The following is a 124487-nucleotide window of genomic DNA, read 5'->3' as shown; positions in this document are numbered from 1 at the left end:
TGCAGATGGAGAAGATAATCAAGAAGGCATACGGCATGCTTGCCTTCATCGGCCGGGGCATTGAGTTTAAAAATTGGCAAGTCATGTTGCAGCTTTATTGAACCTTTGTTGGACCGCACTTGGAATCAATTCTGATCACCACACTACCAGAAGAATGTGGAGGCTTTGGAGAGGGTACGGAAAATATTTATCAGGATGTTGCCTGGTGTGGAGGGCATTAGCTATGAGGAGAGGTTGGAGAAACTTGGTTTGTTCTCACTGGAACGATGGAGGTTGAGGGGGGCGACCTGATAGAAGTCTACAAGATTATGAGGGGCATGGACAGAGTGGATAATCAGAAGCTTTTTCCCAGGGTGGAAGAGTCAATTACTCGGGACATTAGTTTAAGGTGCAAGGGGCAAGGTTTAAAGGAGATGTACGAGGCAGGTCTTTTTACACAGAGGGTGGTGGGTGCCAGGAACCCGTTGCTGGGGAAGGTAGTGGAAGCAGATAAGATAGTGACTTTTCAGATGTGTCTTGACAAATATGTGAATAGCATAGGAATAGAGGGATATGGTCCCCGGAAGGGTAGGGGGTTTTAGTTCAAACGGGCAGCATGGTTGCGACAGGCTTGGAGAGCCAAAGGGCTTGTTTCTGTGCTGGAATTTTCTTTGTTCTTCGTTCTGTTTGGAACATCCCAAATGCCCATCCAATTTCCTTTTTAATTGTTTATTGTCTCCACTTCCTCCTCCTCGTAGGCAGCGAGTTCCGGGTCATTACCATTCGCTGCATCAGAATATTCTTCCTAACATCTCAACCCCCCCACTGCCCCCCTTGCACCTCTGACCCAAAACAAGAAATCTGTGTCTCCCCTTGCCCTTGTCCCTTCAGCTAATGGGAACAGCTTTTCTTTGTCCACCTTTTCTAAACCTGTCAGAATCTTGTCCACCTTTATCAAATCTCCCCTCAACCTCTTTTGCTCCAAGGGGAACAAACCCAGCCTGACATCGACAATAAAGACAAACTAACAGAATATGTTACTGTCTGAAATCAAATGGGAATGTTTAATTTCTGTTTTAAAGATATTGTGAAGATATTGTCCTGGACAAAAAAGGAATTGGAATAACTCACCTTGGGAGTGGTTGAATGGAATATATCAATCTGATATCCACGTACAGTCTCGTGAAAGTCTGGAATATGCAGCTGGAATTCCCTTCCTAACAGCACTGTGGGTGGACGTATACCTCAGGCATTGCAGCAGTTCAAGAAGGGGTTAGGGTTGACCATGGCCAAGGCAGCTACATACAGCCACATATTCTGTTATAATTGAGGGGGCGGCACGGTAGCACAGTGGTGGGGTGGCACGGTAGCTCAGTGGTTAGCACTGCTGCTTCACAGCTCCAGGGACCTGGGTTCGATTCCCGGCTTGGGTCACTGTCTGTGTGGAGTTTGCACATTTTCCTCGTGTCTCCTCGTGTCTGGGTGCTCCGGTTTCCTCCCACAGTCCAAAAATGTGTGGGTTAGGCTGATTGGCTATGCTAAAATTGCCCCTTAGTGTCCTGGGATGCATAGATTAGAGGGATTAGCAGGTAAAATATGTAGGGATATGGGGGTCGGGCCTGGGTGAGATTGTGGTCGGTGCAGACTCGATGGGCCGAATGGCCTCTTTCTGTACTGTAGGGTTTCTATGACTGCAGATTGAATGTGAGGCATTGTGGGACTGGACTATCTTGACCATATTCCTGTGACTGCCCGGAAACTCACGTCTATTTTAGTTTATAATTGAGGTTTTCTGGGAATGAGTTAAATGCGGAAATATTAAGCATAGCCTGGAGGGATTTGGAATAACTGAGAATTTTATCCCCAGATAAAGAACAAAGATTTTGCTGGTGTTTGGGTGTAACGTGTTTGGGATTTTAAATCAACAAAGATGTTGCCTCTAAAATCAGTCCTTGTAAGTTGGCTTAAAAAAGGTTAAGTTATAATGAAGGAGCTTGTATCTTATTTTAATCAAGGAGTTGTGAGTTTGTAGTGCTCTATCGCTTGAAGAAGCTTTAGCTGCAAGAGAGAATGCTGAGGATTCATTGTTTGAAATTTACGAGCTGTGAGAATCTGTGTGTTTTGTTTGTTTTATGTGGATGTAAATGTGTTTTATCATTGTTTTGGGCTACATTTGTTGATCACAAGAACGCTTAAGGAATTAATTTTGGTTACTGTTGTTGTAAAGCACATGCTAAGTTTCTCTATTTGTGTATGGATGATATTCGTGGGATTTGTGCGAGGTTTTTTGTCTGTGATTTAAATCAAACAGATTTTTTAAAAAAGGAAGTGGAATTAATAAAACTTTTTTTGTTCAGAAGTTATGAACCTGGAACCATATTTACTGGCCAGAGACAGGATTCCAGGATATTTTACTAAACATGTGGGAATTTTAATCCAGATAAAACTCACTCATGAGAGAATGAGAGTTTTAATTTGTAATGGTTATTTAAAATTTGATACATATGAAACGATTCCGACCAATCCTGTGTTGGATTGATCTTGGGTTAAACTTCCTGTCAGGTCCAAAGATTTATTCCTGACGCAAGTAACACAATGACAAGGAAAATTTTGGAATTGGATACTGAAGAAAAGAGTTTAAAAAGAGAGTATTAAATAGAAATGATTCCCAGACCATGTGGTCGTCAGATTAAAACAAAGGAAGGGTGCTGACATCCATTTGAGAACTTTTAATCCACCCCATTTCAAACTAAGGGAGTCTATATACAAAACCCAAGGATGGTAGATAAGGGGGTCTGGAAAGCATCATGATGGGGGCACCTGTCTATGAGATGATCAAAAAGCCCCATAATGCTCAGATACTAATTTTATTGAACCTATAATGTATGTAATCTATCACCATTCTGATTGGATTGTGTCCAGCTGGGATGGGCTGAGTAACTGGATAAGAATTGATGATATTCTTTGTTGGGTGGAGTTGAACATGGTCAGCCCCTGTGGCTTCTCCCCACTGGCGTAACTCAATAAACTGTTTGTCGATTGAATCAGGCTCGAGTGTTGAATGATTCTTCTGAGTTCATTCCCCCCAACACACTGGGTACATTACCACTTCATCCTTGGGGGTGGTCTGATAGGCTGTGGTCCAGACATGTGGACTTTGGGGGACCTTTGATGAATCACGTGTTTGGTCGTTGTAGATGCGCATTCAAAATGGTTGGAAGCACAGATTATGAGTAATATTCCAGCTCCTGTGACAATAGAGAAGCTCTGTCAAATTTTCACAAGCCCTGGGTTACCAGATTCGCTTGTTTCAGATAACGACACTCTGTTTATAAGTGAGTTGTTTCAGGAATTCCTGTAAAGGAATGGTCTACGCCAGTCTAAGACAGTGGAACAGCAATGGCAGGAGTTTCTGGGAGTAATTGAGGACACAGTGCAGAGGTTCATCCCAAACAAAAGAAAGGTTATCAGAGGGGGGATTAGGCAGCCATGGCTGACAAAGGAAGTCAGGGAATGCATCAAGGCAAAAGAGAGAGCCTATAACGTGGCAAAGAGTAGTGGGAAGTCAGAAGATTGGGAAGGCTATAAAAACAAACAGAGGATAACAAAGAGAGAAATAAGGAAGGAGAGGATCAAATATGAAGGTAGGCTAGCCAGTAACATTAGGAATGATAGTAAAAGTTTCTTTAAATACATTAAAAACAAACGGGAGGCAAAAGTAGACATTGGGCCGCTCCAAAATGACGCTGGTAATCTAGTGATGGGAGACAAGGAAATAGCTGAGGAACTTAATAAGTACTTTGCGTCAGTCTTCACAGTAGAAGACATGAGTAATATCCCAACAATTCAGGAAAGTCAGGGGGCAGAGTTGAATATGGTTGCCATCACAAAGGAGAAAGTGCTAGAGAAACTAAAAGGTCTGAAAATTGATAAATCTCCGGGCCCAGATGGGCTACATCCTAGAGTTCTAAAGGAGATAGCTGAAGAAATAGTGGAGGCGTTAGTTATGATCTTTCAAAAGTCACTGGAGTCAGGGAAAGTCCCAGAGGATTGGAAAATCGCTGTTGTAACCCCACTGTTCAAGAAGGGAACAAGAAAAAAGATGGAAAATTATAGGCCAATTAGCCTAACCTCAGTTGTTGGCAAAATTCTAGAATCCATCGTTAAGGATGAGATTTCTAAATTCTTGGAAGTGCAGGGTCGGATTAAGACAAGTCAGCATGGATTTAGTAAGGGGAGGTCGTGCCTGACAAACCTGTTAGAGTTCTTTGAAGAGATAACAAATAGGTTAGACCAAGGAGAGCCAATGGATGTTATCTATCTTGACTTCCAAAAGGCCTTTGACAAGGTGCCTCACGGGAGACTGCTGAGTAAAATAAGGGCCCATGGTATTCGAGGCAAGGTACTAACATGGATTGACGATTGGCTGTCAGACAGAAGGCAGAGAGTTGGGATAAAAGGTTCTTTCTCAGAATGGCAACCGATGACAAGTGGTGTCCCGCAGGGTTCAGTGTTGGGGCCACAGCTGTTCTCTTTATATATTAACGATCTAGATGACGGGACTGGGAGCATTCTGGCCAAGTTTGCCGATGATACAAAGATAGGTGGAGGGGCAGGTAGTATTGAGGAGGTGGGGAGGCTGCAGAAAGATTTGGACAGTTTAGGAGAGTGGTCCAAGAAGTGGCTGATGAAATTCAACGTGGGCAAGTGCGAGGTCGTACACTTTGGAAAAAAGAATAGAGGCATGGACTATTTTCTAAACGGTGACAAAATTCATAATGCTAAAGTGCAAAGGGACTTGGGAGTCCTAGTCCAGGATTCTCTAAAGGTAAACTTGCAGGTTGAGTCCGTAATTAAGAAAGCAAATGTAATGTTGTCATTTATCTCAAGAGGCTTGGAATACAAAAGCAGGGATGTACTTCTGAGGCTTTATAAAGCACTGGTTAGGCCCCATTTGGAGTACTGTGAGCAATTTTGGGCCCCACACCTCAGGAAGGACATACTGGCACTGGAGCGGGTCCAGCGGAGATTCACACGGATGATCCCAGGAATGGTAGGCCTGACATACGATGAACGTCTGAGGATCGTGGGATTATATTCATTGGAGTTTAGGAGGTTGAGGGGAGATCTGATAGAAACTTACAAGATAATGAACGGCTTAGATAGGATGGACGTAGGGAAGTTGTTTCCATTAACAGGGGAGACTAGGACGCGGGGGCACAGCCTTAGAATAAAAGGGAGTCACTTTAGAACAGAGATGAGGAGAAATTTCTTCAGCCAGAGAGTGGTGGGTCTGTGGAATTCATTGCCACAGAGGGCTGTGGAGGCCGAGACGTTGAGCGTCTTCAAGACAGAAATTGATAAATTCTTGATTTCTCGAGGAATTAAGGGCTATGGGGAGAGAGCGGGTAAATGGAGTTGAAATCAACCATGATTGAATGGTGGAGTGGACTCGATGGGCCGAATGGCCTTACTTCCGCTCCTATGTCTTATGGTCTTATGGTCTTATGTGCGTACTGCACCGTTTCATCGGGCTACAAATGGTCGAGCAGAAAGAGCTGTTCAAACTCTGAAGGAGGGATTGAAGAGAATGGCAGGTGATACTTTAAGAACAAGCTCTCAAGATTTTTGTTCCAGTTTCGCATCACACCACAATCCGCAACCAGACTCTCTCCTGCGGAATTTTTAGGTAGAAGGTTGAAGTCTCATCCGGATCTGCTTCATCCAGGTCTCAGAGCAAAAGTGAGCAGGAGACAAGAGAAGCAGAAGGAAGGACACGACTACCGCGCCAAAGAGAGGCAGTTCAAACCGGGTGATCAGGTTTACATCAGAAACTTTGGGAGTAACTAAAGGTGGTTACCGGGAATAATTTTAAACCAAAGTGGTCCAGTATCTTGGGTGGTGAGACTGTAAAATGGAAGAGTTGTTCACAGACACCAAGACCATATTCGCTTGCGGTGTGACCCCGAGTCAGGAACAGTTTCAGAGTTAGCAAACATTACTGAGAACATGGCAGAGGGTCATGCTGCTGTGGATGTTCACCAGGAAATGGTTCCAGCTTTGCCAGTTGACTCTGCTGTGGGAGTGGAAGAGGAATGTTCATGTACAGATTCTCAAACTACCTCTTCACCTCCCATTCCAGAAACACCATTACAAGATTTACCAGTGGTATTGTACAGGTCGCAATGCAACCACAAAGCTGCTGACAGACTTCCGTATTGTTAAAGACATTACTTTGTTGTATTTCTGTCCTGATGGGGGATTGAAATTTAAGGGGAGGAGAAGTGTTACAGAGTGTTCTTCTCAACCTCTCTCCCTTCTGAGCACGTGTGGGCTTTGGGCAGGGTTTCAGTCTGCAAGTCCAGGCTGGTTCCAATGCTCCTGTTTCATTTTGTGTGCCAATGATTTTTAAACGTTATTATTCATTTATATAAAGAACATCCTGCTTTTAACAATGCATTTGACTACCTTATTTGTGGACTGAAGTTTCCACAATTTAAAGCAGGAGATTAGTTAAATGGACAGCCTGAATTGAGAGACAATTAAAGAATAAATGATTCATTAATACAGTTGTTAGGCTGGAAATGTAAATTTGAACACAAAAGTTTATAACGTTTAGAATATAAAGATCCAAGGAATGTTTAAAATGCTGTGGGGATTATAAAATGTTCCCTTCTGAGGCCGACAGAATAAAAAAAAAACAGATAGCAAGACTTGTTAGCGTGGCGCGGTGCCAGAGTGATTAGCACTGCTGCCTCACAATGTCAGGGACCTGGCTTCGATTCCCGGCTTGGGTGACTGTGCGGAGTGTGCACGTTCTCCCCGTGTCTGCATGGGTTTCCTCCGGGTGCTCCAGTTTCCTCCCACAGTCCGAAAGACGTGCTGGTTAGGTGCATTAGCCATGTTAAATTCTCAATCAGTGTATCCAATCAGACGCCAGAATGTGGCAACTAAGGGATTTTCACAGGAACTTCATTGCAGTGTTAACATAAGCCTACTGGTGACACTAATAAATAAACTAATACTTTGTTAACCTTGACTAGAGGGAATGAATCGGCTCCTGTTCAAGATGTCTCAACATTGAATGACTGATGTTAACCAATTATTGGTCAACACTCAGGCTTCCCCAAGCTAAGAGATATCGTTTGAGAGAAAGAATTGTCTTAAAATTCAGACAATGTGTGCAACTAGCTAAAAACCAAATCAGTTTCATTATTGACAAGTTAAAGACCAATTGGCTAATTCCCAACAATTGGCTGAGCTGGGCTTTCTACATTTTGAAAGTATAAAAAAGGGGATTCAAGAAACCAATTTGGTCGAAGTTTTTCGAAGTTCAAGGTTTTTTTAAGTTTATTTATTAGAGTCACGCATTCACACTGCAATGAAGTTACTCTGAAAATCCCCCAGTCACCACACTCTGGCGCCTGTTCGGGTAAACTGAGGGAGAATTTAGCATGCTCAATGTACCTAACCAGCATGTCCTTCGGTCTGTGGGAGAAAATCCACACAGACAGGGGGAGAATATGCAGACTCTGCACAGACAGTGACCCAAGCCGGGTCCCTGGCGCTGTGAGGCCGCCGTGCTAACCACTGTGCCCTACAAAGAGGTGTTGAAAGCTGTTGATTTTACAAGTTATCCATGTTTTCGGAGCGGTCACTTTTTGTCCTGGTCTGAGAAGGATGGAGAGAAGTCTGTTCAATTGTTCAAGTTAAGCTTTCTCCTTTTACTGTTAATAGATTCTTTTCTTTTTTTATCCTTCTCTCGTTACATTTTTAATCGTTAATAAACTTTCCAAATTCACCATTTAAAGCATTCTTTCTTGCCATTTGGTTAAGTCACTGGAACCTGGTGTGATTTACGATTAGTGAGGTTATTGTAAACAAGTGAACCCTATAAATCTTCGTTTAAATAAATCAACAGTTATACAACAAATGTTTTATTCCCACAAGAAAGACACGTTTAAATGGTATTCCTTCTAAGCAAATATTTTAAATGAATGCACTGTTCATTATGTGATTAAACAGTATTGGAAACTAGTAAATTGACTTGATGCTATTTCATTTGTATAGCTTCCAAAAAAATGTTCTTCCAACGATTAAAGCCTCTTTGTGATACTGACAGCCCCAATCCCTCAGCCCCATGAGATCAGTGTAATGGCACAAATATGAAAATAATTAAAAGCAAAAGAAAATCATATATCTGCCTTTAACAGCGGGGATTCCTGGAATATTCTCAGTGTTCTGCATCTCATTAAAAAGGCATCGTCTATTATACCTGATTAGCACCATGTTCTGTTGTACAGCATAATCTGATTTCGATTATTTAACAGTCCCTCTCATAACTGCTAATGAATGAAGAAATGACCAGTTCATAACCTGGTTCAGTGGAAGATAAAATATTTATTCTTGCGATGTTGTGTACTATGCTGCAAAGTCCTGACGTCCTGTGTTCTCAATACCAATGAATGTCAGACAGCCGGTGGCCAATAAAATGAGCTATCATGATTTGGATGCTGAAGGAGTACTTTCCTGGTCGTCGTGTCCGTTCTGATTTATTCGCTTCATTGTCAAAAGTCAATGTCAATTTTATGTGTTTCTGTTAACTCAATGCTTATTTGTAAGTCAAGAAGGTTTATTTCACCGTTAATTTTCACAGGATTAAGGAGCTGTTGGGGAAATATAAGATGTAACATGGTATCATACGAGGAGTATCTATTGTTAATTCATTAATGGGCGACACAGTGGCATAATGGTTACCACGGCTGCCTCACAGCATCCTGAGAACATTAGTTGAGTTTGTCGATGAATTGTCCAGCGATAATAACACTAGGCCAGTGTTTCCCATCTTCTTATATCCAGTTCCAAGGTACAATGATAGCTATCCACACCTGAAATACAATCATCCCTGCATTAAGTTACATAAATCGATAATAATTCCTCTAATTAATTATACTTTGCTACAATGTCTTAGAGACACAGAATTATTGTAAATCAGACTGACGTCTTTACCCTGATAATGTAATGTCATCTTCTTCATGTCCATTCCCTTGTGAAGGGGTGCAGAAATAAAGACACTTTATTAACAATGAAATTGTTTCTTTTCTATTACAGATGCTCAAATGCAATTTCACCTCTTGGACTAGCAAAGACATGACAATGGATCTCACTGTTACTGCTTCAGTGTTAGTCTGTCTCTGGAATGTTCCAGTGTCAGCAATCAATTCACCAGGAATAATCCTTGGCGTTTTCGATATATTTGATTTGATTTGATTTCATTTCATTTGATTTATTATTGATTTATCACACATATTAATACACAGTGAAAATTATTGTTTCTTGCGCACTATACCGTCAGAGCATAACGTACATAGGGAAGGAAGGGGGAGAGTGAAGAATGTAATTTTGCAGCCATAGCTGGGGGGTAGAGAAAGATCAACTTCGTGCGAGGTCGGTCAATTCAAATATCTGATTTCAGCAGGAAAGAAGTTGTTTTTGAGTCGGTTTGTACGTGTCCTCAGACTTTTGTATCTTGTTCCCGATGAAAAAAAACGATGAGAGACTATGTCCGGGGTGCGTGGCGTTTTGTTTTCATAGGATTTTAGATATTTTTACAAGTGTAGAATCGGAGGTTGTGTTGACTCAGCCAGAGGCAGAAACTGGGCATCCCTGAGGCTGACTGAGACTGACATGTAAAGCCAACGCGTTCAATATTGGCAGCAACTGGATGATCTGGGTACGACAGGTCCCTGAACAGTGTTTATCGTGTCTTCTTCAGTACGATAGTCTTGGGACAACCTACAATTCCTCCGCCCCATGGATTCAGAATCCATTTACTCCGCCCAAAGACACTTCAAACAACGTAAAGAGAAAATGCTGGAAAATCTCAGCAAGTCAGCAGCATCTGTAAGGAGAGAGAAGAGCTGACTTTTCTAGTCCAGATGACGCTTTGTCAAAAGATCATCTGGACTCGAAACCTCAGCTCTTTTCTCTCCTCACCGATATTGCCAGGCCTTCTGAGATTTTCCAGCATTTTCTATTTTGGGTTCAATTCCAGAATCCACAGTAATTTGTTTTTATACTTCAAACAACACCTTCTGTTCAGAAATAACTGAAACCGGAAGATTCCTAAGTTTACCCTGTCTGTCCTACATAGACTCCAGTTTCACTATGATGAAAATGACTCTTAGCCACGACTGAAATTGCCGAGCAGGCCAGTCAGTTGTATCAAAGCTGCTATGGAAAATCAAATAATAAACACATCCAGAGGGCAGGTTTCATCAAGGTGGTTCACAACCGCCTTCTCAGCAGGGACAATTAATGTTGGCTTTGTCAGTGATGCTCACATCCAGAGGATCAATAACAACAGTGTAAAGTGCTGCAAATTCTGGAAATCTAAAATTAAAGCAACACAAATGCTACTCAGCAGGTCAGTGTGCATCAGCAGAGAGAGAGAAGCAGATTTACATTTAAGATCGATGCCAGGATACAAAATCTGATTGATCTAATTCTGAAGAGCAAGGCTGTTCTCTCCAATATCGTACCCTAATACTCATTCTTCAACTAAAATCACAAACTTACTGGCCATTAATCACACCTCGGTTTGTGGGAGCTTGCTGTACGCAAATTTCCTGCTGTATTTCCAACATTACAGCAGCGACTAAATTCAGCAAAGGTAGATCAGTGAGTTTTAAGAACTTTGGGATGACATGACGTCGGGTAAAGCGATCTATGCCTGCAAGCTCTACAAAAATGAAAGTTTTAATACCTTGGAAGCGTTGAGATTAATGTGAATATAGCCACTCATCTACCTGATCATAGCACCATGGAATCATAGAATCCCTACAGTGCAGAAGGAAGCCATTCTGTCCATCATCTCTGCAACGGCCCTGCCTTCATCCTATCCCGACAACCGCATATATTCACAGGCTAATCCCCTAGTTGGACAATATGGCGCAATTTAGCAGAGCCAATCCACCTTGGCCTTGGGAATTATACTCTCCTGGCGAACTGCTGCAGACTTGATGCACCGAATGGTCTCCTTCTGCATTGTAGGGATCCTATGATTCTACTTTGCACATCGTTGGACGCTAAGGGGCAATTTATCGTAGCCAATCCACCTACCTTGCACATCCTTGGACTGTGGAAGGAATCCGGAACACCCGGAGGAAACTCACATGGACATGGATAGAATGTGAAAACCACACACAGACAGTCACACAAGGTTGGAATCGAACCCTCTTCCCTGTCGTTGTAAGGGAGCAATGCTAATTGGATCTCTTAGTGATAACCACACTGGAATTTTTATTCTTCCCTCGTGTGAGTGGCATCACAATTTGTGACAGGAATATTTCACTCATCAGATCTGTTTGTTTTAACTGGTCTCGTTGAAGCAAATTAAACGATCAATCAAATTAACATTCAGTGGAATACCAGCCTGTTCACAGGTAATTTATTGATTGTGACATCAGAACTTTCGGAACAAATTCTTAAATAGAATGGATTATATTGTTTTAATTAAATAGCATCTGGTGAAATGTATGTTAAAACGTTTTCATTCCATTTTGAACCAACTGTTAATATTCTTAAAATAACCGCTATTTTGTGATGAAACTAATGAATAAATGACGGTTTATCTGATTTTGCTGCCATGAACATTTCATTGTAAACAGTGAGGTGTTTATGTAAATAAACACAGAAATAGCAATCCCAGATTAGATTGTTGGCTGACAAAAACACAGCAAATATTTCCCCACCAACACAGCACAGAAATAGAGACAAACATGCAAATCGATCAACGGATTCCAGTAATGATTGTTTTTTGACATTATTTCTTCATCAATTATTTGAGGAAATGAGATAGGATGATATCTATGTTCAGAATTAGGAAAGAATCCCTCTGATTCCGAAATATAATGACACGGCAAATGTGTTTGTGGAGATTTTCTGTGTTTCATCTCTCTCTCGGTATTTCTCCTGTCTGGTTCTGTGTCTTGTCTCTCCACGATGGCTCATCGTCTTCACTCCACAACATGAGGTCAATGTCTGCCCAATGTATTCTCTCAGCCAGAATTATAGGCTTTTCAAAGAATGTAATTCAATGAATTGAAATCGGTGAGGGAGCTTTACTCTAAAAGATCTCTTGAGCATTCTATGATCTGGAATGTTTGCTACATTTTCCGCTGTATGTAACCTCGGCTATACCTAGTACAGACTTCGATGTGGCAGTACCAAAGAAACTTTCCCTGTATTTAACCCGTGTTTTCCCTGCTCTTGGAGTGTTGGATTGGATAGTCGAGAGGAATATTTACTCTGCATCTAAACTCACTGTACTTGCTCTTTGAATATTTAAATTGACTTTGTAAAGGGAGATTTAATCCGTATCTAATCTCTGCTGTACCTGACCTGGGTGGGTTTTATCGGACTGTGGACAGGGCTCTTCCCCCTGTACCTAACACAAGTTCAATCTTGCCTCCCGAATCTCTGAATGAAGAGTGCAAAAGTGGTTTTACCTAGAAGAGAGTCCCTGGTCTATATGCCTTCATTATGTTTGAGCAGACTTTGTAGAGGGAGTTTCACTCTGTTTCTACAGAGTCTACCTGTTCAAGGGATGTTTGATTTGGATATCTAACTCATGCGTTTCCTGTCTTGGGAGTGTTTAATTTGTCAATGTGGAGGGAACTTTAAATTCTGCAGCTAACCCCATGTTTCTCCTGTCCTGTGAGTTTTTCATGGGACAGGAGCCCGTCTCTCCAAATTTCATTCGGATTGAACCAGTCTCTTTATAATTAATCCTGTGTCAGTTTCTGTTATATAAGGCCATGTTTCTGTTTATGTGGCATTAGACCCTATCTCTACGCATATTAAACTAGATCCTTTCTCTGATTATACCAAATTAGACGCCATCTCTATTTATATGATAGGTCACATGTTTCTGTTTATATCAAACTAGACGCTGTCTCTGTTTATATTAATTTAGACCTGTCTCTGTTTGTACTAAACGAGTTAGAACATAGAACAGCACAGAACAGGCCCTTCGGCCCACGATGTTGTGCCGAGCTTTATCTGAAACCAACATCAAGCTATCCCACTCCCTATTATCCTGGTGTGCTCCATGTGCCTATCCAATAACCGCTTAAATGTTCCTAAAGTGTCTGACTCCACTATCACTGCAGGCAGTCCATTCCACACCCCAACCACTCTCTGCGTAAAGAACCTACCTCTGATATCCTTCCTGTATCTCCCACCACGAACCCTATAGTTATGCCCCCTCGTAATAGCTCCATCCACCCGAGGAAATAGTCTTTGAACGTTCACTCTATCTATTCCCTTCATCATTTTATAAACCTCTATTAAGTCTCTCCTCAGCCTCCTCCGCTCCAGAGAGAACAGCCCTAGCTCCCTCAACCTTTCCTCATAAGACCTACCCTCCAAACCAGGCAGCATCCTGGTAAATCTCCTCTGCACTCTTTCCAGCGCTTCCACATCCTTCTTATAGCGAGGTGACCAGAACTGCACACAATATTCCAAATGTGGTCTCACCAAGGTCCTGTACAATTGCAGCATAACCCCACGGCTCTTAAACTCCAGCCCCCTGTTAATAAAAGCAGTCTTATTTCTGCACTTGACCCTGTCCACGTTTATATTGCATTGGACATGGTGTCAGTTTTTATTGCACTGGTCAATGCCACAAATTAGGAAAGTGTTTGGGAGAAAATAGTTTTCTTTCTGCATCCTTCTAAACATGTAAATTCTATGAAGTCTTGGGCAGCGGAAAATAAGAAGCGTTATCTGAAATCTACTTCTGCTGACTGCATTGAAAATGGATACCAAGCCCTATGTTGCATGCACTGTCAACAAAGAACAAAGAACAAGAAAATTACAGCCCAGGAACAGGTCCTTCGACCCTCCAAGCCTGCACCGACCAAACACTGTCGATTCAATACTGCCCGTTTCAGGATCCTGTCAGATAGCAATGTCTTTCCACGAACACATTGTCACTTCTTCTTGCAGAACCGTGGAGTCATACAGACATAATTCAAGCAGAGGTATAGTTCAGTGCAGGAAAAACACTGACCCAGTCTAGTGAAACGTGTACAGGATCACGATCAAATATCATATAACCAGAGAGTATATCTAATGCTATATAAACTGAGTTCTGGTCCAGCAGACTGTTAACAGAGACAGACTGTATGTGAATATAAACAGGAGCCTGATCCAACAAAATAGAAATGAGTTAGTGCCGAGTGTCATGTGGGGATGGTCGAAGGTCAAATGCTGGTCTTTCCAGTGACACACACATCCCTTGAAAGAACCATTTAAAATAATGTCGATGACATTGTCTAGGAAAATAAAACTGAGATAATGTCTAGTGCAGTTTTTCTGGATACAGAAGCTTGTCCGATATTAACTGAGGCAGAGCCTCGTACATTATTAGTAATTAATGATAGGGGACCTAGACTGATATAAGCTGAGACGTAGCCAAGTGTATTAGTAATAATTGCTGACACAGGACCGAGACAGATATAAACTGAGACAGAGTCCAGTGTATTAGTAATAATTACTGATACAGGACCCAGACTGGTACACACTGAGATTTAGACAATGCAGCAATTAGGACATATTGCAAAATGCAATAATAACAGAGACGTGACATAGTCTTAAATGAACAAATACATGGACTGATGCAGCATTAACGTAAACAGGATTTAGTTTATTAAAATCTAATGAACTATTACATAATAACTGTGACAGAACCATGTGTTATGCATGAAGGCAGTTCTTCCAGTTTAGTATACAGTGGTAAATGTTCTGAGGCAGTAAAAATTGAGACACGGCCTCTTTTCAGATTAGCAGAGACATGGCTCAGTGCAGCCAAAACTTAGAAATTATAATATAAATAGGGTCTAAGTCTCGTATATGAGCGCCCGATATTGCGCCGGGTGCAGGGAAAAACTTACATAGGAACTCCTGGAATGTGACCCAGTCACAGATTAGTGTAACACAGATCGTGACAGAGGCCAGTTGAATATAGGCAGAGATATGGCCTGTTTAAAATTATTTCATGTGATTTGCGCGTCAATGGTAAAGTCAGCATTTGTTGGCAAACCCTGATTTCCTTTGAGAATGTGGTGGCAAGCTTTGGAAAGCTGTTGGAAAGTAGCTTCCAGGCAGCTACTCTTTGCAGAATGGCATTGAGCTTTTTGAGTGGCACACGTCAGGCAAGTAGAAAACATTCAATCAACTGTGTCGGCACATACTTGGTGGGCAGAAGGGCCTGTTCCAGTGCTGTACTAACCTTTATTCTTTGTTCATAGTCATGACTTTTGCCTGGTAGATGATGGATAGGGTTTGGGAATTCAGGAGGAGCGTTGTTCACCGCAGAGCTCCTAGCATCTGACCTGCTCTTGTAGCTACATGATTGAAATATCTGTTCCGGTTCAGATTTTCACGTATTATAATTCCTAGGATGTTGATAGTGGGCGAATTCAGCGATGTGTAAGGCCGATTAATGTCAGAGTGATGGTTGGAATCTCCCTCATTGGAGACTGTCATTGCCTGCCACTTGTGTGGCATTAATGTTACTTGCCAGTCGTTAGCCCAAGACTGAATGTTTTCTAAGTCTTTCTGCATACGGACACAGACTGTGTCAGTATTTGAGGAGTCACAACTGGTGCTGAACTTTGCGCAGTCATCAGTGAACATCCCACTTCTAAACGTTGATGAAGGATGAAGCTTGAGGCTAGGTCACTAACCCGAAGACTTTCTGTAGCAATGCCCTGTGACTGAGATGACTGGTCATCAACAACCACAACCATTTTTCTTTGTGCTCAGTATGACTCCAGCCAGTGGATTGTTTTCCCCCTGATTCCCATTGACTGTAGTTTCGCTCGGGCTCCTTAATGCTACAAACGGTCACTTGCTGCTACGATGTCAAGGGAAGGCATTCTCTCTTCACCTCTTTAATTTAATTTTTTTATCTATATTTGCACTCATTTTAAAGCATTTCTGGAATCGAGTGCTCCTGGCGGGACCCTAATTGAGCATATATTTGTGTGTGTGTGTGTGTTATGTGAAATATATCATGTTTTATGCAAGTTAATTTCACAATGACCACTTGCATCCTTCCATTTACAGTACATGTGAAATATATCATGTTTTATACAAAATAATTTCACAATGACCACTTGCATCCTTCTATTTACAGTACATGATGGACACATAATAAACACACCCATTTCGGATTGGCGTCCTTTACATATGTCACGTTTTTTGATGATTGAGGAGACCAATGTTTGAAAGCTTAATTCTGTCACAAGTGCTGCCCATTAATCTGCCATTTGTCATTGTGTGTCATCGCTTTTTGTATCATGAATGGTTGTTAAAAGCTTTGTGTGGAGACAATTATCCCCAAAAATCCTGCAGTCCCTACTCTGCTGATGTTGTTGAATGTCTTAGCAAGGTTGACCAAAGTAAGTTCAAGTTATGGACACATATGGCACATGGAGCAGTTGTTGGCTGGAGGAAATCTTCCAACACAATCACTACACTGCACATCAGGTCCACCCGGTCTGATGTATTTCAAGTGTGAACCTGGCAAAGATCTTTCCCGTGATGCTATGATTGAGATATGTCTGTAGTTGTTGAAGACACAAATAGTTTGCCAAATATTAACGATAGAGGGTTGGCAGCAGGAGAAATACTTAATACAATTAATGTTACCAGAGAGGCAGTGCTGGGTAGACTAATGGGACTGAAGGTGGACAAGTCCCCGGGTCCGGATGGAATGCATCCCAGGGTATTGAAAGAAATGTCAGAGGTAATAGTGGATGCGTTAGTGATTATTTATCAAAACTCGTTGCATTCTGGGGTAGTGCCGGTTGATTGGAAAACGGCTAATGTTACGCCGCTGTTTAAAAAAGGAAGGAGACAAAAGGCAGGTAACTATAAGCCGGTCAGCTTAACGTCTGTAGTAGGGAAAATGCTGGAATCCATTATTAAAGAGGAGATAGCAGGGCATCTGGATAGAAATGGTTCGATCAATCAGATGCAGCATGGATTCATGAGGGGAAAGTCGTGCTTGATGAACATGTTGGATTTTTATGAAGATGTGACTAGGGCGGTTGATGGAGGAGAACCGGTGGATGCGGTGTTTTTGGATTTCCAAAAGGCGTTTGATAAGGTGCCCCATAAAAGGCTGCTGAAGAAGATTAGGGCACACGGAGTTGGGGGTAGTGTGTTAAAGTGGATTGGGGACTGGCTATCCGACAGGAAGCAAAGAGTCGGAATAAATGGGTGTTTTTCCGGTTGGAGGAAGGTAACTAGTGGCGTGCCGCAGGGATCGGTACTCGGGCCGCAACTGTTTACCATTTATATAGATGATCTGGAGGAAGGGACGGAGTGTAGGGTAACGAAGTTTGCAGACGACACAAAGATGAGTGGAAAAGTGAATCGTGTGGAGGACGGAGAAGATCTGCAGAGAGATTTGGACAGGCTGAGTGAGTGGGCGAGGATATGGCAAATGGAGTATAACGTTGAGAAATGCGAGGTTATACACTTTGGAGGAAATAATAACAAATGGGATTACTATCTCAATGTAAACAAATTAAAACATGCTACCGTGCAAAGGGACCTGGGGGTCCTTGTGCATGAGACGCAAAAGCCCAGTCTGCAGGTACAACAGGTGATCAAGAAGGCAAATGGGATGTTGGCCTATATTGCGAGGGGGATAGAATATAAAAGCAGGGATGTCTTGATGCACCTGTACAGGTCATTGGTGAGGCCGCAGCTGGAATACTGTGTGCAGTATTGGTCCCCTTATATGAGGAAGGATATATTGGCATTGGAGGGAGTGCAGAGAAGGTTCACCAGGTTGATACCGGAGATGAGGGGTTTGGATTATGAGGAGAGGCTGAGGAGATTGGGTTTGTACTCGTTGGAGTTTAGAAGGATGAGGGGGGATCTTATGGAGACTTATAAGATAATGCGGGGGCTGGATAGGGTGGAGGCGGAGAGATTCTTTCCACTTAGTAAGGAAGTTAAAACTAGAGGACACAGCCTCAAAATAAAGGGGGGTCGGTTTAAGACAGAGTTGAGGAGGAACTTCTTCTCCCAGAGGGTGGTGAATCTCTGGAATTCTCTGCCCACTGAGGTGGTGGAGGCTACCTCGCTGAATATGTTTAAAGCGCGGATGGATGGATTCCTGATCGGTAAGGGAATTAAGGGTTATGGGGATCAGGCGGGTAAGTGGTACTGATCCACGTCAGATCAGCCATGATCTTATTGAATGGCGGGGCAGGCTCGAGGGGCTAGATGGTCTACTCCTGCTCCTATTTCTTATGTTCTTATGTTCTTATGTTCTTCTATCGGTTTTGTTTTCAAATAGTATTATGAATTTGAATCATGCATCTCTTGTGGAATGGTGGGCGGCACGATGGCACAGTGGCGAGATCTGTTGCCTCACAACGCCATGGTGGTTTGGTTCCCGGCTTGTGTCACTGTCTGTGTGGAGTCTGCACATTCTCCCCGTGTCTCCGTGTACTTCCTCTCGGTGCTCCAGTTTCCTTCCACAGTACGAAAAGACATGCTGGTTAGGTGCACTTGCCAGGCTAAATTCTCCCTCAGTGTACCCGAACAGGCGCCAGAGTGTGGCGACTAGGGGTTTTCACAGTAATTCATTGCAGTGTTAATGTAAGCCTACTTGTGACATTAATAAATAAATTAAAACTTTAAATCTTCCAGCAGTTAAGGAGAATGTAATAATTGTGCAGAAAGATAGTAATTATTTTCACTAAGTACCATCCATTCGCAATTTAATAATTTCATTCACCAGTTCTCATACATTAGGATTAGTATATTTAAAATGACTTTATGGAAGGTGGGCGAAACTGTCTAGGCCACCATTTATTCCCAATTGCTAATTGGCTAATTGCTTTCGGTAAGTTGTTGGTGAGCCGCCTTCTTGAACCGCTACACAACCTGCAGTGTAGGTACATCCACAGTGATGTTAGGGCGGGTGATCCTGGATTGCCGTTCAACTGACAGCAAAGGAATGGTAATATATGTCCAAGTCAGGTTTATGTGTGTCTTGTAGTGGAATTTCCAGGCGGGGTTGTTCCAATTCACCAATTACCATCAATTCAGAAAGATAAACAATTATTTTACAAATTATGTTCAGCATTTTGATAAAAGCTAAATGCTGCGGATTCTGGAAACTGAAACTGAAAGAAATTCTGGAAAATCTCAACAGGTCTTATAGCATCTGTGGAGAGAGAATAGAGCCAACGTTTCGAGTCTGGATGATCCTTCTTAATTTGGAGGAAATTGAAGATGGTGATGAAATTGGTAAATGATAAGGGTAGATAGGGATTAGAAAGTTTTTTTAAGGATATAGTTGGTGATTGAGACGTTGATTATGTTAGTTAGCATGGAGAAGTTGATTATGACATTTGGGATCGGTATGTGAATTGACACAACTTGTGTGTGGATCGAAATAGTGTATATCATTAAAAACTAACCGTTTGATCTATTCCCATTTTAGAGGAAAGATATGCAGATTCCCTGACATCTTGTTAGAAACAATGATGATCTCTCCAACTCATCAGGAATACTCTGCCGAAGCGTCATCCAGACTCGAAACGTTGGCTCTATTCTGTCTCCGCAGATGCTGAGATTTTCCAGCTTTTGCTGTTTGTTTTCAGTATTTCATTCTATACAACTTTGCTTCGTATCATTTATTGATATCAACATTTATTGACAGTATATTGGCCTTTCTGTCACCACGGAACAAAATCTGCTTCAGAATTCAGTGGGAAATGGAATTGATTCCGACCGATGATAGTGAGCAGCTACCCAGTCGCCTCGGATCTTTGTTGACAAGTAAACACCTCATCATCACACAAAACCTCCTGAAACTCCTAGATAACAAGGACACCTATGTCAGACTCCTATTTAATGACTACAGCTCAGCCTTCAACACTATTATTACCACAAAACTTATCTCCAAACTCCGTGGCCTGGGCCTGGGCCCCTCCCTCTGCGGCTGGATCCTGAACTTCCTAACTCACAGACGACAATCAGTAAGGATAGGCAACAACACGTCCTCCACGATCATCTTCAACACCGTTGCCCCACTCGGCTGTGTTCTCAGCCCCTCGACTTATATACCTATGGCTGTGTGGTCAAATTCCCCTCCAATTCGATTTTCAAGTTTGCTGACGACACCACTGTAGTGGGTCGGATCTCCAGCAATGACGAGACAGTACAGGAATGAGATAGAGAGTCTGATGAACTAGTGGGGCAACAATAATCTCTCCGTTAATGCAAACAAAACGAAGGAGATTGTCATCGACTTCAGGAAGTGTAAAGGACAACATGCCCCTGTCTACATCAATGGGGACGAAGTAGAAAGAGTCGAGAGCTTCAAGTTTTTAGGTGTCCAGATCACCAACAACATGTCCTCGTCCCCCCATGTCGACACTACAGTTAAGAAAGCTCATCAACGCCTCTATTTTCCCAGAAGACTAAGGAAATTTGGCATGTGAGCAACGACTCTCACCAACGTTTACAGATGCACCATATAAAGCATTATTTCTGGTTGTATTACAACTCGTGCTCTGCTCAAGACCGCAAGGAACTACAAAAGGTCTTGAATGTAGCCCAATCCATCACGCAAACCTGCGTCCCATCCATTGACTCTGTCTACAATTCCCGCTGCCTCGGCAAAGCTGCCAGCATAATTAAGGACCCCACGCACCCCGGACATTCTCTCTTCCACCTTCTTCCTTCGGGAAAAAGATGCAAAAGTCTGAGGTCACGTACCAACCGACTCAGGAACAGCTTCTTCCCTGCTGCTGTCAGACTTTTGAATGGACTTACCTTGCATTAAGTTAATCTTTCTCTGCACCCTAGCTATGACTGTAACACTGCATTCTGCACTCTCTCGTTTCCTTCTTTATGAACGGTATGTTTTGTCTGGGAAGCGCACAAGGAACAATACTTTTCACTGTCTGTTAATACATGTGACAATAATAAATCAAATCAAATCAAACATAACTGGAGTGTGTAATGATTTTCAAAGTCATGATATAAATGAAACTACCTGTAGCTCATGTGAAGTTACTGAATCTTTAAATCCCGATTCATTATTACACTGTTTTGGGAAGTAATGTAACACTTGTAGTTGTCCAGTGAGCTTCACAATATTTCTGTTGCTACCTTATTTACTTTTCACCCTGTTACCTTCATTAATTTGGGTGAGGGCATGTTGAGTGATTTGTTGCACGTGAAAGAACCACATGTTTCAAGTATTATAATCGTCCCTCCTCAAACTAATCATGTTCACTCTTTTTATCTTGGATATGAAGATTCAGCATCAGCAGAGAAATGAACCATCTGAGCCGCAGGAACATCTCGTCTATTTCTTCGTGAGGATCAGCTTGCTAACTCCCGATAAACTCGGGATGGAGTTCACCCAGACACTCTGGAAGAATTGGAGATATTAGACTGACACAAATGGAATAAAGGAGCTGATTCAATTTATGAAATAGTCAAGCACAAATATGGGAACGTAGAACAGCATTTTTCAGTAACATCTATCAATGATCCATCAGTCCATTCACTGACTCCTCAATCAAAATATTCAGGCGTCCAACTGTCATTCATTCAACTGTCATTCATTCAACTGTCATTCATTCAACTGTCATTCATTCCTGCATCAACACAGTCATGCATTTATTGTTTGAATAGATGGTGACGTAATATTAATTGAAGTGGCCCAGTGATCCAGAGGCCCAGGACAATGATGTGAGGACAGGGATTTAAATCGGACCATTACAGCTGGTGGAGTTTGAATTCAATTAAAAAATCTGGAATAGATACTAATGGCGACCAAAGGAACCTCTCTGATTCCCCAATGAAGGAAATCTGCCATCGCTCCCTGGTCTCACACGGATGTGACTCCACACGGACAGTAAAATGGCTGGATTTTTAATATCTTCAGAAGTGGCCTAGAAAACCAATTAGTTCAAGGGAATTTGGGACAGGCAAAAAGTGCTGGTCTTTCCTCCATCTGAAACATGCCATGGAAGGATAAAGGGAAAGAAAACACAAACATAAATGTTCATGTATTACAACATGTAACCTCTCTCTGACTCATCTCTCACAGTCTGCCTGTAATTCTTTCTATTCATCCATCACACTCTCCTGATGTACTGGAAAAATCATATTTGGTGCAAACAGGGTGCCAGAGAAGCTGCATAACTCCTTTCTTGAGAAATGGGAGCAATTCATTTGGATTTACAACTTTAAATAATTAAAGTGCCTCCTGTACTATTGCTGGGTATATTTCTTTATAAATAGGCCTCATTGACAATTGAAGAGTTTGAATTTGTCTTTCAGCCAAGCGGTCAGTACTGAGGAAACAGATATTTGACTTACTGCACAAACACCCCCAGATGCTTCCTGTCAATAACTTTGAGCGTTTGGCAGCAGCTTGGATTGCTGCCAAATACTGTGTGGGACAGATCAGCGTGAACCTGAATGGACAAAATGGGATTCAGCCTTTTAAACAATAAATATTTCATTTCCACAAGAAAGACGCATTTTAAATCGTAATCGTTCGTGTCAAATGTTTCCATTCATGCCCTGTTCATTATGTGATTAAATGGTATCGGAAAACAATAAATTGACAAGATGCTGTTTTATTTGTGTAACTTCCAAGCAAATGCCATTCCAATCATTAAAGTCTGTTTATTAACTGCTTCATGAAATGCGAGAGAGAGATGTTGATGGTCTCAATTCCCCCTTCAATTGAGATCAGTGCAAAGACAAAAAAAATGCAAATAAATAATATTAAAATAACGTCATGAAACTGCATGGAACAGCGGAGATACCTGGAATATTCACAAAGTACTGCACCTCGTTTTATCAGCAGCGTCTCTTATTCCTGATTCGCACAGTGTTCTGTTGTACACTATAATCTGACTTCCATTATTCAATAGTTCATCTCATATCTGCCAACGAGTAGATAAATTATCAGTTTATAACCTGATTCAGTGGAAAGTAAAATATATATTCTTGTGATAATGTGTAATGTGCCGCAAATCCTGATATCCTGTGTTCCTGATACCAGCGAATATTAGACAACCGGTGGCTAACAAAATGAGCTGCGATAATTTGGATGCTGAAGGACAACTTTACTGATCGCCGTGTCTGTTCCGATTAATTAAATTCTCTGTCAAAAGGCAAATTCAATTTTATGCTTCTCTGTTTCTCTGCCAACGCACTCTTTAATTTTCACGCAGGCGGGTTTGTTTTACCCCTAATTTACACAGAGCTGTCTTCCATTCAGGGACATTTTGAAAAATGTCAGGAGACACGATATAATGCGAGGAAATTCCTGTTATCTCCAAACCCAAATTGTACCGTGATAGCCATCCAGACTGTAAATAGAATCACTTGTTTTCGTCCCCGCATTTAATTAAAGAAATCGATAGCAATTCTTCTGATAAATTATGCTTTATTATTGTAATGTGATAGAGACCCGGAATTGTTGCAAGCTAGACTCAATGTTACTTTATTTTCTGAAAATATAATTTTATTACTTTTAGTTTTGTCTTTTTGTTAGGGGCGTGTTAATAAAAGCACCATGTTTACAGTTGAATTAGTTTTTTTTAATACAGAGATGATGAACTGCCATATCACCTTTAGAAATAATGGAGACATTGCAATGAATCGATTCAGGCAAACGAAAATCCTGATAGTGATAAAATGCCCACTTTATTATTAACCTATTGTTAATCCCGGAGTCCATTCTTTTGGGGGTGTGGAAGGTGGGACCTGGATCCAGTCGCCGCCTCCACCAGGGAATCAAAAGGCGGCGCCTTCTGCCGGGTATTTAAATGACGCTCACTGGGACCGGAATCCAACAGTCCGGGAGTTGGTTTGTTCACTGAGTTCCTGACACAACCATTTCCCCCAAATGACCAGAAGAATGAACTCGGCGATTTCTCTCAGTTTGTTGCTGACTTTTGTCGTGGTTCCCCAGGACGACAATTCGTTCACATCGGTTTAAAACAGAGAGTCTGAGCAGCGATCTTTCAAGCAAAAGACTTTATTTCTCAGCACAAGAGACAAAGCCGGGAACGTCCGGAACACTCCAAAGAGCCCTTGGGCTTACACTCTTTTATGTACATTTCAGCCTCCTATCTCAAGATCCTTATCTCCCTTTTACTGCCTGTCCTTGGTTGTAATCTTACCCTACAGCCCGCTCTTTCTTTGGCCACCATTATTTTTAGTTGACCCTTTATCTGTTTTCTTTGCAATCGGTCGTTCACTGTTATATCTCTTCGTTTCTTAAACCATGGTGGTTATAACTCTTGCTCTTATCTGAACTTTTCTGTTTGTACAATAATCGTGGGTTTGTAAGCTAAGGCCGAAAGTGTTTAGAAGAAAAGACATCCCCCTGCTGATTTATGGTCCACTAATGTGTTTAGCAGAAAAGACATTCTCTCTGCTGGTTTATGGTCCACTATTAAGTTGAACCACCGAGCAGTCTTCCTTGTTTTCTTAAGTGACTATTGTCTGCTTTCCTTAATTAGTGATTGCTATATTACTTCTCTAGTTTCTCCACTTTGATCATATCGACTACACTTGATTATATTAGGTCACACGAAGTTATTTTAGGTTACATATCCATTTTCACTACTTATCTAAATCTGCTTTATTATTTCACTAAAACCTATGAATCTGAATTCCATACTAAACTCATACAATATCCAGTACAATTTCCCTTACAAGTCCCCCCTTTGAGGCTATTCCCTAGCCTCATCCCAATTACCAAGCTCAAATAATCCCCTCGCTCAATCCCATTTGTATTTTATTTTAATCACTTTTCCCAGGCGATGTGGAGGAGCCGACTATTTTGGTCAGGGATCAGTGTCCCTATTCTAACTTTATCATAATTTGTCTATCCCGGTTCTGATTTTTGGGTTGCTCCTCCAGATTGCCTGCCCCTGACAGTCATCAGCCAAAAAACCTTCCCACTCTTGTCTAGGGAAGGGAAAAAGACTGATTCCTGTGTACAGACTAAGTTCTCCTGGTTTCGCGCGGACTTCAGCAAGGTGCTGTTGTTTCCACAAGGTGATCTTTCACTATTGTAGTTATTTTACAGAGTGACGAGTTTCAACTTCGACCAAGGTCATTGTGAATCCACTCAGCGGGGGCGGCTCAAGATTTTCCCATTCCTCTGTTTTTTCTCTTGAGCGTGAGCTGCTTAGCACCCGCGTCACCATCTGCCGCGCTGCCACTCTGGTAAGGAAGGATCTCAGGGCGGGTAAAAAACAACAAAATATCAATCCCAGAATGATTATTGTTGCGATTGCTACAGCTCCAGCTTTGGCAAACCACGCCCCCCATCTTCCTAATATTCTGTCCAGCCAACTCCATACCTCATGCCCAAACCCAGCATTTTCTTTCACTTCTTTCTTAAGATTTCTTAACTTATTCATGGCTTGTGTAAATGACCCTTCTGGATTAGTGTTATTAGGGATAAATGTGCAGCACTGATCCCCAAACATAACACACACCCCTCCTTTCTCTGCCAGGAGCCAATCTAACGCCTGTCGATTTTGCCACGCCATTTTGCTAGTCGCATCCAACTGCTCTCCTAAGGCCTCCAGGGCATCATTCGTATAATTAATAAACCTCTGCTGATTATAATAGATGTAATTGATCCACTCAGTATTCTTGCTGGGTGTGATCCAAACAAAGAGGGATTCAAACCCTGCAGCTATTTCGTTCCTAGCTTTGAACTCATTCGGGATGCCGCGGGGCTGTCCGATTGCGTCCAATTTTATCGTAGGGTCAGGGGTATATGCCCTCTTAATTCTTTGTGATTTAATTTTTTCTTTCCACCGGTAGTATCACAATGCTCTGGGCAAGCATAACTCGGGCACATAGTCCCTTCCAATTCTGTGGTAATTTTGCCAATAGCCCTTTCTCCGGGCCACAAAGCCACCAGAGATCGGCCAGTTGTTCTACTTGAAAGTCTAATACATAAGGAGGGGGTGGCGTTCCCCCTTTGATTGGCATGATCAGCCTACGGATGTCGGTTGTATTCCAAATCCTTACACACTCCCCTGCGTATTCTCCCATACTAATTCCTGTTCTGCTTCTCCTCCAATAGCAATCTTGGATTCGTAAGTCGGGCTCTACCCTCCATTCCTTTGGGACAGCGTCCATTGCTGTTTTTGGCCACTTTGGACATTTGTGGGTTACATTGTAGATGGCTTCTTGGATGTCTCTTTTTACCCCAGCAAACAGGATGCAGTGGTATTGACACAACGGCGGCTTACCTTTACAAAGGTTAGCACATGCGGATCCGGAACAGTTTATCTTCTCATACGAGTAGTTCCAATTCCCTATTGTATGATACCGTATATATGTGGTATATGGACGGCAATTTTCCTTTCTCCAGCTTTGTTTCCTGGTTCGACAGTCTCCTGATCCCCATGGTATATCAGTTACTTGGGTGTTAGGTTTCTCTGATGCACATACTACACACTCTTTCCCATCACTGTTTCTCTGACCTGTATACTCAGCCCATTTCCACCATTTGTTTTTCTGCGCTTTTTCCCAAATAGTATTTGTGCTCACTAATCGTTCACGTTTTGTTCGTCTTAATACTCTATCTTCCTGATTTTGCACCCTTATGTCTTCTGTATCCCATTCTCCTTTTCTATGGGTCACGGAAGTCCCTAAGGGAAATAGTTTCCAAGTCCCAGGTGGGGAATGGGGCCCCTTCACTGTCCTCACCTCCCTCGGCACCTTGACTAATAGGCTCAGGCTGGGCATTTGTATCATCAGCCAGCTCATGTACAGAACTACTTTCATCATCCTCTATTCTTTTTGTTCTTCCTTGGCTCTGTTCCTCCTCCCCACGATTCTCCCCGTGTATTTCTATTTCTTCCTCGCTATCACCTCTATCCACTCTGTGTACTTCTTCAATTTCCCTTCTCTCCCTCACCCCTGGTACCGTTCTGGTACAATGGTTTAAGTGATACCACAGTGTACTGCCTTCTACTTGCAACGCCGTGGGAGACACTTTGGTGACTTCAAACGGTCCTTCTCGTCTCGGTTCGTTCCAACGTCTCCGGAACTTTCTGATGTATACTCGATCTCCAGGCTTGATCTGATGTTCTGTTACCGGATTCTCCTCCTCCTTGGCTTTTTCCTGTTCAAATATAGTTCTATGTATAACAGTTAATTGTTGTATATATTCTTTTGTGCTTTGATCTAAACATTCTAGCGTAGGACCTCCTGATCCCCTGATCTTAGGTACCGGCATTACTCTTCCTGTCATCATTTCATGAGGGCTCAAATGTGTGATTCTGTTTTCCTGACTCCTGTATTGCATTAGAGCCAATGGCAGAGCATCTATCCAGTTTTTCCCTGTTTCACTGCAAATTTTGCTTATTTTAGCCTTAAGGGTCCCGTTTGCTCTCTCCACCATTCCTTGGGATTGAGGATGATATACACATCCAAACTTCTGCTTTATTCGGAGTGCCGAGAGTGTCTCTCTCAGTGCCCTTCCTATAAAAGCAGATCCATTGTCTGAACTTAATTGCGTGGGTATGCCAAATCTTGGGATAATTTCTTTTGACAGGAAGTTAATCACCGTTCCAGATCCTTGATCTTTGGATGGCGTTGCTTCTATCCATCTGCTGAATCTATCAATAATCACTAACATGTATCTTTTCCCCCTCACCACCTTTCCCATATCCACATAGTCCATGCATAGATGTTTAAATGGTCCTTCAGGAATGGGTATATGCCCTATTGGGGCAGTAATGCCCTTCCTGATGTTATTCTGAGCACACACCTCACACTGACTCAGTATGTAGTCAATCGAGTTTTGCAGGTATGGTGACCAGAATCCTTCCTTCTTGATCTTTCTAGCCACTTCTCCTCTTGCACAGTGGTCCACTCCATGCGCTTCGCTAATTAGTACGGTTAGTAATGATGTGGGTGCTATGACTAATCCCTCCCCATTTCTCCATATCCTGTCCTGTTGTCCCTGTAGTGCTCCTCTATCTTTCCACATTGCCTTTTCAGCTACAGAGGTTTCCTCCTGTAACTGTGCTACATCTTCTAATGTGATATGAGGTTCGATATCCCCCGTACCTGGCCCTGGGTGCGGCCTTGCTATTTCTACTGGGGCTATCGTAGCCTCAATGCATCCTGACGCTTCTTTAGCTGCCTTGTCGGCTTTGGTGTTTCCCTGTGTGATGCTGTCTGCTCCCTTTTTATGCGCCTGACACTTAATTATGGCTAATTCCCTTGGACCCATCATGGCCCTTATTAAAGCCCTGATTTGACCTTCGTGTTGTATTGGTCCTCCTCCGCTTTTCATAAATCCCCTTTGCTTCCATATTGCCCCGAACAGATGGCAGACCCCGTGGGCATAGGCCGAATCAGTATAAATTTCCACCGCTTCCCCGTTTGCTAGCTCACATGCTCTGGTCAATGCTTTAAGCTCTGCTAGTTGGGCTGAACAGGGCTGTTCACATTTCTCTGCTTCTATGACTTCAAGTGTTTCCCCTTTCTGTTCAACTATGGCATAGCCTGCGTGGTTTCCTAAGTGATCCCTGTAACATGAGCCATCTACATACAGTATCCTTTTCCCTTCTGTCACTAGTCCCTCTGCTCTTAAATCTTTTCTCAGTTTCATAAATGTTTTTGCTTCTCTTAAGCATTCATGTTCTTCTCCTTCATGAGGTAATGGCATGTAATCAGCTGGATTTACTCTGTTGCACTTTATAATCGTGATATCTGGAAATGTGGTTAGCATTCGATAATGATGGATCCTAGCAGGTGTCAGCACAAATTTTCCTTGCTCAATCAATTCAGCTACCTTATGGTATACATGTATGTTTATCGGATATCCCATTGTGACCGTAGCTGCCTTTTCGTATGCCCACCAAGCTGCTGCCAGACCTTGATAGCACGGAGGGTATCCCATTGCTACGTCGTCTAGCTTGGTACTGTAATATGCTACAGCCTGCCTTCGTCTACCCTTGCAATTTTCCTGCATTAACATTGCTGTAGCAAATCCAGCTTCTCTGTTACTCACAAATAAGTCAAAGGGCTTGTCATAGGTCGGTAAGGCCAATGCTGGTGCCTGTGCCATTTCTCTTTTCACGTTTTCAAATGCGTCTGAAGCATCTTTATCCCATTTTAGTTTGGCTTTTAATTCGTCACACCCTGCCTCCTTCATTATCTTTCGTAGTGCCTGCGTTTTTTCGGCATAGCTTTCCACCCATTCTGAACTGAATCCTGTCATTCCCAAAAATGTCATCATTTGTCCCACCGTCCGTGGTTTCGGAACTTTTAGTACTGCTTCTATTTGCTGTGAAGCTATCTCCTTCTGTCCTGCTGATATTTCTCTTCCCAAGTATTCTACCTTTTTCTGGCACAGCTGCAGCTTTTTCCTGGAAACTTTATGGCCCCCTTCTGCTAGTCTTTCCAATAGTTTTAAACTATCCTTCCTGCACTGTTCTTGTGTTCCTGTGCATAATAATAAATCATCCACATATTGTATCAGTGTTCCTTCCAACTGTATTCCTTCTAAATCTGCTCTCAACACCTGATTGAATACATGTGGGGAATGTTTAAATCCTTGGGGCATCCTATTGTATGTGTATTGTTTCCCCTCGTACGTAAATACAAAGAGATACTGACTTTCTTGAGCTAGTGGCACACTAAAAAATGCCGAACATAGGTCTATTACAGTAAACCATCTACTTTCAGGTGGTATATTTGTCATCAAGGTATAAGGGTTTGGAAACTCTGCTGGCATATCTTCCACTACCTCATTAATTGCCCTTAGATCATGCACCAATCTCCATTTTTCTCCGTCCGCCTTTTTCACTGGTAGTAGCGGTGTATTACACCTGCTCCAGGTTTCTTTTAATACCCCTGCTTCTATCAATCCCTTAATTGTCCCTCTAATTCCTTCAATTGCTTCTGTCTTGATTGGGTATTGCGGCCTATACGGCCCCTGACGTCCTATCTTTAATCTGACTTCAACTGGATTAGCGTTTTTGACCCTCCCTACATCCGTGTCCTGTCTGGACCACAACTCCTGCGGGAGAGAGTTCAAATCCTGCTCTAACCTCTCTCTCCACTCCAGTTCCTGTTTCTCGATTTGCACTCCTATTGTTATCTGCTTCGGTTTCCCAAGCATTTTAACATCCAAAATTATTTTCGTCATTTGTCCATTGCTGGACGTCCAAATATCCACATTGTCTGTCTGGACAAATTCTAAATCTTGTGCTCTCAACACCATTGGTCCTAGGTCTTTTGATCTGTATCCCGGATTCACTTTCAATGTGACATGTGGCTCCGCCCCAGATACAGAGAACCATTTGTTAACCCATTCATTCCTAACAATTGTGAGGGCCACTCCCTCTAGTCCGATTAAAATACTTCCTGACTTTATTTCCTGTTCTCGTCCCGCCTCCCTTTCCCATTTCTCCTGTATCTCAGGTTCCTGCCCTTCATCAAATATCATTGTACTGTGTAATTCTGTTCTTGGCCATTTGGCTTGTGGAACCCAAGTGTTTATAAGCTTTCCCCAAACTTCCCATATCTGTTTTTTAACTTGTTCCTCTATATCTCCCAACCAATATACATTAACCCCTTCCTTTCCTGGTATTTCAAGTGGATACATTCCCATCAAATCAATTCCTTGTTCAGTGCATTCTAATTTCAGTCCTAAACCTAGGATTGCATCCCTTCCCAATAGATTTAAAGGAGTTTTATCACATACTAAAATAGGTACATGGGTTGTCTTATTTCCAATGGTAACAGGCACCGGCGTCGTCATTCGAGCTAATGTTACTTTCCCCGAGAACCCCACAGTTTTTACAAACTGGTTTGACAATGGTAAGTGATCCGCATATTTCGTTTGCATGCACGTACATGTGGCGCCGGTGTCTATCATCATGGGGACCTCGATCCCTCCTACTCTAACGTTAACTATAGGTTCCTGCTCTGCAGTTTCTGTTATCTGTACGTGCTGTCCTACCATTTCGGGGTTCTCTGGGCCTCCCTATGGGGAATTCTGATGGTTTACCGGCCCTTGAAACATCGGGATGCTGTTTGGCGATCCTTGGATCAGTTGTTGGCCTGTCTGCTGCTGGTTTTCTCCCTGTCTGGGGAAATTCCGCGGGCAATTCCTTTTTATGTGCCCTGCCTCCCCGCACCCCCAACACACACCTGAAGGGCCAGGCAGTGGTCCCTGTCTCGGAGTCTGATGATTAACCTGTCCCTGTCCTCTCTGATTCTGATAGGGTGGCCTACCACCTCCCTGTCCTTTCCCATTTCTATTCCAGTCAGTCTGACTTTGCAGGGCGTATGGGTTTTGATAATTTAGGCCATAGGCTCCTGGGTTCATGGACAGTGGGAAGGCAGAAATGTTATAGGTTATGACGGGCTGGCCTCCATCTCCGCTCCCCCCTTTGATTAGTGCAGGTATTTCCTCTGGCTTTTGCTCCACCATCATTGGTGCTATTTTTCTGGGTGCGAGATCCTCTTTTGCCTTCAGTTTATCCTTGCTTTTGATCTCCTCCAACTGTGCCTGAAGGAGTTTACGTTGTACCTCCTTCAGCTGTTTGTCTGCATTCTTTTCATCTTTGCGATGTCTCTCTACTGCATGGGCAACATAATCCACAAACTCTCGGTAATTTTTTGAGTCCAAGCCCACCACTTCCTCCAGCCTTGTCTTAGCTGGGGCTGGCAAGCCCTCTAGGATTGCAGCCCGGAACATGGAGTTGGTCAGTGGGTCTATTAGAATGTCCCTCTCCGTGTCCCTTCTCCACCTTTTTAATTGATTCTCCACATACACCGCTGCATTCTCCTCCTCACCCAGTGGCTCTCCCTTTAGGGTTTTTACATCCATTCGATTGGGGTACATATCCCACAGTGCCTGCCAGATGTCTTGGCGGTACTGGTCCATTAGTGTCCCATCCACCGCTGGGTCATAAGCTGCGGTCGGGATGCCAGCACGTCTCATTACTTCCGCCATTTGGTCCATTCCTAGCACCTTCGTCACCTCCCACCATTCCCGCCTCCAACTGTCCAATCCACCTTCCAGCCCCATCCAAAATATTGGGTAATTCATTAATTAAATTAGGCAAATCCTGACCTGACCAAGGGATATACTGCGGTCTGCCACCCTTCAGAATCACCGGGAATACCCTTTTCCCTCTCCTATCCACATCTGGAAACTTTACAGGTGGGTGCCTTTCCCGCCTTGATTTTCTTTGCACCCCTAACATTGATTGCCTCCCTTCGTCTTCACTACTCTCTTCTGTTTCTCCTTCCGTCTCTCTCGCCATTCTACCTTCCTCTGGGTGCTTCCACCTCCATCCTTGTGATGTCTCACTTGCATACTCGCAAAAATCATTTCCTGTTTTCCCCTCATATTTATTTCTAACATTTTCTCCTCCCTCTTCTCGTTCTTTTTCCTTTTCCATTACCTTCTTTGCCCATTCCAAAAGTTCTACCACCTTTACTTCATCCTCTAACTCCTTCCTCCTGAGATTCAGCTCCTCCAAAACCTCTTCTGTTTTCCTAGCTGCTTCCTCTATACCTTGTTTCTTTTCTCCCTCCTTTCATGCCCATTCCTCCTTCGTCATCTGTTCTATGTCATATTCTCCCTCAAAATTCATTGTGCCTGATATAACTGGGTACAGTCCCGTGGAGCTCTGTTTCTCTAAGTATGGGGGTGGGGCTACGTTTGGATCTTCCAATTTTGCTTTTTCCTCAAGTTGTACTGGCATCTGCATCCTACCTCCCCTCCATACCCCTCTTCTCTCTTTCCCTTCTTGTTGGAATAGGGCTAATATCTCTAACTCCTTTTCTCGCTTTTCCCCTCTTTTGCTCGATTTATCCTTAATCTTATAGTTCTTTATCATTCCCTTCTGGTCCTCACACCTCTCTATGGACCATGTGCCTTCCTCCGGCCACTGTGTATCGGTCTTATTTGTTCTTTTGGCCCATTTTTTAGAGACGTGTTCTATATCTCCCCTAAGGGCTGGGAACTTATCCCCTAATATCTCCACTGGTGTCTTAACTTGGTGCGCCATTACTCGTCTTTTTGGATCACTGTCGCAATTTTTGTCACTTAGTCCGTCAGAGTTAGGTATTACAGTGATTATTACTTGCTGTATTGTTTTTCCGTGCTCAGTCCCCTGTTTACCTTTCCTTTGGATTTCTTTTGCCAATATCTGTAATTCTAACCGGGGTCCTGATATCCACTTCCCCGTAGTCCCCTGTCCCGGCACTATTTTCCTCTCCCGGGCCAGAGGGTAGTAGGTTTTCACTTGCTCGTCTATGTGTATAAGAATCCTGTATCGGTCAGATCCCTTTATTAATTTCTCTAGGGTTTCCAATTTTATTTCGTCTATCCAATTCCTATCGACTACTCTTTCCCATTTTACATACGGCCACTCATTCTTTATCTCCTCTAAGTTAATTATGTGTGTAATCTTTTTCCAATCCAGTGTTGCTTCCGTTTTTTTTTATTATTCAAAGATTAGTTATTTTCAATCTTGTCACCAGGCAGTTTTGTCAGGGTAATTTTTCAAGTTGTTAGTTATTACCCTACCTATATTCCGACTCTCTCTCTTATTTCTGTCCTTCACGCTGTTTTCTCAGACCAGTTTGTTCAAATTGGTCTTTTACTTTCTCTATTCTAGCTGCTACTCCCCTTTCCTGTGGTTAAAATCCACTCCTGTGCTTTTGGCTACTGTATTAGGTCAGAGAGTGATCTCTCACTGATCTCTCTCCCTCTCGGTTGACGTCCCTTACCCGAGGTCCTGGGTAGGTTTGGACTGGCAGATTTTCCCACACTTACTCTCTTCTGGGCAAGTCGTGACCTGAAAAACCCGCTCCAAACCGCTTGACTTAACCTAATTGCATTACTTTAGCTTTCGGCCTTTTTCCCGTCTCACTTTTTACCCATTCACAGACAATACAGTATTCGCAGCGCGCTTTTGCATGCAAAAATTCTGCTCTTCAGATCAGACTCAGTCTCTCAAAAAAATTTTACACAATTTGGTTTTACCTGTGCAGGATATCTTTTTGGGTTGGGGAGATCCAGGACCAGCAGAGAGCCGGGTGCGCCGGGCCTCGAGAAAACCCCTTTCTGACACCAAGGATTTACATGCATGCAAGTCTGCTTACCTTGTTGACAGAAGGCCGGCTGGGGACCTCTCGGTTCCGGTTGGACCACCGTCTCCGCCACTCCTTCCAGATGCTTTTCTGGGCGATCTCTCACCAACCCTGCTAAGCAGCGCCAATTTTGTCGTGGTTCCCCAGGACGACAATTCGTTCACATCGGTTTAAAACAGAGAGTCTGAGCAGCGATCTTTCAAGCAAAAGACTTTATTTCTCAGCACAAGAGACAAAGCCGGGAACGTCCGGAACACTCCAAAGAGCCCTTGGGCTTACACTCTTTTATGTACATTTCAGCCTCCTATCTCAAGATCCTTATCTCCCTTTTACTGCCTGTCCTTGGTTGTAATCTTACCCTACAGCCCGCTCTTTCTTTGGCCACCATTATTTTTAGTTGACCCTTTATCTGTTTTCTTTGCAATCGGTCGTTCACTGTTATATCTCTTCGTTTCTTAAACCATGGTGGTTATAACTCTTGCTCTTATCTGAACTTTTCTGTTTGTACAATAATCGTGGGTTTGTAAGCTAAGGCCGAAAGTGTTTAGAAGAAAAGACATCCCCCTGCTGATTTATGGTCCACTAATGTGTTTAGCAGAAAAGACATTCTCTCTGCTGGTTTATGGTCCACTATTAAGTTGAACCACCGAGCAGTCTTCCTTGTTTTCTTAAGTGACTATTGTCTGCTTTCCTTAATTAGTGATTGCTATATTACTTCTCTAGTTTCTCCACTTTGATCATATCGACTACACTTGATTATATTAGGTCACACGAAGTTATTTTAGGTTACATATCCATTTTCACTACTTATCTAAATCTGCTTTATTATTTCACTAAAACCTATGAATCTGAATTCCATACTAAACTCATACAATATCCAGTACAATTTCCCTTACACTTTCTTATCCGGTGATTAGTTTTTCTTGTCCACGTCTCTCACTGTTACTGTATCAGAATTAGCCTACCTTTGGAATGACCCAGAGTCAGCAATCATTTCACCAAGATTAATCCTCGGTAATTTGACATGTTTTTACAGGTGTCCAGTCGGAGATTGTGTTGACTCAGCTGGAGGCAGAAACAGGGCGTCCCGGCGGCTTCCTGAGACTGACCTGTAAAACCAGTGGCTTCGATCTTGGCAGCAACTGGATGAACTGGATTAGACAGGTTCCCGGACAGGGGCTGGAGTGGTTGGTTGGATACAGAAGTTCATTTTACACCACCTACTATGACCCACAGATTCAGGGCCGATTTACTCCGTCCAAAGACCTTTCGAACAATATCTTCGCTTTGGACATGATGAGCCTGAAGACTGAAGACACCGCCATCTATTACTGTGCAAGAGACCACAGCAAGAGGAACCAGGGCTGGACCTCAACAAGAACAGCTCGAGAGGGAGTGCAGCAACTTCCATCATAACCTGATTGTCAATAACTGTTTTAAGTGTAATGTTAATGACAGTGATCAGAACTAAAACACAAACCGCTTCTGACAAACCTAACTTAGAGAAAATTAAACATTAAACCGAGCAAACCCACAGACATAATGGTGCTTTTCACTCTATTTATATTTACCGTTAACAGTTTCTGCAATTGCAGACCTGGGATATAATGCTCGTTTTAATATTTCTGATACTTGGAGGAGATGTTTCTGGATTGTGTTTTATAAACTGCTGCATAAATTGTAAATTGCTCAGAAATATTGGTCTATTTGTAGTGAATATTGAGCGGCAGTACTGAACAGAGAGTGAGTGCAGTTTTTGTGCGGGCGTGTCTCACTGTGATACAGCAACTGGGTGGCACAACAGTTACTGTCAATACAAAAAACCCCTCAGCACTAATTGACCGAGGCTGTGTCAGTGCTCTGGTTCACAATCCAACATTATTTACAGTGCTGTATTATTGATGTCTAACACTGCAATAATAGCGAGAATTAATATTCAATGATCAGTTGGTGTTTTCAATAATATGATCATGTGATACTCTGTGAAATATAAAGTATTCGGGTCATTTATGTAGAGCGAACAGTGTCCACAAATACAATAATAATTTGATGAAAATGCAGTGATTTACTTACCCTCTGGCTTGTGAATTTTTAAAATAATGGTGGATTTCTGTCTATTTTGCGCAGGGATGGTTATTGTATGAGCCAGCCCAGGGAATGTGACACTGTGACGCCATGGATTACTGTGGACAAGGGACCATGGTGACGGTGACTGCAGGTAAGGACCGTAAATTTATTTAGTAAGTGTTTTACTTGAGTTTTTGTTTTATATTTTTTCTCGATTTTATTAATTCACTTGTTCACTGAAATGTGGTTTGGTGGATTATGTGCTGAAAATCTTTACAATGTTTCATGTGATTCTGCTTAAAATGGGGGTTATAGAATTCTACTGATAATTGACAAAAGGTGAGTGATTCAGTCTCTGTTGTGATTTGGTGTTTATCTGCTGAGGACATTGTGTGGTTGGGTTACTTTAAGTACCTACCTTCTGTTAAACAGTTCGGCGTTTCTGCAATGTTTTATCTCGGTGACATATAGTGGCTGCGAGTTGTACCATCAACTGCACAAGTGTTTGACGTCTAACCCAATATTAACAAAACGTGTTAAAGTTTCTGCATTAATATTATGAACATGTTCCACTTAATCACAATGCTGCTTTTGTTATGTCGTTGTTGTGCTCATTTTAATTATTAGTTACTTTGGTGACGGGCGGATTGGCTGGATTTTATATTGAGATTTTCTTGCAATGTTGCATTTGCAGAGGAGATTTGCCAGGATGCTGCCTGGTTTGGAGGGTCGGTCTTATGAGGAAAGGTTGAGGGAGCTGGGGCTGTTCTCTCTGGAGCGGAGGAGGCTGAGGGGGGGGGGGATATAATAGAGGTTTATAAAATGATAAAGGGGATAGATAGAGTGAACGTTCAAAGACTATTTCCTCGGGTGGATGGAGCTTTTACAAGGGGGCATAACTATAGGGTTCATGGTGGGAGATATAGGAAGGATATCAGAGGTAGGTTCTTTACGCAGAGAGTGGTTGGGGTGTGGAATGGTCTGTCTGCAGTGATAGTGGAGTCAGACATTTTAGGAACATTTAAGCGGTTATTGGATAGGCACATGGAGCCACCAGGATGATAGGGAGTGGGATAGCTTGATGTTGGTTTCAGATAAAGCTCGGCACAACATCGTGGGCCGAAGGGCCTCTCCTGTGCTGTACTGTTCTATGTTCTATGATTCTGTTGAAAGTGTTTGTAGAATTGAGCTGCTCCTGCATGAAACGGAGTTCAGTCGCTCAGTGATGTGCATTTCTGGTGAGGAGATTTTGTATCTGGGTGACTTTGAATAAGTAAAACGTGTGAGATGGTTTTTCGATTCAGCATTGTTTCTGCATTGTTTAAAGTCGGTTACACTGATCTGTTATACGCTTTGTGCTTGAATACAAACAGTCTATAGGTGTTAAATTGCTTGACAGAAATCGGGCATGCTTTATTGCATTTGTATTTTTTTATCGTAAGTGATAATTGCAGATCACGCCGCTCGTTCAGAACATAGTTTGCCACTGCAATCACTGTTTGGGGTATCTGCAATGTTTAACCTCGGTGATATCTGATGGCTGAAGTTTTTCCCAGATGTTTAAATATGTTTGAAATTTGACCCAATATAAATAAAATGTGTTAAAGTTTCAATACTAATTTGTCGGACATATTCCACCTCCGCGCAACGTTATTGCTATTATTCCATATTTCTGTTTAGGTTAATGATTCATGCATTTGGTGACGAGCTGTTTTGCTGAATTCAACATTGAGATGTTCTTGCAATGTTCCATTTGATTCTGTTGAATGAATAATTGAGCTGCTATTCCGTGAAACGGGGTTCCATCCCTCAGTGATCTGTTTTGGAGTGTTTCTTTTGAGGAGATTTTGTGGTTCGGCCACTGTGAATATTTAAAATGTGTGAAATGGTTTGGCATTTCAGCATTGTTCTGCATTGTTTAATCTCGGTGGTACTGAGCTGTTACACGTTTTCTGGTTGAAAGCAAACAATCTATGAGTTTGAAAATCCATGTAGAGAGAAAACAGGCAGGTTTTGGGAAAAAGATAGAGACATTACAGCGTTTTTATAAATTTTAACTAACGCTTCCAAATTAAAATAAATCATGACTTACAAAGTTCATTCGGACAGTAAGTCGTTGCTGCAGTCACAAACTTCTCATTAACAAGTTTGATAGTAAAATTAATATGAATCAAACAATTATTAATCAGTAATATTCACCATTCACCACATTCACCAAAGATTATTTTGTATTAATATCATTTAGCATTAATGACTTCTACTAGTTCTGCTGTGCTTTGCACACAATTAACATGACCAGAAAAAATTCTGTGCTGGAAATATTTTGTGATAATTCCAGAAACTATTTCAATGATAACATGCTGCTTCCACAGCAGCGCTCAGTTTAACAAGATACTTTGCATTAATCGTTATCTCCTTGATTAAGTTCGCATTCACTTAAATATGAGTTTCGGAAAATAAGACATTGCTATTTGGCAATTTATGTATCCGATTGTTACATTCTTTCTGTGCAGGCGCAACCACATTATTCCTTCCAAGTAATCTATAGTTGGATACACGATAATTAATCCCTAATCTAATCTTAAAATTTGTTGAACTGTTTGTGGTTGCTCAATTGTTTCTGTATTGTTTAGCTCAGTGATAATGAGCAGTGACACGTTTTCTGGCTAAATGAAAATAAATCTGCGTTTGAAAATTCTTGTAGGGATAAAACAAACAGATTTCGGAAAAATAAAATAAATACATGTTATAGTATCTTATTAGTGTTAACTGATGCTTAAGAATTAAAATAAATCATGAATTACAATTCTCACTATGCCACTATATCTCTGTTAGGGACATTACTCATTTTCAGAAAAAGTACATTTTTGCCCAGTTTTCGAGATTTGAGACAGACAGGGAGAGATATTTAAAGATTGAAGGGAGTTTTGAAATGAATATCAGTTTAATTTAAAATAGTTTATTGATTTTTTTGTTGTTGCAATTTTATCATTGATAAATTAGAATCAAACTGTTTGAATAAATTTGGCAGATTGAACAGAGATTTCTGACGGGTGGAATTCGCTTACACTCAAGTAATTGTTCATTAGATTAGATTATGTTTGAATTGTAGTAAATTAAATTGTAGTAAAGTGTCAATAGAAACTGGCTAAAGATGGAGAAGTTAATGCTTGAAATGCAAAAAGATTAATTTATATAAAATATTATAATAATATTATATATATTATAAAAGTAATCTTAGCTCTTCACTTAATAATAACATTCTGTCTCCCACTACTGCTGAACACAGGATAGAATTATGGGAAGAATAAATAACGGAACAGAAGAATTGATTCTATCTGAACCTTATGTTCTTATTAAATATTATAATGAAAAAAAAGTCTGGACTTGTATTCTGCATCATGTTTTAGTGTTACAGAGGATTTGAATCAATTGTCCTCTTTGTGTTTGCACTGTTTAATTCAGATCTTCTTTAATTAAACGATATGTTCAGTAATTAAGTTATTTGGATGCTCTAAATTATTAAATCTAGGAAGCAGTATGATTGATTTCAAACTGTCAGGCCGTTACCGCCTATAGAAATTCAGAACTATGCATTTTAACACGTTTGTAGGTTATAATAAGACATTTGTAGTAAAGGTTAAAAAGTTAAAATATTACAATGTGATTAGATTTAAGTAAATGAATGACAGATGTCTGAATGTTTCCATTCAGTAATTTGAAATTATTGTTCAACATTGTCTAAGATTTAATTGTAACCTAATTATTTAACAATGTTGGAGGCAGAAGCACGTTTTGAATGATTGATAACTCATTTTATTACAGAGTACAAATCAGCTAACAGGAGAACGAACTGACAAATAACAATAACTTACAATATAATATTAATTCAAAACAAAAGACCTTGAATATTGCACTGGCCTGCAAAATATCACCCGTTTTAGAGAATATTTAATTGTATCAGAACTGAATTCAGAAACAAAACATTTCTTTACTCAGCTGTGCTCAGCTCGATAAAGTGCTTTGCCTTGATTATTTTGTTGATTACATTTAATTAAGAAATTAGATCGAATCAGGTAATGATTTTCAACGTCCATGTTTCTTGGTTTGTTTAATTGTTTAATTGTGACTGTGTCACTGCATCTATGTTAGGGACACTGAATTGTTACTGTGTCACTGCATCTCTGTTAGGGACACTGAATTGTTACAGTGTCACTGCATCTCTGTTAGGGACACTGAATTGTTACTGTATCACTGCATCTCTGTTAGGGACACTGAATTGTTACTGTGTCACTGCATCTCTGTTAGGGACATTGAATTGCTACAGTGTCACTGTATCTCTGTTAGGGACATTGAATTGTTACAGTGTCACTGCATCTCTGTTAGGGACACTGAATTGTTACTGTGTCACTGTATCTCTGTCAGGGACATTGAATTGCTACAGTGTCACTGTATCTCTGTTAGGGACATTGAATTGTTACAGTGTCACTGCATCTCTGTTAGGGACACTGAATTGTTACTGTGTCACTGCATCTCTGTTAGGGACACTGAATTGTTACTGTGTCACTGCATCTCTGTTAGGGACACTGAATTGTTACTGTGTCACTGCATCTCTGTTAGGGACATTGAATTGTTACAGTGTCACTGCATCTCTGTTAGGGACACTGAATTGTTACTGTGTCACTGCATCTCTGTTAGGGACACTGAATTGTTACTGTGTCACTGCATCTCTGTTAGGGACATTGAATTGCTACAGTGTCACTGTATCTCTGTTAGGGACATTGAATTGTTACAGTGTTACTGCATCTCTGTTAGGGACACTGAATTGTTACTGTGTCACTGTATCTCTGTTAGGGACATTGAATTGCTACAGTGTCACTGTATCTCTGTTAGGGACATTGAATTGCTACAGTGTCACTGTATCTCTGTTAGGGACATTGAATTGTTACTGTGTCACTGTATCTCTGTTAGGGACATTGAATTGTTACTGTGTCACTGCATCTCTGTTAGGGACATTGAATTGTTACTGTGTCACTGTATCTCTGTTAGGGACATTGAATTGTTACTGTGTCACTGTATCTCTGTTAGGGACACTGAATTGTTACAGTGTCACTGTATCTCTGTTAGGGACATTGAATTGTTACAGTGTCACTGCATCTCTGTTAGGGACCCTGAATTGTTACTGTGTCACTGTATCTCTGTTAGGGACATTGAATTGTTACAGTGTCACTGTATCTCTGTTAGGGACATGGAATTGTCCTGAATCTGTTATTTTCGATTGCTCATTTTCAGCGAAATTACATTTTTACTTAGTTTTCGAGAAGTGAGACAGAGAAATAATTAAAAATTGACAGGAGTTTTGGAATGAATATCAGTTTTATTTAAAAGAGGTTATTGATTTTCTGTTGTTGTAAGTTGTTCATTAATCAATTAGAATCGAACAGTTTGAATGAAATTGACAGATTGAACAGACATATCTGCTGGGAAATCGATTGTTGCACCGTAATGTGTCTGTTGTCCGCGTGGTCACCGTGTTGGTGCCAGGAATCTGCCTGACTGGTTGTAAATCTTCTGGTTCCTTCGCCTGTATTTCAGGGAGTGAAATTTGATTTATTTCTTCAATACACTTGTACCTGTGAGAAATGTGACAGTTTGACTTGATGTTTGATTTGGCGTCTCTGAAATTAGATCCCTAAAGCATAATGTTACCATGAGAGAGAGAGCAGAAACGTCAGACTGGAGCGGGAGAATTGGGTGATTTTTAAGCAGTGATGTACCTGCCTTGGGAATGCTCGATGAGCAAATGGAAAGTGAGATTTACTATATTGTACTCCATACTAGAGCAGTCCCTAACCTGTTTAGTAGGACAGTTGGAGGGTCAAATTCATTTGCATCTTATTTTTAATCTTCTAAAGGTATTTTAGAGTCATTTGCTCGGCCAGAATTTTTAATCTTCCCGAATTGTTCCTTGAGAAAGTGTTGATATGAAGCATCTTTGAATAACTGCAGTCCATATGCTGCAGGCATCCGCCGTGCTGTTGGGCAGGCAGTTCCAGGATTTTCACCCAGCGACAGTGAAGGAACTGAGATATTGTTTCAAGTCAGGACGGAGGGGAGCTTGCAGGTGGTAGTGTTCATATGTGGCTGCCGCCCTTGCCCTGCTAGGATGTAAAGGCAGCGGGTTTGGACAATGTTTTCTATGGAGCCTTGGTGAGTTGCTGCAGTGCATTTTGTATATAATACACACTGCTGATACTGCTTGTTAATGATGGAGAAAATGAATAGGATGAATGAGGGGGCGGGTAACCTTATGGGCTACCTTACCTGAGCGTTACCTTATGGGTGACTTAGCCCTGGATTGTGTCAAATTTCTTGAGTTTTAACAAGTTTCGCTCATTGAGGAAAGAGGAAATTATTCATTGTGACTGACTTGTGAAAGATTTAACTGTTTTTCTAACCTTTGACCCGCAGTCCGTATTGTGCTCACATATCACTCCCACTGACTGTGTGAGTGGGTGAGTTTGTGTGGAGTGAGGGTGCTTTTCCAAACTGAATCAGCCAGCTAGAGACTTACACACATCACACATTCTCACACACATAAATACACACATATACACTCTCATATTCTCTCACACATGCACACATACATACTCAGACTTACTTACCCTCTCATACGATCTCTCTCACAAACCCATAGACATTCTCTCTGTCTCACGTTCTACATACACTCTCAAATACAAATGCATACATATTCTCGCTCTCTCAATCAATCTCTCACACTCCCATACACAAAAGCACTCACACACACACACACCCACACACATTCTCTCTTACACGCAGACGCACACTCTCACATAAGCACAGTCTCACACTTTCGCACACGCACTCTCACATGCACTCTCTCTCCCACACTCTGTCACACACGCTCAAGCTGTCTCACATTTATTCACACAGGCTCTCTCACAATTCCTCTTGGACACGCATCTCTCTCTCTCTCTCTCACGCACACACGCATATATTTCTATTTCTCTTGCACACACTATCTCACACCTGTACATTCTTGCTCTCACACACTGGCTCTCTCACAAACACTCTCTCACAAACATAGAACATGCACACACTGTAACACACATTCTTACACACAGACACAGTCTCTCACATAAGCACAGTCATACGTACACATTATCCCTCACATACACACACACACACACATGCACTATCCCTCTCACATTCCCTCTTCCGTACTCTCATTCCGTCTCACACTCATTCACACACACACACGCACACACATGCACTATCCCTCTCACATTCCCTCTTCTGTACTCTCATTCCGTCTCACACTCAGTCACATACTCTCTCTCATACGAACACTTGCACACGCATTCTCTTACATAGGCACATATTTCTCTCTCTTTCACACGCTCACTTCCTTACACATTGTCTCACAGATGCACAATCTTGCTCTCAAATACTGTCTCTCACAAACACCCTCCCTTTCACACACACACAGTCTCGACATCTCTCACACACGGACACACATGTATATGCAACGTATCTCTCAAACACTCCACCTATCACAGGCACATGTTATCTCAACGGTTATTTCACTCACACACACTCACATATCCATTCTGTCTAAGTTTCACACTTTTTGTCGCTCACACACACTCTCCCCGCCCCTCCACACACACACACACACACACACACACACACACACACACACACACACACACATATAGTTTGAAGAACAGAGACATACTCTCACATAAATAAAGAATAACTCTTCAAACACACTCTCTCTCTCTCACACACAGACACACACATTCTCTATCTCACATATCCTTCCTCTCACGCACACTCTCTTTTCTTGCACGCACAAAGCTCTCATGTGTCTGACCCACTCTCACACACATAAACACACACAACGTCTCTCACTCTCACACAAAAACTCTCTCACGCTCTCTCTGTCTCTCTCTCTGTCTGTCTGTCTGTCTCTCTCTCTCTCTCTCACACACACACACACACACTCAAACATATTGCTTCTATCACCCACACACATTGCACACATCTTTCTCACTCACACGCCATCCCATGCACACTTTCACACACTGATGAACCTACTATTTTGCTTTCCAATAGGCACTCCCTCTCACACACACTGTCTTTCACATGAACACAACACTCTCTCCCACACACACATACCCTCCCTCTCAAGCACACACACTCTCTTTCACAGACACCCTATATCACATATAGACACACTCCTTTTCACATAAACACACACTCAATCACACACAGAAGAACTCTCTCACACAGACTGCCCACACACACACTTTCAAGAAGAGACACGCTCTCACACACAAAAAATAACTCTTCAAATACACATTCTCTCTCACACACACACACATTACTTCACACACCCTTTCTCTCACGCATACTCTCCCCTCTTGCACACACAGCCCACTGTCTCACACATGTGCAAATGCAGTCCATCACACACAGGCATCCTCAGACTCACACCTCTCTCTCTCTCTTATTCACACACACCCAAACACCCTCTCACACACTTTCTATCTCTCATACGTCAGAGTGTCTGTCCTTGACATCATAGAATAGAATCATAGGATCCTACAGTGCAGAAGGAGGCCATTCAGCCTATCGTGTCTGCCACAACAGCAATCCCACCAAAGCCCTATCCCCATAATCACATGTATTTACCCTAACTAGTCTCCCTAACACTAAGGGGCAATTTACCACGGCCAATCCACCGAACCCGCACATCATTAGACTCTGGGAGGAAACAGGAGCACCCAAGGAAAACGCAAGCAGACATGGGGTGAACTTACAAACTCCACATAGACACTGACCCAAGTCGGGGATCGAACTGTGAGGCACCAGCGCTAATCACTGTGCCACCGTGCCACCGCCCTCCCCCCTCTACCCCCCTCCAACCCGGTAGCACTTGAATGAGGGTGGGATCGAGGAGCCCGAATAAAACTCAAGTGAATAAGATCGGCGGGAAATTCTTCTCTGTTTGGAGTCATACTTAGCACAAAGCAAGATGGTAATGGTTGTTGGAGGTCAAATATCTAAGTTGAGATATCACTGCAGGATTTCAGCAGGGGACTATTCTGGGACGAACAATCTTCTACTGCTTCATCAATGACATACCATCCAACATGAGGTCAGAAGTAGGGATTTCCATGTGTTACACCGGACATAAAGACACAATAAATAAGGAGGAACTTGCCTGAGACTAAGTCTGCCTGTCTCCCAATACTGGTGTAAATTTGGTGTTTGATTCCTGTGCAACCCATCCTAGTTTTCCTGTAAGCTTCCCTTCCAGCTCCCTCAGTCGGTCTATTTGTTCACTGATACGTGTTTCTTAAAAAAAGGCATCGACATGAAAGCAGCTGCCCGGTGACCTACACTGCTGCCTGACTTTACACAGCCCTGTTTCTGAAAGCTGATCAATGTGGAGAATCGGGAAAAGATCGATGGAGAGGAAGAGGAGGAGGTGGCCCACTGACTCTCTCACCCTCATCCACGCTTACTCACTCAAGCTCAATCTCTCATCCTCACTCAAAGAACTTCAGTCACTCACCCTATCTTACCTACCTTCCCTCGCTGACACACTCTCACTCACTCACCCTCACTTACTCATTCCCACTCACTCATCCCCACTCACTCACCCTCACTCACCGTTGTTCACTCATCCTTTCTCACTCACTCACACACTCAACCTCACTCACTCACCCTCAGAAACTCACTGATCCTCATTCACCCTGAGTCGCTCACCCTCACACCCTCACTCACTCACACTCACACAAATTCGCTCACTCACTCTCATCCATCCTCACTCACTCACCCACACTCAGTCACACACCATCACTCGTTCAAACTCGATCACACACCCTGACTCACTCATCCTCACACCCTCACTTGCTCACTCACATTCACTCACTCACTCACCCACACTCACTCACTCACTCGCTCACTGTCACTCAGCCACCCACACTCACACACCATCACTGACCCAACCTCACTCACTAAACCTCAGTCATTCACTCAGAGTCTCAGTCACTCGCCAACACTCATAGAATCATAGAAACCCTACAGTGCAGAAGGAGGCCATTCGGCCCATCGAGTCTGCACCGACCACAATCCCACCCAGGCCCTATCCCCACATATTTTACCCACTAATCCCTCTAACCTACGCATCCCAGGACTCTAAGGGGCATTTTTTTTTAACCTGGCCAATCAACCTAACCAGCACATCTTTGGACTGTGGGAGGAAACCGGAGCACCCGGAGGAAACCCACGCAGACACGAGGAGAATGTGCAAACTCCACACAGACAGTGACCCGAGCCGGGAATCGAACCCGGTTCCCTGGAGCTGTGAAGCAGCAGTGCTAACCACTGTGCTACCGTGCCGCCCTAAAATAAATTTACAGAACCAGTACCTTGTCCAATACGCAACAGCAGCAAAATGTGGGCTCGTCCGGGATTTGAACCCGGGACCTCTCGCAAGCTTATGAATTTCAACACCCAAAGCGAGAATCATACCCCTAGACCAACGAGCCTCACACTCCCCCTCAGTCAATCACACTACTTACCCACCCTCACTCATCCAGTCTCACTCACACTCTCACTCACCGTCGCTCACTCACCCCACTTACCCACCCTCACTCATCTCATCTCACCCCCACACACTCAAGCTCAATCACCGTCTCGCTCACTTACGCCACCTCAAACATTCAACCTCACTCACACTCACGCACCTACATTCACTCACACACCCTCACATATTCACCATCACTCAACTTCACCCACCCAAACTCACAGATCCTCAATCACTCATCCTCACTCAAACACCTTCACTCACTCACCCTCACTCACCCACCCATTCGCACTCATTCTCCCTCACATACTCTCGCACACCACCCTCAGTAACACACCCTGACTCACTCACTCTCACACCCTCAGTTACTCAGTCACATTCTCTCCCTCACCCTCAGTCACACTCTCACTCACCCACCCTCACTAACCTTGACGCATCTTCACTCACTCACCCTCATTCATTCATTCTCGCTCACCGACACTCACTCACCCATCTTCACTCACACACTCAGCTACCTTCACTCACCCACCGTCTCTCACACACCCTCATTTACTCACGCCCTCTCACCCTCACCCACACTCACTCACCCTCAATCACTCATCCTCACTCAAAGAACTTCACTCACTCACCCTCACTTACCCATCTTCGATCACTCACACACCATCACTCATCCACTCTCTCTCATTCAATCACTCACCCTCAAGCACTCACACTCTCTCACTCATTCTCACTAAATCTGTGTGGGGAGGTCTGCAACGAGAGAGAAGAAAGAACTCAAGAGGCAGTTTGGTGTTCAAATGTGGGAGCTGCCCTGGGAGTGCAGAGAGCTGGAGGGAATCGCTGGGGGATCAGGGCCAGGGACAATGGCAAAGAGCCGGGGAGAACAGGAGGCATGGTAAAGGGCAGAGAGCAGGGGAACAGGGCAGAGAGCCGGGGGAAAGGGCACATAGCCGGGAAACAGGGCAGAGAGCCGGGAGAAAGTGCAGAGAGCAGGGGGAAAGGGCAGAAAAACGCGTGAAAGGGCAGAGAGCCGGGCAGGAAGGGCAGAGAGCCAGGAGAAAGGGCAGGGGGACAGGAGAAAGGGTAGGGAGCCAGGGGAAAGGGCAGATAGCCCAGTGGAAAGGGTAGAGAGTCAGGGGGAAAGGGCAAAGAGCCAGGAGAAAGGGCAGAGAGCCGGGGAGAACGGCAGAGAGACCAGAGAAGGGGACAAAGCCAGGAGAAAGTGCGGAGAGCCAGGGGAAAGGGTAGAGAGACCAGAGAAGGGGAGCGAGCCAGGAGAAAGGGCAGAGAGCCGGGGGAAAGGGTAAAGAGACCAGGGAAAGGGGAGAGAGGCAGGAGAAAGGGCAGGGAGGCAGGGAAAAGGGCAGAGAGATGAGGGAAACGGCAGAGGGCCGGGGGAAGGGGAAAGAGGGTAGGGAGCAGGGACAGAATGTCGGGAGCAGGGCAAGAGGGCAGAGAGCCGGGGTAAAGGGTAGGGAGCTTAGGGAAAGGGCAGAGAAGCAGGGGAGGGGGCACAGAGCTGGAGAGAAGTGTGGAGAGCCAGTTGGATGTGCGGTTAGCCAGGTGAAAGGGGAAACAAAACACCGGGAATGGCAGAGAGCAGGGGAAGGGGCAAAGAGCCGGGGAAAATGGGCAGAGGGTGAGTGATCGACGGGCGGAGTGAAGAGGTGCAAAATAGAGCTAGCACCACAATCAGATCATCTGTAATCTCAGTGAATGATGGAGGAGACGTCAGGGCCCGAATGGCCAACTCTTGCTATTAATGTATGACCCTTCAATTAGTCAATGTTGCAATTATTTGAATTTGTAATCACATTTAGAGTTTCCTGGTCATTCAGTAAGTATTCATTCCGAAGGTAGTTTTGAAACAAAGTCACTAATCTTCGTTTTGTGGAGTGAGAGGCAGTGAGTTGGAGAGAGGAAGGGGCATCAGTCAGTTTGAACACAGGCAATATCCAAAACTACAATGTGAAGATGCCGGCGTTAGGTTGGGGTGGGCACATAAAGGAGTCTCACAACACCAGGTTAAAGTCCAACAGGCTTATTTGCAATCGCAAGCTTTTGGAGCTCCTTCATCAGGTGAGTGGATGATATGAATGAAGAGACAACTTTTTCATCACAAAGTGCTGTTGTTTGAGCAATAAGTAGTGGCTGCAATAATGGAGAAAATCTTTGCCCTTCTCTGTTAATCCAATGAATGGTATGTCATTTTGAGGCGATCAGAATGTTTTTTCGTTCTAATCTGATAAAGGTGGAGACAGGGATATGAGTTTCGACAGAGATGATGATTCCCAAATGATAGAAGTAACAGAATCTCAAAGGTGGATGTAGGTTTTAATCGGGAAATATTAGAATAAGTTCATAATTCTCATCAATGTTTGAGATAGAAACATAGAAAATAGAAGCAGGAGTAGGCCATTCAGCCCTTTGAACCTACTCCGCCCTTCACTTTGGTCAGAGCTCATCAATATCCTGATCACACCTACTACCCATATCACTTGATCCCTTTAGCCCCAAGAGCGATATCTAATATAGAAACATATTTGTAACAACTTGTTTGATGACTTAATAAACGCAAGTAAGAGTCTAACTTGTTCAATCGGCCATTCGTTCCCAGTGGCACCGTCTCTGCCCACTCTCTATAGCCTGGTCTCCTCCTGTCAGCAACACAGCTCCGACGGCTCCGTCACCTACAGCTGTTTGGCGATGGACTACTCTCCAGATGTCTCCAAACTGACCTGGAAGAAAAATGGGCAGCCGATCACCACTGGGTTTAAGACTTACCCGTCAGTGAGAAACACGAAGGGAACCTACACCCTGACCAGCCAATTAACCATCAACGACTCAGAGGGAGACTGCAGCAAAATCGACTGTGAGGTTCGACACAGCGGCTCAGTCAAGAGCATTGGAATGCACTGTAAGTGTTGTGGAACCTGGGCAAGACAAGGATGCGCTGATTGAACTGTATAAGGTCTTCATTATAACTGATTTGTCGCACTCTGAAAAATTTGAATTAGGCAAAATCCAGGTAAGTGTCTACTGACCGAAAAGTTGCTCAGAACCAAAGAACAACAGAAATGTTGTTGTGCAGAATCAGCCCATTTAGCCCATCATATCTGTTCTATCCGAATGGGAGAACGAATAAATGAGCCAGACATTTTAAACCCATTTTCCAGCCCTTGCTCCGTAGCATTGCAGGTTACAGCATTTGAGATGCAGACCCAGATACCTTTTAAATGACCATGCTCCCTGGTAATGGAGCCGTCCACTTGGGGAATGAATTATTTCTGCCTACGTCACTTATAATTTTGTGAACCACAATTACGTCACGCCTCAGCCTTCTATTTCTAAGGAGAACAACCCCTGCCTATCCAATCTCGCCTCATGGCAGTAATTTTCAGGCCCTGGAAACATTCTTGTAAACCTTATCTGTCTCCAGAGTCAGTACGTCATTCCTGCAACGTGGTGACCAGAACTGTACAGCAAACTCCAAACGTGGCCTAACTAGTGTTTTATGCAGCTCCATCATCGCATCACTGTTTTTGTATTACATACCTCACGTAATAGAGGAATTTATCCGATATGTTTTCTTGATCAACTTGTCCAGCTGCCCGACCATCGACAAGGACCTTTGGACATGCTTTCCAAGGTCTTGCATTTCCTCAATCCCTCTCAACCTTCCATTTTATTGACTATTCCTTTGCTTTTTTTTCCCTCCCCAAATGCATTGTATGGCACTTTTGACGTTTGAATTCCATTCACCGTTTCCCTACCAATTCAACCAAACCATGGATATAATTCTCAAATTGGCAGCTATGGTGTTAAAATAAAAGAACTAGTTTTAATTGTTGTCAATTGAATCTTCAAGTAACGTCTAAACATGTGTTTGTTGAAGGTGACATCCCGCCAACCGTTATCCTCACCGTGAGTTCCAGTGAAGAAATCACAAGCAGACAATTTGCAACCATCGTCTGTTCAATCATCGATTTCCAGCCAAAGTCAATGACGGTGAAGTGGCTGAAGAATGGACAACCCATGGATTCAGGAATTGTCACCTCTCCTGCCTATGAAGTGAACGGAAACTTCTCGGCGAGCAGTCGGCTGACAGTCTCCGCTCGGGAATGGTTCAGCAAAGTAGTCTATACCTGCCAGGTCACTCATCAAGGATTCACCCAGAGTCAGAACATCAGCGGATCTCTGGGTAAGAGACTCAAACTGAGGAAAAAAATAAATCATTTGGATGTTAATCGGAATTAGGGATCTATTAACGTTAGTACAAAGCATAGAACAACTTCTAATTTACTGTCATGTGGTTTGCTGCATTAAGACAGTGCCCCATTCAGAATTTCATCACAACAGCAATTTTTGTTATTCCTCCATGAGATGTGCATTTACTTCCTAGCCCTGAGGGTAGTTAAGTGTCAACCACATTGCTGTGGATCTGGAGTCACACGCATGCGAGGCCAGATAAAGACAGCAGATTTACTTTTCCAAAGGGCATTCGTGAAACAGTTGGGCTTTCACAACAACGGCATCATGATGATCATTTGACTTTTAGTTATAGATTTTTATTAAATTCAAATTTCACGATTTGCAGTGGTGAGATTTGAATCCGTGTCTCTGCAATTAGGCTCTTGTTCTCGGTCTCTGGATTACAAGTTCCTTGACAATACCACTGCCTCCCCTTCAAAGAGTGTTTTTTCTATTTTGAAGGAACATAGTGAGTGAGGTGGCCTTGATGTCAGCTTTTTCCGGAGACAGCTGGTAAGGTTTGGAAGACAGAGGTGTCAGACTGTTTCACAGGTCACAGCACAGGGGTAAAATGTTGGAAAGTGCATTCACCCTATTTATAAATCAATGGCAAGCACTTGTTCCTGAGTTCGGGCATGGTATATTTGTTTGGGAATGCTGCAATGTTGATTCATGAGAATGATACTGCTGCTAAAATATTTTAATAAAGAGAATAATTTCACAGAGCAAGCTGGTTTGCCATCGTCCATAGACGTTTTTAGGCGATAGTTAGAGGTTGATATCTCGAGGGCGACTTTATTTCCTTGTGGCTGAATGCTGCTGTCCTCCTTCTGAAAAGGGAACCAGGTTTGATTTTCATTTGTCATTCACAGGTCCTTCCCAGTGCCCTGATTCCACAGTGACGATACAGCCCCCGCCAATAGAACAGGTCTTACTGGAGGCAACAGTGACCTTAACCTGCATCATTTCTAATGCTCCCTATGGAGTCAACGTGTCCTGGATCCGAGACAGGAAGTGTTTGAAATCAGAGATTGCCGAAAAGCCTGGAGCGGATCCTGACAGCGTGGTCAGCAATTTAAACATCTCGACACAAGCCTGGCTGAGTGCGGCTGTGTTTGACTGCGTGGTGAGCCATCAAGGTCTACCGACTCCTTTAAGAAAATCCATCCACAAGGAAACAGGTGAGCTGAGAGATTGAAGCAATAAATGCGTTACTGTGTCTATTTCCAGTGCAAGTGTAATGGTCAGTGTTTAGTATTCAGTGCATTAATGGTCTCCTCTTTTTGGAACCTCTACTAGCTAAACACTCTGGGCCTGTAGACTTTTTATGGGGGAAATTTGATGTGTTAATGAATTAAAAGTGAACTGAAGGCGATGGCATTGTGTTCAGATGGTGTAAGGAGGGAGGCGTCTGGTGTGGAGCATAACAAGCAACACAGCGCAGTTGCGCCGAATAGCCTGATTCCGTGCCGTAATCTTTCTGAAACGTTCCAGTCCAATCCCGTGAGTTACTTCAGAAAACGATTGTGTTCCACTCTCTAACAAGCTGGAAGTAAAAAAAAACATTTAAAATCGAAAGCAAAGCACATTTTTTCTGATATCCAACCAGCAGCTTCATTGTATCTGGAATACTCCAGTTTATTGACATTTATTGTACATTTTCTGCAGATCCAAATCTGCGGGAACCGTCCGTGTCTGTCCTCCTGCCCTCGGCAGAAGAAGTCTCCACTCAGAGATTCGTCTCCCTCAGCTGCTTAGTGAGAGGTTTCGCCCCCCGAGAGATCTTCGTCAAGTGGACCGTCAATGACAAGCCGGTGAATCCCAGGAACTACAAGAACACCGAGGTGATGGCGGAGAATGGCAATAGCTCCTTCTTCATATACAGCTTATTATCCATTGCAGCAGAGGAGTGGTCCAGCGGCGCTTCTTATTCCTGTGTGGTGGGACATGAAGCCATCCCCTTGAAGATCATCAACAGAACGGTTGATAAATCCAGCGGTAAAACCAGTTTTGTGAACATTTCTCTTGCACTGATGGACACCGTTAATTCATGTCAATGAGATTCTTTCGGTTACATCTCAAACTGCAATAAAAACAATAAAGGACTTTTCCTCCCTTTGTGGTTCAAATACACAACCGCTTAATTGCTTGTATCTCAACCTTTCTATTGTTAGACCTGTTTGTTAGAGTCGGATATTTACAGCTCTCTGACCCAGGTCTTGTGGAAGCATTTCTCCCAGCTCAGATACAGCTTGGGTTAGAGACAGAATAGAGCACATTCATTACAGGATTCCGCTGAATAACCTTTGTCAACTTTCCACCCAAAGAGGAAAAAAATTGACAATTTCCCATTTCTGAAGAACAAACACAGCACATTTATATTTCGGCGTTCCTGCGCCTCTCATTGTCCATCCCTTTACCATTGATGTTGAGTTGCTGCACCACACAGACTGGGAACTGAAGTGAGGGTCACAAAGAAACATGGAGCGACAATCCTCCATTGGATAGAGGGGAAGTGAAATTGTTAGCACACTTGCCTCCAGTCTTCCGACGGAGAAAGTGAGAGATATTAATTAGCTCACTGTCCCCCCACATCCCTAACAAAGAGATGGGCGGGAAATTAGTTAACCCTTTGCACCTCCACTCTGCCAACAAAGAGAGAGGTCGGGCCATAAGTTAATCCACTTCACTCCCACTTCCTCACTGAAAAGACGAGGGATGTCATTATTTAACCCATTGTATCCCAGTGCCCCAACAGACAGAGGAGGATGGACACTTGAAACCCCACTGCCTCGCCACTTAGAACAAAGAACAAAGAAAATTACAGCACAGGAACAGGCCCTTTAGCCCTCCAAGCCTGCACCGACTATGCTGCCCGACTTAACTAAAATCCCCTACCCTTCCGGGGACCATATCCCTATATTCCCATCCAATTCATGTACTTGTCAAGACGCCCCTTAAAAGTCTCTACCGTGTCCACTTCCACTACCTCCCCCGGCAACGAGTTCCAGGCACCCATTACTCTCTGTGTAAAAAATCTCCCCCGTACATTGCCTTTAAACCTTGCCCCTCGCACCTTAAACCTACGCCCCCGAGTAATTGACTCTTCCACCCTGGGAAAAAGCTTCTGACGATCCGCTCTGTCCATGCCTCTCATAATCTTGTAGACTTCTATCAGGTCTCCCCTCAACCTCCATCGCTCCAGTGAGAACAAACCAAGTTTCTCTAACCTCTCCTCATAGCTAATGCCCTCCATACCAGGCAACATCCTGGTAAATCTTTTCTGTACCCTCTCCAAAGCCTCCACATCCTTCTGGTAGTGTGGCGACCAGAATTGAACACTGTATTCCAAGTGCGGCCTAACTAAGGTTCTGTAAAGCTGCAACATGCCTTGCCAGTTTTTAAACTAATACCCCGGCCGATGAAGGCAAGCATGCCGTATGCCTTCTTGAGTACCTTCTCCACCTGCATTGTCACTTTCAGTGACCTGAATACCTGTACGCCCAGGTCCCTTTGCCTATCAATACTCTTAAGGGTTCTGCCATTTACTGTATATTTCCTATCTGTATTCGACCTTCCAGAATGCATTACTCTCATTTCTCCAGATTAACCTCCATCAGCCATCTCTACGCCCAAGTCTCCAACTGGTCTATATCCTGCTGTATCCTCTGATGGCCCTCAGCACTATCCGCAAATCCACCAACCTTTGTGTTGTCCGCAAACCTACTAATCAATTCAGTTATGGTTTACTCCAAATCAATTTTATATATTACAAACCAAAGGTACCAGCACTGATCCCTGAGGAACTCCACTTGTCACAACCCTCCATTCAGAAGCGCAGCCTTCCACTGCTACCCTCTGTCTTTCTTTGGCCGAGCCAGTTTTGTATCCATCTTGCCACCTCACCTCTGCTCCCATGCGACTTCACCTCCTGCACCAGTCTGCCATGCCAGAACCTTTTCAAAGGCCTTACTGAAGTCCATGTAGACAACATTCACTGCCCTACCCTCATCAATCATCTTCGTCACTTCCTCGAAGAACTCGATCAAGTTCGTGAGACACGACCTCCCCTTCACAAAACCATATTGCCTCTCCTGAATACGTCCACTTTTTTCCAAGTGGGAATAAATCCTGTCTCGAAGAATCCTCTCCAATAATTTCCCTACCACTGATGTAAGGCTCACTGGCCTGTAATTACCTGGATTATTCTTGCTACCCTTCTTAAACAAAGGAACAACATTGGCTATTCTCCAATCCTCTGGGACCTCCCCTGCACTTTAACCTGGTGTTGTTAAACTTCTTACTGTGTTTACCCCAGTCCAACGCCGGCATCTCCACATCATGACCTCCCCTGCAGCCAGTGAGGATACAAAGATTTCTCTTAAGGCCCCAGCAATTTCCTCCCTTGCCTCTCTCAGTATTCTGGGGTATATCCCATCAGGTCCTGGGGACTTGTCCACATTAACGTTTCTCAAGAACCCCAATACCTCCTCCTTTTTGATCTCAATATGACTCAAACTATCTACACATCCTTTCACAGAATCATTATCCACCAAGTCCTTCTCTTTGGTGAATACTGACGCAAAATACGCACTTACTATCTCGCCCATGTCCTCTGGCTCCACGCATAAATTCCCTCCCTTGTCCTTGAGTGGGCCGACCCTCTCCCTGGCTACCCTCTTGCTCTTTATGTATGTATAAAAAGCCTTGGGATTTTCCTTAATCCTGTTGGCCAATGCTTTTTTATGACCCTCTTTAGCCCTTCTTACTCCTTGCTTAAGTTTCTTTCTACCTTCCTTGTATTCCACACTTGCTTCGTGTGTTCCCAGTCTCCTAGCTTTGATAAATACTTCCTTTTTTTCTCTTTGACTTGGCTCACGATATCTCTCGCTATCCAAGCTTCCCAAAACGTGCCATACTTATCCTTCATCCTTACAGGCATGTGCCTGTCCTGAATCCCTATCAAATTCCTCAATGAAAAGATGGGAATGCGATGATACAACCCATGTACCCCCACTTCCTCAATGAAAAGACGAGGAATGTGATTATGTAACCCAGTGTAATTCCACCTCTTCAGTGGATAGAATCAAACCGGAAATTGCTTCACTGGCCAGAGAAGGGGAACTATGAGCTCATTAACCTCCCTCTCCCCAAGCAGAGTGTTTGGAAGGGAACGGCTCTCAACAATATGAGCTCAGTTGTGAACTGTAGCAAGTGGCTTCTGGTTTACTGGCCACAGATTATAAACTTCCATTATGCTAAACAGTCTATTAAATATATATTTACAGAACATAATTTTGCATTTATACGTACATAGACAAACTATGCACAGACACAAAGACACCCACCCACAATGACACACATACACAAATAAAGATACGTATACACACACACACACACAGACACACACATTCATACAAACAGATACACAAATGCACACATAGGCACACACTTGCACAAACAGGCACAGAAACAAAGGCATACACACTAACACTCAAATACGTATGCACACGCGCACAGAAACGCACACACATACATGAAAGCACACGCAAACATGCACATACACGAACAGGTACACAGACACACACACACACACACACAAACACATATATACATATACACAAATACAGACAGACACACATACATACAGATACGCACAAATACACAAACATATACTCATACAAATACAGGTAGATTAGCACACGTTCACGATGACAGAAATATAAACATAAAGACACACTGTCATAAACATTAATGCCCTTTCATGGACACACATGGTGGTAGATGAACCGAATATACACGGACACAGAAACATACAGATGAACAGGGAGCAAAACGTTCACATGTACACATGTAGACGCAAGCATTAACATACTCATACAGAAATAAATTCCATAACACACATTAATAGGCATGGAACCATAAACCCACAACAACACATAGTTTTAAAGAACTATCATCTCTTAAGTTCGTACACTAACACACTGACTGACAGGGACAGAAAGGGAAGAAAACATGAATAGACTGGTAGATATGTGTCATGCAAAAGAAGGATCAACAAATAAAGCATGCGTGAACGCATGCACACGCATGAACAGAGACATCAATAAACATAGACTTCACAAAACAATGCAGTCATAGATACACAATGACAGAAGAATAAAATATGCACACAGACACACAAGTACACAAATCAATACGCAGAGGCACATGAGCACGTACATTAACACTCATACACGCAGATTAATTCAAATAGATGCTCATGCACACAATACACAAACGCGAAATCTTAAACACAAACGGCAGGCAATCGATAAAAGTAAAATTCAACCGTAACGTTTTTAGTAGATATATCCACCGATAGCTGCCCGTATTATACAATGATCCGACAAATATGTGGAACCACTGTTCTTCCTGAGAAAGCGAATTAAGTTAATGATATACTAAGCATTTCCATCATAAATAAGCAAATAAGATGGAAACTCACATCCCAGCTTTACACAGCAACTATCATAGTTTAAAACAATTATCATCGATCGTGAATGTTCCTCGATATCAATCATAACATTCCTCAGTAAGAGATAGTGCCAAACTGTTCGAAACAAACTGCTACTGAAGATATAATGCTGTGTGTTTCGACACAGCCTGTCTGTGGAATGTAAGGGAAGAACCGGTATGACGATAGTTATGGAGATCGGTTACTGAGTGTCCTGAACTTAATAGTGAATATATTTTGAAAACTAAATTAGAGGATAAGTTAATGACTTAATAAAGAGAAAAGGGAAAATAAGAAGAACAACAAGATTCCCTGGATAAATTAAATAACCTGATTTTATATCCGTCCTCTAGACTCCACACACCGCATCTGGACTGAAGGCAATGAGGATGATACCATCTGTACAACCGCTTCCACATTCATCTTCCTGTTCTCCCTGAGCATTTTCTACAACACTGCTGTCACTCTGGTGAAGGTGAGATGATTCAATTCACTCACACGTCAAACTGACAGAAAAATCTCAAAATTTCATTGATTAAAAACTCCAACATAAATTTCCCAGAACATAAACATCTGTTTCATTATTTTATGTCTCTTTTCCAGATCAAGTGATGGGTTGAATTTTGGATGCTATAGATTTCCTTCAGCTGATGACTAAAATCTCGGTATGACACATTTAGAACTGAATAGTCTCATTAGCGATAGACAACATGGTTTTGTACGAGGGAGATCATGCCTCACAAATTTGGTTGAGGTTTTTGAGGAGGTGACAAAAATGCTTGACGAGGGAAGGGCCGTGGATGTCGTCTACATGGATATTAGTAAAGCATTTGACAAGGTCCCTTATGGCAGGCTGGTGCAACAGGTTAAATCTCACGGGATCAAAGGTGAACTAGCTCGATGGGTACACAACTGGCTTGGTCATAGAAGACAGAGGGTAGTAGTGTGGAGGGGTCTTTTTCTGATTGGAGGTCTGTGACTAGTGATGTTCCGCAGGGCTCTGTACTGGGACCTCAGCTGTTTGTGATATATATAAATGATTTGGAAGAAGATTTAGCGAGTCTGATTAATAAGTTTGCGGACGACAGAAAGATTGCTGGAGTTGCGGATAGTGATGAACATTGTCAGAGAATACAGCAGAATATAGATAGGCCGGAAAATTGGGCGGAGAAATGGCAGATGGAATTTAATCCAGATAAATGCGAAGTGATGCATTTTGGTAGATCTAATGCAGGGGGGAGCTATACAATAAATGGCAGAACCGTCAGGAGTATAGACACACAGAGGGATCTGGGTGTGCAAGTCCACAGATCCTTAAAGATGGCAACACAGGTGGAAAAGGTGGTGAAGAAGGCATATGGCATGCTTGCATTCATTGGACGGCGCACAGAGTATAACAGTTGGCATATGATTTTGCAGTTATATAGAACGTTGGTTAGGCCACATTTGGAATACTGCGTCCAGTTCTGGTCGCCACACTACCAGAAGGACGTGTAGGCTTTGGAGAGAGCGCAGAAAAGGTTTGCCAGGATGTTGCCTGGTATGGAGGGTATTAGCTATGAGGTCAGATTGAGTAAACGAGGGTTGTTCTCCCTGAAAAGGCGGAGATTGAGGGGCGACCTAATAGAAGTTTATAAAATTATGAACGGCATAGATAGGATGAACAGTTGGAAGCTTTTTCCCAGGTCGGAAATGACAAACACAAGGGGTCACAAGTTCAAGGTAAGGGGGGGCAAGATTCAATTCAGATATGCGGGGGATGTATCTTACACAAAGTGTCGTGGGGGCCTGGAATGCACTACCAAGCAATGTGGTTGAGGCGGACACGCTAGGATCATTTAAGATTTATCTAGATAGCCACATGAGCAGACTGGAATAGAGGGATACAAACGGATGGTCGAGTTAGGAACACATGATCGGTGCAGGCTTGGAGGGCCAAAGGGCCTGTTCTTATGCTGTATTGTTCTTTGTTCTTTGACACAAATACAATATCTGCTCTCGGTGCTTCCAGTTATCACAGTTTATCATTCCGCACCTGCAATTTACACAACCGTGGTCGGTACTCCAGTTTTCAATATGAAATATGCGAGATAATTTTTGTTGTAATGTGAACTGTAGTTAATAGTTTCCCTGTAGTTGAAATTTAATGTATAAATAAATGAGTTTTCTCGTTATTTATCCACAGTTGTTCATTTCCCAATACGTTGAGCTCCTGTTTTCTGTTTCATGTGTCTGCTACAGTTGTACATATATTGGACAGCTCAGAGTTCATGTCTTCCGTTCTCAATGTGGAACGAAATCGTTATGTTCAATTTTGTGAACTTTAAAGTAAACTTTTCTGTAAAATGTTCCCTGATTTTTTAAAATAAATCTTGAATAAAAATTACCTCACTCTGGCTTTGCTTTACTCCTTTATCTAAAGTCCATCGGCACCGCTCCATTTTTCCGATTACACGGTTACCCCCTTTTCCCAGACAGGTGTTTTCCCCAGTCCTGTCTGGGATGTGTTTGAGCACAAGATCCTTCAGTGACAGAGTCACTGCGCCACCTAGCGACCCACCTTTACCGCTGCCTTTCTTATGATAACCGTGATGCCGGCGGGCACAGTAAGAAGTCTCACAGTAAAAAGACTACTTCATTTTATGATAAACGCCAGCGAGAGAATGATTGAACAGTGAGGGGAATCTTGGTGATTTCCATCATAAACTGGTCTGTCACTGACGAGTGGCAGGTATTTCAAAACAAAAAAAGGCTCTGCTTCATCAGAGGCCGATGTAGCACACTAAAAAGGAGAATCATAGAATTCCACAATATAGAAGGAGGCCAGTTGGCCCATCGATTCTGCACCATACACAATTCCACCCAGGCCCTATCCCCATAACTCCATGCATTTCCTCTTGCGAGTCACCAGCAGCAGTGCTAATCACTGTGCCACCGTGCCTCCTGAAGAAGAAAACTTCCTTTACTCTGTCCTACTGGCTCTGCTGCCTTAGAGCACCATGGGTCCGGGTTCAATTTCGGCCTTGGGTCATTGTCTATGTGGAGTTTGCACATTCTCCCCATGTCTGCGTGGGTTTCCTCCGGGTGCTTCGGTTTCCTCACGCACTCGAAAGATATGTGGCTTAGCTTGTTTGGCCATGCTAAATTGCCCCGAGTGTCAGAGGGATTAGTAGGGTAAATACGTTGTTTTACGGGAAACGGGCCAGGGTGTGATTGTGGTCGGTGCAGACCCGATGGGCCAAATGGTCTCCTTTTGTTTTGTAGGTATTCTAAGATTCTATGATTCGATGACTAAAAAAGTCGTTGCAGCGTTGGTTATCAGATTAAATCTTTCTCCCTATTGCCGATTAAAAATTCCAAGTCAGACAAGCCACAGGCTAGATATAAAACACGGAGAGAACAGTGAGGTATTAACTATGGGGTGAAACCTAGCGACTGGGACATTATTTGCACACACATATAATCGAGTCGACATTTTAAAATGATTACCAGAGTTTGGGGCATGTGATATATACAAGGGGAGAAAGCGCAGCAATTTCCCGATGTGGGAACAACAAATAAATAGAAAACATGGGAAATATTCCCGGAGAAAGGGATTTATTCTGATACAGAGACTCCAGATTCGCATTTTCTCCGAAACACATGAAGATACATTTTGCTCCCCCTGTTCTACTCGACATGCACACGCTCAACTTTCTGGTGAACACACAGTGACTGCCGACTTCAAGCTTTCCTTTTTGTACCAATTAACACTGTCTCTATGATTCCTTTTCCGATTATGCATTATTCCCAATAAGCATCATTGCCTCTGACGCCACCTGGAATCACTGAATATCACCCAAGGGATTCTCTCTCCCTGCTCCATTCACTCTGATAATATCTCCCTGTACACACTGAACATAACCCCAGGTATCTACCAGTGACCTTCAGACTTTCACGCCCTGAGCTTCCTGTCCACCTTCATGTAATTATGGTCTTCCACAGGCTGCCGATGATATGCGCATTTCCTGAGCATTCTGGACTGGCCCTCTTGGTTTTCCGACATTCTGTTTGGTGAGGATCAAAGCTTTTCATTCTAATGTACTGAAGTTCAGCTCCAGGCTATCGGTTGGTTACAGATCGTATCAAGTTAAGAGGGAGAAGAATTAACGTCTTACATGCGGGCTCAGCAGAACTTCTCTGAATGGTTATAGCTGATATTTAAGCTTTCTTTTGCTCGAACCCCTTTTAATCATCACGTCCACCCACACAGCCATATGCCCACCAACCTCACTATGCTACTTTTACCTTAAGTTTACCTTATGTCTCGGTACTTTCCCCAGGCTCGGGAGCTCTCAAGATAGTTCAGAAGCCCTTTATGTTGCTAAGAGTTGACAACCATTCCCGTTGAATTGGAGGAACTGCAGCCGCAGCCTCTGCCAGAACCATTGAAGATTCAGCTATTGATTGACTCATAAAAAAACTGACATTACCACCGCTGAATCTCCAACCATCAACATATTGGGCTTACAATTGGCCAAAAACATAAATTGGCCGGCCACGCGAATTCTGTGGCTCCAAGATCACGTCGGAGGTGTTCCTTCAACAGTGACCCTCTGCCGCATAGAAGGACAAGGGCATCAGATTCATGGGATAAGCAGCATCAGGAGTTTCAAGTGAATGTCACTCACCATGCATAATTCGAAAGTTATCGCCGTCCCTTCATGTCGCTGGGTCAAAATCCTCGAATTCCCTCCCTCACAGCGCTGTGGATGTACCTACAACACGTGGACTGAAGCGGTTCAAGAAGGCAGTTCATCACCACCTTCTCAAGGGCAATTGCGGATGGGCAATAAATGCTGACTTAACAATTATGCTCATCCCCAAAGAGTGATTTATTTAAACGGAACACCATAAATTGTAACTCCGATGCTGAATTATCACATGAGGGAAAACACACTCTCATAAAAGAATATGCTGTTATGTATGAAAGCCGCTCTCGAAGATCTGACTTTCTCAGCAACGCGTTCTCTTCCATTTGATAATTCAGCATCGGAGTTACAATGTATAGTTCTCCAGGTAAAAAATCACTCCTAGGATATCACCATCGTTTGCAAGTCAGCATTTATTGCCCATCCTCAAGTGCCCTTGATAAGTTGGTGGTGAACTCCGAAATAGTTTCACAAAAACGGAAATAAGTTTTAATTGTACTCACTGTAGCCATGTGGCAGACAGTTATGACACAGGAGGAGACAGGACAGTTTAATTCTCTGGAAGATAGTGTTGTCCCAGAAATAGATCTTATTAAGGATGCCAAATTAATGAACCTAAAGTTCCCGGGTGTGACTGGCCCAATCGCCGTTTCATAAGGTAGGCTACATGAGCCTGCGTTCAGGTTACAGGAGCTATCAGAGAGTGTATTGAATTACTAAAGATGACTGGGCTCCCACATCGCCTTTTGGACCTTGAGTGAATAAATGCTTCATCTATTCTCAATCATTGTACATATCGTAAACAATGTTTGGACGGGTAAAACCATCGCAATGCCATGTTGACTGCAGCAAAAATCGAGAATGGACATTTATTGACCTTGAATAGAAATGTAGTCCTGTTTGCCGTTCACGTTCAGACCATATGAAACATATGAGAGTCATCACCAGGGTATGGAAATTGTAGTGTGGATTCAAATTCGATCTGCTGCACGGTGAGACTGGGGATTAAGGTCCGTAACAATATTTGGGAGTCAGGTGGCAAATAGATCAATAGACACCCACACCTGAATCATTGCAGTGTTTGACAGAGGAGAAACACCTGTAATAATTTTCTGGGGTTTTGGTGTGAGAAATATGGAGATTTCACTGATACCAGGCTTATGTATAGGTTTTCGTGTGCGGGCCCACCAACTTAACAGTTGCAGAGAGGACACTTGCACATTCCTGTTCAGGCATTGGTCCAGGGCTCTGGGATAACGTCAATAACCATCCCTCCATCACAAGCAGTTCCCCATGAGGGAGTGTAGAAGTCTATCCCGATCGAATGAGTCTGTGCTTACCTCTACAGTTTCACTGCCTGATCCAAAGCCGAAATGTGTCCACTCGGACAGAGAATTGCAAACTGTGGTGGTATGAACTTGACGCTACTTGCAAAAGATGAGTGTGGAAAACAAAACCATTCTAATCAATAATGAATTTTCTACAGGTACACATTAAGAATACAATCACAGAAGAATAGTGGGGGGAGCCGGACTTCCGACTGATGTGGACCAGCACATTAATTACACCAATTGGAATTCGGGAATAATAAAAAGCCGCCAATCATCACAGCTGTTTGTATTTGTTGGCAGTTGAATGCTGGGCTGCCTGAAGCTTCTCACTTCTCGCTTGCTCCTGTACTCAATCCGACCCTCAGTAATAATAATACATTCCTTTCTGAGTTCAAACCGACATTCATTGATTCAGCATCAGTTTACAGGTAAGGACACAATTACTTCACCCTAAAACTTAGAAATTGGGAAAGAGTAAAAGGTGAGTGACAATTCCAGCAGTTGAATGGACAGAGGCCAGGTTCGCTACAGGTAAATGCAATAGTCAAGAATAGGAGCGGGAAATGGATCAGTAGATGTCTGGAATAATGAAATAAAGAATGGGGATTGAAGAGTAAGGACTGGAAATCAGAAAATAAGCAGTCGAGATGAAGGAATTAGAGTGTAAATAAGCGACCAGAGAGTAAGGATGTGGGATTTGAAAGTCGGGTCGTGAGAGTAGCGAATGCAGATTGGGGAATGAAACGTGCTGACGGGGACTTGGAGAGCGAGGGATAATTGTGTTGAGATTGGGCTGTGTAAGTAGCTTACTAGTGGAGGCAGACTGATATATGCGAGCCAAAGTAAGGATATATGTGCCAAAATAGAGCGATAAATGGGATTGTTCACCTCTCTCTCTTAGAACAGTTGACTGAGAGAAACCAAGGTATACAGCAATATCTCAAAGGGAGAGAGAGAGAGAGAGAACACCGCAGAGATACCAGGCAGGGTGCAGATATGAACTCGAAGGAGAGGGGACTGAAAGTTACAAATCGGAACAAATGTGAGGTAATGAATTTTGGAAGGTCTAATAGAGATAGGAAATATACAGTAAATGGCAGAACCCTTAAGAGTATTGATAGGCAGAGGTATCTGGGTGTACCGGTACACAGGTCACTGAAAGTGGCAATGCAGGTGGAGAAGGTAGTCAAGAAGACATACGGCATGCTTGCCTTCATCGCCGGGGCATTGAGTTTAAAAAATGCCAAGTAATGTTGCAGCTTTATAGAACGTTGGTTAGGCCGCACTTGGAATACAGTGTTCAATTCTGGTCGCCACACCACCATAAGGATGTAGAGGCTTTGGAGAGGGTACAGAAAATGTTTACCAGAACGTTGCCTTGTTTGGAGGGCATTAGGTATGAGCAGAGATTGGAAAAACTTTGTTTGTTCTCACTGGAACGACGGAGGTTGAGGGGTGACCTGATAGAAGTCTACAAGAGTATGAGGGGCATGGACAGATTGGATAGTCAGAAGCTTTTTCCCAAGGTGGAAGAGTCAATTACTGGGGTGCATAGTTTTAAGGTGCGAGGGGCAAGGTTTAAAGGGGATGTACAAGACAAATTATTTACACAGGGAATGGTGGGTGCCTGGAACTCGCTGCCGGAGGAGGTAGTGGAAGCAGATACGATCGTGACATTTAAGGGGCGTCTTGACAAATACATGAATAGGATGGGAATAGAGGGGTACGGCCCCCAAAGGATAGCGTGTTTTAGCTCAGTCGGGCAGCATGGCCGGTGCAGGCTTGGAGGGCCGGAGGGCCTGGTCCTGTGCTGTAATTTTCTTTGTCCTTTGTTCACACAGTCAGCGTACAGATATCACCGTGACAGAAAGGAAGCTGCAATATGTTGATGCGTTTAAAATATATTAATATATTCTGGAGAATGTGGGATTGAGATAATAGACTGTTTCCATATAACTGGCTTTATTTCTTATAATGTAGTATTAGTTTCAATGAATTAATGCACTTAATCAAATCTGTCTTGTTGCAGGATTCAATTCCAATTTGATCAATGCAGTTTTGCAGAGTAGCACCATAGAAATCTTTCACATCTATTGACTTCCCACCAGTTTCGCAGACGAACTTCATTCAGTCTGAACGACTGAGATAAAATTAAGGTGTTCAACTGCGCCCTTCAAAGATCAATAATTTTGGAGTGCTTTTTTAACAATCTATCGACAATCTATCTTCTCATTTCCCCAATTTTTATTCGTCAAGCTATCTATCTGCACATTTCCCCACGGTTTTGAACAACTGTTCTTTATTATTTGACGAAACACCAAATGGCGACGTTTGTGAGCTGGAATGCAATCATTGGACGATGATGAACTCTGCCAATCATACTGGCAATGCCAGTTTTGAGAGACCCGGAGCAACTGAATAAATTGAAACGCTCGTCCTCCCTTGCCTCCTCAGCTTCACTATCGTGCTGAGCATTGCTGGGCATTCAATTTCACTGTGGCATGTCACAAGACTGAGGAAAGTTTCTTCAGCGACTGATGTTCCCCTGCTTGACCGAACAATCACCAACATCTTGGTTATCTTGGCTTCTATATTTTATCTTATTCACTTGATCCCTGGATGTCAGTTCACGAAGCTACTTCTTGACACCCATCTGCTCATCGGTTTAGTCAACATTAAAAGCAATCCATCATTCATGGCCTGCATTGCTATTGACCGGTACCTCGCTTTTCCCATCCCATCAGGTCCCATGCCTGGAGGAGGCCCCAATACTACGTCGCCCTATCCATTGTAACATGGCTGGCAGTGTTAGCCATGACTCTGGCGGCCTTTCACTTTACAAGAAACACCGCATATGAAAGTATCACGTGCAAGGATAATATTTTAACGAGGCGATCTCGGTAAATGTTCATGCTATTTTGTGAGGCTATGACATTTGTTGTGCCAGTTCTGGTCCTATTGATCTGCTATGCTCTGACAGTGAAGAAGCTGACGGAAGCAGGATCTGGGAAGAAATATATGGAGCTGATGAAGACAAAAGTGCTGAAAACCATTTCAGGAATCATGATTCTTCTCCTTTTCTGCTTTGCCCCTTTTCACATCCCAGAACTGTATTTTTTGAGTGAGGGCCTGATGGATCCATTGAATCGAGCAGCATTCTTTTACTTATGCCATGTTAAGATCTATACCTGGGCCCTCACTTGCTTCTCTGCTTTCCTTAATCCCGTGCCGTACATTTTCATGTCCCAGAACTTCCAATGGAGAACTCATTGCTGTGCCTCGTGACATGCTGAAAAAATGCGAACATGATTCGGATATCGACAGAGTCTAAGTAAATATCACTTTCACATTATCCTCATTTTACTCAGAGAGAATGTGCTGATGTAAATTATAAACAGGCCTACCCTGTTTGGGCCAACGATGCGATAATAAAGCAATGAAGGCGAACTTAACGTTCGTGCATTCTCTTCAAACTTAGCCGTGCGTCTAGCTAGATATATTTTCTGCGTATTGTAAATGTGACATCATAACATTTACAGTACGCATCTGACTCGGTCAGACAACAAGTTCTAAAATCTTTCGCGATTCAAAACAAATACAAAATCGCATTCTGTCCTCTACACTGACGCCACTGTTAGCCACTCACGTGGAAATAAATGTTTTCTCTCACTTGCCTGTAACTTTTTCACTATAAATGTAACCGTTAGGAAATCTATGGTCATGGGACAAGGTGTTACATCTCAGCGCCTGATCATGCTAAGCAAAAGCCCACTTTTACTGATTAGCTAATTCAGCGACCTGGAGGCAATGGTTCCAGACCCAGTATGTGCAGCTCGATGATCACATAGGGAAATCAGCTGCCACATTCGTCCAACTCCTGGAATGTGCATGGGATAACACCAACCTGATCCTTGAGACTAAACTGATTGTTTTAAGGCCTGTGTTCTTCACACCTTCACTTATGGATGGGAGATATCGCATACCTACAGCGACCCGGAAATGTAATACCACAGGACCATGAGACGTGGCAACATAAGTAGGCCATTCGGTCCATTGACTCTGCTCCGTCATTCAGTGAGATCATGAGTGATCTGATAATCATCAACTGCACTTTCCCACCTTATTCCCAGATGCCTTTACTTATTAAAAATATGTCTATCTCAGCCTTGAACATAATTAAAGACCTCAGTCATACCATTCTCTACGGCAAGGAATTCCGCAGATTCAATACCCTCTGAGAGATTTATTTTCTTCATCCCTGTCTTAATGGGCGACTCCTCACTTTCAGATTATGCCATCTGGTCCCAGACTCTCTCACAAGGAGAAACAAACTCTCAGCACTTACCCAATAAAAAAAACTCTGAGAATCCTCTATGGCTCAGTAATGTCACCTCTAATTCTTCTAAACGCCAATAAGTTCAAAGCCAGCCTCTTCTCGTAAGAACATCCCTCCATATTCCGAGCGACTTCAATTAACATTCTCTGGACTGCATCCAATGCTACGTCCAATCTTTCCTTACATAAGGGAACCAAAATTGTTCACAGTATTCTAAGTATGTTCTGCTGGTGCCTTGCATAATTTTAGTAAGACTTCCTTATAATTATACTCCATCCCTGTTGAAGTAAGGACCAACATTCATTTTGCCTTCCCTATTACTTGCCAAATTTTTGTGCTAGCCTTTTGCGATATATAACCAAGACCTCTAGATCATTCTTTGCTTCAGCATTCTGTAGTATTTGTGCCATTTAAATAATCTGTCTCTCGTTCATTTTTCCTGCTAAAGATCATAAGTTCACTCTTTCCTATATTATATTCCATCGTCCAAGTTGTTGTTCACATACTTAACCTGTCTGAATCCCTCTCTGAACACTTGGCATCCTCACCCTTGCCTTTAGGCCTATTTTTGTGTTATCTGCATACTTGGCAATAGTACATCCACTTCCGTTTTCCCACTCATGAAATATTGTAAATACTTGTGGAGCCAGCACTGTTCCCTGTGGCATTCCACTATTTACAGGCTGTCAACCTCTTAATGCCCCTTTTACCCCAACTCTCTTTCTTCTGTTATTAATTCCCTATTTTCTCTTACCCGTTACTCATTTTTCTTTCCATGTTAATATATTAACCCCAGGGCATAATTTTAGCAAGACTTCCTTATAATTACACTCAATCCCTTTTGAAGTAAAGGCCAAATTCATTTTGCCTTCCCTATTACTTGCACTTACCCTATAAAGTTACCCTTTGTGTGGTCCCTTATCAAAAGCATTTTGGGAATCCAAATATTATTAAAGATGCTGGTTCCCCTTTATCTATGTTGCTCGTTAATATCTCAAAGGTTTCTAATGCATTTGTGAGGCACGATTTCCACATTATGGTGCCGTACTGACTGTGGTTGAATATAGTAGGTAATTCTAAAGAGTCTACATTCATTATAACTGATTCTAACGTGTTCCCAACAACAGATGTCAAGCTAACTGGGAGATAGTTACCGTTTTTGTCTCCCTCCCTTTCTGAATAAGAGTGTTTCATTGGCAGTTTTCCAATCTTCTTAGACTTTTCGCGACTTTAAGGAACCTTGACAGATTAGAATCAATGCATTCACTATCTCTGCAACTTCGTCATTTAGGATGCAACCCATTACGCCCAGAGACTCAGTGGCCTTTATTTAACCGCTCAAGCTCGACATGTTCGCTGCCTTTATTGCATACTGTGTATGTAGTGGCAAGAGAGAATCACAGATGAGACTATCCTCTCAGTCACATGATCGGAAAAGCGTTAGGGTAGATGGTGGCCCCATAACCAAGAACGTTGTTGGTCGTGAGGTGGCCGGAGCCAGATGACCAACTGGGCGTCATATTTTCAATTTCAGTGAAGCTTTCAAACTTTTATTTTGTACATCATTTATTGCCCTTGCATTGACTGGCCACTTCAGAGGGCATTTGAGATTCAACTGCAGACCTGGATCCAGGAGTCACGTGTAGGTCAGCTTATTGCTGAATCAGTTGGGTTTTTACATCGATCGACAATGTTTTGAAGATCATCATTAAACTTCTGTTTGAATTCAAATTTTACCATGTGCCACGGTGGGAATCGATCCCGGCTTCTCAGCGGATTACCTCGACTTTAATTATTATTCGTCTCGTTTCAATTCCATTACTCCATTGCCCCTCTTCCTGACTATCCATTTTAAGTGGGTCACTTCGTCATTTTTTAAAAAATGCCCCTTTAAAGGATTGTGAGCTTCTTAATTCCATTCAAGGAGCTACATAGATGCGCATTGCTATTACGGATATCACAAATAAAATTTTGCATTTACTTTAGATGAAAATAGATGAAAATTAAAGAGTTAATGGTGGAGTGTCAAAATAAATGCAAGTTATGAAGACTGCACCGCTTTGGACGGCATGGTAGCACAGTGTTCTCACTGCTGCCTCAGAGCTCCAGGGGCCCTGATTCCATTCCGGCCTTGGGTGTTTGTCTCTGTGGAAATTGCACATTCTTCCATTGTCTATGTGGGTTTCTTCTGGGTGCTCCGGCTTGCTCCCACAGTGTAAAGATGCGCAGGTTAGTCAACATGCTAACTTGCCCCGAATATGCAGTTTAGCAGGATTAACCATTGCAACCACGCTGGCTCATGAGGATACGGCGAAATGGAGGAACTGGGTGAAATGCTTCTTATAAAGTCGGTGCACACTCGATTGGCTGAATTGTCTCCTTCTGAACTTTAGAGATTGCATGATGATTCTATGATTCTAGAGGATATTGTTTAAATATAAAAGGTCTTCCGTTCCAGACGAAGCTGAGAACTTTTTTCTCCCTCAGAGTGTCATTGGCATTTAAAAGTTTCGTCCTCAGAAAGCAATATGGCTTGGTCATTGTACTTAACCATAAGAAATGGAGCTTAAAATATCATTCGCCCATCGAATGTGATCCGCCATTTAATGAGATCATGACTGATTAGATACGACAATCCTCAACTCCACTCCCCTCGCCCCTCTCATGCCCATAACCCTTTATTCGAGGCTGAGTTGAATAGATGTTTTCATCGGCAAGGGAGTAGAGGGATATGGAGAACAGATGGGATAGTAGATGTGAAATAAGAACAAAACTTGCCATGATCTTTTCGAGCAGAATAAAGTGCTGATTGGTCTGCTTCTGTTCCAAAATCCGACAGTTTTAGGTTCCAATGACTGATTTGCAAGTAGGCAGGCACCCTCTGGATATATACGACCTGTTCAGGTTTGAATGTTTGGAGGTTTTCGAGAGAAACAACCATCGCAATGTCTCCTTCAGTCTGGCGTCGTTTTAGTAGAGATCATCCGGGGTATTTACGTGATGGAGGCTTTAACGCATATTGCTACTTATCATCTGATTAGCATAGCAAGAGGCTAAGTAAGGATTCTATCCTCAAGTAAATAGTGTACACTATGGATTAGGATGTTTTCTCGCCTTGTTTCTATTTAGCGTTTTTTCTTGACAATTGGTTTGCAAAGTTTAGCATCTGAATTAAGAAATTAATTACTCATTACAGACACTTTGTGGAGTCTTTCATTTTTTTAACATCTAGCACAATTGAGACCGGAGTTATTGTGGTCGACTTTGCACTTGACTTTCTCTTCTCGGTCCTGGGTGGAAATAAATCGGGATTCGAACAGTTAGCCGAGAAGATAGAGACATACATGTACTGACATAGATGCTACTGCATTAGGAAGCAATGTGTGAATGTCTGTAACGTCCATATGCACGAAAAGTATCGCAGGTTTATGAGAAAATATGTGTATTTTCAGAGATCCATACTGATTGATAAACGGATAGATATGCCTAAACAGGTGATAGTAAGAATGAGGTTTTCCTAGGCACTTCAAAGCCCCCATTGAAATCGATTGGTACATAGCTAAAGAGTAAGGGGGCAGGGGTGGTAGTGAGAGTGAGGAAAAGACCGAGGGAAAGAAAAAGACTGGGATGCAAAAATTAATTTACATTGGAATTAACAAATAAGAGAGGAACAAACAATAGAGTTAAGAAGCACCTTCCACAGCGGATGAATTACATTAAATAATTTAAATATTGCCAAGGTCGTTCAATGTTTGTTTGCAGTTCATGTTGGCAACATGGAAAATGTTCCATGTCACACTCAGGATATGGAAATCTTAGTGTCTGCTGACATCCGATCGACTGCACGCCAAGCACGGGTATCAGTGTCTCTGAAAATATAGTGGGGGTTAAGTATGATGGAGAATAGATCTCACTCTGTGTTGTGAAGTGATATGCTGCAATTGGAAACTACAGTTTGAAGCGAAATAATAGATGTAAATAAAATGAACATATGTGTCTGCACTGACACTTGATTTTCTGTCGGGTGGGACGGGGAATGCGGGTTTTTAATTATAAAATGTCTGCTTTAGGGCTGCCGTGGACTCGGTTCACAAAGTTTGTGACAATAAGATCTGAGCAACTACACTCACCCCTCCCATCAGAGAGACAATCCGTTCACCCTCAGTTTTTGGTCATAGATTGAGCAACTGATCCAGGAGATGTGGGGAGTGGGATTGCTCTGCAGGGATGCTGGAGGGTTGAGTAAAAGCCTGAGCTCGTGCCCAATTTAATAACTATCCCAGATAATTGATTGTATCCCCTCTGTCTGCACTGTACTGGGCCCCAGGCCAAAAGTCCAAAGAACAACGAAAATTACAGCACAGGAACAGGCCCGTCGGCCATCCAAGCCTGCATTGACAGTGCTCCCGACTGAACTAAAACCCTGTACCCTTCCGGAGACCGGATCCCTCTATTCCCATCCTATTCATGTATTTGCCAAGATGTCCTGTATACATCACTACCTCCCCCGGCTGCGAGTTCCAGGCACCCATCAACTTCTGTGTAAAAAAACATGCCTCGTACATCTCCTTTAAATCTTGCCCCTCGCACCTTAAAACTATGCCCCCTAATAATTGACTCGTCCATCCTGGGAAAAAGCTTCAGACTATCCAATCTTTCCATGCCCCTCATAATTTGTAGACTTCTATCAGGTTATCCCTCAAGCTCCGTCGTTGCAGTGAGAAGAAACCAAGTTTCTCCAACCTCTCCTTATAGCTAATGCCCTCCATACCAGGCAACATCCTGGTAAATCTTTTCTGTACCCTCTCCTAAGCCTCTACATCCTTCTGGCAGTTTGGCGACCAGTATTGAACACTATATCCTAAGTGCGGCCTAGCTAAGGTTCTAAAAAGCTGCAACATGACTTGCCAATTTTTAAACTCAATGCTCTGTCCGATGAAGGTAAGCATGCCGTATGCCTTCTTGATTACCTTCTCCACCTGTGTTGCAATATTTGAAACACTTTCGGATGCATATCAGCAATGACATCCAAAGTTATTATTGGGAGGTGCTGGAGAAGCGTATGACATGGACAGAGTTATTGGGCAAACAACAGCTCAGGAAATATAAATAGGTGTGATCCCAACAGTTCCACTTGGTAGGCGGGCGAATATGTCCCTGAAAGGTCTCACTTTCAATTCTACATTCCGTCAAACCGATTTTTCACAATTAAACAGAATCATCTGTTCCATTTCCTCAGCACAGTTCCAGAAAAAAGAGCATATTACTTGAGTCCTGAGGAGTACGAGAGCCACGAAGAGAAAGGTAGGTGGAAATTGGAACCGCCATAGAAACACGCAGAGTTTGAAAGTGGGCAAATAAGCAGTGTCAATTATAGCGAGAAAGTATGGCCGAATGGAGAAATAGATTGGTCAGCAGAGAATGTGGATGGCCGTGTAGAGAATGCGATTGAGAGTAAAGAGCAGAAGTATGAGGCAAATTAAACACTGTATTAGGGATTAACAGAAAGAAGATTAAACGAAGAAGAAGCAGCATGAAACACACAGTGGAGAAAGACAGACAGACACGCACACATTCACACACACGCAGACACGCACACACAGACACGCACACACACACAAACACATACACACACGGACGCACACACACTCATACACACACACACATGCATGGCGGACGAAGATATCCTGGAGATTTTCGTTCCACGTGTTAGATTTGATTGTTGATCTTGTCAAGGAAAAATCTGCCGCTCTGAACAGTTCTCAACAGTAACGATTCACAACATGAGGAATGTGACCTGATGGTTTTCATGAGAGAGACCACGTGAGTGTGAAGAAATACAGGAAAACATTGACACCAGCCACTATACAGATGTTCGCCTCTGCGTGTGTGGAAAGAAACATAGAAAACGATATGCACATTTATTCCTAAAGCAGTGAGACTGAGGAAGAACAGTCTGCGTAAAGGTAACTTCATGTGAGAGAGGGACCTTACAGACAGTGTTCAATACCTCCAATAGAGAGAGAAAACCTAAAATCTCCAGCCATTGTGAAGGTATCTCCTTGACAGAGAAGATTGTGCGACACCGTTCAGGGAACAGAGTGAGAGAGGGTTGACAGACTCCATTCAGTGCATAGATTTCACCCTCAGAGAGAGAGTCTGAGAGGCAGCAGTCGGTGCACTGGTAGTTCCGTGAGGGAAAGGGGACTGAGAGCAACCAGTCAGTGTATGGATATCTTCCTGAGAGAGAGAGGTTCTGAAAAACACAGGTCACCGTGCATATACCTCCCTGAAAGAGAGGGGGGACTGAGGGACAACAGTCAGTTTACAGATATATCCCTGGGAGAGAGAGAGGGGCTGGGAAATAGCTGTCAGTCTACAGATAGGTATCTGCATGAGAGCGTGGGGCTGAGACCCAACCATATGTGTGCGGCTATTTTTCTGCAAGAGTGGCACGGAGAGAGACCAGTACGTAACTATTTCTCCAGGGAGCAGGTAGGCTAACACAAATAAATCTCCCTGTGAGAATAAATCAGCCAGTGTTCAAAACTCTCCCCTAAGGAGGCACTCTGAGAGAGTTTGGTTAATATACAGTTGTCTTCTTGAGAGACAGGCATTGAGCGACGCAGGGCAGTGCGCACAATTCTTCCTGAAGTGAGGAACTGATATGCACGAGTCATAATGTCACTATTTTCATGACTGGATCGCACTGAGAGGCCGATCAGTTTGCAAATGCCTGAAATGTAAAGGCGAACGAAAATCGACATTGAGCAGTTATCTTCCTGAGGGAAAGAGACTGAGGCAGAGGATGAAACAGAGATTCGGGAGACAACAGTCCATGTAGCCATATCGCCATTAGAGAAGAGAGTAACAAACAGAAATCAGAGAACAGAAAAACTTAGGAGAAATTTAGAACTACACCAGATTTTCCAGATAGCTCACTTTCCAACATCCAAGATGACTTTCCTTTCAGTTCTTGAATAACTAAAGTCACAGAATCACATAATACGACAGTGCAGAAGAGTCCCTTCGGCCCATCGAGTTCGCAGCGACGCATTAAAGGCCCTGACCTGCCCACCTAATCCCACTTGGCCCATACCCGTAAATATTATGGCGCGCCAAGTGCACATCCAGGTACTTTTTTTAAAGAATGTGAGACAATCTGCTCCCATCACCCTAACAGCCAGTGCATTCCAGGCTGTAACCACCCTCTGGGTAAGAAACGCTTTTCCTCAAATCCCCCCCGAAATCTCCCACTCCTCATTTTTAACTTGTGTCCCCTCTTAACTGACCCTTCAACTAAGGGGAGCAGCTGTTCCTTATCCACACTGTCCATGCCCCTCATCACCTTGAACACCTCAATCAGGTCGCTCCTCAGTCTACTCTGTCCGAGAGAAAACGACCCAAGCCTATCCAACCTCTGTTTCTAACTTAAATGTTCCTTCCCCGGCAACATCCTGGTGAATCTCCTCTGCACCCCTTCCAGTGCGATCACGTCCTTCCTATAATGTGGCGACCAGAACTGCACACAGTACTCCAGCTGTGGCCTCATCAAAATTCTGTGCAACTCCATCATGAACTCTCTGCTTTTGTAATCTATACCCCGATTGATGAAGGCGAATGTGCCATATGCCTTTTCACCACTCTTTTAACCTAATTTTTCGCCTTCAGAGATCTATGGACAAACACCAATGTCCCTTTGTCCTACGAAACTACCCAGCGTCAGACATTTCATCGGATACTTCCGTGTCAATTTACTCCTTCCAAAGTGTACCACTTCACACTTTTCAGGGTTAAATTCTATCTGTCACTTATCTAGCCATTTGACCATCTCGTCTATATCTTCCTGTGTCCCAAGACACTCAGCCTCATTGTTAACCGCACGGCCAAGTTTTGCATCATCCGCAAACATACTGATCCTATCCCCACATAGTCATCTGTGTCATTTATATAACTGACGAACAATAGGGAGACCAGCATGAATTCCTGTGGTACGCCACTGGTCACTGGCCTCCAGTCACTAAAGCAGCCGTCTGTCGTCACCCTCTGTTTCCTTCCGCTAAGCCATTTATGAATCCACCTGAGCTGATCACCTTGTATCCCATGTGCATTTGCCTTCTTAATAAGTCTCCGATGTGAGACGTTGTCAAAGGCTTTGCTGAACTCCATGTAAACTATCCCAACCGCACTACCCTCATCTATACACTTGGTTACATGCTCAAAAAATTCAAAAACATTCGTTCGGCATGAACTCCCTCTGACAACCCTTGCTGACTATCCCTGATCAAACTTTCCTCTCCAAATGGAGATAGATTCCCTCCTTTACAATCTTCTCCATTGGTTTCCCAACCAGAGACCTGGCTTGTCTCTGCAACCTTTCATAAATAACGGGATCACATTAGCTGTCCTCCAGTCCTCTGGCACCTCCCCGGTGAAAAGTTTAACAACACCAGGTTAAAGTCCAACAGGTTTATTTGGTAGCAAAAGCCACAAGCTTTCGGAGCCTTAAGCTCCTTCTTCAGGTGAGTGGGAATTCTGTTCACAAACAGGGCATAGAAAGACACAAACTCAATTTACAGAATAATGGTTGGTATGTGAATACGGACAGCTAATCAAGTCTTAAAAGTACAAACATTGTGTGTCGAGAGAGCATTAAGCCAGGTTAAAGAGATGTGTATTGTCTCCAGACAGGACAGCCAGTGAGACTCTGCAGGTCCAGGCAAGCTGTGGGGATTACAGATAGTGTGGCATGAACCCAATATCCCGGTTGAGGCTGTCCTCATGTGTGCGGAACTTGGCTATCAGTTTCTGCTCAGCGACTCTGCGCCGTCGTGTGTCGTGAAGGCCGCCTTGGAGAATGCTTACCCAAATATCAGAGGCCGAATGCCCGTGACCGCTTAAGTGCTCCCCAACAGGAAGTTTACAGTCTTGCCTGGCGATTGTCGAGCGATGTTCATTCATCCGTTGTCGCAGCGTCTGTATGGTTTCCCCAATGTACCATGCCTCGGGACATCCTTTCCTGCAGCGTATCAGGTAGACAACGTTGGCCGAGTTGCAAACGTATGTACCGTGTACCTGGTGGATGCTGCTCTTACGTGAGATGATAGCATCTGTGTCGATGATCCGGCACGTCTTGCAGAGATTGCTGTGGTAGGGTTGTATGGTGTCGTGGTCACTGTTCTCCTGAAGGCTGGGTAGTTTGCTGCGGACAATGGTCTGTTTGAGGTAGCACCCTCCGTGCTCTCATCCCACGTACGCCCCGCATTGGAGATCTCTACTGCCTCCTGAAGATACACAAGGCAAACACACCCGTCCGTCCCATCGTATCGGGCAATGGGACCCTGTGCGAGAACCTCTCCGGCTATGTCGAAGACATCCTAAAACCCATTGTACAAAGAACCCCCAGCTTTTGTCGCGACACTACGGGCTTCCTACAGAAATTCGGCACAGATGGAGCAGTTGAACCAGGAGCGCTCCTCGTCACAGTGGATGTCTCGGCACTCTACACCAGCATCCCCCACGATGATGGCATTGCTGCAACGGCCTCAGTGCTCAGCGCCGACAACTGCCAGTTTCCAGATGCAATTTTACATCTCATCCGCTTCATCCTGGACCACAATATCTTCACCTTCAACAACCAGTTCTTCATCCAGACACACGGAACAGCCATGGGGACCATATTCGCACCTCAATATGCCAACATCTTCATGCACAGGTCCGCACAGGACCTTCAACCGATTTTTCTTCCTTTGGACTCATGGTGAACAATCACAGAAACAACTATATGATGACATCAACAAGTTCCATCCTACCATCAGACTCAGCTTGGACTACTCTCCGGAATCGGTTGCATTCTTGGACACACGCATCTCCATTAAGGATGGTCACCTCAGCACCTCACTGTACTGCAAGCCCACGGATAACCTCACGATGCTCCACTTCTCCAGCTTCCACCCTAAACACGTAAAAGAAGCCATCCCCTACGGACAGGCCCTCCGTATACACAGGATCTACTCGGATGAGGACGATCGCAACAGCCACCTCCAGACGCAGAAAGATGCCCTCATAAGAACAGGATATGGCGCTCGACTCATCGATCGACAGTTCCGACGTGCCACAGCGAAAAACCACACTGACCTCCTCAGAAGACAAACACGTGATACGGTGGACAGAGTACCCTTCGTCGTCCAGTACTTCCCCGAAGCGGAGAAGCTATAGCATCTCCTCCGGAGTCTTCAACATGTCATTGATGAAGACGAACATCTCACCAAGGCCTTCCCCACACCCCCACTTCTTGCCTTCAAACAACTGCGCAACCTCAAACAGGCCATTGTCCGCAACAAACTACCCAGCCTTAGGAGAACAGTGACCACGACACCACACAACCCTGCCACAGCAACCTCTGCAAGACGTGCCGGATCATCGACACAAATACCCTCATCTCACGTGAGAACACCATCCACCAGGTACAGGGTACATATTCTTGCAACTCGGCCAATGTTGTCTACATGATACGCTGCAGGAAAGGATGTCCCGAGGCATGGTACATTGGGGAAACCATGCAGACGCTGCGACAACGGATGAATGAACACTGCTCGACAATCACCCGGCAAGTCTGTAAACTTCCTGTTGGGGAGCACTTAAGCGGTCACGGGCATTCGGCCTCTGATATTCGGGTAAGCGTTCTCCAAGGCGGCCTTCACGACACACGACTGCGCAGAGTCGCTGAGCAGAAACTGATAGCCAAGTTCCAGACATGAGACAGCCTCAACCGGGATATTGGGTTCATGCCACACTATCTGTAATCCCCACAGCTTGCCTGAACCTGCAGAGTCTCACTGGCTGTCCTGTCTGGAGACAATACACATCTCCTTAACCTGGCATAATGCTCTCTCTACACACATTGTTTGTACTTTTAAGACTTGATTAGCTGTACGTATTCACATTCCAACCATTATTCTGTAAATTGAGTTTGTGTCTTTCTATGCCCTGTTTGTGGACAGAATTCCCACTCACCTGAAGAAGGAGCTTCAGGCTCCGAAAGCTTGTGGCTTTTGCTACCAAATAAACCTGTTGGACTTTAACCTGGTGTTGTTAAACATCTTCCTGTGTTTCCCCAGTCCAACGTCGGCATCTCCACATCATGACCTCCCCTGGCCAGAGAGTAATTCATAGAAATCATAGAAACCCTACAGTGCAGAAGGAGGCCATTCGGCCCATCGAGTCGGCACCGACCACAATCCCACCCAGGCCCTACCCCCACATATTTACCCGCTAATCCCTCTAACCTACGCATCTCAGGACTCTAAGGGGCAATTTTTAACCTGGCCAATCAACCTAACCCGCACATCTTTGGACTGTGGGAGGAAACCGGAGCACCCGGAGCAAACCCACGCAGACACGAGGAGAATGTGCAAACTCCACACAGACAGTGACCCGAGCTGGGAAACGAACCCGGGTCCCTGGAGCTGTGAATCAGCAGTGCTAACCACTGTGCTATCGTGCCGCCCTGAATTAAAATTAAAATTTTGGGCCAGAGTCCCTGAAAATTCCTCTCTTGTCTCCCACAACAGGCTGGGACACAGTGTATTTCGACCTGGAGATTTGTCCACTTTTACGACCGCCAATAACTCCAAAACCTTGTCACTCCCTGAAATAATTTCCTCCAGAGCCTCACAATCTCTCTGCCCGACTTCCATATCTTCCTCATCATTCTCGTGGGTGATGACAGATGTGAAATATTCGCTCAACACCCTACCAATATCTTCTGCTTCCACCCACAGGTTTCCCCGTAGTCCTTACTGAGCCCTACTCTTTCCCTGCTTATCCTCTTCCCATTGATATACTTGCAGATTTACACGTTTCTGGTTCTGCTTCATTTTTGCCATTCTGCATGCTGCTGGCACTGGGATGTCTCGTGTCCTTTGGTATCCATAGATTTCTGAGCAGAGCATTTCCCAGACTGTACCTATCAAAAACATTGGCGATTTGGAGACAAAACATAAAACTTAACAAGCAGTAATCTTACTGTATAATCTCACTGTATTATCAACTGTAATTGTATGATATAACTTTATATTTTAGCCAGTGCTCTTCATTTTGCGATGTCACATCGAATGAGTACTTTTGTGAGCTGGAATACAACAGTCGCCGCCCGCTGGCCGGAGATCAACACATCCAATCAGAGTGGAAATACAAGTCTCGTGCCCGGAATTGACAGCAGCTTTGAACCATTGGATTGGCCTCAATTGACCATCTTTTTCTGCCTCCTTAGCTTAGTAGTTGTATTGGGAATTGGTGGGAACGCAATTGCATTGTGGCATATCATAAGATTAAAGAAACTCTCGTCAGCATCGGATATACTCCTGCTTGACTTAACCATCACTAACCTTTTGGTCATTCTTGCTTCCGCCCTTGACATTATTGCTCTAACTGTAGACACTCTCTCAATGCTTGTAGATCAATATGTAGATTTTATTAATCTCTTGTATGTAATCAACCTTTATGGTAACCCACCTTTCATGGCATGCATTGCTGTTGATCAGTACATCGCTATTGTCCATCCCATCAGGTCTCACTCCTGGAGAAGGCACCGATATTATGTTGTGCTGTCCATTGTAACTTGGCTGGCAATTTTCGCTCTAAGTCTAGCGGAGATCTTAATAGCGAGAACAATAGTGTCAAATATAGATTCATGCAAGGAAATGTCCACAGAGTGGAGACCATGGAAAGTCTTCATTCTTATTTCTGAAGTAATGGCGTTTGCCGTCCCAGTCCTGATCCTATTTATCTGCTATGCCCTGACATCAAAGAAGCTGATTGAAGTGGGGACAGGGAAAGAATCCATGAAGCTGATGAAGATGAAAGTGTTGAAGACAATTGCGGGAATTTTGGCTCTTCTGCTTTTCTGCTTTGCCCCTTATCACATTCCAGAATTGTATTTTGGGGTCAAAGATCTGTTGGAGCTATCGAATCCAGGCGCAGCATTTTACCGATGCAATGTTCAATTTTACACGTGGGTTCTCACTTCCTTCACTGCCTTTCTCAATCCCTTGCTGTATATTTTCAGGTCCCAGAACTTTACCTGGAGACCGTGCTGTTGCACTGCTTAACTGTGTAACACTTTCAAACCCTCCCCTGACCCCACCACTAACGCATCTGATAGTATAGATAGATTCTCAGCTTTATGTTTATCCAACTGCATTCTAAGACAATGCTTGAAAGACAGTGAATTCGAGATCCAGAATAGCTATAATTCGTTCAGAAGTTTATATAAAGGTAAGACTAGATGTGCCGAATGGCCACCTTCTGCACTGAAGGAATTCCCTGATAAGTCTAAGCAGCTTCACTTATTGTTCAGGTCAGTCATTTCAAACCCATTTTTGTAAATGTCTAATTATCTGTTACATTCATGAGTTTGCAATAACTCTGTTTGTCTCCAGACCAGTTGTGTTATCTGCCTGATGCGGGGATGATAACGACTATTACATGTTTAATGTGCATAATAACAGTCAACATCCTTGGGGTTACGATGCAGTAGAAACCCAACTGCATTCGCCACATAAACACAGACCAGATCAGAGGGTGTGAACACTGCGGCAAGTAACTCATCTTCTATCAGCACGGTTAGCACTGCTGCCTCACAGAGCCAGGGACCCAGGTTCTATTCCTGGCTCGGGTAACTGTCCGTTTGGAGTTTTCACATTCTTCCCGTATCTGCGTGGCTTTCCTCCGGGTCCTTCGGTTTCCTCCCACAGGCCAAGGATCTGCAGGTTAGGTGGATTGGCTATGCTAAATTACCCCTTAGTATTCGTCGTACTAGCTAGGGTAACTTCAAGGGGTTATGCGTGGGATTGTGGTCGGTACAGACTCGATGGGCCGAATGCCCTCCTTCTGTATTGTAAGATTCTATGATTCTATTTCCCCAAAGCCTGTCCACTATCTACAAGGCGCAAGCGAGGAGGGTGATGGAATACTTCCCACTTGCCGAGATGGGTGCAGGTCCATCAGCAGTCAAGACGCTTGACACAATCAAGGACAATGCATCCCACTTAATCCCCACCACATCCACAAACATCCTGTCCCTTCACCACCGATGATCAGTGGCAGCAGTGTGTATTATTTACAAGGTGCACTGCAGCAATGCACCAAAGATCATTAGACAGCACCGTCAAACCCATGATGAAATGCACCCAGAAGGACAAGAGCAACAGATATATTGGAACATTACCATCTGCACGTTCCCCTCCAAGCCACTCGCCAGCCTGACTTGGAAATATATGGCCATTCCTTCGCAGTCACTTGGTCAATCCTGGAATTCCTTCCCTCACGGCATTGTGGGTCAACACATGGCACGTGCCATGCAGCGTTTCTAGAAGGCGGCTTATCACCACTTTCTCAAGGGAAACTGCTGATGGGCAAAAAATGTTGGCCAGCCAGAGACGCCCATGTCACACGGTTGAATTGAAAATAAAGTTGAATTCAGCTGTTCAAAGACGGATGGCTGTGAACGTCACATTTGCCTACTCATTCAATTTATGACGTGACTCTCACGTTGTTATTGATAGGTATTCATCCAAAACCTGATTATTTTGGGGCTCTGATTGTTGGTTTCTTAAATTATTTCCTCGCTGCTGGGCCATATCTCTCTTCATTCATCCTCCTATCAGTATCAAAAGGGGAATTGCAGCGCCCTCTACTGTCTCATAGCTTGTTAGTGGCGGCCATGGACGGCCCGAGTGTTCGGATGGATTCTTTATGTCATAACCAATTTCATGGCAGGGAGAAAACGACAACAGCATATGTATCTGCATATAAGTTTCATGCGCAAAAGAAATGTGGTTTTAAATGGAACGTCTTGTCGCCATCATTCAATCATAGAATCATAGAATCCCTACAGTGCAGAAGGAGGCCATTCGGCCCATCGAGTCTACACCGACCACAATCCCACCCAGGCCCTACCCCCACATATTCTACCCGCTAATCCCTTTAACGCATCTCAGGACTCTAAGGGGCAATGTTTAACCTGGCCAATCAACCTAACCTGCACATCTTTTGGACTGTGGGAGGAAACCGGAGCACCCGGAGGAAACCCACGCAGACACGAGGAGAATGTGCAAACTCCACACAGACAGTGACCCGAGCCGGGAATCGAACCCGGGACGCTGGAGCTGTGAAGCAGCAGTGCTAACCACTGTGCTACCGTGCCGCCCCAATGTATGGTACTTGTGTCATATTGTATTATATATTGTAGTTGGTTTGACGATCTGTCAATAAAAACGACAACATTTATCACTTTTCTTGAAAACATGTTGTGTCATTACACCAAATTAATGCAGTCTTAGTTTTTTTAAAAAAGGTCTTGTTGATAAAAAAGACAGACTTTGTGTGGTCGGTAGTCTTCATATATAAGTTATATTAAAATGCAGGTACAAAGAAGTGTGTATATGTATACACGCACACACACGCGCGCGCGCGCATGCACATGCACACAGAAAATGTGTACATTCTTCCCTTTTCACGTACCATGCCTGAAGAGGGCAATATCAACCATGATCATTAATTGGGTTGGTCCATGATGGAGCTCGGCGAAGCGCAACAATGACTTTCCATTCCCATCTGCAATATGGCTGAGCAGGAACCTCGCCCGCTCTTACTACATGCCTCTGGATGGATTTTCACGTTTATAATCCTCTAGTTTGGCGCGGTTATGGATGCACCTGCTGTCCTTATCAAGTTCAAAACTCCAACCCAGAGATTCTGTCACAGAGATAAGGGCCTTCTGCATGTTAGCCTCTGTGTAACAAAATCTCTGGATATGTCCGCAGTAAAATAAATAGTTATACAAGGCAGAATAACGGATATTCATAGCTTAACAGAACAGGCTGGCAGAAATGCAAGTGTCCTGTTGAATAGAAAATACTGAAAGCACGACTGAATTTCAATAGAGACCAATCTCTATTTACAGTTCGTGTCTGTGAAGTGGAAAATATTTAGTGACACCCTTAAATATGGAAATCCCAGCACTGTACTGATAGCTGATCTACTGCACGGTAGAAGTGGTCAGCGGGGCTGGTATTAATACGATGCCAGAATGCGAGGAGATAGAAATGAATGTGTGTGCTGCCAACTGATCTTTTGAACTAACCATTCAGCAACTGTAGCGTGTAAGCCACTGCTCCACAACGCAGCTCAAAGTGGAGAATTCATACCTTCTTTTTGATCCTTTGAACTTATCGAAATCTAGTTGAATATCTCTCTTGCAAAAGGCTTTAATTTCATGAATAAATATATTGTGTGATGCCTCATCAAGTTTTCTTTTGGAAGTCGAAGTGAATAATGTCTAATCCATTTTCCTTACATATTTGCATAACTTTTTCAAAGATGTGAAGAAAATGAGCAGATATTTCTCACATAATATTTTCTGAACCTTATTGATGAATCAAGTGGACTCGTTTGCATGCCAGAAATCATATAAACTTAATGATCACCTAAAAATGTTTCCAAATACAGAGTTAGGAACAATATGAGGAATATAATTCCGAGCTCTTGGTCACTTTTTATTTTAAAATGGCGTTATGTTAGTTAATTTCCAGTCGACAGAAGCTATATATATACCTTGCACATAGAGCAATAGAGTGACTACTGCTGCATTTCACTGACTGGCCTCCCATGTGAATGGATTCTGTCTATTTTGAAGTTCTTACTTCGATCCAAGGCATTTGTTTAGAAAGCTGGATAGATGAAGGAATATATAAGTAGATGTTGGACATATTTTTCAGAAACTGAACTGGACCAGTTGTATATATCCTGTAGGTAAGAGCAGGTCAGATGCAGTGATTACTTCATCTCCTGATTTCCAAAGCCTGACGACCATCCCGAAGTCCCAATTCTTCAGTTTGATGTAGTACTTCTATTTTACAGGATAAGTGTAGCTCCAACAAAACTCAAGAAGTTCAACATCATCGAGGACAAAGCAACACTCTTGACTGACACATCATACAACACCTCAAACATGCGCACCCTCCATCGCCAGTGCGCATTAGAAACATTTTGGATTATCAAAAAACTGACTGTGCAAAACCATTTTCCAAACATACGTCTTCCACCGCCTGAAAGGAAGAAGGCAACTGGGACATGTAAACACCAGACAGTACAATTCCATTACAAGTCACCACCATGAAAACTTGGACCAATACCAGAATTCCTTTGCTGCAATGTGATGAATACAAGATAACTCGCATATGTATAGCAATGTGAGAGCACCAACACCAAAAGGACTGCAGCGACTCGATAAGGTGGGTCACCACCACCCTTTTTGAAAGATATTGCAGGACATGAAGCCGAGGGAACGGCTATGTTTGCTGGAGCAATTCAAAATTGTAGATACATAACAACATAATTCGAGCAGCCCAGATTTCTCAGAAACTTGTGGGACTGGGGGAGAATATAGACATGAAGAGAGGTGGTACACACCGTGTATTTCTGTGCACGAAGGCCCCAGTAAATTTAAAGTCCCACAGGTCTCATACAAAAACTGGACCAGGTCGATCATCAAAAATTCAGTGTCAGGAAACTACATGGGATTGAATTTCATAACGAATGTGCCCATGATGAACCTCCCTTTGTCACCGTTGATAAGTTTGAAATTTTGCTGGCCATATTGCTCCCGGGTTAAATCCAATCATTTCCCGATCCGATTCACACAAACCCGCAGAGCTCCTGAATGAATATATTCCTAACTCTGTACTTTTAAACATTCTATCAGGGGACACCTTTTAAAAGTGATCTAATATCGAAAGCACACTCAATGTTGTCACATACTTTCTGAGTAAACACAGTGACTGACTGAATTCAGTACTTGACCGGTAAAAGAGCAATCCCACTGGAATGGCATTGTGATATGGAGTTGGGTGACTACTTTTCTCCTGTGTATGTAAAATTGTAAGTATTAATTATACCCATGAACTGAATGGTCCTGTTCCTTAGACTGATTTAAAATGATCTATTTCACTTTTCACCTTAATTAGAAAGACCAACTGAACGAAAGATATCGACCATAAGACCATAAGACATAGGAGCAGAATTAGGCCACTCGGCCCATCTGCAATTCAATCATGGCTGATATTTTTCTCATCCCCATTCTCCTGCCTTTTCCCCATAACCCCTGATCCCCTTATTAATCAAGAACCTATCTATCTCTGTCTTAAATATACTCAACTACCTCGCCACCGCAGCCTTCTGCGGCAAAGAGTTCCACAGATTCACCACTCTCTGGCTGAATAAATTCCTCCTCATCTCTGTTTTAAAGGATAGTTCCTTTAGCCTGAGGTTGTGCCCTCTAGTTCTAGTTTTTCCTACTCGTGGAAACATCCTCTCCACGTCCACTCTCTCCAGGCCTCGCAGTATCCTCTAATTTTCAATAAGATCCCCCCTCAACCTTGTAAACTCCAACAAGTACAGACCCAGAGTCCTCAACCGTTCCTCATACGACAAGCTGTTCATTCCAGGGATCATTCTTGTGAACCTCCTCTGGACCCTTTCCAAGGCCAGCACATCCTTCATAGATATGGGACCCAAAACTGCTCACAATGCTCCAAATTGTGTCTGACCATAGCCTTATATAGCCTCAGAAGTACATCCCTGCTCTTGTATTCTAGTCCTCTCGGCATGAATGCTAACATTACATTTGCCTTCCGAACTGCCGACTGAACCTTAAGAGAATCTTCAACAAAACCCCCCAAGTCCCTTTGTGTTTTTGTTTTCCTAAGCATTTTCCCATTCAGAAAATAGTCTGTGCCTCATTCCTCCTTCCAAAGTGCAAAACCTCTCACTTTTCCATATTTATTCTATCTACAACTTCTTTTCCCACTCTCCTAACCTGTCCAAGTTCTTCTGCAGCTCCCCTGCTTCCCCAATACTACCTTCCCCTCGACGTATCTTTGTGTTATCTGCAAACTTAGCAACAGTGCCTTCACTTCCTTCCTCCAAATCGTTAATGTATATTGTGAAAAGTTGTGGTCCCAGCACTGACCCCTGAGGCACATCACTGGTCACCGACTGCCATCTTGAAAAATACCCCTTTAGCCCCACTCTCTCTCTTTTGCCCAGTCAGCCAATCCTCAATCCATGCCAAGATCTTACCCTTAACACCATGGGCTCTTAACTTAGTTATAGACATCGAGTTCATCGTAATGCAAGTTAAACTGAGGGAGAAACAGTATAACTGTTGATGTGAGGCAGAACAGGAGAGTGAGGAAGACACAGAAAGCAGGGATAGAGCGTGACTGGTGAGAGTCAGCCACATTAAACCCTCAAGAAACAACAATTAGGGTACAAGTTACGTCACTTCAGGGTGACTAGCCAATCGCAGCACTGAGAAACACCCACTCAATTTCCCAATAATTGAAGCTGCCTCTGATCTGAGTTTACTCTGTGATATAAGACTGGAAGCAGCAACATATTTTAGACAGTCGATGTTCACTGTCAGATCAAGAATCACTTGTTCCCTGTGTGCCTTCTTTGCACTGTCGCCAATGCTTCCACGTCCTTCTGGTAGTGTGGTGCCATATGCCTGCTTAATCACCTTGGTCACCTGTGTTGCCACTTTTCGGGAACTGTGGACCTGCACAGCCAGATCCCTCTGTATGTTAATGTTCCTAAGAATATTTTTTCCAAGTGTGTGACCTCGCATTTAACTGCAGTGAAATTCGTATTTCACTATTTTTCCAATGTACATAAGATGTAAATATTTCTTTGCAAGTTTATTCTTCCAGCTAATATGCTGATTTTCATAGAATCATAGAAACCCTACAGTGCAGAAGGAGGCCATTCGGCCCATCGAGTCTGCACCGACCACAATCCCACCCAGGCCCTACCCCCACATATTTTACCCGCTAATCCCTCTAACCTACGCATCCCAGGACTCTAAGGGGCAATTTTTTTAACCTGGCCAATCAACCTAACCCGCACATCTTTGGACTGTGGGAGGAAACCGGAGCACCCGGAGGAAACCCACGCAGACACGAGGAGAATGTGCAAACTCCACACAGACAGTGACCCGAGCCGGGAATCGAACCCGGGACCCTGGAGCTGTGAAGCAGCAGTGCTAACCACTGTGCTACCGTGCTGTCTATTTTCCTCTAAAAGGAAAAGTTGTACCTCAAGTTCTAAAATAGTTGATAAGCGCAGTCATACTCAACACTCATATATACATACACATATGTGCGCTCATGCAAGTTTTACAATGGGATGGATGATGCAAATTATTTCATTTTTTGACTTCATATTTCTTCGACATTCAATATTAGGACAGTCAAAACTCAAATTCACAAAAGGTCGGCGTGGGGTTAGAAACTCTGCTATCTCAATCATTCGAACGAGAGTTCAGATTGAAATAGAAATAAAAATCACCTTCTAATGCACATTGTGTCTTCATACATTCAGCTCTGAGATTTTATGCCATCTTCTGATTTGTCTGTTACAGTCTCTCTGTGTCATTCATGCTTGAGTTTGAAATCTGGTCAGATATGCCTGCAAGATTTCGTTTTCTTTGGGAAATTACAGTTACCTGCTTCTGCAAATGACACACTCAAATACACTGCATTTTTAAAAAATCGAACGAATACTGCATTTCCATGGAAACAACTCTATATCCTGTTTGTGCGCTGTTAACCCTTACATCCGCAAATCAGGAATGCAGGTTTTCCACATTCTCTAATCCAATAGTTTTACATATCTTTAGGATGAGGAAAATAAATTGGGGCTGACAGATTTCTGGAAAAAAAATGTATATTTTCTTGCTGCTTGAAATTCGGATAGAATACTTTACTGCCCATTTTATAAGTTAGTTGAACACATGTTCACATGTTGCTATTCATCTACTGACATAAATTTGATTTTTTTTCAAAGTTTTTATGAATTACCTTCTTTAATTACCCACATCTCTTTTCCAGCCAGTTCCAGGAAATTACCAATTTCTTTTGTAATGAATTCCTTCCCCCAGCGACACTTCCCTGGAGCATGATATCTATTAAATGAAGCAATAAAACTTTCAGATTCGAGAATGCATTCACCACCATTAAAGTGTAAACAGGTGAATTGAAAATATGACCCCAACGGCTTTGTTTTAAGGAATGGAAATGTGAATGTGGAATGAGTAACAATGGGAGGAGATTATACTGATAATGATAACCAAAAAGATCTCGTTTATTTTTCGGAAAACCATAATCAAAATGTTACTGGAGCAAGAGAGTTATTTGTCTTTGGAAACTAACATTGTGTCATTCAAATGGAAACAGCAAGCTAAAGATAATTCGGGGTCAGGACAAAATGATTGCGAATTCAGAACAATGGTACTTGCACAAACCACGAGCCCCTGGAATGTCGAAGAGTATGCAAGATGGTAGGAGGCTAAGTAAAAGATGTTTATTCAGCTATTGAGAGCTCATTGCCTTAAAATCTGAGCAGAGCAGACAAAGTGCAGGGGGCTGAAAGTGGGTCCAGAAAAGAGAGGGCATGAGGTATATTAGCAAGTCAAACTCAGGGAAACAAAAGTTTATTTTTAAAAGTTCAGCAACTTCACAGCTGCACCTGCTGTTCTGTTGCTGAAGTGTGAATACTGAGTGACATCATCCGTGATTAAAGTTTCCAGCAGGAACTCGCTGGTGCGTTCTCCCTTTTATATCAGCACTGTAGGCTCATAGAATCCCTACAGTTCAGAAGGAGGCCATTCCGTCCATCCAGTCTGCACCGACCGCAATCCCACGTAGGCCCTATGCCCATAACCCCACATATTTACCCCATTATTACCTCTAACCCAAGCATCCCGGGACACGAAGGGACAATTTACCATGGCCAATGCTCCTAACCCGCACATCATTGGAGTGTGGTAAGAAACCGGAGCACCCGGAGGAAGCCCACACAGAAGATTAGGGCCAGTCAAGGACAGGAGTGGGCCAGTCAAGGACAGGAGTGGGCCAGTCAAGGACAGGACTGGGCCAGTCAAGGACAGGAGTAGGCCAGTCAAGGACAGGAGTGGGAAGTTGTGCGTGGAGTCTGAAGAGATAGGAAAGGCACTAAATGAATATTTTTCGTCGGTATTCACACTGGAGAGGGACAGTGTTGTTGAGGGGAGTACTGAGATGCAGGCTGTTGGACTGGATGGGATTGATGTTCATAAGGAGGAGGTGTTAGCAATTCTGGAAAGGGTAAAAATAGATAGGTCCCCTGGGCCGGATGGGATTTATCCTAGGATTCTCTGGGAGGCTCGAGAGGAGATTGCAGAGCCTTTGGCTTTGATCTTTGTGTCGTCATTGTCTACAGGAACAGTGCCAGAAGACTGGAGGATAGCAAATGTTGTCCCCTTGTTCAGGAAGGGGACTAGGGACCGGTGTGCCTTACTTCTGTTGTGGGCAAAGTATTGGAAAAGATTTTAAGAGATAGAATTTATAATCACCGAGAAAGGAATGATTTGATTAGGGACAGTCAGCACGGTTTTGTGAAGGGTAGGTCGTGCCTCACAAACCTTATTGAGTTCTTTAAGAAGGTGACCAAAGAGGAGGATGAGGGTAAAGCGGTTGATGTGGTGTATATGGATTTCAGCAAAGCGTTTGATAAGGTTCCCCATGGTAAGCTTTTGCAGAAAATACGGACACATGGGATTGAGGGTGATTTAGTGGTTTGGATCAGGAATTGGCTAGCTGTAAGAAAACAAAGGGTGGTGGTTGATGGGAAATATTCATCCTGGAGTTCAGTTACTAGTGGTGTACCGCAAGGATCTGTTTTGGTGCCACTGCTGTTTGTCATTTTTATTAATGACTTGGATGAGGGCGTGGAAGGATGGATTAGTAAATTTGCAGATGACACTAAAGTCGGTGGAGTTGTAGACAGTGCGAAGGGAAGTGGCAGGTTACAGAGGAACATAGATAAGCTGCAGAGCAGGGCTGAGGGGTGGCAAATGGAGTTTAATGCGGAAAAATGTGAGGTGATTCACTTTGGAAGGAGTAACAGGAATACAGAGTACTGGGCTGATGGTAAGATACTTGGTAGTGTCGATGAACAGAGGGATCTGGGTGTCCATGTGCATAGATCCCTGAAAGTTGGCACCCAGGTTGATAGGGTTGTTAAGAAGGCGTACGGTGTGTTAGCTTTTATTGGTAGAGGGATTGAGTTTCGGAGCCAGGAAGTCATGCTGCAATTGTACAAAACTCTGGTGCGGCCGCATTTGGAATATTGCGTACAGTTGTGGTCGCCGTGTTATAGGAAAGATGTGGAAGTGTTGGAAAGGGTGCAGACGAGATTTACCAGGATGTTGCCTGGTATGGTGGGAAAATCGTATGAGGAAAGGCTGAGGGGCTTGAGGTTGTTTTCGTTAGAGAGAAGAAGGTTAAGAGGTGACTTAATAGAGGCATACAAGATGATCAGAGGATTGGATAGAGTGGATAGTGAGAGCCTTTTTCGTCGGATGGTGTTGGCTGGCACGAGGGGACATAGCTTTAAATTGAGGGGTGAAAGATATAGGACAGATGTTAGAGGTACGTTCTTTACTCAGAGAGTAGTAAGGGCGTGGAATGCCCTGGCTGCAGCAGTGGTGGACTCGTCAACGTTGAGAGCGTTCAAGTGGTTATTGGATAAACATATGGATGATATTGGAATAGTGTAGATTAGAGGGGCTTTAGATTGGTACCACTGGTCGGCGCAACATCGAGGGCCGAAGGGCCTGTACTGCGCTGAAATGTTCTATGTTCTGTGACACGGGGAGAACTTGCAGATTCCACACAGACAGTGACCCAAGCCTGGGTCCCTGGCACTGTGAGGCAGAAGTGCTAACCACTGTCTCACCGTGCCGCCCAAGAATGATTTTTCTCATTATCCATTGGAGATATTGTCAAGTGATTGAAGTTGGAATCACTGTAGACAGCAATCTGTACATTTGATCCAGCTATCAGATTTTTGTCCCAATCGGAATGGAAATGGGTCAATTTTTCTGCCCTCTAATTCTTCTGACAGACATTGTCAATGTTTAATCTTCCATAATGGATGCTGTTAAAGATATTTTAATATTTTCAATTTAGTTGCCTCAATTTCACACAATGGTTCTTTAAAGTTTGAAAACACAATTTTTTAGGCACATATTTTATGTTTTATATCTTAACAGCCTTGATTCACATTGTGTCCTTGCTGGGTCAGAAATGAGGGATAAACAAACTACCCAATTTTGCAGCTCTTTGTCTATAATTCTATAAGTTACTGTGAAACCGAGAAAGCAAATTAGTTGCAATCAAAACTTGCACCCAATTACCTCAACAAATTTCACAAGCATTTATCAGGGAATGTTTCACTGTTTATTCCGCAGAAACAGGTGGACGGTTCCCTAACACACAATAAATACAGAGCCAAAATGGTACTTCAATTATTCCTGACTTTGTTAACATCCAGAAGGGATAGGATGGTTCAAGTGATTATGTTCCAAATGACAATATGCTTCTGTTTTACAAACTAAATTTCACACAGATACTGAGAATCATGTGCATAAACATGCGTTCACATTTGTGCATCTCATATTCAGACACACTCTCTGTCGTATTCATGCTGTCGTACACAGACCTGCACACACATATACACACACATGCACACAAACAGACAAAAACAGAAGGAACGCAGAATATCTTACGAATGCACACGCATTTTCGCAAAGACTATCACACAGACGCACACACTCACATCGGCCCTCACACACAGGCAGACACACCGACAGACAAAGACTCCCTGCTCAACACATACTCTCTCTCTCTGTCTCTCTCTGTCTCTCTCTCTCTCTTTCTTGCCCCTTTCCTATAGCACTTCAAACCCATTCTAATTAAAAATCTGTAACCCTCTTCCTTTAATTTGCTCGAAGCCGAATGGGTAATGAATTGCATGGACTCACGACCATTTGAGAGAAGCAATTGCTCCTCATCTCTGCAGTAAACCATCATCTAAAACTAGGATCTCTTGTTCCTCATTGCCCCCTAAAAGAGGAAACATGCTTTGCACGTCTACTTTGACAATCTCTCTGATCATATTGATTACCTCAATTAGATCGCCCTTCATTCTTCTAAACTGGAAGGTGCATAGGCCTAAACTGACAAATCTCTTCGTAGGTCAAACCCCTCATCTCTGGAATCAAACGAGTGAACCTTCTCTGAAGTGCATCCAATGCAATTGCATCCATCGTCATAAACGGGACCAAAACTGTGCACAATATGCTAAGTCCCGTCTCACTAATGCATTGTATAGTAGCAGCACCACATTGCTATTTTTATATTCTATTCCATTAAACTAAATGCCAAGACTCTATTTGCCCTCATTGATAGCTGCTGTACGTGCATATTAGTTTTCTGTGAATCATATACACGAACACCCAGAACCCTCTGCACCAAAACACTCCGAAGTATCTCTCCAATGAGAAAATAATTTGCCTTTGTATATTTTTCCTACCAAGATGGATAACCTCACATTCATCCATGTTAAACTCCATTTGCCAAATTTTGCCACATTAATTTACCCTAAACCTATTCAATTTTTAGTTTCTTATTTAACTGTTACACCTTAGACTCCCACCGATCTTTGTGTCATCCGTAAATTGACGGTGATATCTACAATGCGTGCATCAAATTAATTAACATGGTTCATAAAGAAATGGAGCTGGAGGACTGATCCCTGTGGCATCCGACTCGATACATCTCGACAACACACAAATAACCCATTTAGACCGAATCTCTGCTTCATGTTGGTTAATCTATCCTCTATCCAAGCTTATAAATCATCCCGAATATCACGTTAAGTAAACATGTGTATTATCATTTTGCATGGCACGTTACAAATACATTTTGGACTTCAGGTCTACATCTACAGGATCTGCATTACCCATTTTACTATTTGCATCTTCGAAGATCTCAAGCAAAATACGGTTTACGTTTCATAACACCGTGCTGGGGCTGGTGAATTGCATTTTCACTTCCTACACATCCTGCTATTACTTCCTTTAAAATTGATTCGAACAATTTCCCAATGATGGATGTTAAACAAATAGATTCCTACTTTTGCTTCCCCCCTTTTTGAATAAGGATGTTACATTAACATTTTTGATATTCACTGGAACCACATCCACATCCAGTAAATTTGAGAATATTGTAGCAAATGGATGCACTCTCTCCAACGCCATACAATTTAAGGTCATTGACACGAAGGCAGCCAGGCTCTGGGGGCTTGCCTGCCGTCAAGCACAATCGCTCAGTGCATTTTCTCTCGTGACGATGATATAACTTCTTCCCTTTCTATTTTCTCTGCTGCAACTGGACGAGAACATACATGAGATCACGCATAGATTATTCTGCAAAGTTTTTTTTCTCAATATGTGTGAATAAATATACATGCTTTGGTACGGGTTCAGCTAACTTTCACTCTCTTGATCCTCATTTGGGCAAAACGGGTACTCTTACGAAGAACGTTGAGTAGTATGTGCCTGTACTCAGTAGAGTTAGGAGTAATGCGAGGTGCTCTTATTGGACATTGTGAGATTAGGAGGTAAGAAGGGTCCGCTTCTGAGAGGAAGCACTCAAAGAACAACAAGAACAAAGAACAATACAGCACAGGAACAGGCCCTTCGGCCCTCCAAGCCCGCGCCGCTCCCCGGTCCAGGATTGAATCCTGAATCCAGGATCCCCGCCCAATTTTCCAGCCTATCTACATCCTAATATCCTATCCACCGAGCTGTCCCTCACAGCTACGATGCTTTGTTCATCACAACCTATTAACTCACCCCCACCCCCCAATTCCAGACCATGTGATCTCCAGGGAGAGGCGAAAACCCAGAGTGAAAACCCCAGGGCCAATATGGGGAAAGAAAATCTGGGAAATTCCTCTCCGACCCCCTGAGGCGATCGAAACGAGTCCAGGAGATCACACTGGCCCTGATCAGAAAATGCTTCCCAACCCTATTCATTTCCACTTCTGCTTTACGAACACCATCTGAATTCCCTGCCCCCGAGACAGGTTCCCAACTATCCGCAGTCTCGCTCTGTACTGGCACCAGCAAGATGATCATAGAATGAAGCCTTGAAACGAGAAACAAAGAACAATTAGCCCGCGCCGCTCCCTGGTCCAAACTAGACCACTCTTTTGCATCCCTCCATTCCCACTCCATTCATATAGCTGTCGAGAAAGTCTTAAACGTTCCCAGTGTGTCCGCCTCCACCACCTTGCCCGGCAACACATTCCAGGCCTCCACGACCCTCTGTGTAAAATATGTCCTTCTGATATCTGTGTTAAACCTCCCCCCCTTCACCTTGAACCTATGACCCCTCGTGAACGTCACCACCGACCCGGGGAAAAGCTTCCCACCGTTCACCCTGTCTATGCCTTTCATAATTTTATACACCTCTATTAAGTCTCCCCTCATCCTCCGTCTTTCCAAGGAGAACAACCCCAGTTTCCCCAATCTCTCCTCATAACCAAGCCCCTCCATACCAGGCAACATCCTGGTAAACCTCCTCTGTACTCTCTCCAAAGCCTCCACGTCCTTCTGGTAGTGTGGCGACCAGAACTGGACGCAGTATTCCAAATGCGGCCGAACCAACGTTCTATACATCTGCAACATCAGACCCCAACTTTTATACTCTATGCCCCGTCCTATAAAGGCAAGCATGCCATATGCCTTCTTCACCACCTTCTCCACCTGTGACGTCACCTTCAAAGATCTGTGGACTTGCACACCCAGGTCCCTCTGCGTCTCTACACCCTTTATGGTTCTTCCATTTATCGTGTAGCTCCTCCCTACATTATTCCCACCAAAATGCATCACTTCGCATTTATCAGGATTGAACTCCATCTGCCATTTCCTTGCCCAAATTTCCAGCCTATCTATATCCTTCTGTAGCCTCTGACAATGTTCCTCACTATCTGCAAGTCCTGCCAGTTTTGTGTCGTCCGCAAACTTACTGATCACCCCAGTTACTCCTTCTTCCAGATCATTTATATAAATCACAAACAGCAGAGGTCCCAATACGGAACACCACTAGTCACAGGCCTCCAGCCGGAAAAAAGACCCTTCCACTACCACCCTCTGTCTTCTATGACCAAGCCAGTTCTCCACCCCTCTAGCCACCTCCCCCTTTATCCCATGAGATCCAACCTTTTTCACTAGCCTACCATGAGGGACTTTGTCAAACGCTTTACTAAAGTCCATATAGACAACATCCACGGCCTTCCTTCGTCAACCATTCTGGTCACTTCTTCAAAAAACACCACCAGGTTAGTGAGGCATGACCTCCCTCTCACAAAACCATGCTGACTATCGTTAATGAGTTTATTCCTTTCTAAATGCGCATACATCCTATCTCTAAGAATCTTCTCCGACAACTTCCCCACCACGGACGTCAAGCTCACTGGCCTATAATTACCCGGGTTATCCTTCCTACCCTTCTTAAATAACGGGACCACATTAGCTGTCCTCCAATCCTCTGGGACCTCACCTGCGTCCAGTGACGAGACAAAGATTTGCGTCAGAGGCCCAACGATTTCACCTCTCGTCTCCCTGAGCAGCCTTGGATAGTTTTTTTTTTAAACTGGTCGGTGCAACATCGTGGGCCGAAGGGCCTGTTCTGTGCTGTAATGTTCTATGTTCTATGATTCCATCAGGCCCTGGGGATTTGTCAGTCTTTATATTCTCTAACAAACCTAACACTTCCTCCTTTGTAATGGAGATTTTCTCCAACGGTTCAACACTCCCCTCCGAGACACTTCCAGTCAACACATCCCTCTCCTTTGTGAATATCGACGCAAAGTATTCATTTAGGATCTCCCCTACTTCTTTGGGCTCCAAGCATAAGTCCCCACTTTTGTCCCTGAGAGGTCCGATTTTTTCCCTAACAACCCTTTTGTTCCTAACGTATGAATAAAATGCAACAACTCTCCTGCAACAACTCTTCGCTGCACATGTTCGTTGAGGAAATCTGGAATTAGGGGCACTTTCTAACTATTAATGGAGTGATTCTCTGGGCATGCTCGTCTCAAAATCCAGAGAATCCAGCCAGAGGTCAATGGACCGTTACATGGCCCACCCCCCCACCCGCTACAATTCCCCTGGCGAGCGGGATGGGAGAATTCTAGCCATGATGTTTCCATTCAATACTGCGATGAGAGGTACGTTTTTTTCCGTCAGAAGTCCTATGGTCCTTATAATGTTCTTCCTCAAAGAGCAGCCAATGCTGTGTCACTGGATGAATCAAATGCTGAGTTAGACAATTGTTCGAACTACAGGGAATTCAAGTGTTGTGGGGAACACGTGGCAACGTGTAGTTCACACCAAGATTGAAACACCCATGAACTTATTGAATGATAGAGGTGTCTACAATAGCCAAGTGGTTGACGTTGGCTCTTATTTATGTCCATTTGATCCGAATAGCACTTTTCGCTCACCCTAATTTCCTTCCATTGTTGGTAATGTCCAAAGGCCTTCAATAAGAATGTTTCTGTTCTGACTAATTTATAAGATTTCTCAATTTTTCACAAACCTCGACTCTTCATACTTTTCTTGCAACTTCTAGGATCGTTTCCTTCCACCGGCCCACCCCGCCCCTCCCCTTTCCCTGCCCCACCGATCTCCACAATTTGAACAGTTGAAATTTTGTTGATTTCCTTTGGTCTGTTTGTGGTTGGATTTCACATCCTATTACCAGTTCCTAGAACTTCTCTTGCTCGTTTTACACGTCACCTCTCCAAACTCATTCGTCAGTTCAGTATTTTTTTAATTTCCTCTCACCTAATATCGCGAGACCAATGTTTACCTGTAAATCCTGTCTATCGGATATGCTTCAGTCAAAATTTGTTATAGATGCCTGACTGTAAGGATGGCTGTCAGCATTTATTTTCCCGAGGAAGTGGTGATGGAAATCCTGCTGCAGCAGCTTCCCATAGTTGCATTGTATTTCGAGTACAGCCAAAGAGCAAATGCTATGGGAAAGTTGATTAACCGCTTGTTTGACTCTCGCTGGAAAACTGAATGCATCACTTTTTCTTCAACAAATTGCTGGCCAATGATCTTCCATCATTCTAAGTCCCTTCACCTTGCTTCATTAGGGAATCCTGACAGTGCAGAAGGAGGCTATTCGGCCTATCGACACTGCACTGACTCTACGAACAGCCCATTCCCCACACACCCCATGCTAACCCATCTAGCTTACAGATCTTTGAAGTGTGGGAGGAAACCAGAGCACCCGGACGAAACCAATGAAGAAATGGAGAATGCGAAAACTCCACATAGAGAGACACCGAGGCCGAAATTGAACCCGGCTCACTGCCGCTGAGCCAGCTCTGTTAACCACTCTGATCTCGAGGGTAAGATCATCGAACTGTAGAAGTTTTGTTTTGCCCTCATCCCCTGGATTGCACTCGCATTGTACAATTTTCTAATAAATGATCTGAAAGTGTGTTGGCGGTTCACGAAGGTCTGATGGCGCCATGTATAATCGAACTGCGGCCCAGACAGACGGTACTGTGTCTAGTCCAATCTCAGAACTTCATCCCTAACAGGCGGTAAGAACAGGCCATACTGCTGGCCAGCCACACTTGATGCATGAGAGCGCATCACTTGTGTTAGTAGATGCGACAGACGAGTGGCATATCTTCTGGTAGCAGCTGTCAGTGAAATGGGAACAAAGCCATTCTCTCCGGACGAAGGGTTGGAGGAAGTACTTTACCTTGGAGAATGGATTATTGCTAGTATAAAACTTCTCTCAGAAATAAATTTTCCGATATTTTCTTTCTGGTCTGCCATCTGTTTTGGTTTCCAGTGTTCCACTCTTATCAATCATGTCTCTTAGCACCGCCAATAAATTTTCTTATTTATGTTAATTCGGTGGGTTTGATCCAAGAACTACAAAGATAAAATGATCACGCTCAGAGGCTTCAGTAACTCACTGAAATGTTGACTTCTCTTTTGCATTACCGTTCACTCCACTTTTTCTTAACATAAGGATGCAATAATATAATGTCATATAGCCGACCGGCCAAAGGAAAACCCTAAAGCTTTCTATAGGTATGTCAGGAGTAAAAGAATGACGAGGGTAAGATTAGGGCCAGTCAAGGACAGTAGTGGGAAGTTGTGCGTGGAGTCTGAAGAGATAGGAGAGGCACTAAATGAATATTTTTCGTCGGTATTCACACAGGAGAGGGACAATGTTGTCGAGGGGAGTACTGAGATGCAGGCTGTTGGACTGGACGGGATTGAGGTTCATAAGGAGGAGATGTGAACAATTCTGGAAAGGGTAAAAATAGATAATTCCCCTGGGCCGGATGGGATTTATCCTAGGATTCTCTGGGAGGCTCGAGAGGAGATTGCAGAGCCTTTGGCTTTGATCTTTGTGTCGTCATTGTCTACAGGAACAGTGCCAGAAGACTGGAAGATAGCAAATATTGTCCCCTTGTTCAAGAAGGGAAGTAGGGACAACCCTGGAAATTATAGACCAGTGAGCCTTACTTCTGTTGTGGGCAAAGTTTTGGAAAAGATTTTAAGAGATAGGATTGATAATCATCCAGAAAGGAATAATTTGATTAGGGATAGTCAGCACAGTATTGTGAAGGGTAGGTCGTGTCTCACAAACCTTATTGAGTTCTTTGAGAAGGTGACCAAAGAGGTGGATGAGGGTATAACAGTTGATGTGGTGTATATGGATTTCAGCAAAGCGTTTGATAAGGTTCCCCATGGTAAGCTTTGGAAGAAAATACGGACACATGGGATTTAGCGTGATTTAGTGGTTTGGATCAGGAATTGGCTAACTGTAAGAAAACAGAGGTTGCTGGTTGATGGGAAATATTCATCCTGGAGTTCAGTTACTAGTGGTGTACCGGAAGGATCTGTTTTGGGGCCACTGCTGTTTGTCATTTTTATTAATGACCTGGATGAGGGCGTGGAAGGATGGATTAGTAAATTTGCGGATGACACTAAAGTCGGTGGAGGTGTAGACAGTGCGGAGGGAGGTGGCAGGTTACAGAAGGACATAGATAAGCTGCAGAGCTGGGCTGAGAGGTGGCAAATGGAGTTTAATGCGGAAAAGTGTGAGGTGATTCACTTTGGAAGTAGTAACAGGAATACAGAGTACTGGGCTGATGGTAAGATACTTGGTAGTGTGGATGAACAGAGGGATCTGGGTGTCCAGGTGCATAGATACCTGAAAGTTGGCACCCAGGTTGATAGGGTTGTTAAGAAGGCATCCGGTGTGTTAGCTTTTATTGGTAGAGGGATTGACTTTCAGAGCCATGAGGTCGTGCTGCAACTGTATAAAACTCTGGTGCGGCCGCACTTGGAGTATTGCGTACAGTTCTGGTCACCACATTATAGGAAAGATGTGGAAGCGTTAGAAAGGGTGCAGAGGAGATTTACCAGGATGTTGCCTGGTATGGTGGGAAGATCGTATGAGGAAAGGCTGAGGGACTTGAGGTTGTTTTCGTTAGAGAGAAGAAGGTTAAGAGGTAACTTAACAGAGGCATACAAGATGATCAGAGGATTAGATAGGGTGGATAGTGAGAGCCTTTTTCCTCGGGTGGTGATGGCTAACACGAGGGGACATAGCTTTAAATTGAGGGGTGAGAGATATAGGACAGATGTTAGAGGTAGGTTCTTTACTCAGAGAGTAGTAAGGGCGTGGAATGCCCTGCCTGCAGCAGTAGTGGACTCGTCAACATTGAGAGCATTCAAATGGTTATTGGATAAACATATGGATGATATTGGAATAGTGTAGATTAGAGGGGCTTTAGATTGGTTCCACTGGTCGGCGCAACATCGAGGGCCGAAAGACCTGTACTGCACTGTAATATTCTATGTTCAATGTTCTATAAACTTCAGCTTCTCACATTCACCCCTATCGATCCATCTCTTCCTCCATCCATCTCACTCTCCCTCCCTCTCTCCATCCATCCCTCTCTCCCCCATCCATCGCTCCCTGCAAAAAAACCATTCACTCAGAACAGCAGCTTCAATCTCATTACCTCAGTCTGTCTTCCAGCCTTTATCAAATCCACTCTGCACCCAGATACTTTACGCCATTAGATATTACAATTCACGCGTTAAAATCTCTCCAATTCTATATTTGTTCAAAGAGATCACAGACAGCTGAGAAATCATCAATTCCAGTCCCATTCTGAGCTATGCGGTATATTTATACTTTTTCTCATTTCACAACAAACCCAACACAACGAGCTTTAGATTTGCTTCTCTTATTATCTTAGTGCCCAGCAGGTGGATTAGAGTGAAATTGACTTCAACCCTTCATTGTCTCAGTTTGTCTCTCTGTTTATGAGAGTGCGTTTGATGGTGTGCATGTCTATGTGTTTGTCTGTTTGTCTGCATGTCTGTGAGTGTGTGTCTGTGCTTGTGTTTATGTAAGTCTGTGTTTTTGTTTGCATGTCTGTGTGCGTCCGTGAATGTGTTTGTGTGTGTCTGCCAGTTTGCCTGCAGCTGCTTGTCTGAGATTGTGTATATCCGTATATGTGTTTGTGTGTGTGCCTGTGAGTTTTCGTGTGTCTGTTTGAGTTTGTGAATGTGTTCGTGTGTGTATGTCTTCGAGTTCGCCTATCGCTGTTCCTGAGATTGGTATCGATTCTGTGAATAGGTTCATTTGCATTAAATTGTATTAAAATAAAATAATAGGAACAAGAAAAATATAGCACAATCCTCCAATAAGATCCTTCAGTTGCCTGAAAACATCCCGGTGATTCATATCTCTAAAGCCCTCCCTCATACACCGGCTCTTCAGCCACGTATTCAACTGTATTATCTCCCTGTTGCAAGCCTCACTAGCACGTGGCATGGCGGGGGCGGCGGGGGGGGGGGCGGTAATCCTGAGATTACTACCCCAGAGGTCCTGCTCTTAGCTCTCAACTTAACTCCCTGAATTTTCTTCACAGGACCTCTTCCCCTTTCCTGCCTCTGTCATTCGTGCCAATATGGACAATGACATCTATCTGTTCACCCTTCCGTTTCAGGATGCCTGTACCTGCTCAGAGACACCCAGGACCCTGGAACCAGCGAGGGACCACAGCATCCTAGAATGTCTGTCGCTGCCACAGAAACGCCTGACTGTGCCCCTGGCTATCGAGTCTCCTACAACTTTAACTCGCTTGAACTTAGCTCGACCCTGCTCTACAGCAGAACCAGTTGTGGTGCCACAGGCCTGGCTACTGCTGGTATTTTCCCCTGAGAGGTTATTCCCCCCACCCCCTCCACCCCACCACCTCCCCAACAGTATCCAAAACGGTATACTTGTTTGAGAGGGGAAGCGCCACAGGAGACTCCTGCATTATATGCCTGCCTGTCCTGGCAGTCACCCATCTATCTGTCTGGACTTGTGGTGTGAAACCTTCTTGAAGCTAGTGTCTATCACACTCACTTCACCCTGTGTGTTCCGCAGTCATAGAGTCATAGACGTTTACAGCATAGAAACAGGCCTTTTGGCCCAACTTGTCCATGTCGCCCTTTTATTAACCACTAAGCTAGTCCCAATTGCCCACGTTTGGCCCATATCCCTCCATACTCATTTTACCCATGGAACTGTCCAAAATCTTTTTAAAAGACAAAATTGTATCCGCCTCTACTACGGCCTCTAGCGGTTTGTTCCAGGCATTCGCCACCCTCTTTGTTAAAAATTGCCCTTCTGGACCCTCTTGTATCTCTCCCTTCTCAACTTAAACTTATGCCCTCTAGTTGTAGACTCTCCCGCCTTTTGGAAAATATGTTGACCATCAAACTGATCGATGCCCTCGCTATTTTATAGACCTCTATAAGATCAACCCTAAAAAGTCCCAGTATATCCAGCCTCTCCTTATAACTCAAACCATCAAGTCCTGGTAGCATCCTAGTAAATCTTTTCTGCACTATTTCTAGTTTAATAATATCCTTTCTGTAATAGGTTGACAAGAACTATACACAGTATCCAAAATGTGGCCTTACCAATGTCTTGTGCAACTTCAGCAAGACGTCCTAACACCCGTATTCAATGTTCTGACTGATGAAACCAAGCATGCTGAATGCCTTCTTCACCACTTTGTCCACCTGAGACTCCACTTTCAAGGAACTATGAACCTGTACCCTGAGATCCTTTTGTTCTATAGCTTTCCATAACACCCTCCCATTAAATGAGTAAGTCCTGTTCTGGTTCGACCGACCAATTTGGATCACCTTGCATTCATCTAAATAAAACTTCATCTTCCATTCATCAGTCCACTAGCCCAATCCTTGATAACCTTCTTCACTGTCCACTATGCCACCAATCTTGGTGTCATCTGCAAATCACACCACGCCTCCTAAATTCTCATCCAAATCATTAATATAAGTGACAAATAACAGTGGACCCAGCACTCATTAGGGTTAGGCTTAGGGTTAGGGTTATCTCTGCACTTGGACACTGAAAAAAAATAAAAGAATAAGAATCTTACTTGTTTTTGACAAAGAGGGACATTCCCAAACTCTGGGTGGCAACAGCCAGAGGAGTCGCGGGACGAGATTCTCGGGTCGGGAGCTCCGAGGCAGCGATAACTATGGAACCTTGACTGAATGTTCATAGCTTTCCGCCACCTTTAGATTCTCGAGATTTATTTTAAACAATGGGCGTGGCCAAAATTGACGACGTTCGGGCCTGATGTCTTTCAGTTCCGCTCTGAGATCCAGTGTCCCAGAGCAGTCCAGCTCTGCAGTCTCCAGCTCCCCGTCATATCAACCATCAGCTCCGGGCAGCAGAGCGATGGGAATTCTTCTCGTTTTCAGCCTGTGTGTCTATTTACCCAGTGGGTACTGATCACACTAAACTACATTGTGTGGATTGAATATAAAGCTGCCCCAGTCCATCCCAATTACAGACACTGTCTGGGGTTTTAGCCCCGTTGTGTGGTTCAGCTCTGATGATCCTTTAAACTCTCTTGTGTTTAATTTCCAGGATCTTTCAGTCAGTCAGTGGTACAGAGCCCGGCAGCGGTGACCAGGAAGGAATGTCAGTCCCTCACCATCACCTGTGTTTTCTATGGTGGATTCTACGCTCGTGCTTTGGAGAGGGCGGAATTCTTCAAACAAACACAGACCGGAACGGAGCGGGAGTGGATCTCCGGCGGAGGGAGATTTGTTGTGTCGGTGAATAAAGCAGAAAAGAAATTTTCGTTGGAAATTCGGGATGTGAGAGTTGAAGACACCGCCACCTATTTCTGTAAAGCTCATTACAAAGGAGACGGCCAGTGATACCGATCTCAGTCTCCCCGTACAAGAACTACCGACTACTCAACTTGACGGGAAATCATCACAGTCATTTGGAAGTTCCCAATTATTCGGGGGATTTAAATCAATAAATATTATTCAATGTTTTGAAGTCTCTGTCGGTTCAAACTGTTCTTTTTGAGGCCCCGCGTTCTCAGTAAATATCCCCAGGGAGGAGATAGTCGCTTCATATTAACTGAGAAAAATATCAAAGAAAGATGTGAGTGATGGAAAGTGCAATGTAATTAATCCAGATTGCAGCGCTAATAACATCAATCCATAATTCTCTCTCTGGGCCCTGCGAATGTATATTGTAATTGTGCACAGGTATTTGCTCAGCTTCTTTTCACTGTGACTCTCCTAACCATTTACACAGTGTTATAATTTAGCATCAAAACCCCAGATACTGTGTGAGATGTAGGGAAATTAATTAAACAGCGGGGACTGCGGTTCCCAGTTCCAGCTGAGAGACGATGATCCCATCTTTTGTTTGGGTTTGTAACTGGGATCAGTCATTTCCATTCTTCATTCATCAACACCTAACCCGGGAAAGATGTCAGCTTCCGCACACACTCCTTGTTTAAAACACTCAGAATGTTAACGGTAATAATCAAATCCTCATTATAAACGTGACTGTGGGATTGACGGTGTGCGATGGAACTGTGCGGGTTTCAGGGAAGATTAACTCCGCTTTTTCATTTGTTTATGTGAAAATCTTCAGTGAGAGTTTTAGTATGATGGGAAGCCGAGGCCCATCACTGTGCACAGTGATACATGCCAGCACAAAAACTCTTCAGCAGCTGTTGCTGCTACTGTTGTCGCATGTATCATTTCAGCTGCGACAGCAGAATGTCGCTGATTGATGCAACTATCAATTCTACTCCCATGAAGCAACGCACCCGATTAAAACCGTCCATGTGATTTCACATGAGCACTGGCTAAACATATTTGGCACAACGCACCTGTAGGGGTTAGATAACCAGCAGGATGTTCTGCGGTTGGGGTAATTTTTCAGGAAAATTTTTAAAGGAACGGAGGTAAGGAAGCTGAGGTGGAAAAGTGGGCGGGGATGAGGGAGGGGGGGATTGGGGGAGGGGTGGGGGGGGGGGCGGGCAGGCGGGGCGGTGAGGAATTAACCTAGAGAATTCCCCAGCTCAGGAACAAGGCAATTGAAGGCATAGTTGCGGATTGAGGGGCGAAAAGAATTAGGGGCACTTTCAAAAGGCAAAAACTATAGAAACAACAGATTGAAAAAGAACACAGGTTGGAGACGATTCCAGAGACGGTGAGAAGGGCATCCATCGAAGGATTTGATGAGAAGTAGGTGAATCGGTTTTGGTTTTATTTATTATCTCAAGGGGTGAGGACTTCGCTCACATCCCTAATTGCCCTGAATTGAATGGATTGTTTAAAGTTTATTAATTAGTGCAACAGCTGGGCTTACATTGACACTGCAGTGAAGTTACTGTGACAATCCCCTCGTCGCCACACCCTGGCACCTGTTCGGGTACACTGAGGGACAATTTAGCATGGTCAATGCACCTAACCAGCACATGTTTCGGACTGTAGGAGGAAACCGGAGAGTTGTTAGATCATTCCAGATGGCAAGCCTTGCTGTGCATCTGGAGTCAGACCAAGTAAGCTTGGTTCTATGTTATCCAGCCTCAAAACCTTGACTCCATTTTCTCTTCACAGATGCTGTCAGTCCTGCTGGGATTTTCCAGAATTTTCTGTTTTTGCTTCGAGTCTAGAGAACCCTTCGTCAGAGCTAGCGAAAGGTCATCTAGACTCGAAACGTGTGCACTATTCGCTCCCCACAGATGCTGTCAGAGCTGTGAGATTTTCTAGCATTTTCTGTTTGTGTTGAGGAAGTTCTGCAATGTCACTCATCAATGTTTAGACGAGGTATCAAACAGCCTGCCTTGTCTGTTGGGCGTTTAATGTCCCATGGCTGATTTGAAAGGGGAGCTGTCGAGTTAGTCAAAGAGTCATAAACTTCTCCAGACCTTCAGCCCGTCTTGTCTGTGCTAGCCATCAAACATGTATCCATTCCAATCACATCTTCCAGCTCTTGGTCCATAACCTTGTATATAAGGCGTGTCAGGTGGTCATCTAAATGCTTCTTTCATAGCTGAAAAATCCTGGGGGAATCCATTGACCAGAAACCTTTAAGAGCCAACCATATTGCTGTGTTTCTGGAGTCACATTTAGGCTCATTTCCTTCCCTAAAAGGGCATTAGTAAACAAGATGGGTTTTGACAACAATCGACAATGGTCTCAATGGTTTTTTTATTTACTTCAAATTTCATCATCTGCCTTGTTCGGATTTGAACTTGGGTACCCGCCCGACTTAGTAACCTGGGTCCCTGAGTCGCTAATCTAGTGTCAATACCAGTGGCCTATCAACTGCCCATATCCCAGTATTGAAAACCCACAACCATCAATGAGCGGACACATGTTGTTAGGTCAGGATGAGATCAGACATGGAGAAGAAGTCCAAAGTGATGTTCTTCCTATAAACCTTCTGTTCTACCAGGATGGAAGATTCCATCACTCAACCCCTTTTCGACATGTTTCCACCTCCCTGCAATTGACACATAATATTTACAATGTTGACATTGTAAATACTGAACGTACTCCCCTTTGAAAATCACTAACGAACCGGCTCCCCCACTCTAACTAAATGGCTCCTGAACAACCAGAAACGAGTGCAAATCATTTAAATCTGCGTGATTTTGACACCTGCCTTCCTGCCAATGCAATTATCTCTCCTTGGGTATTCCATATAAATACGAATTTGGATGGCGAATATTCTGTGTCAGCTCAGTTTCTCCAGACTCCACACATAATTGCAGGATGTTATCCTTACAGAGCTTTGCTCTGAAGGGTGAGACATGGATGGGTGTTGGCTGCTTCCTGAGTGATGACTTTCGTTGAGAATGGAATATATTCAAGGTGTTCATTATTCTCGACACGAGTCTGTGTCCTCAGCCCCTTACTTTACTCCTCATACACCTAAGATTCTGTGGCCAAATTCCCCTCAAGCTCGATTTGCAACTTTGCTGAGACGCCACTGTAGTAGGGCGGATCTCAGACAATGATTAGACAGAGCACAGGAAAGATAGAGAGAATTTGGTGAATTGATGCGATGCTAATAATCTCTCCCTCAGTGTCAAAAGAACAAATGACCTAGTCATCGACTTCAGGAAGCGTGGTGGAAGACACGCCCTTGTCTACATCAACGGGATGAAGTGGAAATACTCAAGAGCTTCAGGTTTCTCGGTGTCCGGATCACCAACAACCCGTCCTATCCCTCCACGCCGAGGCTGTAGTTAAAAAAAAGCCCACCAACGCCTTCACTTTCGCAAGAGGCTAAGGAAATTCGGCATGTCCGCTGCGACTCTTACCAACCTTTAGAGGTGCACCATAGAAAGTATCCTTTATGGCTCTATCACGGCTTGCTCCTGCTCTGTCCAAGATCACAAGAAACTACAAACGATCGTAAACGAAGCCCAGTTCATCACGCGAACCAGCCTCCCATCCTTTGACTCTGTCTACACTTCCCACTGCCTCGGCAAAGCAGCCAGCATGATCAAGGACCACACGCACCCAGGGCATATTCTCTTCCACCTTCTTCCGTCGAGAAGAGATGCAAAAGTCTGAGGTTACGTATCAACCGTCTCAAAAGCAGCTTCTTCCTTGCTGCTGTCAGACCTTTGAATGGACCTAACTCATATTAAGTTGACCTTTCGCTACAACCTGCGTTGGAAATGCGTTGGGTTGCGTGGGATGGCAAGGGATATTCTGTGAGAGAGTCGATACAGATTTCATGGGCCTCATAACTGCTTCTGCACTTTAGTGATTCTATGAATCTGGTGTGCACGACCAAATCTGAAATCGAAGCAGAAAATATTGGGAATATTTAGCAGGTCAGACAACAGTTTGGAGATAGAAAGAGAGTTCCCAGTTTTTGACTGTGACCTTGCATCAGGAGAGTTAGAAATCTAATAGGCTTTGAGCAACTGAATGGGCAAAGCGGGAAGAAAATAAAGTACAAAATCTGAGATAAGGTGGAGGGTATGAGAGATTCATTTGCAAAGAATTTCATGTTCCAACTTTTTATTGTTTACTTATAGGTTTGTGCGTGTTACTGGGTCGCGAAGCATTTATTGTCCAAGGTGGCGGTGAAGTACCAACTTGAACCATTGCAGTCCATGTGGTGTAATTACACCCACCGTGATGCGAGGGAGGGAGTCCCATGATTTTGACTCAGCCACAATGAAGGAATGGTGATACATTTCCAAGCCAGGATGGTGAGAAGCTTGGAGGGGAATGTTGAATGAGATTCAGTAATGGTAATGTGGTTGAATTTTTAAGGGCGACTGTTCGACTCTTTCTTGTTGGAGATGGTCATTGCTTGGCACTTGTGCAGCTTAAATGTTTTGTTGTGACCTGTAAGCTCAAGCCTGGATATTGTCCAGGTCTTGTTGCATTTGGACATAGAGTGCGTCGGCATCTGAGGAGTTGCGAATGATGCTAAGCATTGTGCAGTCATAAGCAGAGATCCCCACTTCTAACCATTTGATGGTATGAAGGAAGCAATGTTTGCAAGTTTTGTTGTATTGTTCCATCCTGGGCAAATCAAAACAGCTTTGTGAGCAGGTATTTGCGCAGTTTTTATGTTTGAAACAACCGTGCATGAAATATGCGCCATGTGAAATTAACATTAAGCATGTGGCTAAAAGGATGCGCATGGACCCACTATTGTGAGCGAACCTAAGTTCACACTGCGACAATGATTATCTCAATAGCCATCGAAATAATCTGCTGCTTTCAGTTACTTAGTATTAGTGAAGAGCACACATTGTCACATTGCGTCTGACAATCAGAAACGTTTCAATACATAATCCGCATGTTTAGCAGTAAGGAATAACCTTTCGAATTCCTCAGTTTCAGAAGAAACTTGCTTTTCTTTCGTCTATTCTGGTCCTGGTCAAGATTCACAGGGTGCATCCACATTCAATGATCAGCTATCTGGCCTGAACTCCGCGTGAGTGTCCTTCACCAACAGCTCTGTGTAATTCTGTCAGACTGGATCAGGAAGAGTCAGTCGCGCTTCTCGGTTGTTTCATTCGTCTCGCGTGTATACCTTTGCTCAATAGTGGAAGAAAAAACGGTAGCTAATCTATTTGCTTGTCAATGCTCTCAATGCCATTGCTCTCCCAATGCTCTCTGGTGGCACAATGAACAGAACGCACTCATCAATGCAACAGAAACATCGACTCATAGAGTCGACACACAGATGCCGGTCATTCGGTCGTTCCAACGTACTGATATTATTGCCGCGGATGACCTTTCCTCCAATGTTCTTCATCCAATCCGATCAATATATTTTTAGGTTTCCCTCTCCCTCGTATGCTTAACTAGATTCCCCTTAAATGCATCTGTGCGATTTGCCTTAGTTACTCCCTGTGGTAGCAAGTTCCACATAAGAACCTTAGAGCAATGGAATAATTACTGTGCAAATGGGGCTTGAATCCCACAAAGGCAGATGCTGAAATTTGAATTCAATAAAAATCTGAAAGCAAAGATCTAATGATGACCATGAAACCATTGTCGATTGTCGTGAAGAATAATCTGATTCACGAATGTCGTTTTATGGAAGGAAATCTGCCTTCCTTACTTGATCTTGCTTACATGTGACGGCATATCCACGCAACAATGCGGTTGACTCTCAAGCACCATTTGAAATGACCTAAGAAACCATTCAATTCATGGAAAATTAAGCGTGGGCATCCCATGAATGGAAAGAAAAGCAGGGAAATGGCTGCAATTCCTCTTGTGGGTTTTTGTACAAGTCTGGATGTGATCTATATCACTGTGCTGCTGTGCACAGTAATACGTCGCGCTGTCTGCTATTGTTAACGTGCTGACAGAGAGATCGAATACGTTGTTGGAAAGGTCCTTGGATGCAATGAATCGTCCACCAAGCTCCTGATTGTAATCCTTGCTATTTTCATTATTGTACCAAAGCAGCCATCCCAGTCCCGTCTCAGGACTGTGCCGGTACCAGAGCATGATGAAGCTCCCAATATCAAATCCGCTGGTTTTACAGGTTAGGGTCAGGGATTGCCCTACTACCCCCGTTTCTGCCTCTGGCTGGGTCAACACCACATCCGACTGGACGCCTGCTAAAGGGAAGAAACAATAATTATGGTGAGGTGAATCCAGTTTGTGTCACTGCACAGGGAATGATTGATGTCAAACAGAAACTGTGCAAATTTTCTGATAATATCCAACTACTCACAAGATAAGATGACAAGGAACACACAGAGAAATATCGCTAGCATCATGCTCATGGAGCCTGTGTTAAATTAGACACCCCGACAGAACGTCCAGTCACTCACTGAACAACGTACTAAGCTGATCGTTAGATTCTGATCGTCAGTCACAAGGATTTGTGCAATGGGCGGGGGAAGGCCTTGACAAGACAACGACTATTGGCTGCCTGGAATGGAAGACGCTGTCATCACATGATGACACCCACCTTAATACAGAATGGGCGTCAACAAATCTTCATTGTTAATTAAGTCTGCACAGACTCACTGTTACTCACGATGAATTGAACCCTATTCCTGATGTTCCCGTTAACATTACCATTTGGAATATTGTTTCACTAGGTGACCGATTTCATGTTGCTTTAGCCTCACTGTGTTAGCTGTGCACTGACATAAGCAGGGTGTCCTCCATTGTCACCCTCCTGACATCGAAAGCAAATATATTGTGTGTAAGGTCATTGGAAGCAGTGACTCTTCCTTCAGACTCCTCACTGTTGGATATTTAGCTGGTCCTGCCTCTTCCCGGTACTCTTCTGGTTCTAATATGGCCACTGGCCACTGAAGTCGAAGCAACTGGTTTTGGAGGCTAGGGGCAGGAACTACCCTGGGAGCCCCATCTCTGCCTCTGACTGCGTCAGCGATACTTCCAACTTGACATCTGTTAAAGTTAGAGAGACATCAGTCATGGTGAAGGGCGACACGGTAGCACATTGGTTGACACTGCTGCCGCATTACACGACAGAACAGGTTTCGATTCCAGCCTTGGCTGACTATATGGAGTTTGCACGGTCTCCCCGTGTGTGTGTAAGTTTCCTCTCGGTGCTCCGGTTCCCTCCCATAGTCCAAACATGTCTGAAGTTTTGGTGGATTGGCCATGCTCAATTACTCCTTAGTGTCCCAAGACGTTTAGATTGTTTGATTGGCGAAGTTAGGGGAAAGGGCGGGTTGTGGATCTGGGTGCAGACTTCTGCACTGTAGGGATTCTATGATGACTCCTGCCGGTTTAACACCACTGAGTTGAGGCACAGTGGAAAACACAAACACACACACACACACGAGGCATTGGGAGAATTGTCAAGCCACTCTGCATATGGAATCCTCCAATAGACTGATTAACATTGTTGGCCATGGCCAAGAAAAGGAGGAGAAATGGAATGGATTTCATGCATGTTGTAAAGTTTGCATAAAAGGGCAGGAATCACCATCGAATATCGCAGACTGAAAAGATCCTTTACTCACCAATCTGTGTCACAGATGTGTGTGTGTGTTGAAGACACGATCATTGGTTCTATGCACTTGTGGGTTATTAATAATCGTTTCAGAGGGAATACAACATCCCTGCATCAGGCTGTCCAGCTCTTTTAGACTTTTATACGTTTCCGTGAGATGCCCTTTCATTCATCTAAATTTCAGTGAACATAGGCCCAGTAGACTCAATCACTTCCTCATATGACAATCGTTCTCTCCCAGGAACCAGTCTGGTCAACCATTGCTGCAATCCCTCTATGGTATGTATATCCTTTATTAGATAAGGAGACCAAACTGCATGCAATACTCCAGGTATGGTTTCTCCAAGGCCCGATACAGCTGTATGAATACATCCTTGCAATGAAGGCCAACATAGCATATGCCTTTCTAACTACTTGCTGACGCTGCATTCTTGCTTTCAGTAACTGGTGTGGGAGGACACCAATGACCCTTTGCAACAACAATAGTATTCTTGCAAGAACAATACCAGAACTTGCAATAAATAACAATCTTTAGAACCATTAATAATGGTGCCTTCTCTATTAGCAGCAAGTGCCAAGACTTGAATCATTTCAATGTTACAAATGTTCATTTATGCAGCAAATTTGATTCCTGTCTCTAGCACCTCGAGATTCGCCGCTTCCCCTCAGCAATAGTGGCACTCAGTCGGATCACGCCAGCAATATGCTAAGGGACTAAGTGCAACAGTCTTCGTGAAAACAAAATGACTCTTGTCCTTGTGCTGAGGACCTCACACACATTGGTTCCAGTTGTACTGTGTGCAGAGGCCGAGATGGCCGATGGACTGACACAACGTTCATTAATCCAATCCTACCCAAGCCTGGTAAATAACCTGTTTGTGTTACAATCCACATTGAAAAAAGGGTCACTGAGGTGCCTCATATCCACCTGTGCGGAACGATCAGCAGCTGTGCTTAGCTTGGATTTAAATTTATCCACAGCAGCAGCGGGGAGCGGCATCAATTACAATGTCAATGGTCATGATGATTGTGACAAATAATTGACAGAACTCACTGCGCCGCGCACACAGACACATACTAACACACACAGGCACACACACACACACACACACACACAGAATCCTGTTTTCAATCCATGGGCATTGTACTGGGGAAAGTCAAGGCGACGCAAATCCTTGGCCGACATTGCCACTGGCCGCTGTCCACTGGATACGAAAGGCGACATTCCAATCTGCAGGCAAGAACTGTGGTTGAGGATCACCAAACACCCAGCTATTCTAGTCGAATTTCCGAGCACTTGGTCCGTAGACTTGCATGCTACGGCGTGTCGAGTGTTCACCTGAATGCTTCTTAAATGTTGTGAGGGGTCGCCGTCTCATCAGGCAGTCAGTACCAGATTCCCACCACCCATTGGATGAAAGTGCTTTGACCCCAAATCCCCACTAAATCTGCTGCCCCCTACCTTAAATTTATGTCACCTCGTTATTGACTTCCGAACTAAGGGGAAATGTCCCTTTCTAGTCACAATATCGATATCCCTCGTAATTCTGTACACCTCAATCAGGTCCCTCCCACATCTCTGCTTTAAGGAAAACAACCCCAGCCGAACCAGCCTCCCTTCATAGCTGAAACGATCTCGCCCAGGAAACATCCTGGTGAGTCTCCTCTGCACCCTCTCTAGTGTAATCACATCCTTCGTAGCCTCTCTTCATGTCTAAAAGTCTGCGTGTATCCATCTGTTGTTCAGAGCTGATCACACTGTGCCTTCCTGCTTATTTGTATGTTCATCACCTGTAAGTTAGTTTCAAGTAAGCTAGTCACCATGTATCCATTTTGCCTGCTCGTCCAGCAGTTGATGTGGCTCCAAACTATCTAACGTCTTCGTGTCCATGTATATGTTTTGTATGTTAGTCTAGCTCTGTCTATGAATCTATCCATTTAACTATCGAGTGACCATTTATTTGTTTTCTGTTAATTCATCCGTTCGTGTGTCTATACATCTATCTAACTGTCCGGTGACCATATTTCTGCCTTGTGTGTTAATGCATCAGTTCCTGTGTCTATCAATCTATCTTGCTAGCTGTCCAGTGACCATATATCTGTTTTATGTGTTACTGAATCAGCTGATGTGTCTAAGAATCTAATTCACATCTGTTTGCCTGTCCATCTCTGTGTTGATGCTGCAATTCTACAACACCGACATTGGACAATGGGACTACACATCATGCCGAGACCTTCCATTGCCTGGGAGAGGAACCTGCAGTTTATGCAGAGACTGCTGCCCGGAATATGCCAGTGTGTGTGTTTAAGACGCAGAAGTATTTCCTGGAGTCCTCAGCTGTCACGGGTGCAACTGTCAGACTGATGCTTCTGTAAGTTTTGCTCAGGGAGGAGGAAAAGCGACGCCTGGAAAATGTGGCGCTGTCGCTGAAACCGTCGGTGCAGCGGACGAGAATATACTCGGGACTCCCTCCCATGGCTGGGTGGAGAGGTTCCCGGTACCAGACCAAGCAAGCCCTCTCCACCTCTGTGTAGGAGCAGGTGATTGTCGTGGTGGCTCCCTGCTGGACCATCACTTCTGCCTCTGGCTGGTGTATGACTGCGGATGCAGCCAGGCTACCTGAAGGGGAGAGAAAATGAGAATTAAGTGGAGGTTCCAGGCACTATGTCGATTTGAAACTGGGGAGGCGCGGGGGAGGGGGAGGATCGTGGGCCCAATGGAGGGCGGCCCCAGTTCCGCCTGTAGGCATCGTGCTGCCCTTGGAGGTAGCCAGCAGTCGCGATTTTGCCCTGTGAGTGCATCAGTACCATTGCACGAAGCTGAGCTGGAGGGCGGTGATGCGTCTCCAGCCTCTTGGTGTGCCGCCTGGCCAGAGACTTGGAGATTTAAGATCTGGCTAGGTCAATATCTGCAACATGTATCCAAAACCTAATGAGGCGTGGGATGCAATTTGAGTTGATAACAGGCCATGTTTTTAATTAGATTTCAAATTTGTTAACGCAGTAGCAGGCCATTCGGCCCATGGGCTTTTGCTGGTGTTCATTCACCCCAACCCCACTTCTTCTCACACTATGAGATGAGCCGCCTATTACTCTTTCTCTCCACCCGATAGCCCCCTGAAATACATAAACACCGTTCACGTCACATTTTCCATGTTCAACAGTTCCACGTTCTCACCATTCACTTAAGGAAATAAAAAGGCTTCGCCTAAATCCCACACTAACGACTCTGTGATTTATTCTGTCCTGGGATATGAGAGTCGCGAGACTGAGCCAGGATTTCTGCCCATGCTAATTTGCCGCCCTTGAGAAGAGAGTGTGGAACTGTTTTCCTGGAGTGCTGCGTGTGCAGATGCACAAGGCACACTCAACAGTACTTTCAGAGGGAAGGTGGTGTCCCCAATGGTTTTAACACAGCGACAGTCATAGAAAGGTGATTCTAGCTTCATGGATATGTGTGGATCGGAGGGAATACTGCAGGCGATGCTTTTCGTGTCCATCAGCAGCAAATTTCCTTCCAAGTGCGGGATGTTTTGGGTCTGGAAGGTATGTCGAAGATGTGTTTGGTGAACTGTTCATATCTATGATAGGTTTGCCTTTTCTCACTGCTGAAGCTTTTAAACAACTATTTGTAAAATCCCAATAATTAAAAAAAATCAGTCGCCAGTAATATTGTTGTGCACTTGTCTCGTAAGATCAACATTAAATATAAGAATGTAAAATAATTTCCTGAAAGGAAATCAATGAGAATAATTCAGTTAAGTTGATTTATCAGTGTCACAAGGTTTATATTAACACTGCAATTAAGTTACTGTAAAAATCCCCGAGTCGCCACACTCCAGCGCCTGTTCGGTTACATTGAGGGAGAGATCAGCACGGCCAGTGCACCTAATCAGCACATCTTTCGGACTGCAGGAGGAAACCAGAGCACCCAGAAGAAACTCATGTAGACATGGGAGAAACATGCAGACTCTGCACAGTGACCCAAGCCGGTAATCGAATCCGGGTCCCTGGCGCTGTGAGGCAGCAATGCTAAACATTATGTCAAAATGCCGCCAATTCAACAACTGCGAATATTGCTCTAGTTTTTCTCCAAAAAGCAACATTAAATGTGGAAGAATAAAAGTTTTTATTGCGAGGTAATCAATGCGAATCTGAAGTGTTACTCACCTGAGATGATTGCTGCTAGAATGAAAACATTTAACTCTCGTGGGTGATCCATCTGCAAATTGTATTTGCAGTGGTTAGAATAGTGCAATATATCTTGACTTGCTTCTTTATAGTGATAAGCAGAACCGAAGAGGAAGTGCAGTTATTAGGCTTCCACCGAAATAGGAACAATAAATCCAGCTTGTTTGTACACGAGGTGTTACCAAAACATAGCTAACAAGAGTGGACACAGACAGAGTCTCCCACTTCCAGCCATCTCCATCTGTTGGACCCTCTCTTTATTTCAAGCAAACACACACACACACACACACACACAGACACACTCTTTCATTTCAAGGCGCGGTACCTCAACAAACGTCCTCTGAAAATAAAGTTATCCCACATCTACAGTGTTGTAGGTAAAATAATACCTCTGAGACTAGTTGTAGAGTCAACGTACAGTGGGTTATTTGCACAATTGTGGAAGAGGTCCTCCCGAACACGGTCTCAGACTTCTTACTGAATTCAGGTCAAGAGCAAACATTAATACATATATTTTCACCCCTGGTCACGTCCTCATCTTCCCACGATTATTGCTGTCTCGGCAAGTTCCGTCTTTCCCGTGTAACCGTGGCCATCCTCAAGGCTGCGAATGTCTGTTTTGTCGCCACCTGTGTATTGTTTATTCATCACGCAAGACTATAAGTTTGCATAAACAAGGTAACTAAGATACAGGAGCGTATATAGCAATTTATGTCAGTATAAATAGGATAGATGAATACCATATAATCAATACATATGAATCTATTGTGATACAATGACAGAAGGCATACATGTCAGCTCCACCGTGTTAAACAAAGGTACATAATAGAAAGGAACATAAAATGGAGTCTGCTTAGCTAATTCTGCTCAGCCACATTCCTGATACGCAATTAGCTGGGAACAGGAAGGACAGCTGTCTCTCTTATCTGGTTTGGATACATGAAAACAAGTTCCACAGACATGAAAACACCGAGCCCTAACGTAAACATTAGCTCCACAGTATTTCTCACAACATTGCAGAGTTCGTGTCTCAATGCTTCAGTGTTACAAAGTTCATTAACCCATTCCCGTATTCACTCTCCCCTGTTGGTCGGACAACATGGTCCAAACATGGCCCCATGACCAATTCAGAACCATATGTTATCAGCGAATGGGCCTACCTCCTTTGTCAGGTGGTCTGCCCCCTCTGCCTGTACACTTGTGCCCGGCATAATCCGCGCTGTTCCTATTTTGCAACAGGTGTTCAACAATGCCATACAAACATAGCAGGTAATTACAATTACAATTAATACAATCAATCCATGCATCAGCTATGCACACCACGACCCAAACCATTGCCCCAGCCATCCCGGAGGGTTATAATTGTGATATTGGTTCCCCTCATCCTGCATTGTTTTCGCCACATGTTTAATGTGATCTGCCAAGCGAGTTATATTCTCCGAAGCATCGGGAACATACGTACAGCATTCGGAGCCAACTATAGCACATGTTCCTCCTTGGGAGGCGAGCACATAATCGAGTGCCAATCGGTTCTGTAACGCCACAGTCCGAATAGCTACGACCTCTGCTGATATTTCAGAGATGGCCGTGCTCACCTCCTCGAACCCATCTTTAGTCTCATTTGCAATTCTCTCTGGGGTCGAGGCCATCCGTATCAGTTCCTGTGCAGCCTTTTCTGTCCCATAAAGTGGGTAGGCTATCATGAAGAACCGTTCTGTCTCACTAATGGCTCGCTTAGCCCTAAGCAGGTGTATCTCGGGGTGGTCCCGTAAGTCAGTGTAATGGTGAATATGAGGCACCACATATGCCAAGTAGCATGATCCTGCCCAATTCCAGGGAAGCCATGGATAGGCATTGGTTCCACAGACAAAATAGGTACCATTATATGCAGTCATCCTGCTCACATAAGCGGAGGAGAGACTAACCGGGACGGTGGCTGTGGGGCACTGGATTGTGACCTGTACCATGGCCCAAGTGTCATTCGTGATATCAGTCTCTTGTATACAGTAGCGACGGCCAGCAGGTATCGTTCCATTTCTTGTCAGGCAGGTAGATCCCCTTTGTTGATTTTTCACAACGAAGTAGGGTGGAGATCCTGATCTGTCGTAGCTGGGTTGGTAATATTTCTTAAAGGTCGATAAAGTGCACCCTCCGCCCCCTAGCCCGAAAACAACATCACTGTTGCTGATATTAAACGTGTCCTGCATGGTGGTACCCGATGGGGTTTTAAATGTAGTTTCCTTTTCCATTCCTGGGTTCCATTCTGATTTAAAATACATTCTTTATTTCCAGAGCTGATAAAGGGATAGGGAATAAAGGAATTCCTCCCTTTCTTCCGTGCATGGGAATGTGTGAACAGACCCAGCACTTGCTCAGATTCGATTGTGATGCATACAGATAAGACATATACACAAAGGTGTTCATACAATAGACAGAGTCATCATTACAGAGATGATCACTGTGCTTTACCCCTAAATCCTCATAATTCCATCTATACTTTCCCGCGATGGTTGACAGGGCCAGGGTCGTGAGAAGCAGCGTGAAAAGCATCTTATCTCTTACTAATAACCCGCGCGACCGTTATACAACTTCCCGCGAACCCGTTCAGCTTGCTTGGAGGTCAGTCGTTGTCTGTACATTCCTGCAATGGGAGTATATCACATATTTTCCCAATTAGTTTCAGCATATTCTTTCAGCAGAGTTTAATGTTTCCATATTTAAACTATTAAATCGGGGGGAGGGTGTAGGGGTAAGGGGAATTACAAAATCGAAGGTAAAGGAGAGAGTACAAGTGCAGGTTAATGTTGAGGACATTCAACGAGTTAAAGGAGTAGAGGGCTCGGGAGATGTTAGTAGCGTTTCAACCAACCGGGTCCAGATAAAGACTGGCATAAAGACACTTTGCCTGAATGCACGAAGCATTCGAAACAAAGTAAATGACTTGATGGCACAAATCCATACAAATGACTATGATCTAGTGGCCATCACAGAAACGTGGTTGCATGGTGACCGGGACTGGGAACTGAATATCCACGGGTATCAGACATTTAGGAAGGATAGAGAGGTAGAAAAAGGAGGTGGGGTAGCTCTTTAATAAAGGATAATACCAGGACGGTAGTGAGAGACGACATAGGCTCTAAGGAGCAAAACGTGGAATCGTTGTGGGTGGAGATAAGGAAGAGTAGAGGGGAAAAGACACTGGTAGGCGTGGTCTATTGGCCCCCAAATAATAACTTAGAGGTGGGAAGGGCTACAAACAAGCAAATAATGGATGCGTGCAAAAACGGAATGGCAATAATCATGGGGGATTTGAACCTGCATATTGATTGGTCGACTCAAATTGGACATGGAGTGCTTGAGGAAGAGTTCTTAGAATGCTGTCGGGATAGTTTCATTGAACAGCATGTTACAGAACCTACGAGAGAGCGAGTTATCTTAGGCATGGTACTGTGTAATGAGACAGGTAGAATTAAGGATCTTCTGGCGAGGGATCCTCTTGGGTTGAGTGATCATAATATGGTTGAATTTCTGATACAGATGGAGGGTGAGAAAGTAGGGTCCCAAACCAGTGTCCTCTGCTTGAACAGAGGGGAGTACGATAAGATGAGGGCGGAATTGGCTAATGTAGACTGGGCGAGCAGACTGGTAGGTAGGACAGCTGAGGAACAGTGGAGGATTTTTAAGGAGATTTTTTTAAGTACTCAGCAAAAATATATTCCGGTGATAAAGAAGGACTGTAAGAAAAGGGATAACTAGACATGGATAACGAAGGAAATAAAGGAGAGTATTAAAATGAAAACAAATTAGTGGATTGGGAAAACTTTAAAAAAACAACAAAGAACGACTAAGAAAGCGATGAAGAAAGGAAAGATAGATTATGAAACTAAACTAGCTCAAAATATAAAAAATGACAGTAAAAGTTTTTACAAATATACAAAAAGGAATAGAGTGGCTAGAGTGAATGTTGGAACCTTGGAGGACGAGAGAGGGGATTTAATAATGGAAAACGAGGAAACGGCTGAGACTTTAAATAAGTTCTTTGTGTCGGTCTTCACGGTGTAAGACACAAATAGTTTACCGAATATTAGAGATCGAGAGGGAGGTGAGGTCCTTAATGGTGGGAGTTGAGGTCCTTAATACGATTACTGCTACTAAAGAGGTAGTGCTTGGTAGACTAATGGGACTGAAGGTAGACAAGTCACCAGGCCCGGATGGAATGCATCCCAGGGTACTGAAAGAAATGGCTGAGGTAATAGCAGATGCGTTAGTAGTTATTTATCAAAATTCGCTGGACTCTGGGGTAGTGCCGGCTGATCGGAAAACAGCTACTGTTATGCCGCCGTTTAAAAAAAGGAAGTAGACAAAAGGCGGGTAACTACAGGCCGGTTAGCTCGACGTCCGTAGTTGGGAAGATGCTGGAGTCCATCATTAAAGAGGAAATAGCAGAGCACCTGGATAAGAATGGTTCAATCAAGCAGACGCAGCATGGATTCATGAAGGGAAAGTCGTGTTTGACGAATTTACTGGATTTTTATGTAGATGTGACTCGTGCGGTTGACAGAGGGGAACCAGTGGATGTGGTGTTTTTTGATTTCCAGAAGGCATTCGATAAGGTGCCTCACAAAAGGTTGCTGCAGAAGATTGGGGTACACGGAGTTGGGGGTAATGTGTTGGCTTGGATTGGGGATTGGCTATCTAACAGGAAGCAGAGAGTTGGAATAAGTGGGTGCTTTTCTGGTTGGCAGTTGGTGACGAGTGGCGTGCCGCAGGGATCGGTGCTGGGGCCTCAAATGTTTACCATTTACATAGATGATCTGGAGGAGGGGACTGAGTGTAGGGTATCAAAGTTTGCTGATGACACGAAGATGAATGGGAAAGCGGTAAGTCTGCAGAGAGAGTTGGATAGGCTGAGCGAGTGGGCGAGGATCTGGCAGATGGAATATAACGTTGGCAAATGTGAGGTTATCCACTTTGGAAGAAATAATAGTAAATTGGAATATTATTTAAATGGAGAAAAATTACATCATGCTACTGTGCAGAGGGACCTGGGGGTCCTTGTGCACGAATCGCAAAAACTCAGTCTGCAGGTGCAGCAGGTGATCAAGAAGGCGAATGGAATGTTGGCCTTTATCGCGAGGGGGATAGAATATAAAAGCAGGGAGGTCTTGCTGCCACTATACAAGGCACTGGTGAGGCCGCAACTGGCGTAATGTGTGCAGTTTTGGTCCCCTTATTTGGGAAAGGATAGATTGGCCTTGGAGGGAGTGCAGAAAAGGTTCACCAGGTTGATACCGGAGATGAGGGGTGTAGCTTATGAGGAGAGATTGAACAGATTGGGTCTGTACTCGTTGGAGTTTAGAAGGCTGAGGGGTGATCTTATAGAGACCTATAAGATAATGAAGGGGCTGGATAGGGTAGAGGTAGAGACATTCTTTCCACTTGGAAGGGAATCCAGAACGAGAGGGCACAGCCTCAAAATAAGTGGGGGTCGGTTCCGAACAGAGTTGAGGGGGAACTTCTTCTCTCAGAGGATAGTGAATCTCTGGAATTCTCTGCCCACTGAAGTGGTGGAGGCTACCTCGTTGAATAAGTTTAAATCACGGGTAGATAGATTTCTGATCGATAAGGGAATTAAGGGATATGGGGAGCAGGCGGGTAAGTGAAACTGATTCGCTTCAGATCAGCCATGATCTTGTTGAATGGGGGGGCAGGTTCGAGGGGCTAGATGGCCTACTCCTGCTCCTATTTATTATGTTCTTATATACCTTTCCCTCTTATGTCTATGAGGCACAGGTGACTCCACTAATTATAACTTCATATCGCCCATTCCATTTTGGTGCAAACCCTGGTTTGTCAGGTAATGTTTTCACTAGGACGTCGCACTGTTGGGACGTCAGGGAGCATTTCAAGATCTCTCTCTGCGTCTCTTATTTCCTGATTGTCTTTTACCAATTTGCACATTCCTTTTAGTTGGGTGCTTAGTTCCAAATCATATCTCCTGATTTTATCTTTGAGCGGACCAACATCAGTCCCACCTGTTACGATGTTTTCTGGTAATTGCATCACCCGTCCTGTCATTAGTTCATAAGGGGTTAATCCGGTTATCCCGTTTGTGGTTAGTATGGTGGGCAATACATTTGTCCACATTTTTCCCAATGTCTGTATGGCTTTAGCTCGTGCATTATACATTTAATTACATGTCCCCCTTCCATAGAAAGCTCAGTTTGAATCAAATTACACTTTGCACTGGCTGCAGCTGGACATCCATTCATTTGTATATAATCCTATCAAAAGACATCGCTTTCTCCATTAAAATCACATGCCATACAGCTCTGAGTTTTATGTGATGTATACTTTCATTAGATTTATTTTGATAATTTGGTTGCGCATAAGCATTATAGTACTTCACAAAGTACCACTAAAACACAAACATTTAGCTTGGAATAAATCGCCTTTTCTCCTACAGAATTATGTTTTATCAATACACAATATATACCATAAAACTGGTTAAGGCCTTTCAGGATTTGATTTTATTCTCGGGTCTACATGGCAGTGCTTATACTGTATAATAATCGAGCGGCAGTTATATCATGCCACTTTATATATCATAACTGTGATATCCAAACCCTTTTAATTTATGTCTTGTCTATTTTTAAACTGAGTTCCAGATTAAAATCCCTGCATTTTTAGAAAAATAACAGGCACAATACATATAACAATAACAATAGTTAATTGATTAGAAATGTTTTGGTTTGATTTTTAACTGGCTAGTCTTTAAGCTCTGCAGTGTTTTTATATTTGGAAAACCTTGAATAATAGAAGGCACATGAAATTCTAAAGGCAGTTTATAATTTTAACCAGTTGCAGAATACTAAACTATCAGACGTTCGTAAATCACTTTATTCTGTGGATCTTAATACTGTATTCTTACTGGGCAATTTGTATTGGTATTGGTCTCCAGAAGTTAGTACTGTAGTCAGGTTTTCCTCTGGATGGGCTAGCCAGAACTATCGTCAATGTCAGGTGATGTAATTTGTTGCATGTTAACGAAACAACATCATACAAGCCTTGCATTTCATATTGGTCCAAATGTTATTTAGAACTAACTGGCAACTCATGTTCCAACAGATCATGGTGTTCAATGGTTGGCAACAAATGCAGATTAAACATATTCAATGACAACATCTTTATCTGCATTGACAACTGAGGTTTTAATCAATTAATCTCCCGCTGGAACTTGGAGTAATCAGAACTACGATTCATTTCACGAACTTGATATACTTTAAACTGACGCATAGACAATATATTCACCTCATTCTTTTGTTCCTGCTTTTCTACTTCTCCACAAATTTACTTATTTTCTTCTCTCAACTAACTCTTTTATAATTTCAACTTCAAGTCAAAGGAAAGAGCACATGGTCCTTCCAAGGTTTAACTCCTTCCTTAACATTAAAACATTAAAGCAAACAACAACAAAACATCCACTTTGTTAAATATGGATACACATGGAAGCTTCCAACATTCATTCAAACTTAACATCTGAAACTGCGATGAAAGTAAAACACTTGACAATACAGAACGTTGATTAACATTCGCTTTTATTCTTCTGTCTTCCAAACTGTAATTAAATTCAAAACAGAAGTAAATTCAAGAAATCTTATCATTTTAATCTCTCACAGTTTTAACACTTCCCCGAAAATAATTTATTAAACTCGCACACAGAGAAGCAATTCACTTTGATCTGCTATACACTATTCCATCACATGAGGCTCTCGATTGCACAATTACATCCTCTCTGTCTCACTCTGTGCCATACAGAATCGTACAGCTTGTTTCCTTTTGACGCTTTACTCCCCTCTTTGTTCGATCATGCTTCAAGCGAACCAAGTTTACCTGATTTGAGTCCCTTCTGTCTTTGCAGTGGCACTGGCGCGTTATTATAATCGGGGCAATGACGGCTACCTTAGATTTCTGGTAATTATCTACACTGGGTCGATTCCACCAATCCCCCTCCTGTTCATCTGTATCGGTAGTTTGCAACAACATTGGCAAGCCAGATACTTCCGGGTTTTTATCTTTCCTTTGCAGTCTTTCCTGTTCTGCTCTATCTCTTTTGTCCTTCTCATACTTCTCACATTCCCATTTCAACATTTCCCAAGTCTTAGGGTTTCCCTCATTATCACATACATTGATCCCTCTTCTGCGTGCATTCTTCCCCCCTCTTAACTGTTTTGTTGTGGTAATTCTGCTCCAGTAAGTGGGAGCATTCCCTCTGAGTCTCTGTTTTAAACTGGGTGAAGGGTTTATAATTTGCTTTTGGCTGCGCATCTGTTCCCCTTCGGGGTATTGGCACTAAGTTGTGTTCTAGCACTTCCTACTCCTCTGGAGGAGCGGTTGGTCCCTGTTGTATGGACTCATTAGGAGGTAGAGGAGCACTTTCCCCT

The 124487-nt window shown here is 43.5% G+C and overlaps 1 non-coding gene and 1 gene segment (V, D, J or C); one reads left to right on the top strand and one right to left on the bottom strand.

The window, feature by feature from the left end:
• Nucleotides 1–34499: 34499 nt before the first annotated feature.
• On the top strand, nt 34500–53211 carry LOC144484170 (Ig heavy chain C region-like). The segment is given in 7 exon segments: nt 34500–34560; nt 35249–35576; nt 36393–36430; nt 49518–49826; nt 50796–51101; nt 52024–52332; nt 52820–53211. Coding segments are annotated over 7 exon segments (1743 nt in total).
• On the bottom strand, nt 46773–46862 carry trnap-ugg (transfer RNA proline (anticodon UGG)). The gene is given in 2 exon segments: nt 46773–46808; nt 46827–46862. It is a non-coding gene; the product is annotated as a tRNA-Pro (tRNA).
• Nucleotides 53212–124487: the final 71276 nt, after the last annotated feature.

This window comes from Mustelus asterias, unplaced genomic scaffold (assembly GCF_964213995.1).
Source record: "Mustelus asterias unplaced genomic scaffold, sMusAst1.hap1.1 HAP1_SCAFFOLD_94, whole genome shotgun sequence".
In the NCBI taxonomy this organism is placed as follows: domain Eukaryota; kingdom Metazoa; phylum Chordata; class Chondrichthyes; order Carcharhiniformes; family Triakidae; genus Mustelus; species Mustelus asterias.
Note: the sequence above shows the minus strand (reverse complement) of the source record. Positions and strands in the feature narration are given on the sequence as shown.